Raw genomic sequence first — 144,179 nt, forward strand, 5'->3', positions numbered from 1 at the left:
CAGTCGCCGGCTGAGAACAAAAAAACAAAAAAAAAAATAATTGAAACTTCAATTTTACTTTACTACTGAAAAAAATAAGAGAGGATGAGTATGTGTTAACTTACGTTTAATTGTTTTGTTGATGGATTTGACTGTGTAAGACTCGAGAGTTCGCCTAGGAGCTTTGGCTTTGGCCATTGATGAGCACAGCTGCACAAGTAGTGATGGAGAATACACCAGACATAAGCGAAGCCAAGAGAGATTCTTAAAAATTTCATATTTCAAACTTTTATTTCACCCTTAGGCCGTGTTTGGTTTGACATCTGACTGTTTAAGGACTTCGGCTTTTTCAAAATTAGCGAAGAGTAAACGACTTTTTCTAACCCAAATAATGATGGTACGACACTTTCTCATAGTTGTATTGTAAAATACTACGGCTCCGTTTGGTTCAAAATTTTAAGTTTTTGGAAATTTTTTTTTTAAAAAAGTTAAAAAAAAGTTGAATTGGACGGATATTACGATGTAAGAATTATTAATTAATAAAATACCCTCTATGTTTATTTATTTATAAAAACACCCCTATAATAAAACATTAAAAGTTAACAAAAATACCCCCAATCAACCTTCAAATACGGACAGCCGGCCACCACCGTCGGAGGGTGGCCGGAGTCACCGTATCGACGTATGACCGACTAGATCTTGCCGGTCGTGCGTCGATATGGCCTTTCCGACCGGATCCATGGTGGATCTGGCCAGCAAAGGCCAGATCTGGCCGTCAACGGCTAGATTCAGCCGGTAGTGTGCCATCCTAACAGATTCCGGCCATTTTCCGACAATGATGGCCGGAATCTGGTAAACATGGATTACTGGGGTATTTTTGTAATTTTTAAAAAAATATTTAGGGGTATTTAATTAAATTATCAAATTTAAGGGGTTTAAAAAAAGTTGAATAATATTGGGAGTAGTATTCCAAAAAATCTGAGTTTTGGGGTATTTTACTGTTTAACTTTTTTGGGAATACTAAAAGTAGTATTCCCAAAACTGAAACAAACGAAGCCTACTTTATTATTTAAATTTATCTTCCGTTTCTAATTCTAACATCGTTGCTAACTCACGTTACTATCATTCTCTTCCCCGATCATCATTCATCAAAATCTCTCAAATCATACTCTGGTCGACCCCATCAATGACCGGTAATCGAGTAATTAAAGTTTGCGTAATCATTTCTCTCAAGTTAAATACCGATCAATCTTAACCATTAAAATCTAACCTTTTATCACCAAAAGACTCATCAATCTTTTATTTTCAAAAACTTCAACTGTCTGGACTGAGTTTGTTCTGTATTCGTCTTCAAAATATAAATTTAGATAATAAAGTGGTATTTTAAAAATCTGTGGATGAAAAAGTATCATCAAACTATTATTTGGATGGAAAAAAGTCGTTAACTCAATAGTGAATAAATATTTATTTTTTATCACTTGTAAAATCCAAAAACGCTTTTGAATAAAAAGATGTGAGCCAAACACGTCCTATGCGATTGATTTTTTTGTCTAGGTGTTTTGCGAGGTACGGTTGAAAGGTGTGAAAGGGGTTTTAATCAACGTTTGTTGTGTATAAAACGAGGGAGACAGAAGGGTAAGATTGAAAATCAGGGAGAAAGTTAGGGGTATTTTGGGGAAGAGAAAAGGAAGGATGAATGATGATCCACGTCAGCAGCGTCTACGTATAAAGTTAGCAGGACATGGAGTAGAGGAGCTGACGTGGAGAGCGGTGGGATGGGGACTTGGCAGCGTTGTGGTCACGTTTTGGAAAGTTCCAGTTTGGCTTGGGTTAGGAATCGGATTCCGTACGACCGGATTTACTTTTCGCGTATCTCAGGTCTGGCTCTGTGATGTCGCCGCGTCATCACTTCAAAAAGCAAGCACGCATGTTACAGGTCGTGGCCCATCTAGTGACACGACGATTAGATTAAATAATTTAAAAACAAAAATCATTTAATTTAGAGGAGTTGTGTTTGTTTCACGATCATGAATACTATCGTATCCAATTCTATTCAAAATATATAAAGTTTATTCGGTTTATTATTCTAATATATTTTAGAATAATATTTTAAAAAAATTAAATTTAACAAATATTATGATATACGATTTAAAAATTAATAAAAATCCTCTCTATATTTATTTATTTACTAAACACCCCTATAATAAAATATTAAAAGTTAATAAAAATATCTTTAATCCACTTATTAAATATGGACAGCTAGCTACCTCCGTCGAAGGGTGGTTGGAGTCACCATATCGACGCNCATCTAAAATGGAGCTTCCTTGGGATATTCAATAAAGAGAGTTTCACCACACATCACAGTCCTTTCACTATTTACATGTATTAACTTGTCAATTACCTATATATGCATCATTGGCCATGGAAGGCCTGGTGTCTGGTCCACTACCTTGTTCTCTCTGTTAATTTGTCAAGAACTGCGCCTGTTTCATATTCTGCGCAAATCCCTCCTGTTTCATAGACTGTTGATATATGCCTCTTGATAGTGATGTCTTTCAAGTCCCTCCTGGCTATAATGCTCCTCAGCAGGTACTCTTTTTCTTCTTTTTTAAAATAATTTTTGGAAGAAGATATCTTCATTCTTCATTATTTGATTTTTCTGTTTTGATGTTTAAATGTTCATATAACACAAGGAGATCATAAGGGGGAGAGCTGTGATAGTGCCATGGATGACTCCAAACAAACCAGGTTCTAATCAAGTGGTTTATTGGAGTGAAAAATAGCAAGATAAAGAAGATGGCGGAGGGCAAAGTTTATACCTATAAATACTACAATTACACTTCTGGTTACATTCATCACTGCAACATCTCAAATTTGGAGGTGAATTATATTTTCTATCTATTAAATTAGTTGACCCCGTCTCTCTTCTTCTGGCCGAATCACAAGCTCTTTAGTCATTGAGGTTAGTTGTACCTAGGGATCTTGTATTTGAATCGCGAGAGAGGCAATTATCGAGTTTACCCAAAGAAAACTTATCAAGTTTGTTCTCTTGTTTGTGGACAGTTCGACACCATTTTACAATGATCGAGGGAGCTTTCTATGCTTCAACTCCTTTAATTAATATCATTTATCATCTTCCACAAAGTATATATATATATATAACAACTCCCTAATAAATGAGATATTCTTACAAGATCTTTCTTGATTCAAGATAGTCAAATACGTAAATTTATTTGAACTAGTAAATAATATATAGGCTAAAGTTATAAAATTAAGCTAGCAGTGTCACACGTGTCTGAGAGATAAATTTAAATAGATTTGAATCGCGAGAGAGGCAATTATCGAGTTTACCCAAAGAAAACTTATCAAGTTGTGGACACTTTGACACCATTTTCCAATGTTCGAGGGAGCCTTCTACGCTTCAACTCCTTTAATTAATATCATTTATCACCTTCCACAATATATATATAACAACTCTCCGAAAAATGAGATATTCTTACAAGATCTTTCTTGATTCAAGACATAAATATATGGGCTAAATTTATAAAATTAAGTTAAAAGTGTCATATATATAACAACTCCTCGGTAAATAAGATATTCTTACAAGATCTATTTTGGTTCAAGACATAAATATATGGGTTAAAGTTATAAAATTAAGTTAAAAGTGTCATATATATATATATATATATATAACAACTCCCCGATAAATGAGATATTCTCACAAGATCTTTCTTGGTTCAAGACATAAATAGATGGGCTAAAGTTATAAAATTAAGTTAAAAGTGTCATATAAATAACAATTCCCTGATAAATGAGATATTCTTACAAGATCTTTCTTGGTTCAAGACATATACATGGGCTGAAGTTATAAAATTAAGTTAAAAGTGTCATATATATATATATATATATAACAACTCCCCATAAATGAGATATTCTTACAAGATCTTTCTTGGTTCAAGTCATAAATATACGTGCTAAAGTTATAAAATTAAGTTAAAAGTATCATATATATAACAACTCCCCGGCAAATGAGATATTCTTACAAGATCTTTCTTGGTTCAAGACATAAATATACGGGCTAAAGTTATAAAATTAAGTTAAAAGTGTCATATATATAACAACTCCCCGATAAATGAGATATTCTTACAAGATCTTTCTTGGTTCAAAACATAAATATATGGGCTAAAGTTATAAAATAAAGTTAAAATAAAGTTAAAAGTATCATATATATAACAACTCCCCGGCAAATGAGATATTCTTACAAGATCTTTCTTGGTTCAAGACATAAATATATGGGCTAAAGTTATAAAATAAAGTAAAAAGTGTCATATATATAACGACTCCCCATAAATGAGATATTCTTACAAGATATTTCTTGGTTCAAGACATACATATACGGGTTAAAGTTATAAAATTAAGTTAAAAATGTCATATATATAACAACTCCCCAATAAATGAGATATTTTTATAAGATCTTTCTTGATTCAAGACATAGATATTTGGGTTAAAGTTATAAAATTAAGTTAAAAGTGTCATATATATATAAACTCCCCGATAAATGAGATATTCTTACAAGATCTTTCTTGGTTNCTCATAAATACAATGCCACTAGAACCAATTACGTTAAGCTAAGGAAAAGCTAAGTAAACAAAACTTCCTCCACCAAACCAGCCCCTTCCTTTCATGTAAGAGTTTAATAAAGATGTGTGAAACCTCCACTCTCTTCACAACAGTATAAAATTATTTGTAAAAGCAATAAATAAAGAAACGCGGCTTACATGACTATCTTTACTTTTTTTTTTTTTTTTAACAGTGTTTGAACCAGTCTGTATATACCTTAATTAATCCCTCAAAAGTTAAAGTTCTAAAATCAACGACTGGATGTATCTTTCATAACCACTTACCCAAAAGTTCCACCTGACCACTCAAGGGTGGTTAACTATCTTTACTTTTTGGGTGCCTTTGTTTTGCGAAATTTTTTATCACTAAAATTATGGGATTATCACTAACATAAATTAAGATAGAATTATCATTAAGATAGAATTATCATTAAGATAGATTATAGTAATATATTTAGTTAAATTGGTGAGTATAAATAACTAATATGTTTGGTTGAGAGGAATAAAATATTATAAAGGGGTTTTTACTTAATTGTTATTCCTTGTTAATATGATTATTATTATTTAGCACATTTTCTAACCCCTTACATTTGAGAATTTAGCTAAAACACCTCAACAACAAAAGTTTGAAATTTAACAAAATACACATAGCCATCCAAGATGACTATCGGCTACCAACCACCACCGCCAGTGACCGTCGCCAGAACAACGCACAACAAATCGGATTTGGCCAACCTTGCATTGATCTAGCCATTTCTGGCCAAATTGAAGGCCGAAAATGGTAAGATGGCCATAAATCTGGCCGGAAAGCCAAATCCATTCTGACAATTAACGGCTAGATTTGTGGCCATTAACGATCGTGGATCTGGCCGAAAACAATTAGATATATTCTGGTTGTTAACGGCCATAATGGATCTGGTCGTTTTCGACCAAATCCATGGCTATCTTGCCATTTTCGGCCTTCAATTTGATCAAAAATGGCTAGATTTAGCCAGTCGTGCATCGTTTCGACGACTGCCAGTAGCGACCGACGATGGTAGCTGATGGCTGACATTTGTCTTGGGTGGCTAGAGGTATTTTGGTAATTATCCATGTAAATAGTGAGCGTATTTATGTCTTAAAAAATAATATATGAGGTTAAAAAAGTCATTTTGCACATTTGGCCTTATTATTATTTATTAGACATATGAAGGTATTTGTGTTCAAAATGTTTATTAATTAAGAGTAAAATTAGTATGAATAGTTGATTACCTTGGTAATAAAAAAAATAACACCCTCCATGGTAATTGAATTACCCCCATTTTTATCTACAGAAACCACTATTGACAGTTTACTATAATCTTTCGTTACTTTACACTCAAACTTAGTAATTTTCTAGAAATAAGATGATTATACGGTTACCCTTTATGCCCCAAACAAAGGCACTGTTTAGTCTCAAGGATTCTCCCGTGTTTCAAAATTACACTTGAATCCTTTAGTATAAATATATTTTAATATTTTCAAAATAAAATTAATACCATAAAAACTTATAATTAGGAAATTCTTGTCATTACATATAATAAAGCCAAATTACAACTATATACTCAACAACTAACCTTTCCCGGCCAAAAGAACCAGACGACCTCAGACTCCATCAAATTTCACAATTCGCATAATCTAGGCTTAGCGTTAGGGTTAGCGAGATGGAGGGATGGGACCCGAACACGAAATCAACGCTGACCCAGATCCCGCTACTGACGACGAAAGCTGGTCCTAGAGACGGCGCGGCGTGGACGTCGCGGCTTAAAGAGGAGTACAAGGCTTTGATCGCTTACACACAGATGAACAAGTCCAACGATAACGATTGGTTCCGCATCTCCGCCTGCAATCCTGAAGGGACTCGTTGGACCGGCAAGTGCTGGTACGTCCATAACCTCTTGAAGTACGAATTCGATCTCCAATTCGACATTCCGGTTACTTACCCATCCACAGCTCCCGAGATCGAGCTCCCGCAACTCGATGGAAAGACGCAGAAGGTGAAATAACCTTTTAAACGCTTTTGACATGCAATTTTTATTTTTAATTTTAACTTTTGGCTATGTTTGTAGATGTATAGAGGAGGAAAGATTTGCTTGACTGTACATTTCAAGCCGCTTTGGGCCAAAAATTGGTATTTTTCTTTTTTACACTTTCGATTATTTGTTTCTGCATTTTCTATGGTTGTTTGACATGATGAATTGTATATTGTGCTTTGATGATTGTTTAGGCTCCACAGTGTAATCAAAGAAAATTAAATTGAAATTATCAACTTAGGTGATATTATTATGTGTTTAATAGGTTTTCTTTGAACCATGTCATGAAACATATCGCCATTGTGATAACTTACTATGCATTATAGTTCGCAGTTATGAGTCACAAAATCTAGCTTTTTCGTTATTAACATGCATTTGAATTGTTTACATTTTGTTTAAATATGGTGTAATTACTGTGCTCTGGCAGTCCTAGGTTTGGTATAGCGCATGCACTTTGTTTGGGTCTTGCTCCATGGCTCGCAGCAGAGGTTCCCGTTCTTGTTGATTCCGGCATGATTAAGCATAAAGATGATATGAGCTCATCTAGTGAATCTTAGTTATTTAATGTAATACTAAGGTTGTAAAAGTAATGCTCAAGTTTTAGAGTTTCTGGTCTGTTCAATGAAAATAAGTATCGAGGCAAGTGTGCATAACCGATGCATTGCTATACAGTTGTCTGGAAGATGTTTTTTACAGTTAATGTTATCAGCTATATACTCTTGAAAATTTTTACATTTCAAATGCATTTACATACTGATTTTTTAGATTTTCCTTTTTAATTTTAGCAAATTGTGGCATGGATTTTAAAAGGTCTCCTTTCATATGTTCAGTACATTTGTGGAGAATCATCTGATTCAATATTTGGCTGCAAAATTTTGATGTCATCTGAAAGATTGAATAAATATGGTTCTTCATTTTTCAATCTGTTTGGGTGTCTATGGCATCAGCTGTATAGATAGATTGGACTAAGTCAATGACTTTGCCTACATTTCCCTCATAATCTCAAATCTATACATGTATCATTTTTGGTAAAGAGTGTTCTTAGTTCAGATAAAAAAAATTCAGTGGTCAATGATAAGGGGCGACTATGTGTTATGAAGATTGATCATAGTGACATCTGGAATAAGGTAAATATATTGAAGGAGTTGGTGTTTGTTGGTCAGTAGGTGAACTGTATGTGTTGCATGCAAAATTTGGTCATTTTAAGTTAACTTCCATTTTGCATTTTGTAATGTAAGATTGGTAGCTGACGTGAAGGGGGAATGGTGGAATGCGTTTAGGATAATTTTTGTAGTTGGAACTTTGCTATCATAAATATGGAAAAGGAGCTTTAATATTATATAGGATAATTTACATTGTCCATGAAATAATATCTGGGCCTCACATAGTCAATGACCATTTGAATACAAACTGCACTACCTGTGATGAAAGTCCTGCAAATTGTCTAGCCAATCCAATCAAAGATAAATTCAAAACCTATAAATAAATGTTGATTTGCAGCTCAGCAAGATTACATACTGTGCTAAGAAAAGCACAGTAAGTTTTTATGAATTGGATTCAAGAGTGAATATATTGTGTGTAAAATCTTATTTATTCGTCCATTGTCTTCCAACTGTTCTCTATTTAATATATTGGACCAGCTGCTAGGATCTCCGCACTCAGCTTGTTGTCTTCCCCAATCTTGTGATCCATGAAGCCAACAAAATTATTCTTAAAAAGACCTGCTAGCTTCAAGAGGCTGCCCTTATAGGCATTATTGTCTGACCACTATAAATTCAAAAATTACGTTGATCAATTAATTTTTTTGAAAAGCTTAAATATTGTGAAAGGTTGTGAAAGATGTTGAAAGGAAGGCAGCTTACAATGTTCTGTGGATCCAAGATCTCTGAAGGCACTCCCTGAATCTCTGTTGGAATCTCAAGTCCAAACACTTCAGTCTTGGTATAATTCGCCTTCAAAAGTGCTCCAGAATGTATTGCGTCAATGATCTTTCTGGTGTAAGCTAACTTAATACGATTACCCGATCCATAGCTGCCAAAAAGAAAATATATTGAAATGTTTCCATTCAACAAAGTGAACATTTACATGGCTAATAGGAAAAACAAGTTCACAACTTAGATATAATCACAGACCTTCCTCCTGACCAGCCAGTGTTAACCAGCCATCCTGTAGCTGCATGCTTCTGCATCTTTTCAGCCAGCATGGCCCCATACTTGGTGGGATGCAGCATTATAAATGCTGCACCAAAACACGCTGAGAATGTTGCCTGTGGCTGTTTCACGCCCTCCTCTGTCCCAGCAACCTGTTATTACATTGAAGATTAGCAAATTCATAATTTACACAGGATTGCACATTACTTTGGGAATTACAAAGAAAATGACAGGCCCCTAACTAGAGCAGTGTAGCCACTGATGAAGTGGTACATGGTCTGTGCCAAGCTCAACTTGCTCACTGGTGGGAGTACACCAAATGCGTCGCACGCCAGAAGGATTACATTCTTCGGATGAGGACCAATGCAAGGTATCTTGGCATTGGGGATATATTCTATTGGATATGCGGCCCGAGTGTTCTCTGCAACATCAGTTATAGCAGTTAACAAGAAATAGTAGAGAAACAAAATAAGAAAATCATGTTAATATGCAACATTGTTACATAATTGAACCTAAGACAGTGGACATTCATCTTATTTAGAAGAGTAATTCATGTTTACCTGTAACAGATTTTTCTCTGTAGTCCACTTCTCGACTATGCTCATCAAACACAACGTTTTCTAGCACTGCCAAACAAAGTAAGATAAGCTTCAGGATTTCACCAAGGATTCATTCGTTTCTTAGAATTTCAGATTTTAGGAATCAACTGATTCTCAAAAATTCTAACCGGTGAGACTAAATATTTCTTAGACCTTCAATATGGTATGGCACTGAAATTTGTATCCTCATTCATTAGGGAATTTTTTTTTTTTTTTTTTATAGGACGAGGCTGAAATTTTTTTTTTTTTTTTTTTTATAGGACGAGGCTGAAATTTGAATTAATCATACCCACTTATGAAAAGAAATTGATGTGGGTAAGAAAATGTTATTTGTTACCAGTCCCAAACTTGATGGCGTTCCAGATATCAGGTTCCTTCTCCTTTGACAAATCAATGCATTTGGCATAGCAACCGCCTTCAATGTTTGACACACCATTCTCACTCCAGCAGTGTTCATCATCTCCAATTAAATACCGGTTAGGATCAGTAGACAGAGTTGTCTTCCCAGTTCCTGAATATAACAAAATTACAAAAAGATTTCATCAGCAAGGAAACTATGATAAAACAAAGGGTCAAGTGAGTGAAGATAGTAACTGATTGCTTCACATGAGAAGATTGAACCAAAGATCCTGTACCTGATAGTCCAAAGAAAAGAGCAACATCTCCATTTTTGCCCATATTGCAGCCAGAGTGTAGGGAGAGGATTTGACGTTTAGGCATGAGATAATGCATTAGGCTGAAAAGACCCTTCTTCATTTCCCCAGCATACTGGGTGCCAAGGATGACCATTTCTTTCCTGGAAAGATTTATGTCTATGCTAGTAGAGGAAGTCATATGGTGGGTGTAACGATTACAAGGAAATTGCCCGGCATTGTATATTGTGAAATCCGGAGTACCAAAATTCTCCAGCTCTTCAGGAGTGGGTCGTATACACCTGTCATTCACACGGAAAATTTAGGAATTCGTGAAATGGCCTCTGGATTTGAAAACATAATCATTCCTGGTAAGTGGTACTGGCAACTACTTACATGTTGTACATGAACAAAGAATGATAAGCTCTGGCAGACACAATTCGGACTTTGATCCGGTGTTCTGGGTCCCAGTTGAGAAATTGATCGTTCACAAAGACCTGAAATATAAGATTTGCATGTAACCGCTCATGTTCATTCAGTAAATTACCATCTTATAAAACTTGAGGATGATTTTGCATCCCTCTTGGATCCGTTTTATGCTTGGATTGATTAAGACTGACACAAATTCTAATGGGGTATCGGATACCCTTGAAGAAAGAAGACCTTTCAAGCCTATTGTAGCAAATGTAGCCACAGTATTAGTACCAAAGCATTCAGCAACTTAACAGTCTAATCACTTTTAGAAGGCAACAAACCCACTAGAATATACAGTCTCTCGAGTGAGAGGGGTTTGTGGCGAGCAACATCGGAGCTGTTACATGAGACATAAGGATGACGTTGACATCATTTTGGTTTAGATAATGAAGATAGAGCTCATGAGTCACGAACATAAACATTGGAGACTTGTATACTGAATATGACAGCACCATGACTTGACAACGAAAGAAAAGTTGGGGCTGGCAAGTAAACTGATTATTTATTTATTGTATAAAGAAAAGTTTGCTAAGTTTAGAAGTCAGACCACGAATTACGAAAAGTTCAAGTACGTACTAAGCAAATCTTGATTGAATCAATCAAACACTAAATAATTGAATTCTTAAAAAAATACAGGCTGTCCGGATCAGAAATTACGGAGGGATTGGAAGTAATGATATACCTTATCCAATGAGTTCAAATAATCAACAGCACGTTCTCTGTTCACTAAGAAAGTATGTTCGTCCATTTCAATATTAGGTGAACCTCTGTATAACGATACGTATTAATACAAGTTTTAAATAGAAACGAGTAAATTAGTAAAGGAATTGAGAGTGTAAACAGAACAACTCACTTTCCCCACCAAAGCTCATCTTCGGTGGTTTTGTCCTTAACCACACGCTTGTCTCTTGGCGAGCGGCCTGTCTTTGCACCGGATAATGTGGCAATAGCACCCGTAGATGTTATGAATGATCCTTTCTCGTACTTAATGGCTTGCTCGTAAAGTTCTGTTCCATACGTATCATCAAACTAACATTTTATTTGAGATTTGGTAATCATACGGGCATGTAAAATCCTCAGGGTGCAACACGAAGAGAAGTATTACCAGCAGGGGAGAGGTTGTACAGAATGTGAGTAAACTTGAGCGCACTGTCACTAATATTGGGTGTTGGAGTGTAATGGCTGGGAACAAGCGTCACCTTGTTGCTCTCTGATGCAGCCTTTCTTGCGGGGTCCCCTTTCACCACCTTTGGTCCAGTTTCTCTCGTTAAAGATGCCAATGAAGCACTAATTGAAAACATCAAAAAAAAAAAAAAGGAATATCAGTGAATATATACGTACCTACCGGGTCAAGGGGAGCATTAATTTGAAAGAATTTATACGTTATGGTTTATTTTTACCTTATGGACTGGAGTTGCTGCTTTTGGCGTTCCTCTTCGGAGATGGTGACAGAGAAAGGTCCCTCGGAGCCTTTGATGGGAGTGGTGGGTGCTGATCTCTTCTTCTGAAGAGAGTGAAGCTCGTCGATTGTCTGTGCCTTCACCGGAGGTGTACTGTCATCGTGACAAACTTGCGTTTCCTTCTTGATAGTTTGGATTTTGGGTAGCTGGTTGCGTCCACTTTCACCTTTACTCGCAAAACTGAACTCTCCGTTCTCTGACATCTTAACCTATAGGCCAAAACAAACATGAACCAAAAATTTGATGTCAATATACATGAAAAAGTATATAAAATGTATGTCAATGTCCAGTATCCACCATGCAATGCAAAAGAAATAAAATACATGAAAAATGAAAAGCCAAGTCCTCTTCACATGAAAAGTAGAAGAAAATATTTCAATAACGTGAACAATATGAAGATAATAACCTGAAACAAGTGACGTTGGTTTTGCAGATAATGGGAGGAAGTTATGCAATGAACCAAATATGAGCATTCACTTCTTATATAGGCTTTACTGCAAGCCCACCGAAGCTTAACTTGGGTTCAGTTAACCATAGTTGTGGAGTTTCTGTTATCTTATTAAATCCGGAAAGAGGAAATTTCCAAAATTTTAATTTAATTGAATAAGAGTGTCTCTCTTTATTTTAAATAGCATCTTTATTGATTTTTAAATATAAAGAACAAAATTTTTATTCAAATCCAATAGACTCTTTAAATTTTAGGAGAAAGAATATGTTTTTTCAAAAAGAAAACTTAATAGGAGAGATAAATCATAAATAAAATGCATTGAAACTTGCAATTTATTATTTAAAATTATGATAAAGAGTGAAATTTGACTCTCTAAATGTGGAGAGTCAAACTCACTTTTTAATTTATATTTAAAGAATAAAGAGTCTGTTAGACTCTTATTTCTATGGATAATAAAGAGTTTATAGTATCTCTAAATGACTCTTTATATGACTCAAACTCTTTATTATAAATAGTCTATCCATAAAAACAAGAGTCCAATAGACTTTTTATCTTTAAAATATAAATTAGAGATTGAGTTTGGCTCTCCATATTTAGAGAGTCAAATTTCACTCTCTATCCTAATTTTAATTAATCTGTTTGACTCTTATTTTTATGAATAAACTCTTTATAATAAAGAATTTAGGTTATATAAAAAGTCATTTGGAGATGCTATAACAGTCTCCCAAGTTATTGACGCCTATTGAAGTAGCACCGTTGGTGAATCACCGTTGGTGAATAACAGATATAGAGCACAAGTAATGAAGATCAATCACAATTTTCTAAAGTTATGACAGCATGGAAATTGTGACAATTGATCATTAAAGTCATATATGATATGGCACCGACGATTAAAATGAAGAAGAAGGCACCTTAAGTTCAGAAACTTAAATGGATAACGTAGATGAGTCATCCTCATAATAAGAAATATTCCACCTTTTAAAAGGGTCAAAAGAAAGCTGTAGTGCAACTACATGTAATACAGTTTATTTTTTAAAATAATATTTTATATAGAAGAACTTAATTGTAGGCAGCAAATCAGTTCTGACTTTGGGGATGTTTGAGAAAATTCAGAGGTGGACTGTATGAAAAATTTGTTAACGCTAAGATAACCACGTCAGATCCACATTTCTCTGTTGCTCCTTGGTTTCTTGACTGTGCACATCTGTGTGTCGGTGATGAGCCTCTTGAAGGCTGAGGTCCAAAAAGAACCTATTGGGTTAAGAGAATGGACTGACGTTGGGCCGAGTGAGTCCAGTTGAGCGCAATACCGAAAGATCAAACTATTGGGTCTGTAATGTATGAGGCTTCTGATTTGGCTTAGAATCATTTTCATTTGTGAATACACCAAGTCATACATAACAAAATTTAGTGTCCATCACCATCAGGATAACAACTTTTGATGATCAATTCTAACAAAGAATATTTAAGTTGGTGCATTAATATCAACAGGTTTCTTTCTTCCGATGATGTAATAATCAATTCTGAATGTTGGGAAAAAGTAGTGCACTTATCTTGGAATGCACCCTAATTCATGTACTAAAATGAAAAAGAAACTACTTTCAAGCTAAATCTTTCCACATTAGCTTAAACATGAGCATTATTACACACGTTTTGGACATATGTTTGGGCATGTGTTTCATTTCTTTATTTCATCGTATATTATAATCCCAATTAACTAATTAAAAGATTGCACGTGTAGGATTCTTAAGTCCAACGGCAAGACTACACATTTTTATTTTAATACATATTTATCATGTTGTAAATAAACCTAAACCAAATAGTTGAAGCTATTACAAACTGATGAAGAATTAATTGAAAATTACCTTGATTTTAATTATATTATTTCGTCATCCATAACTTACATATATAAAAATGCAACCATTCTTTGGCAATACGGTAAGACTGTCTATCTTAATTTGATTAAGACAATTGCTATTATACATCGCTCCAAATCTTAAACAATTTGTACTCTAAATAACCTATGCAACTTGCCTTATCCTTATTTTTCTTCATAAATAATAATACAATACTTAAACGACTGTAATTTAATATGTTCATTATATTAATCAATAATACTATACATCAAAAAACTCCGATCTTGTATGGTGTTGAGTTGTAAATGAAACAGTGATTTGGTGAAAGACTTAACAAATCATGTGTGTAGAATTACTCTATATTAATTTTATGTGTTGAGGTGAGGTTAGCCGGATATCCTAAAATGTGAGTATAGATGCTCTCCACGGGTTGGCATTAAAGTTGTGGCGAATGGAGAGCCTGCAATCTTAGAACCCAATCTCCATCACATATTGTCACTTCCCTCCTTATCTCTTTCTTCAATACCATCTTTGGACATGGCCCATTAGATCTTTTTCACAAGTGATCCGATAGATGACAGCGTGACACATTCCTGTTTTTAACTGCCAATATTTTACAAATCTCATTCTCCACACGGTAGAATTGGATGTGGACAAATTCAAGAATCATAAGGAACGTTGATGGTTCCATGCTCTTTGATGCCATTCATTTCATCATTGTCTACGTCATCAACAAACTATTGTAATCTGTAAAAATAATAATCCCATGTCGATGTACTAGTATATGTATCCAATAAAATCTTCTTCAGTTGGATCTTTCTTGCTCATATGAATTCGTTTAAATTCTTTTCTTCTTGAAGAATCATTTTATATGGAGAAAGGTCAGCTATTGTGAGTACCCTACATTTTTTTAAAGAACTGAAATTGAAATCAGAATCGACGATTTTAGAATTTAAACATATGTTATGGTTTAGGGTATACAAGTTAATATCAATTATCTTTTTATTTTTAAAAAATAATAAATATACCCCCCAAAAGTTACAAATACACCACTAACAATTAACAAAAATTACACTTTAATCCCGATTTCTATTCGGATACTCGAACCTCTTTTCCGATTCTTGTTCCAGTTCATATTCTTGGATTTTGTAGTGTTGGAATCAGAACCAAACACTAATAGAGTCGATTTTAATTCCTACCCGACACCTAACAAATGGGTATCCACTGATTTCAGTTCAACCCATTACCCATACGCACCCCTAATGTAGGGTCTGCTGAACTTAATTAATTAAAGTCTAACAATGGGGACAGTAAAAACGCAATTGGTCTAGTGCAGATTGAGTGTGGACCCAATCAAGATGACATTCAGAGAAGATAGGAAGAGAGTGTGGATAAAACGTGTGTTCCACCCGCCAATCAGATTTCAGAAACCAATTTAGAGAGATCACAATACAATTCCCACTTTGCCTAAGTCAATTATTTTGTACCGACCAAACCCCTCCGCCCAAATTTTTCATTAATTAACAAACCCAACCCAACCAAACACAAGTCTCTCCTCCTTCTGCCAAGATTCGTTCAACAAAGTCCTTAAAACCTTAAAACATTTTTATTTTAGGGTCAGGATTTTGTCTGAGCGTAAGAATCATGGCGTTTTCCACCGCTTTGGCCGGTTCTAAGATGGAATCTTTGTTGTTCAATCCCGGTTCTTCTTCTTCTTCTTCGTCTTGTTCTTTTTTGACGGGTCAACAAATACGCGTCCTCTGTAAACCCAATCGCAATGAGAAAAGATTTCAAAGGGCAGTTAAATGCGAAGTTACTGCCCCATCTGATGCCTCCACCATCTCCGCTCTCGAGCAGCTCAAAACCTCCGCGCCTGACCGTAAGTTTTGCTTCTTTTCTTTTTTTGGTTATTTTTAAATTTTTTTTCTGGTACTAAATTAGTAATTTCATCTTTAATTGCGCTATTTGGATGAATGCATTGCTTGAAGTTGATGGTTTTTGTGTTTTGATTGTATAAGAGTTTGAATTAGCAATACTAAGCATCTTTTTTTGCTTAATTTTTTGGATCCTTGAGTGATTTCTATTTAATTACCCTTAAGATAAGGGTGTATATTATAGTTTTTCTTTTTTCTTTTATCTTTTTTCAATTCAACGTGGGCATTAAAAGGCTCAATTAGTGTTGGTTTCCGCATGAAAGTTGAGGTCTCAATTACTGTGATTTTGTTAGTTAAAATTGGGTAAAAGGTTGCTGTTTGATTACAGGTATTAACCTTTTGAAATCGCAATGAACTAGTTGTTTGTGGTTGTCTATTGTTATGAATTATTATTTACTCGCCTTAGATTCAATGCTTTGAATTATGGGGGAAAAAAGAAAATATTCATCACCTATGATTCTGTTATATAATAGTTTCTAGTGAGGTTTACCTGGTTGTTATGTTGGAGTAACTGGAGTCCATGATAAATCTATTACCCCTTACTAGATATTCAGGGTAACACTGATCACCATGAAGTTTACAGAGTTTTGTTGTGCTTTCGGCAAGGTACTCAGTCACTGATTTACTGAAACTTTTATGTTTGATCTCTCTTAGGATATACAAAGGAAAGGAGCAGCATTGTGGTTATTGGGCTTAGCGTTCACACTACACCTGTTGAGATGCGTGAAAAACTTGCCATTCCAGAAGCAGAATGGCCACGAGCGATTGGGGAGTTGTGTAACCTAAATCATATAGAAGAGGCTGCTGTTCTTAGCACCTGCAACCGGATGGAGATATATGTTGTAGCTCTTTCTCAACATCGTGGGGTTAAAGAAGTGACTGAATGGATGTCAAAGGTGAATTTTGTTCTCCTTTATGATTCCACGTTTGTTTGTCTTCCATAAGAAAAATCTTTCTTTTTGCAAGTTGTAGATTAATACGATAATAATGATAATAATCTGGCATAAAGGACCTTGATTTACTCTTCAAAAGTTAGTACCATCTTTCTGTATTACTCTTCAGCCTATGTTGTAGGTTAACTTCATCTACTTTCTTAAAATTGGTTTCCTGGATTAACTTTATTAAGAGAATTTTGAAATTGCTAAAGCTGTTATACTAATATTGTATCCATTGACAGACAAGTGGGATCCCAGTCTCTGAGCTTTGCCAGCACCGGTTTTTGCTGCACAACAAAGATGCTACCCAGCATCTTTTTGAGGTGTCAGCAGGTCTTGACTCTCTTGTGCTAGGAGAAGGACAAATCCTTGCTCAAGTTAAACAAGTTGTCAAAGTTGGGCAAGGAGTTGTTGGATTTGGAAGGAACATCAGTGGACTGTTCAAGCATGCAATCACTGTTGGAAAGCGGGTTAGAGCAGAGACAAACATTGCTGCTGGGGCTGTTTCTGTCAGCTCAGCCGCGGTTGAACTGGCATTAATGAAGCTTCCTGAATCTTCACATGCCACAGCTCGCATGTTGGTTATTGGAGCTGGCAAGATGGGGAAGCTTGTGATAAAACACTTGGTAGCAAAAGGATGCACTAAGATGGTGGTTGTTAACAGATCTGAGGAGAGAGTTGCTGCTATCCATGAGGAGATGAAAGGTGCTGAGATAATTTACAAACCTCTCTCAGAAATGCTAACCTGTGCTGCTGAAGCTGATGTGGTCTTCACCAGCACAGCATCAGAAACTCCATTATTCTTAAAAGAGAACGTTGCAGACCTTCCGGTTGTTGATCCTGCATTTGGGGGTTTGAGGCTGTTTATTGATATCTCCGTTCCTCGTAATGTTGGCTCATGTGTTGAAGATGTTGAAACTGCAAGAGTCTACAATGTTGATGACCTTAAGGAAGTTGTGGCTGCTAATAAAGAGGACCGACTCCGCAAAGCTATGGAAGCTCAAGCCATTATCGGCGAGGAATCAAAACAGTTTGAAGCTTGGAGGGATTCGTTGGAGACTGTTCCTACCATCAAGAAGTTGAGGGCTTATGCAGAAAGAATCAGAATGGCGGAGCTAGAGAAATGCCTATCAAAGATGGGTGATGATATCTCAAAGAAATCAAGGAGGGCAGTAGATGATCTTAGCCGTGGTATTGTGAATAAGCTTCTTCATGGTCCAATGCAGCACCTAAGATGCGATGGGAGTGACAGCCGGACTCTTGATGAAACCCTTGAGAATATGCATGCTCTTAACAGAATGTTCGGCCTTGAAACAGATACATCTCTGTTTGAGCAGAAGATTCGAGCCAAGATAGAACAAACCCAAAAGTAAGCTTCAATACAAGCTTGTTGATGACACTTCATTCACTTCCCCAAAATTGAATAAGAGGAAAACATCCTCGTCTTGCTCCGAGTGTCGACACTGCTGTAATCTTCATTTGAAAAGCGTAACGGTGTAGATCCTGTTTGGGATCTTTTTAATTCGTTTATTGGTGTATGACGCTGTTGCCTAACTCTAATTCGAGTGCTTCATGTGTCTACATTGTGTTGATTAGTGATCATTTAGCGTTTTAGGATAGAAATGAGCTTGATCCTTGTACCGGTTTCTTCTCTAGAATTTATGGTCTGTAAGGATACTATAAATCCGTGTAATTAATCTACTCATTTTATGTAGAGATGATCTTTTGTTATAAATTTCTTTAGTGCGATTATTTGGTCTATTCCTGAAATTAAACCAGCGTAGTATCATTGCTTTAATACAGTCAGTAACCAATTTCATCCTTCCCCGCTGTTTCCTTTCAAGTTAAGAGTGTTTTCTTTAACCTTATCTCTTTGTATTGCAAGCCCAACCCAGCCCAAAGTGAGACTCAATGGCAGTGGCAGACCCAGACCATAAGCATTTTTCAACTATGAGACAGCTAAGTAAAGGTTCTGAAATTATAGAAAAGCCCATGAGCGTCCCAACTGGTGAGCGGAGAGCAGAGCAAACCTATCACTAGGCAAAAGACTCGCATCAATGTGCACTTTGGTTCATCATTAAAATCAAAACAAGATTCAAAGTTTTAATCTAGGCAAAAATTAGAGACATATAGTTTGGTTTGGTTCACCACCATTATTGATGAGAGACGCANTAAGTTAAGAGTGTTTTCCTCAACCTTATGTCTTTGTATAGCAAGCCCAACCCAGCCCAAAGTGACACTCAATGGCAGTGGTAGGCCCAGACCATAAGCATCTTTTCAACTATGAGACAGCTAAGTAAAGGTTCTGAAATTATAGAAAAGCCCATGAGCGTCCCAACTGGTGAGCGGAGAGCAGAGCAAACCTATCACTAGGCAAAAGACTCGCATCAATGTGCACTTTGGTTCATCATTAAAATCAAAACAAGATTCAAAGTTTTAATCTAGGCAAAAATTAGAGACATATAGTTTGGTTTGGTTCACCACCATTATTGATGAGAGACGCAAGGAATAACTCGACCATGAAATAATCTGCAAACTGGTCCTACAACTCATCAGGACAAACAAAAGTATATTATACAGCTGGGAATCCAAAGACAAGAAGTACATGGTACTGTTTTTGGGTTTTTTATAAACCACCAGCCTGCACTGTGTTGTGGATGATTATAAAGTTAAAACAGTCATTGGGTCCGCGATGCTACGGTATGTTCGTCATTTTGTCCTCACTTTCAATGTCATCAACCTTCAACCAACAACTATTGTGCCTTCAAGAGGAGGGAGAAGCCTACTTCCCATATACAAACGGCGTAGAGAACTAGAGATAGCATGTTTTGTCGTCTGTAATAAGTTTGCAGACAATTGTGATTGGGAAGCTTGATTAGAGCATTTGAACTGTTTCCTGTGCAGCAACCACTGAGATCTTATAATAAAGGTTCTAGAAGCCTAAATATAAAATTTCTGAAGATGAGGATCTTATTTATGATTTTTAGAATATAGGGGCACTCTCTTCATGGTCAATTTCTCATCCTAATTCATAATCGCTACTAAGGTTTGTAGCATGGGATCTCCCCATATTGTAGGACTGAGAAATATAGGAATCTCTTGGGACTAACATATATGACCTGAAACTGAGAACATTAATATCTTCTTTCTCTCACTTTCCCTAGAAAGTCTTGAAGAGTAATCTTCCAAGAAACACTCAAAAGTAAATAAGTACTCTACTAGTTCTTGGTTTTAACAAAAATCACCAAGCTTATAATGATGATCATATACGATGCAAGTGCAACCAAGCACACACACAAAAGTAAAGTGAAACAAAATCAACTTGAGCAAACGTGTTGTTAAAGTGATGCAAACGTGGAATATGCGGCTCCTCACATGTGGAGAAGTGAGAAATCAAGTCTGTGTGATTGTGTTGTTGTTTCTAGTATACCAAAACCAAAGCAGAAGAGAACATTGATGGGAATTCGGTGGTCCCTAATTTCCNTACTCTACTAGTTCTTGGTTTTAACAAAAATCACCAAGCTTATAGTGATGATCATATACTATGCAAGTGCACACACACACACACAAAATTAACTTGAGCAAACGTGTTGTTAAAGTGATGCAAACGTGGAATATGCGGCTCCCCACATGTGGAGAAGTGAGAAATCAAGTCTGTGTGATTGTGTTGTTGTTTCTAGTATACCAAAACCAAAGCAGAAGAGAACATTGATGGGAATTCGGTGGTCCCTAATTCCCCATATCACATCTACGTCTGTATCGTTATGTTTGATGCTTTGGCCGTTCAATCCCCACCGTCGGTTGGTGAGTCTGATTGATGACTGCCCTTTTATGGACCACGGACTGAGAGACATGGACCAGACTATGAACTGGTTTTAATTATAGAATTCATGCGCAGGCAGTGGGAGAGAGCTGTATGTGTTGTTTGTACCCTTACAAAGAATTTGCTCAAATAATGCCTGATGCTTACAGTGCCAAGACAATAACCTATCAGACCAAATGCTGATTGATTCCACTTCACTTTGGGCCAATTTGCATGTATCTATCTAATCTCCTAAGATTCTAAAATTGATAGTTGGGTAAATCCCGATAATGATCACCCTTATTAGTAATCAAAATAGATTAAATTCAAGACCTTTTAAATAATACATTTAAGAGTCTTAATTAATTAAACTCTTAATTAATTAATAATAGGACTAAGGTTGATCTTATACATCATTATTGCTTTACACGTTAATAAGTGGCAGCATTATCTCAAATTATAACTTGGCACTTAGTCCCATCATTGCAGTCTTAAGAGTTGATAGCTTGGTCATAATTTTAGAATCAAAGGCAGATATGAAAAGAAGATCTGATATGATGACAACAAATGATTCAATCATCGTATCATAGTAACACCCAATCATTTTGTCCTAGTTTTTACTAGCCCATTACAGCCCATCCCAAATTATAATTAAAAAAACTCCATTACACTAGCATTAATTACAGGTCTTTTTAAAGTTGATGATGATGATAATGATAATGATAAATCCCTACAAAGAAAATGGAGTCTGTTTTGGAGTTGGAAATTTAAAACCACAAGACAAAAACACAAAGCTTAATACATCAACTACTACCCAATCAAATAAGCGTGGGCCTAATTTTATCCTCTAGGCAGAAAGGCCCGCGCCGTCTGCTACCAACTTGTCCCTACTATTGTATTCCTGCGCCATCTCCAATATTTTTTTTTTTTTTTTTTTTTTTTTTTTTTTTATATATATAAATTTCTTCAATTTATGATAAAATTAGAATCTAGCGTTTTCGAAGCCGTGCAAATCGCTGACTCTATTCATCGACTTCTTCATCATAGCTACCTTAGCCAGCTTCTCAGCTGCTCTCCAAGCCGAAGTCGGCGTAAGCGGCTCCCCATTTTCGTCCGTCACAACCATCACTTCCCTCTCGCCCCCTCTTCGCCTTTGCATCATCATCATTTGTTGTTGCTGTTGCTGCTGCTCTAAGAGATACTGTCTCCTCCAATGCAATTCTGCCAATTCCGCTTCCAACCCTTTCACATAATCGTCAGCCGATTCTGCGCTGGAGTGTATTAAAAGAGCTCGAGCCGACGCTAGCAAATGATGTGCGCTGGTGAAATCGTTGTGCTCAATTAACCTTCGTGACTCGGCTATGGCTCTTGTACTGATAAATAGATTTCTCAACCGTTCGATTTTCGGTGCTGATGATCTAGCAGCGTGCGGGCAGGGTACCAAAAGCGCTTGATCCGCGCCGTATACGACCTCTTGAGTGGCGGGGTCTTTGTAAAGACACTTCACTGACATCACGTGGTGGGATCCAATCGCCGGTGTGGGGACTCTTAACTCCACCAGTAACTCCCTTTCTTCTTCGGCGTATAAATCTCCAAGCCGTACTGAGCCTGAGCTGAGGATAGTCGGCTTTCCACTACATGAATAAACAGCTGCAATCTCAGCTGGAGCCGAGCCAGAGGCGAAATTGAGCTGGATTCTTAAATCTTGTACGACCACGCTTAATAACCCGCCAACGCATTTAGCAAAAGCGTCCGCGGCTGGCTCCTGGCTGTAGCCGCCGCTTTGACCAAAACCAAATGAATGAACTGGGATCTCAATGTGAGAGAAACGTGTAGAGGACGCGTGGCTTCCTCCTCGCCGTTGATTAGAAGAATTAACCTGGACTCTCTCATCGTGACCGTCGGATAATAACATGATACTTGCAACTGGATTTCTCTCTCTCCGATCTTCGAGCACCTTAGCAGCTTTCCTCAAAGCATCACCCACGCTATTCCCTTGACCACAAACGAGCCGGTCAACGATGCGCCGCGCAGCGCGCTGACCCTGAGCCGTCATTCTCCTCAAAGGCAACAACCTCTTAGGACTTGCAGAAAAGGCCACAATAGAAAGCCGATCAGCCGAGCCGAGAGAAGAAATAACCAAACGCATGGCGCGTTTTAACATTTGTAACTTGGCTCCAGTCATGCTACCACTCACGTCAAGTACAGTCACCAAATCGATAGGCGCACGATACGACGCCGTGTTGTTGCTTTTAACGATTGGTGACGGAGGTGGTGCTTTCACTCTTAATGCCACTGCATAAGTCTCATAATTTCTACCAACAGAGATGACAGCAGATTCTGGTAACAGTCTAATCTGAACGTGTCTCGAATCTCTGCCGTAAAATTGAACTTGGTCGGATTTGAGTGAGGATGAAGAGTTTGAATTAACGAAAAAGCCCTGAAACTCTTCAACATCATCTTCCTCCTCTTGGACATTCTCATCTGCCTCAGGTATGGGAATGAAACGAACACCTCCAGCAGTCGGAGATATCAATGGCTCGTCGTCATCGTAGGATCTTGAATCTGGTCTTGGTTCTTGTTTGAAGGTTTTAACAAGTCTGGGAGAAGATTCAATTATCTTCTTTTCATCTATTTTAGTCTTGATGATGTTGTCGTGTGAGTCGGTGTGGTTTAGGTGGAGGTTTTCTACGGCGCCGAGATTTTTGTGGACGGAGAGTAAAGGAACGTCTTTCCAGGTGGTGTTGCAGACGGGGCAAACGAGACTGCCATGCTTTCGCACGTGGGAGGCTATGCACGGGAAGTGAAAGGCGTGTGAGCATTCTGCTGTGTAGATGGCTGTGCCCTGACCTGTCTTCACGCTGTTCAAACAGATTCCACAGCTACTCTGCAACAAAAAGTCAAACTTCATTATTATTACTCTAGCCGATCTAAGAACTACTAAACATCACTACTAAGATAAAATGTCAAAGCTTTTTGCTGTTAATTTTACTTACTCTGAACTTGAAGCTGTTCTTGAAGAGAGATAACTTGAGAGGAGATCGAGGAGAGGATGGGTTAGAACCCTGTAATGGTTTGGGACTCTTGGTTGATTTGGGTGTGGTTTTGCATTGGAGTCTAGGGCTCTCATTTGTAGAAGGCGCTTCAAGAGTAGCAGTCCGGCAACGCAAGCTGGGGCTTGAGACTGGTTGAGACTGCAAGCGAGGAGTAGAAGGGTTGCTACTACCGGTAAAAAAACCTAACTTTGTACAACTTCTGGGGCTTGGACTAGTACTAGGACTAACAACTTGTTGTTGCTTATCTGAAACTGTGGCGATTTCTGAATCTCGAGGGATCGTTGTGCAGAAAGCTCTTCTCCAACCAGTGCCCATTTTCAAAAAACCAAAAGATATTAACCAAAGAACACTCTTTTTTCTCTTTTCTTATGTATATATATCTAAATACCACCCAAACTTAATTTGTTTTTTTATCTTTTGGTAGAGATGATGAAGATAAAGATAAAAGAAAGAAAGAACAAAGAAGTTTTGTTTTGATCGATCTGAGACTCCACAGAAGACAAAATGGTAAGATCGAGTTGAGCTATACTAGCAGCATGGGATCAAACGAAATAAAAGCAAAGAGACAAAGTAATGTGATTATTAAGATAGAAAGAAAACTTGAGACTCATGCCCTTCTCTTCCAGCTCTATTGCTCTCATTCCCTTTTTTATTCATCACTTTTGAATATTGCTCTCACTGACTAGATAGCCCCAAAAAGATCTCCGCAACCAAAACTCTTTTTGATCTACTGCCTCTCTCCCTTTCTATTTCTTTCTTTTTCTCTGTGTGTTATATTATAAGAGAGTGAAGGCCTTTCTTAAACTCGATATATATTTGTTGGAAAAGTTATTTCAGAATTTTAACCGAGTTACCGGCACGTGTGTTGTGTTGTATGATTTTACACTACCGGTCAACGGCCGGGGCTCTCTCTCTCCATATATACAGCACGAGCACGTTATGGCCACCGACCAATGAACGGATTCATGGCAATGATCACCATCCCATTCCCATAAATGCTCCATGCTCTTCACGCGCCAAACGCACAACTCTATATCATACAAACTAGGTGTCAATGTTATTACACAGCAAATGGCACGTGTTCATCACTCTCGTACGTTGCAACTGGATTCTGAGACTGCTTTGTTGGACTTCTCTGTTATTCAAGCATCATTCATATATGTTTGATACTCAAAGAGCAATCATCCTGTACAGCGCACATTAATAGGTTTTCCTTTGCTTCAGCTTATAATAGCCATTGATAAGGCTGTATAATTGAAGTAAGATATGATTGCTTCATCTTATAAAAAGGACCTAAATATATGATTAGTTTATTTCAAAAAAATGACGTATCTGAAGTGGGATCATAAGGGCTGCATTGGTGCGGGTCTCTATAGGATTAAAATTATACATAGGTAGTTAGCACGTATCAAGTTTCCATGCAATCGTAAAATCAGAGGAGTAGGAACCTAGGATGCAGGCTATAAAGTTGTACGTAAAAATATATAAATATATATATAAATATATAATTTGAAAATTAATTAAAAAGTAAAAACCTTGATGTCAGGTTACAGCTTTGCATATCTTGGATATTAATAACCGTATCACTGTAGAAAGTGAAAACTTTAATTAATTACAATTTAAAGAGTCACAAATGGCACCTCACCCCAGCTATGGGCTCAGACACTCACATGTTGCCTCCCTTAAAGGAGTGTCAGTAAATTCGGAGACCATTTTCTAGGCATTACATTGAGGCTCCTTTCGCTTCTTTTGTATTTTGTTCTACCATTTCCGTATTCCATCCACGTCAAAATCTTATCTTAGGACTTTCTGGCTCTTCCTTTTCATCAATTATTCACCCCGCCTACGGCCCTGCCTCTGCCATCTTACAAATTTTAATTGTGTACATAATAATATTCACCTGCCAGGCTGCCCCCTGTTTGTTTTCATATTCCCCCACCATCTCATTCTCACCTGCCCCTTTATTTCATTTCCTTCCATGGGTACATAGTAAACCTTTTTATCCTAAATAATTTCTTGTTTTATAATATTACAACTGTGTATGTGTTTTCGTCCTGTATCTGCATTCTGCAGGGAGCCTCCGGTCACAGTAAATAACTTATTAAAGTTAGCAACACTCCCTAAGTAATAAAAATTTGGTACCTTCCCGAAAAGAGAGCGGTACCATCACATTCACAGGGTGACTTGACAGACACCCCACAGTCAAGACCGAGAGGAGCCTTTACCCTCCCTTCGCGATTGTCACACCAACAGTCAATAATTCCGACACTCACGTGGGGCCCTTTTTCAAGGTCCCTCCGTCCATCTAAATTATTATTATTTTATCTAACGCCGTTTAATTGTTTGCTGACGTTTTTCAGTCATAGGGAAACTCAACTGCTGAACTGGGTTTTGACAATTGTCAAATCCTTCCTTTAATAAAGTATGATTTCACTCTTAACCTAATCATTTTTTTAATTAAGAGTTAGGCATTCTAAAGTAACTTTTTACATTATTTTTTTATGATTTAGTTTTCACTTACGTGTGGAAAACTATAAGCTAGGTTTTTAACTTTTAACTGCTTTTTTTGGATGGGCTACATGGTTAGGCTAAGTGAATGTTTAACCAATAACGTACTATGCTTAAGTTTCCGGGGACAACACTCAAGCTCCTAAAACAAAATTCATTACATACTGGCGAAAATTAATGGAACAAATCGGTGTAGCAGTAGAACCATTTGCACATCAGTTGTTTTTTTTAAATCATCGGAGATATTCAAATCAATTTATATATATTTTAACTAATTTCTCAAGTACTATAGAATTATCGATCAGATAAAACCTCTAATGACTACCTTTATTAATGCTAGGGAAGACTCAAACTTAAGAGTTAATAGAAACTATAAAATTATCGATCAGATAAAAACTCTAATGACTACCCTTATTAATATTTGAAGAGACTCGAACTTAAGAGTTAATAGAACCTCCTTTACCGTTAGACCATTCTGTGATGATTGTACAACTGTTATTTCTTTCTTCTTTTATGGATATATATGATAGAGTAAATTATGCGATCAGTAATGTAAATATTATTCAGAACTTTGTATTAAAGGAGTTGTGTTATTTCTTTGTTTCGACAAAAAATATGTAAATTTAATTTGTTTTGACAGGTCAGTAGGTTTTCTTTTACAAATTGGGAGCTAGTTGATGAGATTATTAATCTATGGCTTTACATAGGGTGTGTATATATATATATAGTTTCTTAGGCCGCAGTACGTACATAGTGGATAACTGGATATAAGTAGCATATAATAAAATGGGACCACTCAAATTTAATAAACACATACAAGGTACAAGCGAACTTGTGCATGGCCATGGCACATTCAATTTCTCCATTTTTAGGATGGTAGCTACCTAGTGAAGTTACCATTTATTTTCCTGGTTCATTGATTTTGTTGTTTGATCTTGAAAAGTGGGTAGCTTTGGTATTATTATATATTAAAAACTGGAGGTAGTAATTAATGCAAGGAGGAGTTAGGTTTGTTTTTATGGTCCAAATTTGGTTCTAAGCATGATTCTTTTTTCCAAATTTACTTAATCTTGTCACGTTTAGATGTTGACTTCAAACATTTTTCATTTAAACTGCTCCCTTAACAAAGTAGGCTTACTTCTTTTTTATTATTAACTTGATTATATAGTTTAATTAATAGAAACATATGTTTGATAAAATTAATTAAAAAAATATATAAGACGTATAGCAAAACAGTACATAACTGTGAGTACCGAGGTAGTTCCGTCTTAATTACGGCGTATATAGCTTTCTGCGTGTGGAGCCCATTGGAAGAGCCACGGGGGCCTCAAGCAGGTCATGTGGGATGCTCCATGTCATCATCATACACATCCACGTGGCATCAAATTTATTGAATCAAACACAATAGTGTGATACTTCAACAGAAATCATGTCTCATGTTTATAAAAAATTTCCCTTTTTTCCATTTATAGTTTTAAATTTAAATGTGATTTAGACTTGAGAGGACCTACTGTTGTTACCAATTTAATTTAATTAAAAAAAAGAAAAGAAAAGATAACCAATGAAATGCTACCTTTGTTTCATTAAATTAATTTAATTTTTTTCTTATTAGGGGAAATAATTACTGGAGCCCAATGACAATTCTTCTGATTTTAATTCGGGTCCTACCATTTGGTTAGGTAAATGACCCATCTCTAACCGATGCTCATAGTACCCAAAATCTCATTATTCATGGACCATACCGTATAAATATTATAGACATAATTAATACAACAGGACAATACATAATCATTGAGCGCAAGTCGCATTTTCATTTTTTTTTTTTTTTTTGAGGCCTTAGAAGGAAATTCCAAAGTTTTAATTTGATTTTTGGTCTGACCATATGATTATTTTAATATTTTATGTAAAGAAAAATGAAATATTTTTGGTTAAGAAGTGACAGATGCATCTGTTTTTGGGCAATATGCATATCATCAACTACATTTTTTTATTAATATTTGAGTTAGAACTCTATATTATAAAATGAACTATATTCTCCATGAACGATAATAATAATGTAACTTGACCAAACCCCAGACAATGTTCTTGACCAACAGCAATAATAAATTTGGCATGGCATATGTTAGGATGAAACTTAAAATATATATATATATATACAGTATATATAATTTAATAAAAAGGATTAGTTATTGAAGATTTAGAATTTAGGAAAATGCCCATAAATCACATGACAAAACAGGACATCCCATATGGAAGAGATCCCATTATATTGCTTATTCCCAAGTTGCCTTTGTTAATGCTACCCATTTGACCATTTTTTAAATTGTAATTAACCCATCATTAACCAACTTTTATTGACTAATAATAGGCACCATTTATTCTGCGATCACCATGTGTCATGTGTATGTAACCATGATAAAATCTTCTTGAGTTTCTACTTTATTACTTAATTAAATGGTTATTATTTTAATGGAGGCCAAATCAGAAAAAGGGTATTAGAAAATTGAGATTAACTTAGATTTGATTATGTCATTAAATAGGATTAGAGAGAGACGACATTCTCCTTTCTCCACTTCTTCTGAAAACTATGTAAGCAATGCGCTGGCGATGGCATGGCCTTGTAATATGGACTATATTCTATTCCTATCTTCATTTCTTTTTTTAATCTTCCAAATTCGTACTTTTTTAAATAACAAAACCATTTATTTGGGTCTGCCAATCTGCCTTTACATCAAAAATTGAATCGTCCCAAAGCAAATACAAAGTATTGGAAATTAGATAGCAACAGTTAGGGTAGTAAATAATAAGAAAAGGATGGCAATGAATGGTAGGTGAAGTCACATGAATCTTAAATTAAAATTAAAATAAAAAAAAAGGGAAGCTTTGTGTGTAAATGAATAAGATTACCATAACTCCGATGGGTTGGCTTGGTGGTCAAGAAAGTATGTTTTTTTTCTTGACTTTCTAAGTTCAAACCTTGAGGGTATCTACCTCAATATATAATTATGTCTTACCTGATTTATTAGGTTTGAAGGGTATTCAATCGATTCCGATAATTAGTTAAGGTACACGTAAGTTGGCCTAGATACCCCGGTTAGCAAAAAAAAAAAAGATGATTATTATGAACCGCCATTGGATGACCGGATGGTAAAAGAGTTTCATGAGCTCTTGAGTTCGAGTCTCCCTAGGTACTAATAGAGGTGGCCATTTGGGTTCTTTCTCGATCGACAATTCTAGAGTCTCAAAGAATTAGTTGAGGTGCATGTAAGCTAGTTCAGATACCAATGATAAAAAAAAAAAAAAAATAAATAAAAAATTAGGATTACGATGGTGTATATAAAGAGAGAAAACGGTATTAATAAAAGTTGAATTGGAAGAAGAGTTAATAATGAATGGAATTAAACAAAGGTTGAGTTTGAGATGATGAGATGTTGCAATTAATGGGGCACATGTCATGAGCCAATAACTACTAGAATCTCTAACAACCATATATATTAATTAAATATCAGCATGACCAGCATGGCCTATTTATTTATATCTATACTCTCTCTTTTTCAAAATTGTTCTTTACAATCTATTGGTATTATTGGCCGTATCATCCCTTTCATAAACTGCTTTATGTATGTATTCACTAATTAATTACGAAATTTTTATTATTCATCTCAGTATTTATTAATATAACATATAATACTAAACTAAAGGATCACACCACTTTATGACATTATATAGAATAAGGTTAAGCTCTAACATACATTTAAAATTATTTACCCCAAGATTAAGAGTCTCAAATTGTTGCCTTTAGTCCATCATGTCAATAATACTATATCTAAATGGAGGTATTGAGGAGGTCAGATTAATTAATTTTCATCCAAGTATTGGTACAACGTCCCAATTAAGAATTGGATTTGTCTCTTGTAATATAAAATTTATTGGTACTAGGGTGTGTCAAAATGTCAATTCAATTCAAAAAATTTAACCAAATATAGAAAGCTTATAGTATTAAATGAGATAATGTCAAAAATCAAAAACAGAAAATGTGAGTTTTAACAACTGGCTGGCATGATGTACAATTAGTTAATAATAATTTTGATGGCCCATTCAGATTCTCTGGACACTGAAATGTAAGGACTCATCTGTGATTGAGGGTAGAGATTCCTCTTCTTCTTAATATTTGAAAGGTTGGTACAAAAACACGTACATTTTTGTGCCTTGATCAGAAAGAGAATTCTAGAGTATGCTTTACGTCTTCCTTTTGAACACCTTAAACAAAGCCACATTTGAATTTGAAGACGATAAAATCTGTTTCTGTAACTATCTTCATAACATTAAATGCTCTTATTTATTGTTGTAGGTCATGACTTTTGAGAGAAAATGGACCAAACCCAATTGCAGAAAAACACATAAATAATGCCAAAATTTGACTGTTTGATAATCTTTTAGACTAAGGGAAAAAGAAGTGGGAAATGATGGCCTAGTAATTGGGTGGCTTAAGGGTTTGTTGGCATTATAGACAGCTAAGTAAATCTCTTTAAATGATTTGGCAAAGACTATCGGAAAAACTTAAGTATAATTATCTTAAACTGACCAATAGAGATTCGCAACCTAAAGGGAACGAAAGAGATCGTTGTACTAGGAAAGTGCTTTTCACCTAAAACCATACTTTTGTTGGCATGCAACAGAATCTAAATATCTTCCTCACTTTTTTTACCATCTTTTATATGAATCTATCACTTTATTTCTTTCTTTTTCTGTTGCGTCTTCAATCTACTAACTGTTTTATATGGACTTGGCACCATTTATACGCCTTCTTTTTTCACGTTCAACACTTTTAAGCTGCCTTGACTAAAAAAAACAAGTCATGTGGAATGTTGTAATTCACTTTCACTCATTAATTTGCATTTTAAACACACATTTTTCTTCAAACATTCACATCATAGTGGCTCCGAAAGTTACCATGATGTACTCAACTCACTTGGAGCAGTGTAACGCACCTAAAATTTGCTTGTTTGAGCTTATTCCTAGGTTTCTGTTGGGCAAATTCGACAACCCTTATGGACTCTGTCTCTATGCCTTATAGCAGGAGAGTTACATATTACTGTTGATATAAAATATCTGATTATTATGTTGTGCTTAATATTTAGGGATAATAATCTCTTACTAAGTCAAAGCACCAATTATAGAAAGGTTATAGTTAGTGGGGTTACAATCATGGTAGACCTATAATTATACCTAACATGATTAACAACAACTCCCAACTATCTTCTAATCATACAATTACTTCCAAGAAAAAAATTAAATTATACCTAACATTATTAACAACAACTCCCAACTATCTCTATCATACAATTACTTCGAAGAAAAAATAAATTAATAATTAACTACACTGTGCCTGCACATGCCTCCCTTCTTATCTTCGTGTTTTTTTTTTTTTTTTATTATAATAGTTAATTATATATGATGATCATAGAACAATTCTTCCCATTATCAGTCTTTTCAACACATATTTATTAGAACATCTCCAACCCAATCTCAAAACACCAAAATGTGTGAAAAGTATGCTCCAACCCATCGGTGTAAGTGAGCAGATCCGCCAAATTTAACGTGACAGTTTGATACTATTCACTTAACTAATTTGATGTAACACCGTTCAAAAACTATATATATATATATTTTTTTGTTATTATATTATGTTAATTGATTAATATTTACAATATAAATTCATAATAATTATATAATTCAAAAAATGATAAAAAAATAAAAACAAAACTTATTCAATACAAACATTAACTACAATAACTCAAAATAAAATTTAACACTAATTTAAAAACACTAAAATTAAAAGAAAATACAACATAAATTAAAATAATAATTTAGTATTCTGATAGATTAGTTTTCGGTGGTTATTAATAAAAAGAAAGAGAAAGAGAATATTTTAAGGAATATTATTTTTAGTGTAATATTTGGTGTAACGAATTGAAGATGTAATAGTGAAATACACAAAAAATCACTCCAATTTGGTGTTTGCGGTTGGAGATGGTCTTATCAATTAATAGGGTGTTTTGAACTTCTGAGTTCTGATATCAATAGTCTAGAGCTGAGAGAGATGAAAATTTCTATGTATTCTTCTTGTTGAGTTGTTCCACAACACCAAATGAGGAAGCTTTTTAACTTTGCCATTCCTTGCTTGCTATATTTGCTGCAAGCTCTCTCTCTCACTCTCTCTGTGTAGCAGGAGGATAAATTCTCCTTTTACCCATGATTCGTTCAAAGGAATGGGGGCACTGATTGGAGGCAGGTCATGGGTTTTAATCCCTGTTGATATTCTTACAGAGATTGTCTCCATTCAATTTCACACATTGGATGAAGACACATTGATATGCTTAAGAAACATTAAAAAAAAAAAGGCATAAAAACATAATCCTAGAACTGCAGAAAAAGCAATTGCATGCATTCTACTTTATTCAAAATATATAAGTGATTGAAGTAAGAGAATCTGCTGGCCATCATGATATAATTAGCATGAAAAATAAATCAAAGGCAATCATGATATGTTGATTTCAGTATTATTTGGCTGAGCTTAAAGTTTGCAACAAGCGATACTGTACTGGAAGATAAAGGAGAAATCATAGGTTTGAAAAAGAAAGTCAAAAAGGCTAATCACATTTTATCATTAAATAAGACAAGTGGAATGAGGGACCCAAATGTGTTGAAATAATGTGTCATTTAATTATCAGTGACATGTTATTAGATGCCGGCATACATTTTCTCTTCGGCGTTCACATGCATTGATGTTGGATAAAATCTCTCCTACCTCTTAAACAAATTCATAATTTCTCTAGGACATATCAGAAATTTGACCAAAGACTCGACTCCAAAATGCCGCCCTCTTTGGAAACATGTAATATGTGCCCGAGGGTAATCAATCTGTTTGAGTGGTAATAAAAAGAGGATACCAACTTGTGGTGCGTGGCTGATATTTGTATCAAAACCTATCATAAAGAAAGAAAAGAGATCAAGCAGTTCCAACCCTAAACCCAGATGTGTATATTCAAATTAATGTACAGACAACTAATGCGAAATGGTTGTCTAAATCGTAAGTCCATGATTCTGCAATTGGTGACAAATAATATTTGCATTGAGGGTCATATATGATATCTCTGCCCAGTAACTAATTTTGGATGCCAAGAGAAACAATTGATGAACTAATGTTACATTCTAAACTAGTTTTTCACTTGCCCTATTATTTACCTGATTTAAGAGTCTAAATCTTTGAGAGAAAAATTCAAGGATTTTTACAGCATTCATGAAATTGATCTGGTTAGCCCCCAGTAACTGCCCTTTTTTAGACGAAGCCAAAGCAGAGATTATGCAGACAAGGTTCATTTGGCTTATTGCACATATAGCAGACAAATATTTTCAGTCGTACTCAATTCCATCATTTTCAATCCTTCCAAAATTAAAAAGATCATTTTCTCTTTGATTCTGGCGATATTTGTTTAGTAGTTGAAGCTTGCATTATTACGCTGCAACTAAAAGATTTGGCCTCACTGGGTATTCATTCATACTAACTAATAATTTTCCACGTGCATCATATGTAAATTAAAAGCCCCCAAAGAATTACATAAATTATTCAGAGCAAAGCACATCAATAATGCAGCCTAAAGTCTGTGGCATCACATGACTACTATCCGACAGCCATATCTAAATGACTGGCAATATCTAAATATTTAACCCCTACTCTTCAAGCCCACCACATGATTATACTTAATTATCTACAAGTTTACCTCATCTTTTGGTTTTCTTTGTCCACATGAATTCTGCCGATTATGATTGCAGATCACCCAAGTTATAACCAAATATTATTGACGAGATAACAAACGCATGGTCACATACAGAAGTTAACATACATGAGTTACAAACAACTTGAGTGATGTCTTTCACCATACAATACAAACACACACAATAGAAGTTCAACAAACAATGCACTTTACAAACTAAGGTACCTGTATGATAACAGGAACTTGTCCCAATCTTAGAGGTACTCCCAAATCCAAAGTCTAGGAGTTTTATAATTTGAATAGATCAGAACCACAGCTAAGAGAACATAAATACCTCACAACGAGAACATAAACATAGTAACATGATGAAGGAAGATGCTCATGATCACCTATCCAGTCCAGTACCCTTCCATTCTTCAACCTCCAAGAGGAATTTGGTTCATGCATGTGCTTTGATATCTTCTCCTGGAATTATTCATCTCAAGGACTGCTGGATGGATAGCGACAATCATGTCTAACAATAGCTAGTTTCTGTTTCTGCATTTCTCCATGGCCCTTGGTGCTACACAAAATTTTCCAAGAAAAATGAGCTCAACCAATTGAATCTCATAAAACATGATTATGGTGCATATATAAAATTAACACATGGACGTTCATTAAATAACCAATTAAAGTATGCTGATATGTGGAAGCCATAGTAGAACTTGTACCATGGGTCTCACAGTAAGATGATAACTGACACTTGAGTAGTTGGTAACAGAGATATAGCATTATATCACTATGAAGAAACATCATAGAAAAACTGAACAAAGAATTATAGAGCACCAATATTTTCATTTCAAAACTTTTAGAATCCTGCCATAAAATGCACAAAAAATACTCTTTTAAGTAAAGGAGTCAGATTAGAATTTCACTTGTAAAATAGAATGATCTGTATAGGTCCATTCAGTGTTATAATCTCAAAAAAAGCAACAAATCTGATAAAAAAAATAGAATTGTATACATTTATATTCTCACTATACAAAAACTAAAAACAACAATTGCACTAACTTGACATACAAGAGACACAAGGTCAAGCAATACATGGATAGATATGTGATGTTCAACCACATCAACCAGTTGACATTCTCAGAGGGAATGAGTTTAACAGCCAAGTAAATGTGTTACTTCTGAGATGGATGGAGGGAGCAATTATAATTTGTTTAAAATTCCATTTACTTGTCAGTTCTAATTTTCAGAGTAGTTGAATGTCACCCTGGACAATCCACATGTTAATTAACCATACAAAAACACTTAAAGTAATGTTTTTGATATCCAATTTATGAAGTTGGGACATCTTATTTAGTCTTCCTTTGAGTGGTGATCCTCAGAATGGCATGATTGAAAAGTTAATAATCTTGCTTGTCATGCATGTTGAGGACATTTCTGAAGAGATATTTAACTTTTGGTGCTTTTATACTCCAATATCTTATGAGGTGTCATGTTTGGTTTAAGTGGATAATGACCACGTAATATACATACCTAGGCCAATGGCATCGGAGCTCTTCATGATCCTCAGTCTCTTGCATGTATCTATAAACATCCTGAAATAAGTCCATAGATTGAATTAGACTACAGTGCAAGCTCAAATTCTAGCAATGTATAATAATAAGTTCAAAACCATAAATTTGAATATGGTTATGCATGGCCACAGACAAGAAGCCAAAGTTAGAATGACCAATCAAAAGAATGGTAACTATAGTCTTTTCACCATAAGTCAAAGTTGTTTTAATATAAGTGCAAAACCAATAGCTTCTCGGTAATACAGTTATTGTCTCTCCACTGATCCAGCAGATACTGTGTTACATAAATGTAACAAATCCACTATGCATCCATATACAAGATTCAACAGAGAGAGGAAAAAGGCATTCCGACATATGAAAGTCCAAAATAACATCTAAGGCAACTCAGCTTTGGTTCATCTAATAGGAGCTATGGTTAAATAACTTAAATTACGTGTTTCCTTCCTGATGCAAGTTGAAGGTCCTCATTGAATAACAGCTATAAACTTACCGGATGTTCAGTTAAAATTATGTTACTGCAAGCACGTGCAATGCTGTTACATCATATCCACCGCTTACGACAGTGCCAAAGTTTCTTATATGCCATAAATACAACTTTTTATACATCTTAACTGAGGGTTAAACAAAAATATTTAATTATCTACTTTCATCTCCCTGAGCCTTGGTTTGCAGGTTCTTAAAACAAGTTTTTTAATTTACAGACAACTAAAATAACCTATATATTATGGCTACAGTTGTATGGTGTACATAACTTCAGTCTTATGCATCACCTAGGTAAAATCCACTGACAAGCTTGATATAGTTTTGGCATATGCATATGATTTTCATTCATTCTAATTCTTATATATGGTGGTATATGCCACTACTGTCAGCTTCACATGTACTATCAAACTTGAAACTCTCCCATACTACAACATCAACTTTGCTTAAAGGCACCCAACATAATAACTAAAGATCTCATACAATCAATGTCAATGGCAAGTTGAATTATTCAAGGCGAGAAGAAATCAAGCACAAGCAAAACATTAAAGGAATTAGAACTTACTCCCATGGGACATCACCCACAAGCATCCAGTCCCCATCTTTGTCTTCATATGTAAGAACATATTCTGAGCAGTGGAGCAGATCCTTCAGCTTGCTCTCACTCAGCATCTCTCTACCAAGAGCTCCATGAGATCCATATTGGCCTAACATCACACAAAAACAGCAGTAACTGGATCCATGCAAACCAGAATGTGCATCTTTATGGAAATATCAGCTTGGCATGCATTAACCTATATTATTCCACCGATAAAATTCCAATATAAGATAGAATGTCTCAAAAAACTCACCAATGGTAAAACAGCTGAACATCTTCTCAAGGGCAGAAGACAATTCCTGGTATTTCGAGTAATTTTTCAAGTCTACTTTTCTCAAATAAGGAGCACCATCCATGCTGACCTTAACAAACAAAGCACCGGGCCCTGCTTTTCCATCTACTTCGTCAGTGTTCTTTGAAGGGGTAGCCAATGAGTTCTTTCTAAATGATCTAATTGGAGGCCAACCCACAACCTGTGCTCTGCCAAAGAACAAGATTGCAGATTAATATTACGTCATACATAAGCCTCAACCAGTCAAAAAATCCTAGTTTGCACTTACTTTGGAGCAGGTGCACTGCCATTGTTGTTTGCAGAGCCATTATGGTTTGTTCTAGTTTCACTGGCAACATGAGGTCTTTCCTGCACTGCTTTCTGGGTTGCCATCTCTTTTGCTTTGGCTGGTTGAGCCCCGAGGTTCTCTAGCATAGAACCTGGCTTTAGTCCCAAGTTTGGAGCAGGCCTGGGTGACAATAGCTCAGAATTAGAAAGATATTTCCCCTGCAACACAGATTGAATAATTCCTAAGTCAGAAATCACGAGGGAAAACTTCCAATGCCCTGTAGAAAATGCTAATTTTATTCTTTTACCTCTGAGAACCCATCCATAACATCAGAGAATCCTCTTTTGTTGCCGGAAACAACATTCTTCTGTGATGTATAGTGACTATCATTTGTAGGATGCAACGGAAAAAGAGCCTTCTCATCGAGTTGTGTAGAACTTAATAGACAAAGTTCTGGATCTCTCTCAGGAGACTGAGACCCAGGAAGTCCAAGCCTTAGCTCTGTAGCCTTCAGATTCAGCCTCGTTTTGCTCTCATCAGAGACGCTGGAGACCACTGAGCTGTCCACTGAAGAACAATCAGATAATCCCATGTAGTTACGCTCTTTTAATTCTGAGCCGTTCTGGCATATGCTTTCCATGGAGGTTGAAGAAGGTAGTAAAGCGACATTTCCTGGACCTCCTTCCTCCCCAGCACCAAGTAGTGGTGGAGACATCAAAGTTCGAAACCAGAAACACTCAAATTTTTGGTACCCTGCTTAATCTAAGAATAAAAAAGTTCTTCAGGAAACAAAAACCCACCAAAAATCACCCTACACAGTTGGAAAACTAAAGAAGTTATATCCAAAAACATAAAAAATCAGAATCTTAAATTGAACGACACAGAAATAAAGAGAAATACATTCCTTCCTCTTTTTTGTTGATGGAAAAGACTTGAATCTAAGAGCAATACAATTCAATAACAGCTGGCTAAGCAAACAATTCAACATACATTAAATATACTAAAACATTCCTTCGATCACAAATTATGCTGTGTGTTGTTCCAAAGAGAATATGCTAAAAGCAACAAGATCAAAACTGATACCATGGTACAAAGTTGATAGATCCATGGGCTCAAACAGTAGCCCAAGTATAGCCTAATTTGAAACTTTTACCATTTCTGCTTTGTTTTAACAACAACAAAAATCTGACAGAAGATATATATTTCTGTTTGTATAAAGGAAAAATGATAATATATAATCGCTAGTGATTCAGTTTGCTGTAACTGTACCAAATAAAAATACGACGATCACAAAATATAAATACAAATATAAACTGTGAAGCTTTGGAAGTCAAACAGTAGCTTAAAAATGGCGTAAGAACAAAGTTAAGCAATATACGTGCTTACTGCTTACATATCAAGAGATCCAAATCCCTTTGGCTAATCAAATCTTTGCATAAATACTGATAAAAATCTCGAAATGAAACTACAAAATAATTAACAAAGAACCTTTAGACTTCAGCAAAACAAACAGGGTTCAACTACAAGCAATTACAACCAGTGTTGCTAAAATTAATTAAATGCAGGAAAAGTACAGCAACAAACGCATATACACTTAAAAAAAAAATACATGGAGTATGTATAGGTGTGTTCGATAGCTGGAAAGTGCGGGAAAGTTTTGAAAAAAGAATAAAAATAAAAATGTCTAATCGTACTTAGGCAAAATCATATTTTACTATTTTAGAGTACATTGAAGTAGAAAAACTTTACTCATGCCGCCGTATCGTTCAGTTCAAGCTGAACTGAACCTTTTTTTCACTGTACGGAAACCAGTAACCCCAACATAAACCCATAACATCCACACATTTAATTTCTCTTACGTTTTCTCCAGCAACAAACAAAAACACAAAGCATGAAGTGAAAAGCAAGAAATAAGCAAGAAGAGAAGCACCGAGAAATAGACTGAAAAAATAACAAGAGCAAACCAGTGACACAGCAATAAATCCTTGGAAGCGAGAAGCTAAGACAGTAAAGTGAAAAAGATTTACCTAGTTAAATCTTATGGATCAGTTGCTGAAGAATCAGTAAGTAGTAGTTGAAGAAGAAGAAGAGAATCGATTTAGCAGAGAAGAGAAAGTTGAGAAAGAGGGAGAGAAGAAGAGAGAGAGAGAGTGTGTGTGTGTAAGACAGTAAGAGGCTAAGGACCCTCCATTTGGCACAGGGTAACAAAAGCTTTGCTGATGTGAAACTCTATGCATTAAAATATACCCCTTTAAAAAATGTGTCATTTTTCTTATAAAAAACACTCTGTCTTTTGTATTTGTTTATTNGAATCAGTAAGTAGTAGTTGAAGAAGAAGAAGAGAATCGATTTAGCAGAGAAGAGAAAGTTGAGAAAGAGGGAGAGAAGAAGAGAGAGAGAGAGTGTGTGTGTGTAAGACAGTAAGAGGCTAAGGACCCTCCATTTGGCACAGAGTAACAAGAGCTTTGCTGATGTGAAACTCTATGCATTAAAATATACCACTTTAAAAAATGTGTCATTTTTCTTATAAAAAACACTCTGTCTTTTGTATTTGTTTATTTAATTCAATAATCCGCCGAACAAAAACACTTATCAATGCCTTATGATTTCTTTTGGTTAGTCTAATGCACGCCGTTCGATCTTTAGAAAGTTTGATGAAAGTGACACTGTAGGTAAGTGATTGATTTCTTATTGTCCCTACCAAAAATGAACTGATACTTATCTAATCACTTTAGAATGCAGAATTAAATGTGCATAATTGACATTAGTGTTTCATGAAGTGTGCATTCACATCAGTATCACACGCATCAACTTTTTCAGTTTTCATGTCGTTTCAAGAAACCTAATTTCCTTCAGTTGGTTAGTGTTCCCGTTGTTTAATTATCCAAATCGTACTTAAACTAGCATCTATCTTATACAATTCAACTCATGTGAAATGCATTTCTCGTAATTTTACAAGTCAATCTGTAAGAAATCTGACAACAGAGGAAAGATCCCCGTGTCAATGAGGTGAAATGAGCAGGTTTTGATGTGAGATTTGAAAAATTAAAATAAAATGAATGGGCCAGATGCTATCATGTCATGCCAATAAACGATTGAAGCACGGGTTACATATTGATGTGTGTCCACCCTGGGCTCACAGTGGCAAAATTGTCTTTTAACTGATCATCCTAATCCGTCAATCAAAACTAGCACGTGTCCAAATCACTGCCCTTGAGTGTCGTTTTCGTAACTTAAGTTTTTTAAGATAAGTTGATAAGATTCGTGAGATGTCCTAAACTTTGTGGGCAGTGATTCCAATTCCCTCGTGAGAATGTGTTTGCTTAATTAAATGACCAATTTACCCGCAATTAGACTTGTTTGACTTAATTACAAAAATATTATCATTTATCCCATATAATCATGATGATACCCATTTCTTTAATTTTTTTATTATTGCCAAGAAACAATAATTATCAAAAACAAGTATTGTTTAACCAAATATAACAAATTCAACTACTCCACTCATTACTCTTCTATTTTAACACTAAGATTCCTTCCTCCATTGCCCCCATGTTACATGCAAATGGATTCATTTTTATTCCCTAAACACCCTCCACTCACTCCAACGGATCCCACCAACTGCATTCACATGGTCTCTAGGTCCTAATGGGGTCCACTATTTCCACACAAAGGGCATATTAGTAAATTCAGCCCACATAATTTTCGTCCAAATAGTTTCATTTCATTATTTGATACATAATAAAAGGGTTTTATTTTTTATTTAAAGAGAGAGAGAGAGAGAGAGAGAGAAAAGATAGAGTGTAAGTTACGTAGAGAGCATTAAGTGTGGGGTGGGGTTGAGAGGAGACAAAGAAAAACAGATTGAAGAGATATGATGTGTTGGGGGACAGGAAAGCGGCTTTTAGTTTTGGATTGCCGGCTACAGAACGAGACATATAACTTCCTTCACTATCACCTTTTCTCACGCGACCCACTACTTCTTGTATTCCACTTTCCCATCACTAACCACATTCTCCCATTTTATTACTTTTTTTTTTTGCCATTTAAAAAAAAAAATTATACCATTTACGGATTGATAAGATAGGATCTTAATTTTCCACCCTTGGTATCCAATTTATTCTAGTTTTCCACAATCTTGAAAATAGAGGAAGTTGGGTCCCAAATATTTTTTTAAGAGGAGAGTAGTCATGGTGATGAGAAAGTTTGATGCACGCGCGTTGATCCCCTGTGTGGGTGAGGATTTAATTGAGATATTTATGTGATTTTTTTTTAAAGCAAGGGTGGAGATTTATTAACCATCATTAACTGCCACCACCATCGCACGCTTTGCCTTTGCCCTTAATCCATGCATTACATTGCATACAGCTTGATGCAGTCATTCAGCATCGTGTACATATTCCTATTTTCATCATCATACTTCTCTGATCTCTCCCCTATTTTCACACGTCACTTACACGTCATCTCTCTATTTTAATTTGGGCCCTTTTGTAGCAATGGGCCGGGTTCCAGGCCCAGAATCAGGCCGCCTATAGACATAGACATGAGTAAGAGAAAGGAAATAGGTTTAAAAAGCAAGTGACTAGTAACGTTAAAATGATGGATGTTGTCATGTGAGAGTGCTAAAATCATGCACACGGGTGAATTATGAACAAAACTAAAGTTGTTTTGGTAATGATTTATAATTAAAATTTTAGAACAGATATTGTGGGATATTGCCTCGGAAAGCGGTCCCGTTTTGAGCTGTATGCCGTATTTTGTTCAATGATAACGACGGTTGAGTTATGGATTTACAAGTATATAGTTTGATCTGATCACATAGAGTCAAATAGTGGGCCAGGTAAAGGGGTGTTGGGTTCAATTGTTGTGGGCCTTTTTATTGGAAATAGACCTAGCTAAGCTAACACGAAGTTTGACTGAGGCATCCAAGGGTAATTTTCACGGTGTACGTGTTTGTGTTATTTGATATTTCAATAATTTCGCACATCACGTTTTAAAAACCAAAATTGTTTAGAATATGACCTGCCTCAGCCTGACTCTGAACGATAAGGTTGTGATACGTGAATCAGAGTCTTTGTCACAAGCCGGTTCAAACTTCAAACATGCACACGGGTGAATTATTAAGGGGTGAAAGCTACACTCAAACAGTCAGAGAAAAGGATAGCTAAGTATGCGTTTGGTTTAATATTTTTATCCCTATTCTGGATCCTATTTTTCAAATAGCGTTTGGTACAATATTCTCAAAATATTACCCTATTTTTTTTAATTACATTTTAACCCCATAAGGTTATTAATTTCACTAAATACCCCCTGAAAAAAAAGTTTAAAAATTAACAAAAACACCCCCATTAACCCAACTTGTCAGATTCCGGCAACCACCGTCGGTGATAGCCGGAATCTGTACAACGGCCAAACTTCCGACCAGAAATGGCCGGAAGTTCACCGCTGTGGCCTTTTCCGGCCAGATCCACCACGGATCTGGCCGGAAAAGGCCAGATCTGGCCGTCAGCGACGGCCAAAGAAATTGCCGTCGTTGACGTCAACGACGGCCAAATCTTGGCCTCGTTGACCGAAAACGACGGCCACATCTTTGGCCGTCGCTGACGGCCAAAGAGTGGCCGTCGTTTGGCCTTTTCCGGCAAACGACGGCCATAACAAACCGTAGATCTGGCCTTTTCCGGCCAGATCCCCATGATCTAGCCGGAAAAGGCCATAACGACGTGTTACGGCACAGATCCACAAGTCTGTGCCGTAACGAAATTTTCCGGCCAGATTCCGCGGTGGTGGCCGGAATCTGACAGTGCAGGTGGTGGGGGTGTTTTTGTCATTTTACATGTTAGGGTCTTTAGTTAATAGTAAACCTAAGGGCTTTTTTATAAATTTTAAAATTTACCTCGTAACTCCCATATCCATAACCCAATACTACCCCTAAAATCCTATCCAAATACTAAACCAAACGCACCCTAAGATATTTGTTTCTTTAATATCTTTGTAATCTTTGACAATCTTTACTTCATCATCCTACAATTTCAAGCATAGATATCTCTTTTCCAATTTTATGTTTAATTTATTTAACTTTTTTATTTATTATTTATTTATAATTTATATGAGTTGAGTGAAAGGTGCATTGGCCTTTTCTATTTGAATAATACTACACCACAATAACTTTCTCCTACACGCTACGTGATAGTTTCAATGGTCAGTGTAAACGGATTCCACATGGGTCTGCATAAGTCTCACTAATTAATTACGAACGAACCATTACGAACTATCACGTCAGGATTATGAGAAAAATTGTTGATGGGAATTACTCTTTCGCCATGGCTGGATTAGTAGAAGCTAGCTAGGCTCTCATAAGGGCTAAAAAGACAAAGTAACAAGACTAAAGCTAGCTAAAGTAAATATTAGAAAAATAATTTTAAAAGAGGAGCTGACTAGACAATGCAATTGCACATTTTTTGAATTGATGTAATTGAATCTGTTCTTTTATGCTTTCACTGGATCTTCGTCAATTTCTTCTTTAATTCCATGCAATATAATAGATCTTTCTGCTATCATATCCAAGATGAGGGGATTGTCAAGAATTTTGGTTGATTTTGTTACACATAATTCGTTGAGAACGCAATAAGTTAATTGATTTTTGTAGGTCCTTTTTTTTTTTTTTTCTATCACCAGGGATGTCCGGCGCCAGCTTATATGCATCTTAACTAATCTTCTAGGGTCTTGAAATATTGACCAAAAAAGAATCCCAATAGTCAACCCCTATTAATGCCTGGAAGGACACAATTCAGAAACTTATGGAATCTTTTTTACTCTTTACCATCAAGTCACCGTGTGTTTAGTAGATCCTTTGTTGATAATTAATTTTTTTTTTTTTAAATAATCCAGAAATTCCTTGAACTTGTTTTATAAGCTTGAGTTCGAAACTGGGATCCCGTGGAACCCTGCCATCATTTAATTTGAAGGTCCCTTTTTTATCATTAGTTATTGAAATCTATTAATTTGAAGATGAGAATTCAAGCTTAAATTAGCATCGCGTTATTATAGGTCGAATTCAGAGGTAGAGAAGAAAGAGTAGCAGTTTTATTACATGGACATAAATTAAGGACGAGGACAAGGAAAAGTAGAAGGGGAAATAAACAAAATCAAGAGAGAGAGAGAGAGAGAGAAGCTTTTAAACAAAACTTTGATGCAAATCCGACTAACTTTTATACTAATTGGTAGCTAATTAGCTATAGTATGTGCAAGAATCGAACCATCTTCAATTGAACATGTTGTTTTAAGCAGAGTTAATATTGAGAATATACAAGTGATTTATGAGATGTTAATGTTTATACCATTTCATTGATTATTAATTACACATTTACACTGTACAAAAACTAAGTAGGAGTCTCATCGAGCACCGTCACCGTTAGCTTCTCCACAATAGAAGGCTTACATGGACATGCCAGAGCCACGAACTTCGGAATCTCATCTCCTGGCATCGATACTAGCAGACTTTGGGCTTGTTTTTGCTTTGATATCTGATCATAAGTACGTAAATTTAGATCAAATGTTTCATTGAAGAACAACCAAAAAGTAGAACTTCTTAAAAAAAACTATTGGAAACTAGGATACGATAGAGAGAGAAAGACATATACCCTGCGAAGAGGTGAAGATTTCTGTGGTCGTAAATGGTCGAAATTGGTTTGGATTTCATCAGCGTTATCATCATCCCTGAATCTAACCAGTGATCTAACTTTGTCCCGGAAAAAGCAACAGGTGAAAAATCCAGTCATACTACATAATATGAATAAAAGAAGAGCCAAACCAAGAGGGAAACTAATCAATGGCCTAGCTGATGATGATGCGTCTTCATTCTCCATATTTCATTCCTCTTCGTCCGTTCTTCTCTCATGAGCAGGCAATGCAAATGATCATAAATTACATGGATTCCAAGATATATATATATTAGCATTGCGGCTGAAGGTGGTGGAGTTGTTGGTGACTATTTATTGAATTTTTATGAGTGGTGGGTTGGGAACGTTGGGTTGGGTTGGGTGCATTTCTTTTAGCGTACACTTCTCCTGTGGTACGGAAGGGGTGAACGGGTCCCTCCTCGCACTTGGCTTTTAACCAATTATAATGAAACTACTTTCGTTTCGAATAAAGTTTCCAAGATTCGACAATGGCTTCCCTGTGACCTTGTCTCTCTCATGTGTGTGGTAACGTACTATTCCTTAGATGAAATTTATGTGGGGTGTAGGTCAGGAAATTCAATCATCCATAGCTACAAACACAGAAGTATAAAACTATAAAAACTTTAAACACCATCTCATTCAAATTTATTCGATTAGTAATAGACTAATAGTGTGATTACATAACTTTTCCAATATTACAGTATGACTAGTAATACAGTGACTGGAAATTGCTCTCTATACGATGATTCTCCAATCCTTCCAAGTTGAGAATATTTCACTCCGTTCAGGATCGTTCTGGACAATTTATAAAGGTTTGCTTAGGACTTTGTATAACAGTGGACATTTTCTCGTTAGTTCTTGGTATAAAGCACAAGTGGTGAATTGAATCAAGATAATATACAAAATTAGATAATGGTAGTCTTGTGTATTTTAAATTTAAAATGATCAATTGTCAAACTGATGTGAGATCTGCACTGCAGAAAATTCTTCTGATTCCATAATTATAGTGTTATACACTGGTGCTTATAAACTTCTTCACGGAACTTCAACTCCTAGTTATCAAACTGATGTGAGATCTGCACTGCAGAAAATTCAGTATGAACTCAAACATTTATATGGCGATTTAAACATGTATGACTCTCAGCAAAAGGATATCTCCAGAAATCAAATCTTGTTATTTTGGAAAGATTAAATATAATATGGTTACCTTCTCGATATTGCTTCTCTATGATCATCATATATATTTTTTCTCAAAATTATTTAGCCCAAACACCTTATCTCTAGCTTTCTTATAAATATTTCTTTTTGCTTTATATAGGTGATAGAGATATGAAGTGGGCGTTTGAAGATGATACGTTAAGGTGGTCTGGTCTGGTCTGGTCTCGTCTAGCAGCATATATATAATTATATATTGATGTTTTGTGGAAAAGGTTTTCAACGTTAAAGATGGTGCGTTCTGTATTGGACTTATCCTATACAGCTAATAAATGCATTATGAGATATATATATAATGTAACATCAAGTTTTTGAATTAAATGCATTGATCCCAAATATCATATCAGGTCTGGTCATTTCAATTTTCTATCAATTCGGCTTCTTCTAATTCCACTTTCAAGACTAGTGGAAAACATGATGATTTCAGACCTACTTGAAGTAATGAAAATGCCTTGCCATGTGGAAAGTCCTTCAACTTCCTTTAATTATAATATGTCTAGATACAGTGATACACCCAGGCTGTTTTCTCGCAAATACAGACAAATCCACAGTTTTAATCAATCTCTGCTCAAGATTATTCTCCTCAATACAATTATGTTGAGGCTATCTTTGTCAAGAACGTAGATCATGGCTTATTTCCCGAGTCGGAAACAAAGACATATTATTCATGCATGCTTTTGCTTCTGTCCATTATTATAAGCTTCATTGGGCTTATATTAATAAACCTTTCGTCTGAAAGGTCTGGTGAACTGAAATCCATATTCTCTTTATGCTAAAGTTTTAGTGGGCTGAAACACTTCTGAGCAACTCAAATTCTTAGCTCGTTACATCTATTTGGTTGGTTATTCATTTATATGTTGGCTGCAATTAAATTTCTTTAACTCTTTACAAATTATCTTCTTTTTATTAAAAGTTCTATTACGAAAATACTCATATTTAACATATTAAGAACAAAAAGAAATAATTAAATAAAGAATCCCAGTGTTAAGCCAACTCCAAAACGAAAATCACTCATCATTTCAGTTTTTAATTGTTCATTCTAGTAATGCAAACAAAATTAAGTTAACTGAGAAAAGATTTAAAATTAGTTTGGGCTGAGTTGATCTGAATTGGGCTATTGTCATAGTCTGGGAGTTGAAGCCCATTAAGGGCAACTCTTATGGACTTTCAAAGAAGATGACGAGAAGTAGACTTCTTAATACTGTGATTCGGCCCATTCAGGTTTCACCTGAGAGCTCGATCATTGTTGTTAGAGGCTTATTAATGGGGTAACAACATAATATGAGTGAGTGGGCACAGTGGCCTGTGCCGAGGCGATTTCAAATTGTGTAGTAGAAATTCAAAGTAATTTACCTTTTTTTGTCATTGATTTGGAGAGTAATATTTCCTACAAATTAATATGATTCTTAAACTTTGTCGTTTGTTTCTAGTTTTAAATCCATCTATCATATCATATTACACTATGAAAGATCAGATTATCATGTCTCCTTCCAGATCGAAGACGTTCAATTCTCTTAAAACCTGGGAATCAGTAAGAGGAATTGCAATTTCATCTGACTAAGCAGATTCCACGTTGTTTATTTACTGCTTGGTTGGTTTTTAAATAATGATTTGAAGTGAAAATACAAAAAAAAGGGTCTTTGTTTGTTGGCCTTTCAACTTAATGGTTGGGAATTTTAGTTTGAAAATACTCCTAATAGACTGTTACAGCTGATATCATGAATCCAGAAGTTACTTGCCATGGATATCAGTGGCCTTTTACGAATGAACAATTAAATAATAGTCCCGGAATAAGTTTGTAGTATGTGGGTTTTATTTTTTGCGAACATTCTGTTCTCAAAATTTATCTTCATGAATAGGGAGAAACAGAGAGGGTATACAGGATAAACTATTGAGGATACAGAATATACAACTTTCAAAATGAATAGGTAAAGCCACTTTCAGAGGTTTTGAGATTCGTTCTCAATCATCGATTTGAGGATAACGAGGTAATTATTCTGTGCAAAAGCTAGATTTGAGCATCTTCGTGGCAACTGTGTGGAAATGTCTCAGCTTCTTCGCGGTGTTGGGAGCTTTATGAAGGCCTGATGCATAATTTGTTGTTTTCCAAAAAGTTTTGCCCCCTTCTTGGGTCATGTCAAAAGATTCTCTAGGATTAGCGATAGCAAGGTGAGTTTCAGAACCTTGTCAATGCCCTATAAGACCTCCCAAAAAGAGCATTAATAAGCGATCAAAAGCAATGAAAGACAAGACAGATTGATTTAATAATTAGATCAAAAGCCATCAAGTATATTATATTTATATATGTATCTTCAGTATCAACTGATTGCTTTTGTGTTATTTTTATGTTTGGGTGCTATAGTACATCAATAAGCTTTATGTTTCCTACAGCTTTATTTCTTCTGTAGGAATACGCGTTTGGCGTAGTATGCATGTAAAGTTTTCTATTCCTACCAAAACAATGCGCTCCAATTTGTTATGGGGACGTTTTATTTTTGGCCCAATAATCCAGATCAACCATTTGTTGTTACATGAGTCCATTATTTCAGGTACCTAGGTTTACATCCCCATATTAATTGGTAGCTGAGACTTTCATTTGAATCTCTCATTGCTGCTACTGTGGTCCTTGAACCTCCATATTTAAATATTGATTAAAAGGTCAAGTTTAACATAAGATGGGAGAAACTTCGTCTACTGGCTGCCAAAGTTTCGATTTCGGTATTACACAGAAACATATTTTGGTACCTAAAGGTCAACAACAGCAGCAAACAAAAAAATGTCTAAAGTTAAAGCTGATAGAAGGAGAAAATTGAAAATTTCTGACCTTATTGATAATACATGCACTCTTGGCTTTTTCGGTTGAATCAACCTCTCTCGAGATGTCATGTCCAGATTTTGATATGAAATTTGTACATTGAAGTCCGTGAATACGAAAGTAAAAAACCAGTTATTATTAATTGTGTAATTTTTTAGTAGTTTTAAGTACAATGATAATTGTTTTCTCACTAGTGCTTTTTCTGTCGTTGTTGCACCTCAACTCTGTTTTGATTGACATACCGTGGGCCTTTCCATGAACCTGTGTGCGCCTGCATGTGCTCCCAATTACAGTTCTCAAGTGATTTGAATGGTACTACCACATACTATGTTTCTAGAATAACAGCAAATTGTGATTTTAGTGCATATTATAACATAAAAAGTGAACAAGAATATTCTTACAAGATTCGGGTCTACAGTATTTTTAAGGTTGAAATAATTGCTAGTAAAAACACCAATCAACTAACGTTAGCTAATTCAGGGAATTGGTCCAAGTTGTGTTTAGGTAAACTTTAGTAGCAAAAGCTTCCAAAGAAACTTGGGTAGCTTGCTTAATTACCCCGAATAATCTGGAAAACATTCCCCTGAACATCTAATTTCTTATTGAACTATATTTCACCAGAAATGTTGGAACTCAATTATGCATTCATAAACATCTCCAATCAGAATAGATATTACATTGCTATGAGAACTGAGAAGTACAAGTCACTTATTAAACCAAAAAAAAAATCATTACAACCTTTCCTTTTTAAAAGCTCAATGAAATTACAGAGATGAGGGAACCTGTCTCTGAAAATTTTAGCATAAAGTTGCTCTTTTTCTTTTCTACTCCCTTTATTCCTACAGACATCTCCCTCCATAGCCTGCATTTCTAAATAATGCCTGCTTTATATCTTCAGAGCTTATTAGCGTTCTCTGCTCCGTTTCCTATCAGCATCACAATAAAGATAAAAGTTAAACATTGCTCTGTTCACAATTGATTAACTATCACTAAAGCAATACCCAACAAATTATTAAGATTTGAATTTGTACCTCTGAACAGGAAGCTTGGACTGAAAAGTCATTAAAGCAGCTAATAACACACTGTTCAATCTCAAGGCCTAATGCTTCCAGGGTTGATACCGTTGATAACAACAATCCTGGCTTCCCTGCACAGCAAATCTCGATTCTGGTATCCATATTTCTTCTTTCCACGCCAAACTGCAACCCATAACATGTGGAGTATCCAATTTAGAAAATTTTCCAATAATTTAAGTCTTATCTCAATTGAAGGTCTTACTCATGAGTATTGCAGAGTCCATACCTTTGGTGTATTTCTCACTAAACTTTCATTTGGCTTCACATCCTTACAAATGCCCACTGTCTCCATATGAGTTGAATCTGCTTCAATTTCTTGTTGCAAGTTATTGATTTTCTCAAGGAGCTCTTTCATGTAGTCTATGGTATCTCCGAGTATAGATGTCCTGTCCATCTATTGAAAACAAAAACAAAGGGAATTAAAACCAAATAAGGTATATAAATTATACTTTAAGAAGTAACCAGCAATGGAGTTGATTTACGTACCTTGCTTATTTTTGGAACTATCGATCTCAGCATTGAAAGGCGGTCATTTAAGCGCTTCCTTCGCCTTCTCTCGGCCATTAGATTTTTTGATGGCTGCCCCTCCGACTTCTTATTTCTATTCTTTCGTTCGAGACAAGTTCCCATGTTGAAAACTGGGATTTCAGGAGACTCCTGAAATGGCTCCACTTTGCAAGAAGAAGAAGATTGCACATCGAGATTTTGGAAATTTTCCACAAGTAGATTATTAGGTTCTTCATCGTCCATGATGGACAATGGAAACTCTTCTGGAATTGGAAATGGTGGTGTATCAAGTGTGTTTATTGATGAATCAGTAAGTTGTGGTGCTGACAATTCATCAACAAAAGGACAATAGACTTCATTGAAGTTGTTGTTGTAGTTGAAGTCTTGTTCAAGTGGCGCAGAAAAAGCTTGATAATAAGAATTTGGAAGAATGGGAGCTGGGCTTTGATCATAGCAACCATAACTCCAATTACTAGAGAATAGTCCATCCATTTCTGTAGGGATGGTCTCCCAAGTGTCTCTTCTTAGAGCTAATAATTCCTCTAAGAAACCATGTTCACTAAACTCCATAACTTCTCTCACCACTAAATGCCTAATACCACCTTGAGAAGATGAAGTTGCACCCAGCGGAAGAATATATAGGTACACCAATGAAAGGTTGTTAATTAATTAAATATTTAATTAATTTATAGTATGTATGTAATTATATTTATATATGTTGTATTTATAGCACTTTGCGCCTAATTAGATTGAAATGGAATCTGCTTTTTTCTTTACACTTATCCGTGGGGGGGTGATTTTGTGTCTTTTTCACCGAAATCTCTGCAATCAAACAAACTAAATATTTAATTGTTGTTTACTCTGAAAATTTTGACCCACAGATCTGTCTGAAACGAAAAAGGATGGTATTAGCATCATAGACCTTGTCAGGTTCTTTGTATGCTCAAGCTCCCTGCAATATTATTTCCCCATCAACCATTTACAGAAATTTTTCTTTGCTGAGTTGGGTCCCATATCTCTCTACCTCTAGAATTTGGCTTACTTCACGCTTTCAAATGAGTTGGTGGGCCTCTTTTGTTCTTTACTCACTTTTCTTCTTTACTAAACTTTCAATTATACATCTGTCTCAATTCTGGTTTTACTTTACTACTAATTCTATTAACTATCCAACCTAATTTATATATTAAATTAATTTAATTTAATTATAAGGACAGTACTATCTCATTCTCATCTCTCACCTGGATAAATTAACAATGCGACGTACAGATCCAAATTCATCCATAGACTAGTGCAATAATTCTCTTTCTTATTGACCCTAATTTGGCTCATGTACTTGTTCTTTGCTCTAAAATGAATATGCAAATGCTATTCTCATTATTAATTAATATGGCTGCATGAGGGTTATATTGTGCGCCAAATACCTAGGCTTTTATATTCTATTACCAATTGCCCTGCTACATTTATTTAATTTACTAAAGGGACAAAATGTTTGCTATTCTATTATCATTACTGGTAGGTAAGGTCCAATATAATTTTTAAAAACTGCAATTTGATGGCGGTGAGTGGCGACATAGAACCCCATTGAAATCGGAGTACAGGTTGACTCTTCGGAGTACAGGTTGACTCTTCAGTTCATAATTCATCACTTTCATGTTGTATTAATTGGAAATAGACCACACCTGTTCTGTCAAATTTGTCCCACAGACTCCATGTAAAAAGTATTGTCTTGTCCCAAGAAAAAACTAAAATAAATAAATAGTTTGTATAGGATAATCAACATGTCTCAACGTATATGTAAAGTTAAATAGGATAACTACTTTCTTAGATGTATTTTGTCATTAACGTCATGTATGATATGTATGTTCGCCATATATATATATTTTTTTATTTGGTTATCATGAGTGTTTAGGTCAGTTTGCGTACACCTAAATTAATCTTTTGGGGTTCTAAAGTTAATGATTGAATAAACATTTCAATGGTCACCCCTGTTAATAATAAAGAGCAATCAAACTCATGACTTATTCAATAATATATTTAAGAGTCTCTATTGTCTCATTCAATCATCAGGGATGATTATGAAGAATAAATTCTAAATTGGATTGAAGCATACAATAGACCTATCCATAATCATGCCAGTAATTATCACAACTGGCTTGCTAGGATGGGCATTTTCCGGTGAACCCAAAACCAGCGAACTGAAGCCCTATATAAGAAGAATCTGTGCCACGTGCTACACGTATAACACAGTCGAACAAATTAACATGGAAAAATTCTAGACACGTGGGTTCACTCTACTTTCCTAGTGTATGATTATGATAAGCAGCTAGTCGTTGTGCCAGGATCTTGAATATAACGCAACTACAATTTAAGGTGATAATCAAACACAAAGAAGAAAGGTATTCGAAATCTTTAAGAGGCAATGATTAGGTGCAATTTTCAAACAAAAAGTTTTGGAAATTCTAAAAACGAAATGATTTGGTGAAAACTTCAAACATAAAGGTTTAGGAAATTCCACATTCCTGTTCTACAATATGATTACCATCGTCTCCTAGCAGCCAATTTGGGGCCATCTACATGAACAAAATGATTAAGCATGAACAATGATGGTGATGATTTATCTTTAAACAATTAATTTGCCACATTAGTAATTATCATACATCAGAAAATTATATTAATATATTAAAAAATTATAAGACTTTGAGCTAAATGACATAAAATTAGATACATGTCAAATAAAGGTAATAAGTAAAAAAATAAAGTTATATTTGGTGAGTCTTTGACGTAAAATAAAAATCAATTTTATAAGCGCACCGTTAATTGAGAAATCTCAATATTATAATATATTTTCATATTTGTTTCTTTAAAGTGTAACGTTAGGATGCTTACTGAGAAGTCTCAACAATATACTAATAAATTGATATGTAAGAACACGGTGCGTTTTGATTGGAGTAGTGGTGGCACTGGCATCCCTTCCACAATAAACAAAGACAGGAAAGATAAAAAGAAAACAGGAAAAGGAAGATATTTTGGAGGAGGTGGAGAGTACGAATGCCGAGGAGAATAATGCATTAGCGACGTGAATTTCTCATCAGTTTACGTGGCTTTCCTAGAGCTTTTCGTGTCAAACTTAATATTACATACGCTTGGAACTTGCCAGTACCAAAGAATTAACAATGCTACATTCATACAACTTATCCAAATTACACAATATTATAATCAAAACAGCCTATTCAACTCCAGTTTCTTTTGAAAAAGAAGCTACTTTGGTTTCTAATTTAAGTAAACAAATTATTACGTGAAGGTTCGACGATTAGTCATAGCTGTCGTGCATTATATTTTTAATGTCGTTACCGCTGGTTATGGCAAAACATTATTGTGGATTAAGAATATTTTTTACACTTTTCTTGAGTAGAACTAAGCTTAATTAGTAGTTGACAGTCATAGTATATACAGAATACTCTCCGACATTTCATGGAAGCATCCAGATAACAAGTTTTGGTAGCATCAATCTTTTGTTTCCTCACACCGTTTGCTAAAATCATAATGTCTGCTTCTCTATCGAATAATTAAACATCAAGACAAACACATAAATAACCAAAGATTTCTTTGTGAAAAGAGGAAGCACGTACGTAGTTTAACTCGTATAACAAGGTTCCAATCTTCAGTTCAGACTTCAGATAATTTATACTAAATTGATCCATTGTTTTAACTTGCTGTATGGACATAAGGTTTAATGCTTTGCTTGATATTAGCCTAATTTGATCATATAAATAAATAAATGTTTTAAAACAAAATCTACTAGCTTTTGTTAATAAATATAAATTTTTTTCATATGAGCAGTAAATAATGCAATAATTCGATACATGTTATCAATGCTTTCTTATATAAATTTACTAATTATCACTTGTCTACACCATCTTATAAATCCATATATATTATGCATAATCCAAAATTTAAATCTATTTGTCTATATCATTTCAGCAAATATTATTAATGAGATCTTCACATTTATTTGAAAACGAAATATATATATATATCACCTATTTGCATTATATCAATTGGCATTATTAAAATCTTATATTCAAATTGACCGTTCATCAGTTTATGTTATTAACGTTCTAATTTATAAGTAAAGATACACACTATCATCGTGATAGATCCAATTAATAAATATTAAAATTATATTTAGTATCTACCCAAGTTTATATTAAAAATATAAAATTGTATTTACTGTTGTCTTACGTATGATCTTAGCCCAAGTTATAAATGTAGAATTGATTCGCATCTAACTAGTACCCCCCTCAAAAAAAAAAAAAAAAAAAAAGGACAGATGTATGAATAGTAATTAAATTTCGATTAATAAATTTCGTAGTAAGAAGAAATGTTAGAAGGATATAAAAAGACAATTGACAATATATATATTTTATGTGACAATGACACAACCACCACGAGAAGCACAGGCAAAGTAGGGAAAATGGTGATGTGAGAAAACCGCGGGCTGTTTCTCCCTACCACCCCGACACAAAGCGGTTTTGCAAACCCTACTTTCACAGTTTCTCTTTCATAATACAGCTTGACAGCCCACAATATCTTATTAGGGTTTGAAGGTCTTCCTCAAAACCACTCTTTCTCTAATTTTGTCTTCTACTGCTTTGTTTGGTTGTGCCATCAAGAACAAGAATTGAGGGGCCAATAGGTGCAGTGATACTGTACCAAAATGGCAGCCTTTATTTTTGGATTAGACCGTCTTTTTCCATCTTTTAGACATGGCTTGCTCGTGTGTGTGGATGTTTTGGGTGAAGTGATTAGCAGTATTTGTTTGAAATAAATAAATTAATAAAGTAGAAGTACTACTTTTTTCTTCTTCTTCTTCTTCCATAAAGGCCGGTAATTATAATTTGGTATTGGCATATTGTATACGTCTTTAGTTGCAGGAAAAAGGCAACCATTATAGAGGCTTAGAAGGGATGTCCTTCACGAGTCTTTTCTTCTCGCAAGAAAACGAGGGCAACCCTACAAATCACAACCACTCATCAAAAGATGTGTTAAAATCTATATTGGTCAGCAGTATAATTAACGTTAAATCACAAGTAAAATTAGTGTATATGTCTGTAAATCTGACATCACCACTAACAGTAGCTTGTATGCTTGCCTTTCAAGTTCTGGAAAATTCATTAGCTAGCTGTTATATCTCGCAACTAAGAATATGGGAGCTGGTAGTGAAACTAAGACCAGTCAACAAGTTACAAATTAAATTCAACATTTTTATACCAGTGCCCCATGTTGACACTCCGATTTGAATGTTAAACTACTCATTTAATTTGTATACGTAAGTTATAGAGGAGCAACCAGTGAAGCTTTATCACACTCACACATTAACCCAGTCATTTAAAATGGTTCACCAAGTCGGTGTATTATTTTTTACACATGTCCTGACTGGGCATTCTGGTTGAATAAAACGCAGTACAATGATGAATTTGTCGTCGACAAGAGATTGAGTTTTTATTTTTTAGTTTTTCGCACTCTGTCATATTGCTTGATGAGAAATTTAAATGCACGTAAGTGTTCCCATTATCAGTTGTCTTTTCACACAAATTAAATTGGAGTACTTCCTTGTCATCTGGGGTAGTTACTGGGTTAGTAAGTTTTTGTATTTTGCTAAGAAATCTCCGTTTGTGGGGGCGGAGTCGGCAGACTAAAGCTGAAAAAAATGCAACGTCCTGAAATCAGTTGAATCTAGCTAATAAGAGTGGGGGCATGGTGATGTAGAAGATTAAAACAGCATTCTAGGCTCCAAATTAATTTTAATTAAATTTTTTGGTCTGTACATAATCCTGCAATATATATGATGAATAATATTAATAATAAAGAAAAAAAAGACAGCCACATGCGATTGCCATCGCAACTTGAAAAGATACATATTGAAGGAAATCATGAAGAATTTATCTGGAAACAAACATATTTAAAATAATATATATCAATATATATGACTACATAAGGACAGAGAATATGTATGTTAAAAACACAGATTCTATCATATACCATTTGAAGCTGAATATAGAACAAAAAAGTAGTGCTAGACCTAAACAAAACGATGGATATACCGAGCCCATATATATATATATATATATATTTCAGAAAAAAAAGATTAACACACAAAGTCAAACTTTTGTAATGTGCGCAGAAACAAGCTTGTCAATTGAACAGTGATTTATATCTCATTTTCTCTCATGCATATACATATCAACTTAAAGATATATCTACTGTTAAATCCATGCTTTCTTTTTATGTCATAAGGGTTCTTAATTATATGTATTGTTAACAAATTGGTGTGAAAAGGGTTTGAAAACCCATTATTGTTTTTGTTTCACACTATGAACACGGGCATAATTTGATCAGTACACACACTGACAATTGCATTGACAATTCTGTGTATATATTATATGCAATGAGCAATGTGTCACCACGATTGATCTCTTCGGCCCTTTCTTATCAACCTCATATTTTTCATTATTCTTTTATTCTAACTAGTTTAGTTTTATAGTATATAATTATGAAACAATAAAACTACAAATCAGCCGAGAATAACTGAGTAAGTTAACACGGAAGGTTTTGTTTGGGAACAATCTGTGTTGACTACAGATTTACAATCTGTTTAAGCACAACAATGTTTTACCTAACTTTACATGTGTCTCGCGTGATAATCAACAGCCATAATCTGGCCATAATGCTATCAATAATAATATTACACCGTAGATGTTTTTGTTTGCTCAACTGGGAATATAAAGCACTAACTTTATATTAATTTATGGAACACGTATCTTGGGTCGAACATTGTATTATTATTTCATCAGCTTCTAAATCACAAAGAATGCTTCATGTTAATTCATGCCAAAACAAACCAAATCATTTTCCAATACCAAAGGCACTAGTGGTCCTTAAAGTACTTTATTAGAAACTTAGTTGGTATGTACTATTTAGATAATTATAAGTTTCCAGAACCTAAGATTCTGAGAAGACCAGTCATAAATATAAATGACGACCTACAACAACCATAGTTGTAAATTCAGATTATAATATAAACTAAGGATCTTTCACTAAAATTTGTACAAAATTGAGCACCTTCGTGTTTGGTAGTCACACTACAATCAAATCCAACGTTTGTCCTTTGGAAGATTGAGAATGCTAATGAAGTTTTAAAAATCATGAAATGTAATCTTTATACCACCATTATATAATGGTCTTAAAGATATGTTGTTTCTTGATTCTTCTACAATTATACAACAAGAGAATTATTTTGTTTCATAATAAAAAATAGTTCGTCAAGATTACCCACTAATATCGGTGCAAATCGAAAGCGATCAACCATATAAAATAAATATAACTAGTTGCAATACCAGTTAATTTTTAAATTCAAGTTCTAAATAGAAATAAGAGCGCCAAGATCCAAATTCTTGCTAGTCGCCACAAAAAATGATTGAACAACTGGCTGCTACGAGTTTGAAAAAGCTATCTAACCTATTTATTTAATAGAAGGTTGGAAAAATCAATACTAGTATTTGGTTTCTAGTTATATATATTTATTCAGATTTAACCTTTTTAATTTGTACGTTGATATCACTGGATTCCGGTCAAACAAGGGTAGGGACCTTTTATATTTAAAAGATAAACCTAGAAAATCATTTAAGATTATAAGTTGAATCGTTGATTATGATTCATATTTTTAGATTTTGGAGGCATACAATTTTATGCATGGTTTATCTTAATTGTTTATTCTGCTGACCCAAATTTTAAGTTGTGGACAGAAACTTGATCGTCAATCAATAATGGCGTGTTCCACTTGTTTTGCCCAATGATTCTTGTGTTTAAGATTGTGTTATTAGCTGTTTCTTTGAGTGTCTGGAAGGCATTCTCGGTTCTCCTAATTAATAGGAAAGTATCAAGTTGCAGTTTGACAAGAAAATATAGGCTGGAGGATTTTGTGTACCAGTAGAGGACAATAAAGATTTATAAAATCTTTCTACTATTACATACTGAATATTTCAAACAATTTAACCAATCTTGATTATGGCAAATTGGCGAATCAAATCTTTGAACTTGCGTTGTATCTTGTAATTAATAAGCTGACTTCTCCTCCTGTTTTATTTGTGGCTCTCGTTTCTTTAACTTTTTTCTTAAAGGTTAGTTACTTTTCAGCTGTCTTGCTATTCAGGTTTCACAACTTACCTGGACAAGATAACATTCCTCGTAATATATTGTCCATCCCTTCAACTTCAAGTAATATGGATCATAAATGAGAATGGCTAATTTACTCTTGGAATAATATTTATCTGAGTTTTCAATGGAACGATTCAGTCCATTAATTAATAAGCATGAACTACACACCATCTTGAACTTAAAAACATAAATATTTTTTCAGGAAAAGGTAGCTGTAGCTGTGGGAATTATGCATGGTGTTAGAAGTAGTAAAATAATGTTAAAAAACAAAGTTGATTTTCAGCAGCAGGATTGAAGAAGTTGCAAAAGCTAGTTAATAAATACGGTGGTTGTTGAAAAACTGAAAGAAAGCTCCATTCAACCGTGTTGGATAAATATCTGGTTTTGGATTAATAGTCAAGTAAAAAAGATTCAACTTTAATTTGTAGTGACCTTTGCTTAAAGATTCTGTCCTCATTAACTAACCCTCAATTATGACTTGTTGTTTCATTTTCATTTCGCTTTCATGGAGAGTGAAAGGTGGAAACTGGGAAGAAAGGAAGGACGTTGATAAATGTTGATATGGTTGTTGCGTCCATTTTATATGCTTGGTGGTAATTGATTCAAATATATGGAAAATTAAACTTTTGAACTTCAAGCATTAATTACATTCTCATATACAATGTATCGCTGTTCATCTCCCTGAGTTACAAGGAAGTTCCAGGACAGATTGATCATTTATTAATTAATAACAATAACAATGCTATCTGTGTGACTTCATCATTGAATATCCCTGTATAAACCCGCTCCTGACACTCATCAAAACAACAGGCGCTCACACAGATATATATATGCAGATACAACCTTTTACATCTACTTCCTGGTTATGTATTTGATGATCTTATACACCATATGCTCCACTAAAATTTAGATACTGGTACAGTATCAAAGAAGACAAATCAATTGAAATTTTTTTTTTTTTTTTCCAACAATTCAAAAAAGATCCAAAATCAGGACTGCTCAAGTGCTCATTGCATGACAAGAAACCACAGCCACCAACAAGGCAACAATGGCAGAAGGCACATCAACGCTCTCTTTTACTTTTTCTATCTTTTACGATATTGGGCTAGGTTAGGCCCATGGTCTAGAGTTGGGTTTGCTTTTATAGTTTGATACTCTTTTATTGAGTGGGTGTTTAAGTCCTTATTAGTAAATACGGATATAGTAAAAAAAAGGTATGAGAATTTTATGAGTATTATACGATAAATAGTAAAAAATATGTTTGTGAAAATTCGATTATAAAATTCAGATACGAGAAAAATACGGTACGGGCATATATAAGTTTAATACGGTACATTGTCAATAATACATTTTGAAAAATATGGCAATATTAATTCTGATTTTAACACTTTTTATGATCGTTGAATTAATCCTCTTTTGTTTTTCCTTATAGATGTATGATTTATATTTTTTTTAATTATAATATTTCAGTTTATAAAAAATTGTATTATTTGATTTGTAATTAATTACTACAAATATTGTATAAGTGGACCAATTACTTAAAAAACAAACAATTTTATTTGTCATTAAGTTGAAGAAGAAGAGACAACGAAGAGTGGTACTTGTTGATGAATAGCTGAAGAAGAAGAGAGGAAGAGGGAGCCAAAAAAGAGAAAGAGAGAGCAAGAGGGCGCCAAAAAAGAGAAGTAGCCTAAAATAACATCGTTTTGACCAAACTTCACCTAAAAGGATATTGTTTTGGCTTATTAAATAAAAAAATTTTATTTTTAAAAATACGATCGAATTATATAAGAATTATATGCAAATTATATGACTGGAGCATATAATTTGCGTATAATTTGGCTGTGCTTATAAAATACGAGAATTTGCATTTTATATGCGAATTATATGTCCAACCGTATAATTCGCATATAAAATACGAATTTACTAACTAGGTCTAAGCACACACTTTTATATATGGGCTTGGCTACTTGGTGATTGGTGATAAATATTATTGGGTTTATTTAGCAATACTGTCTCTTATGGCCCAGCCTAACGCATTCCAGGCTGAGGAAGTGGCATCCTTCATCCTACTAAAGCCTTGGGCCTTGAATGACACTGTGAATGTTTGTTGACGACAAACTTGTTAATATTCAAGTTAAAATTTTAAAGGAAAATTGTAGCTTAATTTTTAATTCAAAGTATGATACCATTATTATTTTTTAATTTAGACCATTATACAATAATANTCTCTTATGGCCCAGCCTAACGCATTCCAGGCTGAGGAAGTGGCATCCTTCATCCTACTAAAGCCTTGGGCCTTGAATGACACTGTGAATGTTTGTTGACGACAAACTTGTTAATATTCAAGTTAAAATTTTAAAGGAAAATTGTAGCTTAATTTTTAATTCAAAGTATGATACCATTATTATTTTTTAATTTAGACCATTATACAATAATAATAATAATTATTGATATATGTCGGATCCAGACACATGGTAGGTGGGTTTCTAGAGATATTATCCATGCTTTGGACTAAGTGTCAACTGTTGATATATACTGGATCCAGACACATGACAACTTTGAGCCCTAAAATCTGCACGATTTAGTCTTGAAAATACGACTCTAAGAAATGAGAGTGTCTTTAGCATAAGTGACTAAAGCCTTTGTTAACCGTTGTGTGACTTTGACATTAATAATAATAATAATAATAATAATAATACAATTTGACCCTTCCAATATGATTCAACCGATAAATCATGAACATAAATTTTTTCAAAATAAACCTAACCATGAGTTGCTTTAAAATTCAATGAACCTGTCAGCTTAAATATTATGTTATAATATTCCTGTAATATCAGTTTATTATGACTTATTGTCGTTATTGATAATGATATTTAAATTTAAAATAATGCTAACAGTCACTATGTCCGTGTACGCCCAATTTTGACCATTCTCCAACGGGCTTGTATTCTAAGTTTCAAGAAGTCTGCAACTTTTAATGGCATTGGACCCAGTCAGCGATAAGCATTAAAATATTTGAGTTTTAAAAGACAACGCACGGGAACTGCCAACTGGGCCTTTCCGTTTTCCTTTTCAGTGTTTAAAAAGTTGGAAGTCAAATATAAAGCAAGGAGCCAAAATTAAAGACGCAAGTGAAGATGCCAAGTTTGCGTAAATGGGTGAGAAGGCTCGTGCAAGTACACAAGGACGGAAAATAAATTAGTAGCTTAAACTGTGGCATATGCCCAGGATATCAATGAAGCCAACAAACACGGAACTCTTCTCGATTTTCAAGGGACCGAATCTAAGAATCTTCCACTCTCACGTACATCATCAGGATATAAGCCATGACAATTTCACCATATACTTTTCCTAATTATTTTAATTCCTCTTCAGCCCTTCAAAACTTCAACCTTTCTTCTCCCTCTTCACTGCAACAAAAACAGAGCTTCTCTTGTTTTAAAATTACACCTTTCTCTCTTGTTCGTAACCGGGTTCCTGTTCTTTGTTTCTCATCTCTTCAAGGTACAATCTTTCTTATCCAAGAACGTTTTGTTTTATTTTATTTTATTGGATATTTGAATTGCTTGCTTGCTTAATATACATAAATACATTTAACAACCGACTCCCATCTTGTTTATTTCTGGCTATTTTGATGCGCTTGTGAGAGAATCATAAAATGTAATGGTTTTTCTTGGGCCAGATTTTGAAGTGTTGGTTGTTATATTTGCATTGATCTGAGTTCCGTGGCTTAGATGGGATCTAGTTCTTCATACGCTTGATGCTATTACTTTATTTCTGTTAGTTTGTAATCTTGAATTTCAATTACATTCGAGTGCAGACGATATGGATCCCGCCACCGGCACGAGTTTGTACCCATCTCACCGATGCAAAACTATTCACCTGGTTCGTGCCAAGATTTTTTTTTTTTTTTTTCTTTAAGTATTGTAGAAATTTTCAATTTGAGAAGACTTGTGGTATTGTAAATTTTTGCATGTAGGTGAGGCATGCTCAGGGTATTCACAATGTAGCCGGGGAAAAGAGCCATGATGCTTACATGTCTTATGATTATTTTGATGCATACCTTACCCCACTCGGCTGGCAGCAGGTAATCACCACTTAAATTTTGTTTCATTATCAATTTAGCTATTCTGATCTTGTCAAATGTTTTTCATCTAATAAAAACTATAAAGGTTTTCAAGATGATGTTCTGTTAGGACCTTGAAAATTCTGCGTTTGTTTTGTTTCAGCAAGAAGAGAATCTTTAGCATGAAATGTTTCTTAATTTTAGCGTTATTAAAGATATCCTCTAGCTTATGCCATATGAGATTTTTTTGTTATTGCGCTTTTTGTGTAGAGTATCCATCAGAAAGTTCCCTTTAGAATTTATTAGTGTGTGTATCTTGTAAAATGCTTTCAGTGAAGAACAATAATTTGGAATGATTCTGTGGTATAATACCAGGTGGAAAATTTGCACAAGCATGTTCATGAAGTTGGACTTTCTAAGAAAATTGAGTTGGTCATCACTTCCCCTTTATTAAGGTGAACTAGATTCCTTCATACTGTTCATCATTGTTTATGCATTCTTGCATTTTAGGTTATGACTTCCATAATTTGAATCGCAGGACTATGCAAACAGCAGTAGGAGTCTTTGGTGGTGAAGGGTATGTAGATGGGATAGATGCACCTCCATTGATGGTGGAAAAAGCAGGGAGCAGTGATCGTTCTGCAATCTCAAGTCTAAATTGCCCACCATTTATGGCAGTTGAGCTTTGCCGAGAACATTTGGTATGTAATGTACATAACGAAGGCTAGTCAGACAGAATTTAACTTCCCTCTCAAACATGTTCGTATTCTGTTCACCTGAAAAAAAAGAAAAGAAAGAAAAAGGGAAACAGATAGAGAGATGAAAAAACCAACTTTTTATTTGGTAGAAGTTCTTTTAGTGTAAAGTAATTTACCATTAAAAGACGAATTTCATGAATATGTGCCATTATGCATTTGACAATAAATTAGGTTTTGGGCTAGCAGTTATAATATTAATGTATCAATGACTTGGCGCTCTGTCAATCTAAGTTGTTGTATTAGCTTTTTTACTATATTCTGAATTCGTGAACGCTCCCAAATCTATATTGGTATGCCTAATAACATATTGTGTCATCAAGGAAGACTAGACTAGATTTCTAATTCATTCTAAATTTTTGTCAAGGTTTCAGTATAACATAGAATTGGATTAAATGTTTCAGGGCATGGATTAGGTCCTGTGGTTTAGAAATCAAACAAGGCTGACACCTAGATCCACTTTCCACTTGATGTGATCATTGTGTGGTTTTTAAGATATTGCAAAACACTTCAGCTGCAGAGTGAAATGTGGAGCACCGTTGGTTTCCAGTGCTCTGGTGATTTCAAATCTAAATTTACCAGGGTCTGTTTTTAAAACCTTATAGGAATGAGAAATATTTTAAGAACGAATTGTGATATTAGGGTTCCAATTTTTGTTGACTGAAAAGGGTTCTTTTTTTTTTTTTTTAAAATTGTTTCTAAATTTGTGTGTTCCACTTTTCATGTTTATTTCTTTCACTTCAGGGAGTTCATCCATGTGATAAGAGAAGAAGCATCAGCGAGTATCAAACTCTTTTTCCTGCTATTGATTTTTCACTGGCAAGTAATTTATTGTGATTGGTTTTTGTTTTGTGGATTAGCTGTTATTAATGCGATACTTTTGAACTGTTGATCATGGGTTTGGAATCCAATTTCACTTATTATAGTTCTTACCTTTTTTTTTTTTTTTTTCTATTTTTATTTAGATAGAAAACGATGATGACATTTTGTGGACGGCTGACACTAGAGAGACGAACGAACATGTTGCAAAGAGGGGAATGGAGTTTATAAACTGGTGACTTCCCATATACCTCTATTCAAAAGTTTTTTTTTTTTTTCATCTACATAAGTACATGATAAAGATAAAAAGTTTATATAATGACTATGGAATAGTGTGATTGCAGTCGCTAGGATGCCATCTATTTAGCGAGGTCTATCATAGGGTTTACACTTTTCATGCTATTGTCTATGGTTTTACAGAGACGGAAGGCTTTGAGATGTTTTCCGCAGTAGTGGTTATGTTGTTGTCCCATGTAAATGATGATTTCCATTGAGTTTTAAATTCCATACATGGCACTTTGATGTGTGCACTTATCTTCATATTGATTCGAACTGTGACAATTGATCATGTAATAATCACTTGTGCTATAAATTTCATTAGAAAAAAGGAATTTTGATGACTTCATTCTACTATTGGAACAGTAAATGATCCCCTTTAAATTGATCCAGACTTGAAATGTTTCTATGATTTTCCCCTAGTGTGTGTTTCACCTTTGAATAAGATGCACATGGACATGTAATTCTATGGCAGAAGAAGCGTCAATTTAATCCTGACTATTTCTTTTGTTTTCCCGTTAATCAATTGATCCAGGCTGTGGACTCGAAAAGAGAAGGAGATCGCAGTTGTTACTCACAGTGGATTCTTATATCATACCCTAAGTGCATTTGGAAATGATTGTCATCCATCTATAAAGGATGGAATACGTAAACAGTAAGTGTTGCCTTGTATTTTTCAATGTCAATTATTGGTGTATAGCTTTAAGGTGTTTACCAGATCCTCGTTTAGAAATTAAATTAAAGATATTTAGAGATGGTAGAGATTTGTGTTCACTGTTCAATTTTAGCTACTTTTTGCTTTCTGACATCCTTCTCTGCTTCAAATTCTACTCCTTTATGCCATGTTGCATATTCTTTCAAGTGTTGGATCATTTCTTAAGACTAGAAGCTGAAAATAGTTTTCTTTGTTTTAATTCTTTACCTGTTCTGGATTCAATTCTGTCTAGTTCCTCATTTATAGTTATTTAATTCTGTGTAAACCTTCAGTCCTGGATACAAAAATTTGGTAATTTTGAATTACCCAAAAGTTCCAATTTCTATCAATCTATATTGTACTCATCTGAGATACAGTTTTTCCCTTAAATTGTTAACAGTGGGCAGTAAATAACTATACGTTGGATCATGGATAACATGCTAATATGCTTTTCAATTTGTTGCTGCAGCTTTGCTAATTGTGAGCTTCGCTCAATGGTTATTGTTGACATAGTTACAAAGATACGGTGGTTGTTGAAAAACTGAAAGAAAGCTCCATTCACCGTGTTGGATAAATATCTGGTTTTGGATTAATAGTCAAGTAAAAAAGATTCAACTTAATTGTGGTGCCCTTGCTTAAAGATTCTGTCCTCATTAACTAACCCTCAATTATGCTTGTTGTTTCATTTTATTTCGCTTTCATGGAGAGTGAAAGGTGGAAACTGGGAAGAAAGGAAGGACGTGATAAATGTTGATATGGTTGTTGCGTCCATTTTATATGCTTGGTGGTAATTGATTCAAATATATGGAAAATTAAGCTTTTGAACTTCAAGCATTAAACATTCTCATATACAATGTATCGCTGTTCATCTCCCTGAGTTACAAGGAAGTTCCAGGACAGATTGATCATTATTAATTAATACACAAACAATGCTATCTGTGTGACTTCATCATTGAATACCCTGTATAAACCGCTCTGACACTCATAAAACAACACGGCGCGCCACAGATTTATAATATGCAGATACAACCTTTTACATTACTTCCGGTTATGTATTTGATGATCTTATACACATATGCTCCACTAAATTTAGATACTGGTACAGTATCAAAGAAGACAAATCAATTGAATTTTTTTTTTTTTTCCAACAATTAAAAAAGATCCAAAATCGGACTGCTCAAGTGCTCATCGCATGACAAGAAACCACAGCCACAACAGGCAACAATGGCTGAAGGCACTCAACGCTCTTTTGTACTTTTTCTATCTTTACGATTGGGCTAGGTTAGGCCATGGTCTAGAGTTGGGTTTGCTTTATAGTTTGATACTCTTTTATTGAGTGGGTGTTTAAGTCTTAGTAGTAACATACGGAAAAAAAAAAGGTATGAGAATTTAGAGTATATACATAAATAGTAAAAATATGTTTGTAAAATTGTTATAAAATTGATCACGAGAAAAAAATATAGGGATATATAATTTAATACGGTACATTGTCAATAATACATTTGAAAAATAGGCAATATTAATTCTGATTTTAACATTTTATGATCGTTGAATTAATTCTTTTGTTTTTCCTTATAGATGTATGATTTATATTTTTTTTAATTATAATATTTCAGTTTATAAAAATTGTATTATTTGATTTTAATTAATTACTACAAATATGTAAAGTGGCAATTACTAAAAAACAAAACAATTTATTTGTCATAAGTTGAAGAAGAGAAGAGACAACAAGAGTGGTACTTGTTGATGAATAGTGAAGAAGAAGAGAGAGGAGGGAGCCAAAAAGAGAAAGAGAGAGCAAGAGGGCGCCAAAAAGAGAAGAGCCTAAAATAACATCGTTTTGACCAACTTCACCAAGGATATGTTTTGGCTATTAATAAAAAATTTATTTTTAAAAATACGAAAATTATATAAGAATTTATGCAAATTTATGATTGAGATATAATTTCGTATAATTTGGCTGTGCTTATAAAATACGAGAATTGCATTTTATATGCGAATTATATGTCACGTATAATCGCATATAAAATACGAATTAATACTAGGTCTAAGCACACACTTTTATATAGGCTTGGCTTGGTGATTGGTGATAATATTATTGGGTTATTTAGCAATACTTCTCTTATGGCCCAGCCTAACGCATTCCAGGCTGAGGAAGTGGCATCCTTCATCCTACTAAAGCCTTGGGCCTTGAATGACACGTGAATGTTTGTGACGAAAACTTGTTAATATTCAAGTTAAAATTTTAAAGGAAATTGTAGCTTAATTTTTAATTCAAAGTATATACATTATTATTTTTTAATTTAGAATTATACAATAATAATAATTGTATATGTGGGATCCAACACATGGTAGTGGGTTTCTAGAGATATTTCATGCTTGGACTAATGTCAATGTTGATATATATGGATCCAGACACATGAAACTTTGAGCCTAAAATCGCACGATTTGTCTTAAATACGACTCTAAGAAAGAGGTGTCTTTAGCAAAGTGACTAAAGCCTTTGTTAATTGTGACTTTGACATTAATATAATAATAATAATATATAATAATAATTTGACCCTCCAATATGATTCAACAATAAATCATGAACATAAATTTTTTCAAAATAAACCTAACCATGAGTTGCTTTAAAATTCAATGAACCTGCCGCTTAAATATTATGTTATATATTTCTGATATATCAGTTTATTATGACTTATTGTCTATGATAATGATATTTAAATTTAAAATAATGCTAACAGTCACTATGTCCGTGTACGCCCAATTTTTACCATTCCCAACGGGCTTGTATTTAGTTTCAAGAAGTCTGCAACTTTTAATGGCATTGGACCAGTCACGATAAGCTTAAAATTTGAGTTTTAAAGACAACGCACGGGAAATGCCAACTGGGGCCTTTCAGTGTTTAAAAGTTTGAAGTAAATATAAAGCAAGGAGCCAAAATTAAAGACGCAAGTGAAGATGCCAAGTGCGTAATGGGTGAGAAGGCTCGTCAAGTACACAAGGACGGAAAATAAATTAGTGCTTAAACTGTGGCATATGCCCAGGATATCATGAAGCCAACAAACACGGAACTCTTCTCGATTTCAAGGGACCGAATCTTAGAATCTTCCTCTCACGTTCATCATCAGGGTATAAGCCATGACAATTTACCATAATTTCCTAATTATTTTAATTCCTCTTCAGCCCTTCAAAACTTTAACCTTTTTCTCCCTCTTCACTGCAACAAAAACAGAGCTTCTCTTGTTTTAAAATTACACCTTTCTCTCTTGTTCGTAACCGGGTTCCTGTTCTTTGTTTCTATCTCTTCAGGTACAATCTTTCTTATCCAAGAACGTTTTATTTTATTTATTGGATATTTGAATTGCTTGCTTGCTTAATATACATAATACATTTAACAACCGACTCCCATCTTGTTTATTTCTGGATTTTGATGCGCTTGTGAGAGAATCATAAAAGTAAAGGTTCTTGGGCCAGATTTTGAAGTGTTGGTTGTTATATTTGCATTGATCTGAGTTCCGTGGCTTAGATGGGATCTAGTTCTTCATACGCTTGATGCTATTACTTATTTATGTTAGTTTGTAATCTTGAATTTCAATTCATTCGAGTGCAGACGATATGGATCCCGCCACGGCACGAGTTTGTACCCATCTCACCGATGCAAAACTATTCACTGGTTCGTGCCAAGATTTTTTTTTTTTCTTTAAGTATTGTAGAAATTTTCAATTTGAGAAGACTTGTGGTATGTAAATTTTTGTGTAGGTGAGGCATGCTCAGGGTATCACAATGTAGCCGGGGAAAAGAGCCATGATGCTTACATGTCTTATGATTATTTTGATGATACCTTACCCCACTCGGCTGGCAGCAGGTATCACCACTTAATTTTGTTTCATTATCAATTTAGCTATTCTGATCTTGTCAAATGTTTTTCATCTAATAAAAACTAAAAGGGTTCAAGATGATGTTCTGTTAGGACCTTGAAAATTCTGCGTTTGTTTTGTTTCAGCAAGAAGAGAATCTTTAGCATGAAATGTTTCTTAATTTTAGCGTTATTAAAGATCTCTAGCTTATGCCATGAGATTTTTTTGTTATTGCGCCTTTGTGTAGAGTATCCATCAGAAAGTTGCCTTTAGAATTTATTAGTGTGTGTATATTGTAAAATGCTTTCGTGAAGAACAATAATGGAATGATTCTGTGTATAATAACCAGGTGGAAAATTTGCACAAGCATGTTATGAAGTGGACTTTCTAAGAAAATTGAGTTGGTCATCACCTCCCCTTTATTAAGGTGAACTAGATTCCTCATACTGTTCATCATTGTTTATGCATTCTTTTTAGGTTATGACTTCATATTTGAATCGCAGGACTATGCAAACAGCAGTAGGAGTCTGGTGGTGGAAGGGTATGTAGATGGGATGATGCACTCCATTGATGGTGGAAAAAGCAGGGAGCAGTGATCGTTCTGCAATCTCAAGTCTAAATTGCCCACCATTTATGGCAGTTGAGGTTTGCCGAGAACATTTGGTATGTAATGTACATAACGAAGGTAGTCAGACGAATTAACTTCCCTCTCAAACATGTTCGTATTCTGTTCACTGAAAAAAAAAGAAGAAAGAAAAAGGAACGCTAGAGACTATTAAACAACTTTTTATAGAGGAAAATGGCTCTTTTGGTAATAGTTACGCATGTAAAAGATTAAAGGGAAACATGCGAAGGAGTCCAGGGGAAAAAGGAAAGACATAGAGAAAAGGGGAGAACGAGAAAGGAAATTAAAGAAGTGAAAGGGACTAAAAAAATGCCGGAAGCAACGAGACATGCTAGAGAGGATGAAAAACCAACTTTTTATTTGGTGAAGTTCTTGTTAGGTAAAGTAATCAATACAAGAGAATGTTCATGAATGTGCCATTATGCATTTGGAAAATAAAACCTAGCGGATGAGACGGCCCTTTCTTATCAACCTCATATTTTTCATTATTCTTTTATTCTAACTAGTTTAGTTTTATAGTATATAATTATGAAACAATAAAACTACAAATCAGCCGAGAATAACTGAGTAAGTTAACACGGAAGGTTTTGTTTGGGAACAATCTGTGTTGACTACAGATTTACAATCTGTTTAAGCACAACAATGTTTTACCTAACTTTACATGTGTCTCGCGTGATAATCAACAGCCATAATCTGGCCATAATGCTATCAATAATAATATTACACCGTAGATGTTTTTGTTTGCTCAACTGGGAATATAAAGCACTAACTTTATATTAATTTATGGAACACGTATCTTGGGTCGAACAATGTATTATTATTTCATCAGCTTCTAAATCACAAAGAATGCTTCATGTTAATTCATGCCAAAACAAACCAAATCATTTTCCAATACCAAAGGCACTAGTGGTCCTTAAAGTACTTTATTAGAAACTTAGTTGGTATGTACTATTTAGATAATTATAAGTTTCCAGAACCTAAGATTCTGAGAAGACCAGTCATAAATATAAATGACGACGACGACCTACAACAACCATAGTTGTAAATTCAGATTATAATATAAACTAGGGATCTTTCACTAAAATTTGTACAAAATTGAGCACCTTCGTGTTTGGTAGTCACACTACAATCAAATCCAACGTTTGTCCTTTGGAAGATTGAGAATGCTAATGAAGCTTTAAAAATCAGGAAATGTAATCTTTATACCACCATTATATAATGGTCTTAAAGATATGTTGTTTCTTGATTCTTCTACAATTATACAACAAGAGAATTATTTTGTTTCATAATAAAAAATAGTTCGTCAAGATTACCCACTAATATCGGTGCAAATCGAAAGCGATCAACCATATAAAATATATATAACTAGTTGCAATACCAGTCAATTTTTAAATTCAAGTTCTAAATAGAAATAAGAGCGCCAAGATCCAAATTCTTGCTAGTCGCCACAAAAAATGATTGAACAACTGGCTGCTACGAGTTTGAAAAAGCTATCTAACCTATTTATTTAATAGAAGGTTGGAAAAATCAATACTAGTATTTGGTTTCTAGTTATATATATTTATTCAGATTTAACTTTTTTAATTTGTACGTTGGTATCACTGAATTCCGGTCAAACAAGGGTAGGACCTTTTACATTTAAAAGATAAACCTAGAAAATCATTTAAGATTATAAGTTGAATCGTTGATTATATGATTCATATTTTTAGAATTTGGAGGCATACAATTATATGCATGGTTTATCTTAATTGTTTATTCTGCTGACCCAAATTTTAAGTTGTGGACAGAAACTTGATCGTCAATCAATAATGGCGTGTTCAACTTGTTTTGCCCAATGATTCTTGTGTTTGAGATTGTGTTATTAGCTGTTTCTTTGAGTGTCTGGAAAGCATTCTCGATTCTCCTAATTAGTAGGAAAGTATCAAGTTGCAGTTTGACAAGAAAATATAGGCTGGAGGATTTTGTGTACCAGTAGAGGACAATAAAGATTTATAGAATCTTTCTACTATTACATACTTAATATTTCAAACAACTTAACCAATCTTGATTATGGCAAATTGGCGAATCAAATCTTTGAACTTGCGTTGTATCTTGTAATTAATAAGCTGACTTCTTCTCCTGTTTTATTTGTGGCTCTCGTTTCTTTAACTTTTTTCTTAAAGGTTAGTTAATAGTTACTTTTCAGCTGTCTTACTATTCAGGTTTCACAACTTACCTGGACAAGATAACATTCCTTGTAATCTATTGTCCATCCCTTCAACTTCAAGTAATATGGATCATAAATGAGAACGGCTAATTTACACTTGGAATAATATTTATCTGAGTTTTCAATGGAACGATTCAGTCCATTAATTAATTAGCATGAACTACACACCATCTTGAACTTAAAAACATAAATATTTTTTCAGGAAAAGGTAGCTGTAGCTGTGGGAATTTTGCATGGTGTTAGAAGTAGTAAAATAATGTTAAAAAACAAAGTTGATTTTCAGCAGCAGGATTGAAGAAGTTGCAAAAGCTATAAATACGGTAGTTGTTGAAAACTGAAAGAAAGCTCCATTAACCGTGTTGGATAAATATCTGGTTTTGGATTAATAGTCAAGTAAAATAGATTCAACTTTAATTTGTAGTGACCTTTGCTTAAAGATTCTGTCCTCATTAACTAACCCTCAATTATGACTTGTTGTTTCATTTAATTTCGCTTTCATGGAGAGTGAAAGGTGGAAACTGGGAAGAAAGGAAGGACGTTGATAAATAATTTGATATGGTTGTTGCGTCCATTTTATATGATTGGTGGTAATTGATTCAAATATATGGAAAATTAAGCTTTTGACTTCAAGCTATTACATTCTCATATACAATGTATCGCTGTTCATCTCCTGAGTTACAAGGAAGTTCCAGGAAGATTGATCATTTATTAATTAATAACAATAACAATGCTATCGTGACTTCATCATTGAATATCCCTGTATAAACCCGCTCCTGACAATCATCAAACAACAGGCGCTCACACAGATATATATATGCAGATACAACCTTTACAGCTACTTCCTGGTTATGTATTTGATGATCTTATACATCATATGCTCCACTAAAATTTAGATACTGGTACAGTATCAAAGAAGACAAATCAATTGAATTATTATTTTTTTCAACAATTTAAAAAAGATCCAAAATCACGATGCTCAAGTGCTCATCGCATGACAAAAACACAGCCACCAACAAGGCAACAATGGCTGAGGGCACATCAACGCTCTTTTGTACTTTTATATCTTTTACGATATTGGGCTAGGTTTGCCCATGGTCTAGAGTTGGGTTTGTTTTATAGTTTGATACTCTTTTATTGAGGGGGTGTTTATGGTAGTTAGTAAACACCAGTACGGCCAAAAAAAAAAAAAAAGATATGAGAATTTTATAGGTATAATACAATAAATTGTGAAAAACGTTTGTAAAAATTTGGTATAAATTTGGATACAAGAAAAATATAAAAGGGTATATGAATTTAATACGGTACATTGTCAATAATACGTTTTGAAAAATGACAATATTAATCTTGATTTTAGCATTTTTATGATCGTTGAATTAATCCTCTTTTGTTTTTCTTATAGATGTATAGTTATACTTTTTTTTTATTATAATATTTCAGTTATGAAAAATTGTATTATTTGATTCCTAATTAATTACTACAATATTGAAAAAGTTGACTAATTACTACAAAAACAAACAATTTTATTTGTCATTAAGTTGAAGTAGAAGAGACAACAAAGAGTGGACTTGTTGATGAATAGTTGAAGAAGAAGAGAGGAAGAGGGGCCAAAAAAGAGAAGGGGGTGCCAAAAAAGAGAAGGAGAGAGGAAGGGGCACCAAAAAGAGACCAAGCCTAAAATAACATCGTTTTGATCAAACTTCACCTAAAACGACATCATTTTGGCTCATTAAATAACAAAATTTTATTTTTAAAAATACGACAAAATATATGAGAATATATGCAAATTATACGATTAGAACATATAATTACGTATAATTTGGCTGTGCTATAAAATACGAGAATTCATGTTTATATGCGAATATACGCATAAAATGCGAATTACTAACTAAGGTTAAGCACACACTTTTTATATGGGCTTGGCTACTTGGTGATAAATATTGGCTTATTTAGCAATACTTCTCTCTATGGCCCAGCCTAACGCATTCCAGCTGAGGAAGTGGCATCCTTCATCCTACTAAAGCTGGGCCTTGAATGACAGTCTGAATGTTTGTTGATGTAAACTTGTTAACTTCAAGAAAATTTTAAAGGAAAGTTTTAGCTAAATTTTAATTCAAGTATAAACCATTTATTTTTAATTTAGATGATTTACAATAATAATAATTGTTGATGTATGTTGGATTCAAACATATGGTAGATGGGTTTTAGAGATATTGTTCATGCTTTGGACTAAATGTCAATTGTTGATGTATGTGAATCTAGAACACTGATAACTTTGAGCCTTAAATCCGCACGATTTTGTCTTAAAATACGACTCTAAGAAATGAGGGTGTCTTTAGCATATGCGACTAAAGCCTTTGTCAATTGATGTATGACTTTGACATTATAAAATAATAATAATAATATAATAATAATAATTTGACCCTTCCAATATGATTCAACGATAAATCATGAACATAAAATTTTTTCAAAATAAACCTAACCATGAGTTGCTTTAAAATTCAATGAACCTGTCAGCTTAATATTATGTTATAATATCTGTAATATCAGTTTATATGACTTATTGATAATGATATTTAAATTTAAAATAATGCTAACAGTCACTATGTCCGTGTACGCCCAATTTTGACCATTCTCCAACGGGCTTGTATTCTAAGTTTCAAGAAGTCTGCAACTTAATGGCATGGACCCAGTCAGCGATAAGCATTAAAATATTTGAGTTTTAAAAGACAACGCACGGGAACTGCCAACTGGGCCTTTCAGTGTTTAAAAGTTGGAAGTTAAATATAAGCAAGGAGCCAAAATTAAAGACGCAAGTGAAGATGCCAAGTTTGCGTAAATGGGTGAGAAGGTCGTGCAAGTACACAAGGACGGAAAATAAATTAGTAGCTTAAACTGTGGCATATGCCCAGGATATCATGAAGCCAACAAACACGGAACTTTCTCGATTTCAAGGGACCGAATTAAGAATCTCCACTCTCACGTACATCATCAGGTATAAGCCATGACCATCTTACCATATAATTTTCCTAATTATTTAATTCCTCTTCAGCCCTTCAAAACTTCAACCTTTCTTCTCCTCTTCACTGCAACAAAAACAGAGCTTCTCTTGTTTTAAAATTACACCTTCTCTCTTGTTCGTAACGGGTTCCTTTTCTTTGTTTCTCATCTCTTCAAGGTCAATCTTTCTTATCCAAGAACGTTTTGTTTTATTTATTTTATTGGATATTTGAATTGCTTGCTTGCTTAATATACATAAATACATTTAACAACCGAATCCCATCTTGTATTTCTGGTATTTTGATGCGCTTTGAGAGAATCATAAAATGTAATGGTTTTTCTTGGGCCAGATTTTGAAGTGTTGGTTGTATATTGCATGATCTGAGTTCCTGGCTTAGATGGGATCTAGTTCTTCATACGCTTGATGCTATTACTTTATTTATGTTAGTTTGTAATCTTGAATTTCAATTGCATGAGTGCAGACGATATGGATCCGCCACCGGCACGAGTTTGTACCCATCTCACCGATGCAAAACTATTCACCTGGTTCGTGCCAAGATTTTTTTTTTTTTTTTCTTTAAGTATTGTAGAAATTTTCAATTTGAGAAGACTGTGTTATTGTAAATTTTGTTTGTAGGTGAGGCATGCTCAGGGTATCACAATGTAGCCGGGGAAAAGAGCCATGATGCTTACATGTCTTATGATTATTTTGATGCATAACTACCCCACTCGGCTGGCAGCAGGTCACCACTTAATTTTTGTTTCATTATCAATTTAGCTATTCTGATCTTGTCAAATGTTTTCATCTAATAAAAACTAGAAAGGTTTTCAAGATGATGTTCTGTTAGGACCTTGAAAATTCTGCGTTTGTTTTGTTTCAGCAAGAAGAGAATCTTTAGCATGAAATGTTTCTTAATTTAGCGTTATTAAAGACATCCTCTAGTAGCCGGATGAGATTTTTTTGTTATTGCGCCTTTTGTGTAGAGTATCCATCAGAAAGTTCCCTTTAGAATTTATTAGTGTGTATCTTGTAAATGCTTTCAGTGAAGAACAATATTGGAAGATTCTGTGGTATAATACCAGGTGGAAAATTTGCACAAGCATGTTCATGAAGTTGGACTTTCTAAGAAAATTGAGTTGGTCATCACCTCCCCTTTATTAAGGTGAACTAGATTCCTTCATACTGTTCATCTTGTTTATGCATTCTTCCCTTTTAGGTTATGACTTCCATAATTTGAATCGCAGGACTATGCAAACAGCCGTAGGAGTCTTTGGGGTGAAGGGTATGTAGATGGGATAGATGCACTCCATTGATGGTGGAAAAGCAGGGAGCAGTGATCGTTCTGCAATCTCAAGTCTAAATTGCCCACCATTTATGGCAGTTGAGCTTTGCCGAGAACATTGGTATGTAATGTACATAACGAAGGCTAGTCAGACAGAATTTAACTTCCCTTCAAACATGTTCGTATTCTGTTCACCTGAAAAAAAGAAAAGAAAGAAAAAGGGAAACAGATAGAGAGATGAAAAAACCAACTTTTTATTTGGTTGAAGTCTTTTAGTGTAAAGTAATTTACCATTAAAAGACGAATTTCATGAATATGTGCCATTATGCATTTGACAATAAATTAGGTTTTGGGCTAGCAGTTATATATTAATGTACAATGACTTGGCGCTCTGTCAATCTAAGTTGTTGTTTGCTTTTTTACTATATTCTGAATTCGTGAACGCTCCCAAATCTATATTGGTATGCCTAATAACATATTGTGTACAAGGAAGCTAGACTAGATTTCTAATCATTCTAAATTTTTGTCAAGGTTTCAGTAAACATAGAATGGATAAATGTTCAGGGCATGGATTAGGTCCTGTGGTTTAGAAATCAAACAGGACACCAGATCCACTTTCCACTTGATGTGATCATTGTGTGGTTTTTAAGATATTGCAAAACACTTCAGCTGCAGAGTGAAATGTGGAGCACCGTTGGTTTCCAGTGCTTGGTGATTCAAATCTAAATTACCAGGGTCTGTTTTTAAAACCTTAGGAATGAGAAATATTTTAAGAACGAATTGTGATATTAGGGTTCCAATTTTTGTTGACTGAAAAGGGTTCTTTTTTTTTTTTTAAAATTGTTTCTAAATTTGTGTGTTCACTTTTCATGTTTATTTCTTCACTTCAGGGAGTTCATCCATGTGATAAGAGAAGAAGCATCAGCGAGTATCAAATACTTTTTCCTGCTATTGATTTTTCACTGGCAAGTAATTTATTGTGATTGGTTTTTGTTTTGTGGTAGTTGTTTTAATGCGATACTTTGAACTGTTGATCATGGGTTTGGAAACCAATTTCACTTATTATAGTTCTTACCTTTTTTTTTTTTTTTTCTATTTTTATTAGATAGAAAACGATGATGACATTTTGTGGACGGTGACACTAGAGAGACGAACGAACATGTTGCAAAGAGGGGAATGGAGTTTATAAACTGGTGACTTCCCATATACCTCTATTCAAAAGTTTTTTTTTTTCATCTACATAAGTACATGATAAAGATAAAAGTTATATAATGACTATGGAATAGTGTGATTGCTCGCTAGGATGCCATCTATTAGCGAGGTCTATCATAGGGTTTACACTTTTCATGCTATTGTCATGGTTTTACAGAGACGGAAGGCTTTGAGATGTTTTCGCAGTAGTGGTTATGTTGTTGTCCCAGTAAATGATGATTTCCATTGAGTTTTAAATTCCATACATGGCACTTTGATGTGTGCACTTATCTTCATATTGATTCGAACTGTGACAATTGATCATGTAATAATCACTTGTGCTATAATTCATTAGAAAAAAGGAATTTTGATGACTTCATTTCTATATGGAACAGTAAATGATCCCTTTAAATTGATCCAGAATTGAAATGTTTCTATGATTTTCCCCTAGTGTGTGTTCACCTTTGAATAAGATGCACATGGACATGTAATTCTATGGCAGAAGAAGCGTCAATTTAATCCTGACTATTTCTTTTGTTTCCCGTTAATCAATTGATCCAGGCTGTGGACTCGAAAAGAGAAGGAGATCGCAGTTGTTACTCACAGTGGATTCTTATATCATACCCTAAGTGCATTGGAAATGATTGTCATCCATCTATAAAGGATGGAATACGTAAACAGAGTGTTGCCTTGTATTTTTCAATGTCAATATTGGTGTATAGCTTTAAGGTGTTTACCAGCTCTCGTTAGAAATAAAAAGATATTTAGAGATGGTAGAGATTTGTGTTCACTGTTCAATTTTAGCTACTTTTGCTTTCGACATCCTTCTCTGCTTCAAATTCTACTCTTTATGCCATGGTGCATATTCTTTCAAGTGTTGACATTCTTAAGACTAGAAGCTGAAAATAGTTTTCTTGTTTTATTATCTTTACCTGTTCTGGATTCAATTCTGTCTAGTTCCTATTTATAGTTATTTAATTCTGTGTAAACCTTCAGTCCTGGATACAAAAATTTGGTAATTTTGAATTACCCAAAGTTCCAATTTCTATCAATCTATATGTACTCATCTGAGATACAGTTTTTCCTTAAATTGTAACAGTGGGCAGTAAATAACTATACGTTGGATCATGGATAACTGCTAATATGCTTTCAATTTGTTGCTGCAGCTTTGCTAATTGTGAGCTTCGCTCAATGGTTATTGTTGACAGAAGGTGAGCATTATTAGATTGAATAGAACTCAGAGAGAACTCTGTTCCTAGCGTAGCCATAACTAGTGACTTTTTCAATCGATCATTCTTTTTTGTACTGGCAGTAGTTGGGTTCAGATCTGCGGAAGCGACAACAAACTTCCCTGGAAAGATTCCCAGTGGTCTCGATCTACCTAGTGATGTTGCTGCTGAGAAGCATCCGGATAAATTAACGCCCAACTAATTATAGCATGGGTTCCATGATCGAACAGTAACCCTTATATGATATAAAATAATTGCAGAGGTGGTTCACTGAGAAAGTTGTACCTTACTGCAAAAAATTTGTACCAAAATATTCATGTGCTCGCTGTTATTGTAGACAATGTGAAGATTCTTTATTGGTGTAGGCAAAGATTTGGAAGCCGTAGGAGACTTGTAGGCGCCAGTTCATTTTAAGATGAAGTGATGAACGAAATTGATTCATACGTTAGAACTCAAGAATGTTTTAACTTTCAATGATTGTTGGCTTTTGCAAAAATATAATTTACATGAAACTTGGAGTGACGCTGGGACGTCGCAAGAAACTCCAATCTTGGTGAGGTTGAAAACCCTACTATAGATGCCAATTATGGTGAAGTTAGAATAAACTTCACTATGGTAAGAATAGTCAGAAATGTCACTTTGCTTGGCTAAGTCAATGATAACTAAAAAAAAAATCTAAGAGGAAGAGAAAGCAAATGCTTTAACTCAAATATATTGGATAAGATAAGGGACGAGTACAAGAGATAAAGTAAGATTTTATTTATAGCATTCCAAGTGAAAAAATAAAATATATCTCTTCATGTGGGACAAACAAAAAGTCAATATAATTAAAAATTTCTTATTCTCTCTCTCTCTCTCTCTCTCTCTCTCTCTCTCTTTTTGGTTTATGCTCCCGCATCATTCTTCTGGGGTTGGAAGAGACTCGCCATCGAGTTCCATGTCTTCATCTTGTTCTCTGTAGTAAGGAGATAGATTAGCAACATTGAAAGTAGCAGAAACTCCATAATCTTCAAGGAGCTCAATCTTATAAGCATTATCATTGACACATTACAAAATTCGGAATGGTCCATCAGCTCAAGGAGACAACTTCGTATGTGACTTAGGGAAACACTCATTCCTTAGATGAATCCACACTAAGTCTCCTTTCTTGAATTTAGCCAACCTTTTGTGCTTGTTGGCTTGTTGTTGATACTTAGCATTATGACGAAGAATCTTCTCTCGAACCTCTTCATGAAGCTTCTTGATCTGTTTGGCACGCCTATCAACATCAACACTGAATTCACGAGTAGTGGGTAATGGCGGAAGATCTAAAGAGCTAAGAGGACGTTTGCCATATACGACTTCAAAGGGACACTTTCCTGTGGTTTGGCTTATAGAACTATTGAAAGAGAATTCTGATTATGCTAATACAAGATCCCTTTGGCGAATATGTTTCCCCACAAAGCTTTGCAATAGATTTCCCAAACTTCTGTTGACTACTTCAGTTTGACCATCGGTCTGAGGGTGGCTGGCTAAGCTGAACTGTAAGTGCGTTCCCATTTTTCTCCATAAAGTCCTCTAGAAATGACTCATGAACTTGACATCTTGATCTGAGGTGACGGTCTTTGGAATTCCATGAAGACGCACAATCTCTATGAAGTATAAATCAGCAATGTGAGAAGCATCATCAGTTTTGTGACATGACACAAAATGGGCCATTTTAGAAACCCTCTTGACGACTACCATCATAACGTCTTTTTGCCTTTGTGTCCTTGGCAAACCCACAACAAAATCCATGCTCACATCTTCCCATGGAGCTTTAGGAATGGGTAAGGGTTTATATGCACCAGTATTTTGATTTCCAAGCTTGGAAATGTGGCAAATGTGACACTTTCGGATGTGGCGGATAGCATCTCGTTCCATTTTGGGCCAATAAAAATTTTCCTTCACAAGAGCTAAGGTTTTCTCTCTACCAAAGTGTCCAGCTCATCTGCCATTATGAGCTTCCCAAAGGATAGACTGACGTAGAGAACACTGGGGAATGCATAATTGGTTGCCCTTGAAAAGATACTAGTCTTGGTGATGAAATTGCTTGTAAGGCTGCAAAGAACTAGACTTCCAGATGTTACCAAAGTCAAGATCTTCTTCATATAATTCTTTCACAACTTCAAAACCAACAACCTTCAACTGTAGGGTGGAAAGTTAAACATGACGATGACTTAAGGCATCGGGTACCTTATTTTACACACCTGATTTGTGTTTGAGAAGAAATGGAAATGCTTGAAGAAACTCACTCCAATTTGCATGACGACGGTTGAGTTTCTGTTGGGAGTTGAGATGCTTGAGGGCTTCATGATTGGAATATAAGATGAATTCTTTTGACAAGAAGTAGTGGCTCCATGGTTCAAGGCCTAAACAATGGCGTAAAACTCTTTATCATAGGTAGAGTACTTCAACTTTGCATCATTAAGTTTCTCACTGAAGAACACACTTTGCATCATTAAGTTTCTCACTGAAGAATACAATTGGTCGTCCTTCTTAAGAAAGTACAGCACCAATACCAACATTAGAGGCATCACAATCAGCTTCAAACACTAGGTCGAAGTTAGGTAGGGAAAGCATAAGAGCCTTAATGAGCCTTTCTTTCAATTCCTCAAAGCTGTTGTGCCTTGGCATTCCATGTAAAACTATCTCCCTTGAGGCATTCAATGAGTGGGGCAGCAATAGAGCTAAAATTTCTAATAAAACGCCGATAAAAAGAGGCCAACCCATGAAAGCTTTGCACATCATGAAGGGTTTTCGAAGTGGGCCAATTGATAGTAGCTTCAACTTTGCTCTGGTTCACTTCAATTCCTTGGATGGAAACAACATACCCCAAAAAGACAACTTTGTTTGTTAAAAACTCACATTTCTTCAAGTTGACAAAGAGTTTTTGCTCCCTAAGCGCTTCAAGGATTTGTCGTAAATGCTCTAGATGATTTTCAAGGTTTTGGCTATATACCAAAATATCATCAAAATATACCACAATAAACTGTCCAATGAAGGGGCGAAAAACCTGATTCATGAGGAGCATAAAGGTGCTGGGTGCATTGGAGAGGCCAAAAGGCATGACTGTCCATTCGTATAGCCCATTGTGAGTTTTGAATGCAGTCTTCCATTCATCCCGAACCCGCATTCGAATTTGATGATAGCCACTTCGTATGTCTATTTTGGAAAAAACAGTGGCTCCATGCAACTGATCTAGCAAGTCATCAAGCCGAGGAATGGGGAAACGATACTTGATAGTAGTTTTGTTTAGAACACGACTATTGATGCACATACGCCAAGTCTCATCTTTCTTTGGAACTAGTAAAGCAGGAACTGCACATGGACGGACACTTTCTCTTACTAGGCCTTTCTCTAAAACTGCTTAACTTAGTGTTGTAGCTCTTCATGTTCTTTAGGATTCATGTGGTATGCTAGTTTATTTGGGATGACAGAGCCAGGAGTGAAATCAATAGCATGTTGAATATCTCGTGTTGGTGGCAACCCAGGAGGTATCTCATCTGACACAACATCAGAAAATTCTTAAAGTAAGTGCTTGACTTTCTCAGACAAGGCAAGAGACAATTCATTTTCTTCGCACAATAGTAACAAACACACCTGGTTTATTTCCCGACAAGCTTTCTTAAGACCAGATCTCGTGATAAATGCTATAGGCTCATCTGGTTTCTTCAAATGATTTTCTTGTCTCATAGGGGTCAATATTACCCTTACCCCATCATTTTTTAAAGAATACGTGTTCTTGTATCCATCATGAAGAGCTTGATGATCATACTGCCATGGGCGTCCCAATAATAAGTGGCAAGCATCCATTGGAACAACATCACACCAAGCTTCATCTTGATACTTATCTCCGACAAAAAATTGAACACAACAATGCTTGGACACCTTGACTTCGTTTCCTTTCCTGAACCATTGCAGTTTATAAGGATGAGGATGTGCTACGGTTGGGAGCTTTAATTTCTCTACCATATAATTGGCAACAACATTTTCATAGCTACCTCCATCAATAATGACGTTACAAACTGTAAGAATTCATGCTTAGAAAGGGTAAAATCAGTGTAAAACATGGTATAACGTCATATGACATGTTATTGAAACTAGAAGGGTAAAATTATTACCTTTTATGCTTTACAACTCTTGTAACTTGAAAAGGAGTTCAAGATCTTCAACATTTTGATGAAAATCCTCAAAGTAAAGTCCACCCCAAGATGAAGAAAAGAGAGCCCGCCATGAGAGCTCAAGAGAGAGATTTTCAATCAAATGAAAAATTATATTAAATTTGGGAATATCACTTATTTGTATATAAGGACCATTTTGCTATAATTTGAAATTGTTCTCAAGTCCTTGAATTAATATGAATCCTATATTAACATTTAATACAAATTCAATATTATTTTCAAGTCCTTGAAATAATTTCAATTTAATATTAACTCTTAATATTAAATCATTATAAATCCTAAGACCTTGAAACAATTTCAATTTAATATTAACTCTTTAATATTAAATCCTTGATTTAAACAAATTTATAATCAAGGCATATAAAATAATCCCGTTTAATATTTAATACATTATTAAATCCAATTCAATAATATATTTTAGTCCATCATTGAATCTAATATAATAATGACCAAATTACCTTATTACCGTTGGTAAGTGCTAGCTTCCATGAGTAATCATTTCTTACCAATACATAATTTGGATGCACACGTTTACATCTGAACATCATTAACCTTTAACGATACTTATTACTCACTCTTCTCATACTTGGTTTTTTAGGTGTGACTACTTAGGTTCACTGTAACCTAGCCGTGGGCTCGATATCACAATTGATATGTTTCGTCATAACTCTTTATGATCGAAACTCCCACCAATCATGGTAAACATCTAACAATGCTCCATAACCCCTAAGCTACAATGAAGTTAAACTCCAATGAACCTCTTTTTTTCTCGATCGTATGTTTTATGTAGTAAAATCCCTTCGTTGTCTAATCCCGATTAAGTATAGGTTCATGGTATGTCAAAACCCTTAATTTAATCTTTCTCCGAATTGTCAATCAATACAATGGAACGTGTCATCATGAAACTCCTTTTGATATGACTATTTTGTACTTTGGCCAGATATTTCATTGTTCCAATGTTTATTGACATTTGTCTGGGAACTTGAGACGAAGCCATTTCGAGTCAACGGATCCCATCTTGACCATCACTTGTCCTCGCACATGAATAACATATGACCAAACCGGCTTCTTACACAAAACATGACTAGTCTCGTGTATATATAACATATGAATCATACGCATCCTATGTCGAGTCCAACCATGATGTCTCAAGTTTAAAGATTAGTAGTACACTAGTACGATCCTACGATGTATCATTGACCACATTCTAAATATCCATGTGATTCATCGTAATCGGTCATATTCGATAAACAGTTCACTGACTGTTTGTCCATGCTAATGCCCTAGTGATATACCTCTTATAATCACCCACACTAATACCATCACATGATATTCAATGGAGGCATTCAACATGCCTACTATGCAATGTTATTACCCAATTAACATTACTTACGTAGGGAATGCTTCGATGATTTGATCTTCTAAAGATTCGTATCATCCAAACATTTCACATACATTATAAATAGTATAAATGAAGCAGTAAACAACATGTGAATTTAGAACTCTTACTTCCATTCTCAAAAGAGTATTTACAAGATATAATGCCTTGAAATCGACAACATGATTGGTTCCTCTAGGGTATACATTAGCACAAACCTTCCCTTTGGATGTGCACCTTGTATGGAAAATATTGTGATGAAGCCAACTTTCATCTTCGGTTATCATAACGGTGCTAAGATTGTGATGTACCACAAGAGATTCTCCATTATCAGCAGGTATTTCTTCTATTCTATCCTCATCAAGCATTTCTTCTTCATCTATTGTATCATTCTCAGCATGATCTTCAATAACTTCTTCCTCCACAGGTGAAACAATTCTTCGAATTGGACAATCAGAAGCGATATGCCTAAAGCTTTGGCACTTGAAACATTTTCTTGAAGCGGCATTAGGAGTGCGACTAGAACTACCCTCTTTATCATTTCTATAAGGAGGCTTGAAGGAGTTTACTTTAGGATTTGGAATGGGTGCTAAGCTTTGTTTCCCACGGCTTGCTGTATTCTCTCTCTGTCTTGTGGAATTTATAGTGTTCTTCCGTTCCCGCTGCTCCTCAACCTTAATCGTCAACTGGATAACATCAATCAAACTCCAGTATGGTTGTAATTGTACGACATCTGCAATCTCTACATTAAGACCTCCCAGATAACGAGTGACAATTTGCTCTTTCAGTTCATGGATATCACACTTTAGAAGAAGTTGCTCAAACTCAATTACCGACATGGTTCTTTGTCTTAAATTATGAAATTGAAGAAAAGTGCCTTGCCGATAGTGTGCCGTAAGAAACTTATATTTGAGTTCTTGACGCATCTTCTCCCATGATCTGATCTTCTGACGACCTTCTCTTTTTCGTTGCCATTTCAGATTCTCCCACCATATAGATGCATATTTCTTCAATTTTATTACAACAGTTTCACACGCTTCTCATCAGCAACAATTTGAAGCTAAAAAATTCTTTATATTGTGTGTAACCAGTCAATAAAATCGTCTGGTTGAAGTCTTCCCTCAAACTCAACAATGTTTAATCTGAAGCTTGAAATCCCAAATTCACTATCGCGACCCCTCGGATGGAACCTAGGATATTCATCTCGAGATAAAGAGTCTTCCCCAAATGGATTGGTGCCCTCACCTTCACTGTTGGAGCTATTGCTGATTTTATCATCTTGATCTTGTGTGATTCCTCGTCTTGCAAGTTGTTCTTGTAATTCTCTAATTTAGTTTCGTAATTCCTCGATTTCAACATCTCGAACAGTTCTCTTACGATTTTTAGGTTTTGGTGACATTTTTGTGGTAGGGGTGATGAGGTATAAAAATCAAATAATTCACAGGAACTTGATATAGTAGTAATTGCTACCATGGTTCAATATGCACTAGGAAAATTCCTAGGAAAGTGGAGGGTTCACAAGCTGTCCCACTTAAAACCCAGTTTCCTTAGACTCTTATTGTCTTATTGACCGAATTTTCTTAGACATGTATATGAATTAAGTCTCAATTCAATGATGGGTCATCTCAATTGCTGGTATCATAGATTTTTTTTTTTTTTTTTTTTTGGTAATTGGGTTGTTCGGACAATTTATGTGTACTTTAACTAATCTTCGAAGTCTATTGAACACCTTACAAACATAAAAAATTAGGTAAGTTACAATGTAATTGTGGTAGGTGGTCCCAAGGTTTGAATGCACGAACTCGAGGAAGGAACAAACCTCTTTGACCGTCGGGTCAATCCCTTGGTTAAAAAAAAAAAAAAAAAAAAAACACTGATATATATACACACACATGACACACACCTTATGTGGGCGATGGTTAAAGAGGTTGGCAACATCCATAAAGGATCAACTATTTGTTTTTTAATTAATATTGAGTATAATATGTATGTCTGGTTTCTAACGAAAAGAATATAAATTTTAAAAAGAAAAACGTTTTATTATCTCTTTGCATGCTGGATCTATATACACACACCTTATTTTCCTTTCATTTACATGTAAATATCATTGTGAGAACAAAGCAAATTAAGGTTTGGTTGCTAACCATTGTTGGGTGGCCATGTAAAAGAGTAAAGAAAAATGTAATATAGTCTCTCAAATTCGAGTCATTTTGATGGTAAAAGAGCAAGAAGAGTTAATAGGGATAGTCATTGGAGCTCTTATTTGATCGATAGTTTTAGGGTCTAAAAAATTAGTTGAGATACGAGAAAACTGATCTAAACACCCTGGTCAATTAAAAAAAAAAAAAAAAGTTTGTGAAAGATGTACCCATTGAAAATTTCAGACATCTTGTTTCTAAATGCACACAAGTCAAAGGATGACTCACTTGACTTCATAATATTGAAATTACCGTCGAATTTTGCTTCTCAGTCGGCACCCCTACCATTGGGTGGCCATGTAAAACAGCAATAAATGATCTAACATGATTTTTCAAATTCGAATCCTCTTGATGGTAAAAGAGCAAGAGAAGTTAATAGGGGTAGCTATTGGAATTCTTATGTAGCCGATAGTTCTAGGATCCCAAGAGATTAATTGAGGTGAGAGCACTACAAGAAAACTGGCATTCTGCGTCTAGCAAAATTAGACGCAGAAAGTCACATTTAGACGCTAAGCCATTTTTAGCGTCTNCATCGGTCAAGAATCAGAGTGGGAAATGGAGAGTTCGTGGAAGCAAAAGGGAAAAGAGATGTTGTTGTCCAGACACCAACATGTATGAAGCTGATTACAAATGTACTTTATGCACCTGAAATTAATCAAAGTCTCCTTAGTATAGGATAGATGCTGGAAAAGGATTATGCATTGCATTTTCAAAATCAATCATGTATAATCTAGGACAGTGAGGGAAGTGAGATTATGAGAGTAAGAATGGTAGGAAAGAGTTTTCCAATCATGTGGAAGAATACTCTACACAAAGCATGTAATGCTAAAGAAGATTAAACTGAGATATGACATAAGAGATTGGGCCATGTACATTATAGAAGTTTAAGAGAAATTCGGTCCAAAAACTTAGTTTAGAATTTGCCTAATGTAGAAGAACCAAAAGGAGTTTGCCAAGCATGTCAGTTAGGCAAGTTGAGTATAAAGCCTTTTCTAGTGAATCAAGCCTGGAGAGCCTCTGAAAAACTTCAGCTTGTTCACTCGGATGTGTGTGGCCCTATGCAAACCTTATCCCTAAATGGAAGTAGATATTTTGTGTTGTTCATAGATGACTGGTCCCGGATGTGCTGGGTTTATTTTATAAGGCTGAAAAGTGAGGTGGTTGGAGTATTTAAGAAATTCAAGCAGCAGGTGGAAAACCAAACAAGAAAGACTATCAAAACCTTGAGAAGTGACAATGACACTTAATAAACTTCTAAAGAGTTTGAAATGATTTGCAAGGAGGTTGGAATCAGACATCAATTCAGCAGCCTTTATACTCCACAGCAGAATGGAGTTAGTGAGAGGAAGAATATGACTGTTATGGAGATGGCAAGATGTATGGTGGCTGAGAAAAAACTTCCAAAATCCTTCTAGGCAGAGGCTTTTAATACGGGGGTGTACTTGCTTAACAGACTTCCTACAAGAGCCTTGATCAACCAAACACCATTTGAAGCCCGGACTGGAGTCAAGCCAACAGTGGATAACCTTAAAGTTTTTGGAAGTATATGCTATGTTTTAGTACCAACTGCAAAGAGAACAAAGTTGGATGATAAAGCTTTGACAGGAATTTTTATTGGCTATAACAGCCAATCTAAAGCCTATAGAATATACATTCCTGAGTCAAAGAAAATCCTTATTTTCATAGATGTTAAAGTTGATGAGAATGGAGTCTAGAATTGGGAGGAAGGTAAGGTTGATGTAGAATCAAGACCTCGATTGATTGAAGCACCAGCTGATCAGTTTGAAAAAGATCAAGGGGATGAATTAGATGAAGAAGTTTATGTTAGAGGAACAAGATCTCTGGCTGATGTGTATGACAGATGCAATGTGGCACAAATGGAACCTTCAAGTTACTTAGAAGCAGTAAAGTCAAAAGGCTGGAGGATTGCCATGAAGGAGGAGTTAGCCATGATAGAAAAGAAAAAGAATCAAACCTAGAAGCTTATGGACAGACCAGAAAACAGGAAAGTGATCCAAGTCAAATGGATTTTCAAGAAAAAGCTAAATCCGGATGGTTCAGTTCATAAGCATAAGGCTAGGTTGGTTGTTAAAGGATTTGCTCAACAATATGGAGTACATTTCCTAGAGACATTTGCACTAGTTGCCTGGCATGATACCATCAAATTGCTGCTTGCTTTAACAGCTCAATTTTCTTGGAAAATTTATCAATTAGATGTTAAATCTGCCTTCTTGAATGGCTAGTTGAATGAGAAGATTTATGTTGAACAACCAGAAGGGTATCAGATTCAAAGAGGAGAGGGAAAAGTCTACCTGCTGAAGAAGGCCTTATATGGCCTAAAACATGTACCAAGGGCCTGGTATAGCAGGATTAATGACCACCTGATCAGTTTAGACTTTGTGAGGAGTCCAAATGAGCACACTTTATATGCTAGAGAAGCTGAAGATGATGTGATGATCATTTCTCTGTATGTGGATGATCTTCTAGTGACTGGAAGCAAACATGCTCAATTGGAGGAATTTAGAAAGTCCATGCACAGTGAGTTTGAAATCACAGACTTAGGGGAAATGTCATACTTCCTTGGGATGGAAATTGATCAGGATGCAGATGGTATTTTTGTGAACCAAAAGAGGTATGCAAGTGAAGTTTTTAAAAAGTTTAGCATGGAGAATTGTAAACCAGTGGATTTACCATTGGTTCCAAATGTGAAATTATCAAAGAATGATGAGGCTGAGAAGATTGATGAAGGGTTATGTAGGAGCTTGATTGGTTGCCTGCTGTACTTGATAGCAACCAGGCCAGACATAATGTATGCCACGAGTCTGTTGTCTAGATTTATGAGTCAACCAACAGAGACTCATTTCAAGGCTGCAAAAAGGCTGCTGAGATATGTGAAGGGCAGCACTGACTTTGGGGTGTGGTTCAGGAGATCAAAAGACTTCAAATTGGTTGGTTTTTCAGACAATGACCGGGTTGGTTCAACGGATGACATGAGGAGCACTTCAGGGTATGCATTTTTTCTGAATTGTGGTGCAATTTGTTGGCTTTCCAAAAAGCAAGAAATCGTGGCTCAATCAACAACAGAAGTAGAGTATATTTCAGTTGTTCCTGCTATGAATCAAGCCATTTGGCTGAGAAAAATTCTTGAAGATTTGAAGCTGAAACAAGTAAAGCCTACTGCAATCATGTGTGATAACCAATCAGCTGTAGCAATGGCTAAAAATCCAGTGCATCATGGACATACAAAGCACATAAAAATTAAGTTTCATGCAATGAGAGAAGCTGAGCAAAATGGTAAAGTGGAACTGATTCACTGCAGGGGTGAATTTCAAGTGGTTGACATTATGACTAAAGCTGTTTCCAAAGCCAAGTTTAAAGATTTCAGACTCGGACTTGGTGTTTCCAGTAAAAAAAATATCGAGGAGTGTTAAATTCTGATATTTTGCTAGAAATGTAGCAGTTTGTTAAGTTGTTTCGAATCTGTTCTGGCGCCAAAAGGGAATTGCAATTTGCTGTCTGTTTGTTTTGTTGGGCAGCTGTATTTGATTGATTTTGTGATGGTTTAGGTGTGTACAGCTAGGTTATATGGGATTTTTCCATAATGGTTGTTATAGTAGGTCTTAATGTGTGGTTTTGGATTAATGTTGTATAAAATGTCCCTGCAAAGTGGTTATTAACAGTGGATATTTTGCTTTACTTGTTTTGTTGTAAAACTTAGTTAAGTGTGTGAATGCAGTTACAACCTTCTCTCCATTCTTTTGACCATTTTCTTTTCTTAGTATTCTCTGGCATTAACAGCAACAAAGCCATTAAGTCCTCACTCTATCATTAAACTCTTTGACTATTTCGTAATTCCATAGATAAGTTGTGACTTCGCATAGTAATAAGTAAAATACCATGAAAAATTTAAAATTTCTTGAGACTTTAGCGCCAGAATTTTCAGCTAGTTTCATCTTCTATTACAAGGTTGTGCGTGTGGTACCTAGAGTTATGAAGCCGGCCGTGAGCAATTTGTTATTGTAAATTCTTTGTGAAAATGTTAGATTTCTGAATTGATTCAATCAGGTCTTTCAAGCTTCACCATAACTAAACAAGTACTCACCGGACTCCATTTCATGATAACTATAGGCTGAGAACCTGAGAAGATATTCTGAGTCCTAATTGGATTTCCAAACTTCAACCACATTTTAAGGTGCACTTTTTAAAAAAGTATTAGAACTGCATTGACCACATATATATAACTGACCAAAATTTGTGGTTTGTTCCATACACAGAAAGGATAGTTTCTTTCTTGATTCTAGGATTAATGAAGGATGGTTCGGTGGTTCCTTGCTTGAATTTGGATCATTCACTTTGTCTTATCCGAAGATTAGCTCGTCATATTCACATGCCACTTAAAATGTGGAATGCCTATAAATACCAGCATGGATATCCCTGAATCCACATTCAGAAAAAAAAAATGGCTCTAATCCTTTGCTTCAAAACTCTGGCCATGCTTAATTTGCATATTGGTTTCTGTCTTATCTTTGCCTTCTATGGTCATGTATGTCCCATCCTTCACTAGGATACCATGCCACTGTCAGTCGTGGGTGCAAAATCTTTTGCCTTCGAGTTGCGCGGTGGAGCATTCTATACAGGAGTTAAGGATGGTAGAATACTAAGATACGATCCTCCAACAGGTACTTTCACAGATTTTACCTTCACCTCACCAAGGAGGTATCATATCCAACTCATAGAGTTAAATAATATTATTATTATTATTTTCTTTTTACATTAGGAACTTCATGTTGGAGAAGTATTCACATTTGTAATTGATTCAGGTTCAAGTTTGTATGTGATGGTAACACTAATCTAGCATTGGGGTATAGATGTGGAAGGCCATTAGGCTTTCTTGAAGATGATGATATCTTGCTGGAAATGATGAAGTCAACACACGGTGGGAGTTGCAAGTTTTTGGCGCCACGGTTTGAAATGGTATTGTGCGTGAAGCTGCAGTTTTTTTGTCACTGTTTGAAAGACTTTTGTGATGTTCATTACTGATGTGTTTAGGTGAATTCAGCTTTGATTAAGGAATGTATTTGAAATGCTTGTACTTCTATTAGTTGTATGTGTTTAGTTTAAATTCAAACTTGTAAAATATCCACTGCATTAGGTGATACAGTGGACTGACTTTGTGTATAAATTATCCCTGTTTTTTGAATGCAAAATAGAGCAAAATTTCAGTTCAGATTTTCTCTCTCTATAACCCTCTCACATCTGTTTTGGTCCTCTTTCCTTAGTATTCTCCAGCTCTAAAAACCAACGATTGGTATTCGAGCTGTTGTGATCTTTCAGGACCTGGAAAAACAAAAACCTCTTAACAAAACTCAACACCATACGTAATCATCTTCATGGCAGCAACTCCAGCTTCACTTTCTCCACCCATCTTCAATGGAGATCAATTCCATGTATGGGCTGTCAAGATGAAGACTTATGTAAGAGGCCATGGTTTGTTACAATACATAGAGGAGGAGAAGCAAGTTCCTCAGTTGGGAGCAAACCCCACACTAAACCAAACCAGGATTCATGATGAGGAGATGTCTAAAGCACCAAGGGCCCTATCTTACATACACTCGGCAGTGACAGACCAAGTCTTCACTAGGATTATGGCGTGTGAAACTCCTAAAGAGGCTTGGGATAAGCTTAAGGATGAGTTTGGGGGCAACAATACAACATGCAGCATGCAAGTTCTAAACCTGAGAGGAGAATTTGAGATGCTTAATACGCAAGAGGCTGGGTCTGTTAAGGAGTATGTGGATAGGCTGATGAATGTGGTGAACAAAATTAAGCTACTTGGTGAAGAGTTGACTGACAAGAGGATAGTAGAGAAGGTGTTAGTCAGTTTTTGAGAGTTTTGAGGCAAAAATCTCTTCACTTGAAGACTCCAAAGACCTGTCCCAGAACAACTTAGCAGAACTTGTGCATGCTCTTCAAGCACAAGAGCAGAGGAGGTTGCTGAGGCAAGAAGACTCAAGTGAAGGAGCCATGATAGCAAGCCAAAACAAGAGGTATGCTGGAGAGAAGAAGGGAAAAGAGGAAGATAAAAATGAAGGAGGAAAGAATGCAAGAATGAGAACATTTCCTCTTTGTCCTTACTACAAGAAAAATACCCACTCTGAAAACAAATGTTGGTTCAGGCTTGGCATACAATGCAGGTCTTGTAAGCAGTTTGGACATGTAGAAAGGGTGTGCAAGAATAAAGAAGGGCAGCAAGAGCATCAATCCCAGGCAGTGGAGAATCAACAGCAGACTCAAGAACCTAGGCAGCTATTTATGGCTTCAGGATGTGTAGCTGATTGTGATCAAGAGGTGTGGTTAATTAATAGTGGTTGCACCAACCATAAGACTCCAAACCTTGGTCATTTTGTGAACTTTGATCAGAGTTATCAATTCAAAGTGAAGATAGGAAATGGAGAGCTATTAGAGGTCAGAGACAAGGGAAATGTTACTTTCCAAACCAAGTGAGGTACCAAATTCATATCTGATATTTTATTTGTTCCTGAAATCAGTCAAAGTTTACTTAGTGTAGGAAAAATGCTTGAGAGGAATTACTCTCTGCATTTTAAAAACTCAGCATGTGTCATTATAGAATGTGATGGGAGTGAGTTAATGAGAGTTAGGATGCAAGGAAAAAACTTCCCGATAGAGTGGGGAAAGGCTGTTTTTCAAAACCATTCAGCTAACATAGTTAGTAGAGATGTTAAGAGGACAAGTGCGCTGTTTGGAATTGGGAAAAAAGTCAGGTTGAAGTCAAGCCAAGCCTCCAGCAAGATAGAATGCCCAAAAGTCAGATTAAAGAAGTGAATTCAGATGAAGTTGATGAAGTTCCAGTCAGAGGTACAAAGCCAATATCTGAAATTTATGAGAGGTACAATATGGCTGAGTTAGAACCAACAAACTACAATGAGGCAATCAAATCTGATGCTTGGAAAAGCTACAATGAAGGAGAAGTTCTCTTTAATAGTGAAGAACAAGTTGCAGATATTGTTAGAGTAGATGCCCTAGAGCCAATCAATTATTGTAGAATTGACTCTTTGTAATTATGTTCATTAATCAATAAAAGGCATTTTATTCTATATCGCGTAAAGCATTATTATTGCAATATGTATTGATATATGNAGCTTAAATGGGGAATGGAACATAGACAAACGCACCACCGCTGAGACTTGGAACAAGAAAGGAAGGCTTTTGTGCGAAGCGAAAACCGATAAATGGAAAAAGTAAGGCAAGTAGAGGGAATAAAGGACTGCAATAATTCACACACGCAAATAAAAAATTTTAAAAGGACAGTGTAAGTAACTGAAGTGAATTTATCAACAACAAAATGGGTCAGGGGGGTTCGGTTCAGTATTTTTATATTCATTTATGTAAACGTGATGAGTAGGTGGAGGCTGTGGTGTCTAAAAATAGTGGTGTGTACGCCGCCGGTGAGGCTTTAAGTAAATCTAAAGTAAGATTTTATATTAAATGAAGGAATGGATGGGACAGTTTTTGTTTAGTTTAGGGTTTAGATTAGGTAAGGTTAGGACTTAGGTGTGTAAGAGGTGTAATAAAAATGAAAGGTAATGGCACAGACTTTGTTTTTAAGGGGGTGGTGTGGTGATGAGAGATTGCTGGTTGAATGACAAGGTGCAGTTGGGGAGTGAGAGAGTTATTGGGCACTTAAAACACCCGTTTCAGAGGGCTTTCTGTCTGCACCAATGGCCAATCAATCTATCGATCAACGAAGAGCTCTTTCTTCGAAAAAATGAAAAAACTGGAAATTCATTATTACCATTAATACTTGATAGGTTTGGAACTAAGGTCTACGCATAAATATATGAGCCTATTTAAGTATTTAACCATCTGGATGAATAGAGTCAATGGCAGATGGATGGCATTGATGAAGAAATATGCAGGCTTGGAACCTCAAGTCAATCCTCGACCCATAGGCCTGGAATCAACACTGAGCCCATGGAGACTTTGGTTGGGTTGTCAATTGTCATAGCCACCTTCAAAGCTGAAGGCAGAAGCGGACTGAATGGTCCAGGTGAAAATGGGCTCTATAGGTCCAAAATTCTCATGTAAAATGAGTCGAGCATCACATGAGCTCGTTTATATCAGTGGAACAGATTTAATACCGAATGCAGGGGAAACTTTTAATGTGGGTGAGAGTCTAATGGCATTTTATATTCACTTACAGACTCTGTATATCAAGAAAAGGTATCCATTAGAGAGTAAAATACAAAACAAATATAATTATTCTCTATATCTCATTAAAATATAACCAGTAGAATTACAACGACTTCCATAATACACTCATGTAGAATGATTGACATAACAAATATATGTATAAAACAAAGTCTTTATTTATACAAACACAAGTACTAGCTACAAAAATAATTCCTTTAATGTGCACGTGTAGAGCTTATTTGTATACAACCTGAATTTATGTATAGGAAGCAGCAAACTGAACCAGGCATGAGAAAAAAATATGTATACAGTACAACCACATAATGATTATGTATCATATAATCAAGTGAACGTGGTACCAGAGACCTCGAGAATCCACTTATTTATACTAGTTTCGCAAAACCATAACCAGCGACAACATCAGAAGTACCAACAAATAATAAGTAGAGAGGAAATTTGAGCCAGCTGCAAAAGAAACAGGCATAATGGTGAGCCTCAGTTTTATGCATTGATGCAGCTTAAGACATCGAAAAACAGATCACAAGTTTCTTTTTAAGTATACCATAGAAAAGGTTTCAAGGCTAAAACTTTAAACATGGGCATTAGATTTCTCTATATGTTCCTCAAGGCAATAGAAGGAAAGTAGCACAATATGCAATTATGAATTTTCAATCTTACCTTGATTCTGACTGTCATCAGCCAATACAGTAGATGGTGGTGGAGATTGATTTGGCATTGAAATCCCAAGGCCCGCACAATCCATTCCAATAGCACCTTCAATTGACAACCAAATTTACTATCAACTATCAAGTTATTGCTGAAGCACGGAACTAGATCATTATATGTCTAAAAAAATTCAACCTAAAGTGCGCCTTTCAGTTATCGTTTCACTCCAAACCTTGTTGCCTTAGAACCTGATTGCAATTTCTAGTTTTTTCTTTCAAAGCAATAACTCAAGTAGATTATCTTACATTCTTTGTAGCAGGGAAAAGCTGACACATTAAGAAGATTATAATAACCCGCTTCACATTCACAAGTGTATGCGAACATTGATGTAGTATTGCACAAGCCACCTCCACAATTAGTCCACTTGCAGACTAGATAATCAAAACTCAATGAATTAGTACCATGACACCAAGTGATGCCGTGCAAGATTAATACTGTAAATGTAATGGTGCTTACTGTCAAAAATTGACAGGTTAGTGGTTGATTTCTGTTGAACAGGAGCAGGTGCCGCCATGCAACTGTAATTCATTGTACCTAGAAAGCAAAATTATCAGCATCAACAAAAACCATAAACTAATTTTACTGCTATTAAACAGAAATAAGAATGGCAATTGATCATATCATAAGTCCAAGCACGCGGCATTAAAAAAATAAAAAGTCACAATCTTTAACTTTGATACGATATTTGCATCAAACCTACCAAGTGTTTCTACATCTCATTTTAAGATATTAGACCAAATCTAAACATATTCAGGTCCTTAACAAATTAGGCTGTGATTAACATGCACCACCAACTTGAATTAAAAAAGAAAAAAACTATTATCGTATACTTTCCTTTTAGGCAGGATTTGACTCCATTTTACTTGCCCCGCAAGATATTGGCATCGCCAACTCCAAACTTGTGCGTCCTATTGGCAAAGGATCTAGTCCACCAATTGATAGGGATTTATTTATCCATGATTCATCGAATTTAATGGAAATCTCTATACAGTCATAAGTAGATTGAACAGAATTATACTTCATATGCATCACCAATCACAATATATTTGCCTTGCGCAGATTAAAATGAAAACATAGGAATAGCTTACAGTTGAACATGTCTATCTAAATAGGGGGAGAGTGACAAAGAGTGCTCACAGTTAGGAATTACGCAAGGAAGAAACTTATACTGATTATTGTCATCCGAAGTGGTCTGCATCCACCCAGGATCACAAACACATTCATAAAAGAAAGTGCTATTCATAGAAGGTTGGCACTCTCCCCGTCCACATTCCACTTCTTGGCACACACTATCTGCACCCAAAATCAAAACAAACACACAAGAATGACATCAGTCTTCAAAATCAAGATTGACCCAGTTGCTAAAAAGTAGTAATATCAATATAGATTGCGAGAAACAGACTGAAGGCAGGCGCGAGAATTGGAGGCAAGAAGCCGCTTGTAGTAGCCATAGGTTGCAGAGCAACAAGAAGGACTGAAAGAAGGGCGATGACATTAACAGAAGCCATCTCTATTTTCTAGAATATTACAAAGCAGAGGCCAGCGAGAGGGAGGAGAGAAGATTGATGATGAAATGGTGAGATATAAATGGAGCTTGTAACCCCATTTGACTTTTAGGATGGAGTTTGAAAATCTGAGATGTTCCACAACTATAGTTTCGTGTTTTGACTCAAAAGTTAAAAAATCTAAACGTGTTTGACCTGAACAATGAGCTACTTAAAGAGGGGATAGTTGGGAGTTGGACTTCGGCCGTTCGGCGTAGTCTATTGAGCAATCATTCTATAACACGTCATGACTTGGATTCACATGTACACATATTACTGTTTTCTGTACATACATAACTTTCCTTGCAATTACATATACAAAATTAGATTTTTATTTACACTTCGTAAATCTAAAGCAATCTTAATATGGAATTGATTCATTTGAACAGAGAGTGGCTATTACATGATTACAGTAATACTTTATATAAATATACAATTAGATTAAAATCTTGATGAATCTTTTGAAATTTATTTATTCTATTAATTTATAACTAAAACTTATAAACAGATGGTTTATGACTATTTTTTATATGACCATATGTTTGATGAAGATTCTGGAGAGTGTTTTACAATTTATTAATTTCTTCTAAGAATTTTTCATTTGAAGCAAGATAGGCTTTTTGAACAAACCCCTGAGCGGCGAGTGGTTCGATAAAGACTTTTAAGTGTATTTACTCAAGAGGTCATGAATTCGAATCACTTCTCAATTGCAAATAGGGGTTGTCACTGAAGCTCTTATTCAACAGTAATTTTAAGGTCCTGAATAATTAATTGAGTGTATATAAACTGACATGAACACCCCCAATCATATATATATCAATAATACTATACTTACAAAGAAATCTTACAAAGATTTTCATACAAAGTAAGATAGCAAAAAATGAATGGAAGAGTGAAACAAAAAGTTTACTCTTCCATTCATTTTTTGTCACATTACTTTATACAGAGATTTTGTAAGTTTAGTATTTGCCTCTCTCTCTCTCTCTCTCTCTCTCTCTCTCTCTATATATATATATATATATATATATATATATATACACGAGGTTTGAATTAAAGAAACATGGCAGGAGCTAATGGTCCTAAAATCAATTAGAGTAGGCAGCTCAGCTAGCCCAAGAAGCCTATATAAAATTAAAGGAACAGGGCAGGAGCTCATGGTCCTAAAATCAATTAGAGTAGGCAGCTCAGCTAGCCCAAGAAGCCTATCTTTATATATATATAGTTTAAAAAATCAAAATTTTAAAAAAATATTTTCTTTTGAGATTGAATCTAATCCTCTTTACCATCAATGAAAATATGGAATGAAAGAAAATTATATTGTTATAGTGGATGATTATTTATATGTACAAGAAATTTCGAGCTTGTTGGGTGCAAGAAATCTTTGTTTCCCAAATCCGAGCAGAGATGTTTAAAAAAAATTGTTTTCTCCATAATTAGTTAGAATAATTTTTTTCATTTTTAGCTTTACTTGTAGCAAAGCCAAATGATAGTTAGTTACTTGGGTAGTTACAAGGATTAGTTGGAATTTCTCAATCCATAGTATTAAAGTCTATTCTGAACAAGACTTTGTGTAAAGTCCAACAATCTTTCTTAAAATGGCCTCAGTTTTCTGCATATTAATCGCCTGCATCTTCCACACCTAAGCCAATTCAATGCATTTATCAGGGCAGTATAAATCTCGTTATATACTGTTTAAAGTTTGGTTCTCGGGAAAGTTTTTGGATTCTACCGGGCGGTGTTGCTGTAGAGTTGGGTTTAGTTCTTCCATCCTGTTTTAATGCTTTTTCATTCTAAACTTTCAGCTACTAAATAAAGATGAAAGCACTTTCTGACTAGATGTCGCTCATTCTTAACTCTTAAGGCAACTAAAGTCAAGAAGCCAACCGTATCATAACTACGAATATGACTTTCATGAAAACTGCAACAAGTTTGTTGGGTTTCATAAAAATATCTCTTGCTTCAATTGAACCGCTCTTCATTCCTAGACTATCAATAAACTGTCACCAGTTTGATGATTCAACTTTTATTCAGAATTGTGGTGCCTAAAAAGTCATGCCGATGTCAGTTCAACAAATGTTTAAAAGATAAAGTATACTAACTGTCAAACTAATACAGTTTCAAAGGAATTTTATACCAACCGTATCTTATTTTAAGATAAGGGCGAATAAGAGTTTTCTATGTGTCAAGACAACTTACAAAAAAACTCATTATATTAACCTCAAAGGTGTATAAATTAGCCTCTCTCTTTTTAAAAGAAGGGGCTGGGCATATGAGAGCTAAACATGGATTTGAGCTTTATTATTTTTCTCTGTAAACAAAGTTTTTCTCCATCTTTATATGTCTTATCGGCAATATCATAGAAATAACTAAAGAATAGCAAAATAACAGTGGATGTAAGATTCGTTTTAAGTATCCGAACCACTTTAAAAACCTTTCTTACCAATCTTTTATTTATGTTTTCTGCAAACGTATATGATCTCAGCACTATATTCAAATCTCATGAATTCCTTACGTATAATTTTTAAGACTCTCTTAGCGCTTTACACGTGTGAGTCGTTGTTGTCAAAATCAAGCATCAATAAGAATGAATATGAAGGAGAAGGAACAAGAAATGAAATGTTCTCTGCTCATATGCAGGATGAAGTTTGTAGTGCATCCTGCGGTTTATGATTGTTATGGACACCATTAGCATTACTAAATATGAGACTGTTGTTAGGGAACTCGGTGATCTTTTAAGTTATTAAAGGAAAAAAATGAAATGAGACGCCAAACAAAAGGATCCAACTTCTAAACAGGGAGAGGCCTTTGAATAGATCAGACATAAGATATGGAAAGTTTTGTGCTTTTTTGCTGGTGCTGAGGAGCATAGGTCTAATCCAAACATAAACAAAAAATATCAGTGCTTTGGCTGCAACTGCCAAACACTGTGAGTTAATCATCAATGTCATTGTAGGAGCATAACTTGATATGAATGTTAACTGGGTTGGTAGATTTGAGCTGATTTGGGCAAATTTTGGGCTAGTAAATGATGCAAATTTGTTCTCTTTATACTTTAGAAGGAACACGCATTTTTCATATTATCAATATGAACAAAACAGTTAGAAACTAAAAAAGAGAGAATATATAATACATGTATATATTACAAGATATGGTTGCTGAAAATGTTTCAGAAGTAGGTGATGGAACATTCCAAGTTTCTAACAGCTTTAGATGTGAATTTACTTTCTCCCTTCTTCTCCTTTACAACACCATGGCCTACATCCTAAACATCATGCAAAAAACCCATGATCCTATTCACTGAACTTCCAGGTATATTCTCCTCTTCAAAGGCTTTCTTTCTATGAACTTGATGGATGTTTTTCTCCTTTCTCCTTTACAAACTATCCTGATGAGTACAAAAATCGTCATATAGAGCTTCATTACACTGCCAAAAGCCTTTTGCTTTACCTTACACAAAAAAATTTATATTTTTTCATCTATATTCGGATCCCTTCGAATAAATTAGAGAAAATCCGAAGCTATTTTCCATGAGGAATAAGAGTCATGAGATCAGGAGTGGACAGGAGTTCGACAATAGGGGCAATGAGGATGGTCCGCAAGCCAAGGAAGAAGGCAATCTGAATGGTACTTGTGGGAACATGAGAGGTCCATTACCGGTTGCTCTGCTTGAAATTCTTCTAAACAAACAGAACAAATATTCCTTTGTGATTTACATCTTCTGAGTTTGAAGTTCCACTGCTTCCCTAACAGTTTTTTTGCCAACCGAGAATTCTTTTTGTATGCTTTAAGGTCGAGGCCACGACCAATATTTGATTGCATTTCACTTGACCTATAAGTAATAAAGTCTGTCAGTAGCCAGCACAGGTGATGAATTCTAAATTCGGAGCACATAAAAGAACATGATTAAATAATTAAAAAAAAAAAGGGTTTTCTTAAAGCAGTTGCATCAATGAATTTTGAATTTTAAACAAGAACATAATTTTCCTACAATAGCACTGATGGGTTTGTAGCTATCGATTCAGAGGCTTCAATATTACAGAACAATTCCTTAATCTGAGGAACATGTTGAATTCACAATTCAAGCTTTTGGAAGAAGCTTAACTGTTGAGCTAAAGTGCAAAATATTTTGTAGCTATCCAAGTTCATGAATTTTGAATAAGTTTTCATATATATTAACAATTGTGTGTGTATATACTGCTTAGGACTTTGTGTTTCAACTAAAATGTTTAAGGATAAAGAATAGCAGGAACAAACCTGGAAGCAGGATACAAGGAGCCTAGCCTTCTCTCCAGGCGTTGGCGAGCTCTTAGCGCTGTTTCATCCAAGGTGCAAACAACAGGGACCGACGGCGCACGCCGCTCCCGTAGAGGGCTTTCAAAGCGGCTGCAACTAGAGTCTTGACGGTGATGGTTATGTGTTCTCCTCCTCAAAGGCACCCCTACTCCAGGTAACATTCCAGCCATATTTTCTGTATCAGAAAAAACTCTCAATTTCAACAAAACCCGATTCACTCTTTCTGTTTAACAACTTAATGGGTACTGGGCAGGTCCAACTAATACTGTAAAACACTAAAACTATTCTCCAATGTCAACATTTGCCAATAAATTTTTTTGGCTTCAAGATTTGTTGTATTTTCCTGGCTCCTTCCTCTTGAGTATATAACTCTTAAAAGAAGCTGCAGAGAAAGCGGGTTAAGTGTAGGGCATTTATTGCACGATAACTATAACTGCTTTAAACCAAGAGTGCAAATGCCGAAAAGTCAAGACGCAGCTTCTTTGAAGGTAGGTGTCTTCTCATCTCATGGGCCGGATATAGGGACTCTTCAGATTTAACTTTTTTTTGTGGATCTTTGCAGCGTGCCGGCAGGCCCGGCCCCGGCATAGGTTCAATGGGCTCAAATAACTTCAAAGGGAAGTGATGTTTAGCCCCAATTATTTTCTTGTTAATATCTCATCTTTTATTTTAAGCAGGGTTATATTTGTAATAAAATATTTTATTTTTCTTCTTCCATTGTTCATCCAGAACTGTCACCAAATTTAAGTCAATTACAATTCAAAATTTCATGATTAAATTAAAATTATTGATTTACATCATAATGAGTTAATGCTTCTCCTCTTCTTCAAGAATCAACTTTTGGGTCTGATATGCTTCTAATTCCTGTGTAAAAAAGTAGGTGATAAATTTGATTTAAAAGAAGTAAGAAGATTAGAAGACTAGAAGCAGTTTTAGGCATAAATTGGGCAACTAAATTTGATTGCCTTAAAATGCAATTTATTATTTAAAGACTAATTGCATTTATGGAAAGATAAAGGAAGGTTAGAGCTCGGGACCATTGTTACTTTAGTTTTTTTTTTTTTTGTCAGAGTGTTCAAGCCAGTTTACAAGTACCTAAACTAGTCATTCGACCCTAAACAAGGCTTTCGAAACAGGGTAACCCTATGGTCTATGACCAATAATATTAGCAACCGTCATGTGATTCGAATATGAGATCACAGGAGGGGCAAACCCTTTGGTCCCGAGCCTTTACCACTTGACTAACCCATTGTTGGTTGTTATTTTAGTTTATTACTATTACCATTCTGCTATTTACCAAGGCTTCATCCACACCAATTCAATTGATTAGGTCTTTTTTATTTTTGAACATTATTGGAAATTGTTCTTGGGATGAATTTCATTTTCATTTTAACTTTTATGACATCTAATGCCTACTTTTAATTTGGTTACTGCTATCCATACATAATCATAATTTATGGTTGATTATATATTAAATTAAAAAACCTGAAACACGCAACAACAATGGAAATTCATTATTCAAAATATAATTTTTTTTTTTTTTNTTTTGTATGTCTTTACTATTTTCTTTGTTGAATTCGTGAATGTCTCACTCTATTTTATGAGAGACAGTTGTCTATTTATAACTGTTTGGGTAATGATTATATTTTGCAAGTGGCTTGATGTCATGAAGATCCTTCCTGTCTTCCCATTAGTTGAAAACTCAAAGTATATCCTTAAATTAAATGGGGCTTGGACAAGTGTGCAAACCAAATTCACTCAAGCACAAATGCTCGAGTCGGTTTGGGTCCAGTGGTGGATTCAAGAATTTCACTTGATGGGGGCAAAAAATAAAAAACCTAAAATCAATCATAACCATACTTTTTTTTTTTTTCATTAGGATAAGCTTCAATAAAAAGTTATAAAATACAAATAAATATCTTCAAAAAACACAATTTTCGTAAAAATAAAACATTTTTTCTATAATTGTCCTCGACGAGTTTTCATATTCAGAAAATGTTGGATAATAATCTTATCGTCAATTGTATCAAATACATCTTTCTCAATATAGGTGAACAGACAATCATTCATCCATTGATCTCATATTCGATTGCGTAACCGACTTTTTATAAGATTCATTGCAAAACAATCTCTTTCAACGGTCACAGTTGCAACTGGTAAAACCAATGCAAGTTTCACAAGCTTGTACACCAATGGATACAAAATGTCTTTTTTAAATTGAACTAAATTTTTAGCCAAATCACCAATTCCTTGTAACTCAGCAAATTCATCACAAGAACGCATATCAATAACATAAGTCTCAACCTGGTTCTCAAGTACCATCAACTCAAGTGCAGAAAAAACATATGGATAAAACTGGGCAAAACGGATCAACTTATGCTTTGTCAAAAGTAGAGAATGAATTACTTGGATCTAAACATGTCATACAAAGAAGCAGCTCAGTACTAACCTCAATGAAACTAGTGTTAAGTTCTTGAAGTTGCATATCTATCACAGTATAAAACAATAATTCAACTCGATAATGATGCAAATTTGTCATGTTCTCAACTCTCCATCGTGGCCGCCCTAGAATCGCAAACATATCATCCATATTCAAAATGGCAATATCATGCTTTTGGCAAAATGAAGAAACTTCACTCTGTTAGAGTAGGTGCCCTAGAGCCAATCAATTATTGTAGAATTGACTTTTTGTAATGATGTTCATTAATCAATAAAAAATATTTTATTCTATATCGTGTAAATCATTTTGATATGTATTGATATATGTCATTAGGATGGTAGAACCGTGACGAGGGTATCAAGTGTTTCAAACCTTGATAGTGAGAACCCTATGATCATATATGGTGGCCAGTCTAGAAATGTCCGTAGCCCCAGTATTATTTTGACCAAGGACACAGATAGTACGGTAAGACTATCATAGTGTTGAACGACCCTGTCGAAAGGCAGTAACTGATCTCACTTGTCAAGATTGTTTGCCAACAACCTGGTACAACACATCGGTGCTTGCTATAGGCAAGTCCACTAGACTGACCCACCAGAGGATTCCATATAGATGGTAACCCCAGTGTCTATGAAATAAATCCTCTAAAGAATGGTGGTGCATGTGATCCTTAGACTTGAGATCACCAGAGTGCCTTGTGCATCGGTTGGTGTAGTTTGACACTAGCCTAACATAGTTCTATTTAGAGTTATCAATACTATAGTGATTGGCTACATCGAGGAGTGTATTAAGACTATGGTAGATCGATAGAGGATTCATCACTCCTGAGTACAGGAGTAGTTATCTCACTGCGCAATTCAGTAAATGACAATGACACTAAAGCTGTGGCCACAGTGGGACTGAGTTGTTGCCCAATCCAATTTATTATTCCGGTCATTGGTGCAATAACTGAATACAAACACATCGAGAGTAATTGAGGTTGACACTATTTCTGTATCTCAGTCTCGATGAGATAACAGATGATGAAATGATTTGATTACACGGTAACCATATCATTGATAGGTAGCTGTTTCGCTGAATCTGAATCTATCGAGTGGCCATGATGCATTACTAGGGGTCAATCTTGGTTTGTAGGGATGAACACGGGTAGCGGGTAGAACCAGAACCTGGGGGTAGAATCAGAACCGGAACCTATCCGAAACCGGCATTGTGCGGGTAGGTTTCGGCTTCAATTTTTTGGAACCGACACTGTGTGGTTCCGGTTTCAGTTCCAAAACTAGAACCGGAACCTGGAAAAAGAACCTAAAAAGGGTACCTTGTTTGGAACCTGTAACAGGTACCCGATTTGGAACCGATTTTGGAACCTGTTTGGAACCTATTTTGGAACCTGAACTGCAATGAAATATTTGTGAAATGTGAATAATGGGGGGTTTCTATTATTTTACATATAAAAAAATTTAAAATAGAAAAAATTAAATTTTTAGAATAACCTAATTAAATAAATATACTAATACAATTATACTTATTACATATAAATTACACCATATTAAAAACTCTAATATATTATAATATATTAATATTAAAGTTTTCATTAATTAAGTGAATAATTGGAATTATGATCCAATTAAAAGTGTTTTAAATTTTTAATGTTATTAAAAGAACTATTTTTGAATAAAATAGTATATTTGATTGAATAATAATATATTTAGTTATTTACTTCAATTATCAAGTTCTAAGTATATCTATCGGAAATTAGCAATTAATTAATTATATATGATAGATTGATAAACATTAATAAATTTAATTACTAGTTAACTATCATACTTAATCAATTATAAGTTTATAACATTACATTATAGTTAAATGATTACTTAATTAATTTTATTTTTATAACATTACTTAATTGATTTATAGTATAATTAATTATAACATTACATTAATTGATTTCTACTTAATTAATTGACTTATAAGTTATAACAATTAGTATATTACTTAATTAAATAATTAGAAATTTAATTAATTATAGCATTACATTATAGATTTATAGTATAATTACTTAATCAATTATAACATTTCATTATAAGTATTAGTATAAACTTAATTAAATGATTAAAAATTTAATTAATTATAATATTATATTAAAGATTTATAGTATGATTACTTAATTCACTATAACATTATATTATAGTATGATTATATAATTAATTATAACATTACTGCGTTAGTGCATTACATAATTAAATAGTTACTTAATTGATTATGACATTATATTATAAATATTAGTAATTACTAATTTACTACATAAACATTAGCAATTTAGCATAATACTTAATTAAATTATTAGAAATTTAATTAATTACAACATTACATTATAAATTTATAGTACGATTACGTAATTAATTGTAACATTACATTATAATTAAATGATTATTTAATTAATTATAATATTATATTAAGTTTATAGTATGATTACTTAATTATTTAACATTCAATATTTCATTAAATGATTAGTTGATTGATATAATTATAACATTACATATTTAATGATTATGACATTATATTATAACATTACATTAAATAAATGGTACTTTATTAATATTAGAAATTAATTAATTAAATATTACATTATAGTTAAATAATTACTTAATAAATTAAACATATTATATACATTAATTATGATCACTTAATTAATTATAAATTACATAGTTAAAATGTTACTTAATTAGTTATAAATTTTATAACATTACATTATAAACATTAGTAATTTACTACTTATTATTTATTACTTACTTAATTAATGATTAAAAATTTATTATTTAATATTATATTAGATCTATAATCTGATACTTATTCACTATAATATTACATTATAGTATGATCACATAATTAATTATAACATTATATAATTAAATAATTACTTAATTGATTTGAGTTATGATATTAATTATAACTTTAGTAATTACTATTTACTACATAAATATTAGCACAATACTTAATTAAATGATTAGAAATTTATTTAATTATAACATTATTTTATAAACATTACATCATAAACATTAATTAAACTACATTATAGTCAAATAATTACTCAATTAAATTATAACATTATTATATTACATTATATTATGATCTATTACTAATTAGCATTACATAGTTAAAATTTAATATTAGTTATAAATTTATACATTATACTATAAACATTAGTAATTTACTAATTTTTACATTACTTAATTAACGATTAAAAATTTTAATTATAACATTACCTTAATATTTATAATATGATTACTTAATCAATTATAACATTCCATATAACCTAGTATATTAATTAAATGATTAGAATTTAATTAATTATATATTAAATTATAGATTATAATATGATTACTGAATTCATTATAACATATTAACATTACATTATACTATTATAGTATGATCATATATTTAATATAACATTACATATTAAAATATTAAATGATTGCTTAATTGATTTGACATTATATTATAAACATTAGTAATTTACTAATTTACACAATACTTAATTAAATGATTAGAATTTTATTAATTATAATATTACATTATAAATTTATAGTATGATTACTTAATTAATTATAACATTCTATTATAAACAATATTACAATACTTAATTATAATATTACATTATAATTAAATAGTATATTACTTAATTAATTATAATATTACAATTTACATTGTAGTATGATCACTTAATTAATTATAATATTACACAATTAAATGATTACTTAATTAATTATGACATTATATTATAAACATTAAACATAAGTAATTAATTAAATTATTAGAAATTTAATTGATTATAACATTACATTATTGTTAAATAACTACTTAAATAATTATAAGTATTTATAATATTACATTATAGTATGATCACTTAATTAACTATAATATTACATTATAATTTAATAATTATAATGTAATGTTTGAATAATTTTGGTGAAGTTATTTGATGTGAATTGTGATGAATAATTGTTTGTGTTTTGGTTTTGATTTATGACTTTTATGTGAATTGTGATGAATTGATTGAATTCAAGTGTTGCTTAGAGATTACAGGTTATAAGTTACATTGGACACAAATGAATGAATAATCAAAATTTTTTAGGGGTGTATTTGTAAACTTTTAAAGTATTTTTGTCATTTTTAAACTAATAGGGGGTAATTTATTTTTTATAGGGTACCCAAGAAAGGAACCGGAACCTGCATTTTAGGTTCCGGTTTCTTGAATTGAAGAACTTGCACTGTGCGGTTCTGGTTCCTTTTTTTTGGGAACTTGCACTGTGCGGTTACGGTTCTGGTTCCCCCAGAAAGTGCAGGGTACCCGGAATCGCTCACCCCTATTGGTTTGTATGTAGTGAGATGATTGATTGCTGTTAATCGCAATACTACTCATTGCTGGTATGATTGAGAGCCTACGAGTCACACACTTAGGAGACAGTTTAAGGATCGTAAATCTTGGAAGGGTATATTTGTCTTTTGGATGTATGGGCATATTGATAATTTTGTTGTGTAATTAAATTTACTGAGGTTGTAGCCTATGTCTAATTTTATTATTGGAGTAAGTTAGCAAAATTATGAATTTAATTATTAGAGTTAATATTAATATTTAACTAAATAATTAAATAAGGGTTAATATGAAATTCTACCTAATGTTTGGTTGATGCTAAACTTGAGGGGTGGAATGGATATTTTACTTATATATAAGTAAAGAATATTTAGGTTTTCTAACCTAAGAATTTATTCAGCCTTGGAGTGCTCTTTGAAGAGAAATTTTTTTTCTCTTCTCTTCTCTATACCTATTCTTCCAAATACTTGATTCCTTTAAGCCAAGAATTGATTCTAGCAAAATCAATTCTTGGTCTCTGACGTACTGTCTTTGTGTGGACGACGTGAGTTCGATTCTATTCTCGAATCGGTAGCAAAATTGTGTTCAGAGATACTGACAGAGCCTCCAAACACTTATATATATATAATATTAAACCCTGACCTTGGCAAAATCAGAGTAATCGATGGGCAATAATTTTTTTTTTTGGCTGCCTCTGCTCATTGATTTACTAACACACTCAACAATGATTCCCATCCTTCATCTCTCAACAATTGTAACTGTTGTTTGGAAACTTTGACTAGGGCCATAACATTTTCAATGTCTTGATCTTTTCTCTTCAATGCTTGTGACAACTCATTAGTAATTGCTAATATACTTTTCGTCATATGTAAGTTAAATGCAAAATCAAAGGAATAGACTAAATCTAATAGATTACATGCTTCACCCCTTTGTTCAAGATTTAAACCATCTTCTCCTCAAGCACATCATCCACAGAGGATAACAAAAGGATTAAGTTTATCAGTGTATAATAATACGAGCCCCAACGTGTATCACCAGCTAGTTTTAGACTTGTCTCTTGGTTCAAACTGCGCCCTTGCTAACTTCACCAATTTCTAGTGCTTCAACTACTAACTTGGCTCTCCCGAAGCATATCTCGACGCTTGTATGAACCTCCAGCAACATTTATCAAATTAGTAACCAAACTGAAAAACAGAGCAACAGAAATGTGATTTTTTGCAACGACTACTAGTGTCAACTAAAGTTGGTGAGCAAAACAGTGAACATAATAAGGATATTCATTCTCCCTCAAAATCAAACTTTTTAGACCATTAAAATTCTCCTTGCATATTACTTGCCCCGTCATAACCTTGTTCACGTAATCTTGACAAACTCAATCCATGCTTACAAAATAATGACTCAAGAGCCATCTTAAGTGATACTGCAGTTGTGTCACTAACATGTATAATGCCAAGAAATTGCTCAAGCACATGAACCTTTTTATCTACATAACGTATGACAATAGCCATTTGTTCTTTAATTGACACATCATGAGATTCATTAATCAAAACCGAAAATTTGTCATCTCCAAGATCACTAATGATAGCCTTTGTGGTTTCATTTGTTGCAACATTCACAGTATCTTTTTGAATCACTAGTGCTATCAATTTAAGATTCCCAGGTGCATTCTTCAAAACAACACTCTTAAAATGTTCATTGTGCTGAACTAGAAAATGAAGAAGTCCAAGAAAGTTACCTTGGTTCTTTGAGTCTTCAATTTCATCATGACCACGAAATGCCAACCAAACGAAATCTAATGCAAACAATGGATGCAGTCAAGCGAGTTTGGTATTCAATCCTAACTTGATCTGATTGCTTAGACAGAGCCACTTCAATATGTTGCTTTTGATTCATTAAATTCACACAACTCTATCGTGCTTGGTTATGAGCACTATTTGGCTGGCCAACATGAATTTGAAAGCGTTCTGGTTTTTTCCAATTATAAAATCCCTCAATAACGAAAGCGTCACTACTAGCTTGGCTTATAATGTCAAGTTTAAAAAGATAACAATACAAGCAGAATGCATCATCTTTGGTCACACTATACTCAAGCCAATTGCCATACACATCAAACCAAGCAGGATTAAATCGGGGATATCCTTTTCCAAATTTTGTCAGTGGAAATCCATGATTTTGAGGTTGGCAACAACTCTTTTTGAAGTAAAATCTTCGAATTGCATCCCTATAATTAGGCTGATAATGATTGATTTTAGGCCGTAGAGTTGGATCAGATGGAAGATCTTTCAAGATGGCTTTTAGTTCTACATGACTTTCTTTTAATGGATCATTTTCTTTATCATTGGCTTTATTTTCTTGGACTGATGAGGATGATTGGTCTATTGCTAATTTTCTTTTGAGAAATTTATCCATATTGCATACCTAATAAGAAGTTTTAAACAAATAAAACAATAAGAAATTGTATAAGAATAATAATCCATAGTGATTTACATACATAGTAATGGAAAGACAATAAGAATATGATATTTTGTGGGTTTGAATTCCTTTTAGACTCATTTAACATGAATCATGCTTATTTATAAAAAATTAAAAAAAAGGTTAACTCTTTTTAAAATATCCCAAAAATAAAGATGAATAAATTATAAACCATAAAAATCTAGGTGTAATTACTTACTCAACATAAAAACAAATAATTCTTGATTTACGCATGTCATTTTATAATTCTTGAAGAATAGGAAAAAAAAAAAAAACAATTCATAGGAAATGTTATAAAATTTGATTTAGTCAAGTAATTTAAGATGATGAAAGAAGCAATACATAAACAATGATTGCTCAAGCTAATCTTTTCAAACAATAAATAATAGTTGTTTATGTTGATAAAGTTTAAAAAGTTTTTGATATTGTCAACAATTGTTATCAAAGAACTAATTTTTTTTTTTTTTTTTTTTGTCCTTTTTTCATTGTGCTTGATTAAAAATCTTAAATATGCATCTTTAAGTTTTTGTAATAAGTATTTTTTTTTTTTATAAATTTTTATTTTTATTTTTATGTTGATAATAAGTTTTAGTAATAAGTTTTGTTGTAATAAGTTTTGTAACCTAAACCTGTTATCATGTTGCATCTTTTGGTATAACTCTCAATTGCACATTTGCATTGAGTTCAGAGAAAAACAAGGCAAAAGAGAGCATTGAGGTTTTGAAAAAGTCTTATGTATTTATTTAATGCAAGGCAATAGCCTTTTGCCATTTTTGTGCTTTGTTTGCTATATTTTGTGCTTTGTTTTGCCATTTTTGTGCTTTGTGGTCCCTAGATCATGTTTGTATTTATTTGTACCAATGTTCTGATATATGTTTTAAGTATTCTCACAGTTGTAGATTGTTTCAGTGCTCATTTTCTTTTCAAAAATAGACAAAGATCTCCTTGCAACAATAAAAAAAGATTTGAAACTAGTTTGTACTTTGTTTAACAATAAACATGTGATGGCCTTACAAACATGAGAGAAGCAATAAAGAAAACATCAAGGCACCACAAACCATGAACAAACATCAAGGGACCACAAACCACAAACAAACATAAGGGACCACAAACCACATAACTTATAATTTATTTGATACAGCAAAAGGATATGTTTTTTATTTTTTATTTTTTATGTGCAGTATTTTTACTAAACGTAAACAATAATCAACAACAGAAAACCTAATTATAAAATAAACAGTCACATAATTCATTGTCATCTCATCAAGACATCAACATGAAGACATCTTCACTAAATCATTCAATTTGATTTATGGATAACATTATCTCTTAAAATCATTCAATTAAGAATATTTTACTATATGGGAAATTCAAGCTTGGATTCTTTGACACTACTCTTAGTCTCTTACTGGGACATATCGCTTCTTAGGAATATTTTACTATAGGGGAGAAACAACAGGGGAAAGGTACTGCAGTCTATAGAGAGACTTCTAATGGCTGGTGTCAGTTAGTGTGGGTTGCCAACAGGGTTACAGGAACACCCTTGTCTCTCAAAATTCACGAGTAGACGTGGGGACGTTTGGGCATTGCCGCATTAGCTAAATGGTAAGGGCCCCTTCAACGACTCTGGTTGGCCATTAGGAGCAGGATTCAGGTTTAGTTATACTTCAAATCTCAAATTCTAAATAAATAATACTCAATTTATTGGAAGAATACAATAACAAAAGTTCTAAAACATCATTGAATAGAGAAAATTAGGGATTTGGGGTTAGGGACATTACCTTTTAATAAATTGATGAAAAACAGTGTTGGTTGAGACTTGGAAGGAGAGTTTAGTGAGAGAAACTTGAGAGTTTAGTCTTTAGAGCACCTGCACCATGAGAGAAAGAGGGAAGATAGGTTCTTGGCGTGCGTTGCAATTCTGGTAATTAGTAAGAGTCCAAAAATCAAAAATAAAATCTCGTTCTTTTCCCAAAATGTCAAAGTTCTATTAGGGGGCAAAATGCAGATAAATATAAATATATATAAAATCTGAATTTTTTTGAAGTTTGAGTGGGGGCTGTGGTTTCCACTTGTAATTAATTAAATCCCGCCACTGTTTGGGTCTGTAACAGCTATATTCCTTTTGCCTTTGGAGACGTGTCATGTTCTGGATGGTAGAACGGTTTGCTGGATTCTAATTGGTGCTTGACAACGTCAACATATGTCAGCCCTTATTTTAGGCATAACAGTTTTAATCACTTCTTCTTAGTTTTAATTCAATATTTCGCTAGAGTGAAGCTTGGATAGTTGCACAGTTATATATCTTTATATTATTTACATTGCTTAAGACATTTTGTTAAACAATGTATAATATATATACTAGGTGAGGCATGGATAAGGGATGCACAATGCAGCAGCATAGAAGAGTCTTGAGGCATTATTGTCTCCTAAATTATTTGATGCTCCTATCTCTACTCTTGGTTGGCAGCAGGTAATGGAATAATTAATCGCCACATTATCTCTTTGATCTTGCTTTAGTTAATTTTAATTACTTGGAAGTGTTTATAATAGGTGGCTGATCTGCGCAAGCATGTCCTTGCAAGCAGACTGTTAAAGAGGATTCAATTGGTTATCACTTCTCCTCAATCAAGGTATGATCCCTTCTCTAATTGATGATTATGAATGTTTGCATGGATTAAATCAGCAATTGCATGTGTGTTTCAGGGCCATGCAAACAGTAGTTGGAGTTTTTGGTTGCGAAAGCCACATGTATGAATATGGGTTAGATACATGTACACCTCCAGTAATGGTGGCAAATGATCATCGCAATGCAACGCTAGCTCTCAATTGTGTTAAAACAAGTGATATCTTGTTGGAAACATGAAGAAATGATCTAAAGGCTTGCCTGATCTAAATCTTGTAATCAAATGTGCAAAGCTAAGATGGATGCGAGCTGAAGTACATGTGATCGGTAGTGATCTCAAGAGTATGCGATCTAAAGAAGCGACCATGAGGTAATACGACCTAGAAGCAATGCAAGAAGGAGTCCATGCACCCAAATGAGCATGCGATCAGAAGCATTATGCGACCTGCCTGAAAGAGGTAGTTGATTCAGAGCCGATCTAGAAGGTGTCAAAGTTGGTCAACTACTCGGAGTGGTTCAGCTGACTTGTAAGGATGTTTAGTCTCACATATTTTGTATTAAGTAAGAATGTATGGCTTTATGAGAATAGCCTGTAAATACCTTTATAGATTAGATTAGCATTTAATGCTTTACAGAGTAATCATGATAGTGATGTATAGGATGATGTCATATGTTTGTATATAAACTTTGATAAAGTTAATGAAAACAATTGAAAATGAAACATCTCTTAGAAAACGTTCTCTGAAAACTTGTCTCTGAGAATACCCAAACAATTGCATGCATTCTTTTCCTTTGAATTCTCCAACTTGTAAACCCAACAACGCCCACCAATTTTAGCATTTGAGAAGTATCAAGACCATATGGTGCGTTTGCTAACATTATTTTATAAGAAGAGTTTGTTTATATATTTTCACTTTTCTGATTTGATTTTTTATTTAGACAGATTCATAATGATTAAGATTTAACGGTTTTTCTACTTCTGATGCATTTCCTAATTTACTTCAGGGAGTTCATCCATTTGATAAGAGGATAAGTGTCAACAAATATTAGTCTCTTTTACCCACTATCGACTTTTCATTTGTAAGTACGTAATATTTTTTCTTTAAAGGAGACGTAGAAAAGCTTATATTGACCAATAAAATTGTAATTATAGAATTTCTGTCTCAATTTTATATCTCATGTCACAATAGATTTTTCAATATTATATTAATAATAAGTATGATAAATTACACTGAATATATATTGTTGATGCTCGATTTTGACACCAACTATTCGCACGTGTAAAATGCTACAAAGGCTTAGAAGTTACACGTGATATGAGAGGATTGAATTAAATAAAAGGTGAAGAGCAATATTTAAAGTGGTTTGGATGCCCAAAAGCGAATCCTACGTCCACTGCTATTGTATTAATAAGAGAGAGAGATCGGGTCGCATTCAGCGAGCTGAGTTACAGTGTAGGGTGAGAATATAATAGAGAGAGAGAGAGAGAGAGTGAGAGAGAGAGAGAGAGAGATTTTAACATAAAGTTAGCTATCCCCGCAAATGAGAGGGAAGTCCTTTATTTATAGTGGGAAAGTTCAAAGTAATGATTATAAAAGCTGCAAGTGGGTATGTGTCGTGCAAATCCTTTCTTTGCATCCCATTGGCCACCTGCTCAAGGGATTTCCTTGATTAAAGCAGGGCTTTGACATTGGGCGATCTCCAGCCGTTTGCTGGCCTGACACTCACTTGCCGCACTAACAGGAGCCATGCCACTTGCGCTAGGCACGACGTGGCCGCACCTGGATGGCACAGAACCCTTCTGAGCTCTGACCATTCTTCACTAACGAGGCTCCACATCAGCCTTACTTTTTTAGGCATAACAGAAGTCCCCTAGCTTTTTAAGGTTTAAGGATTGAACCTTGAGAACTGCATAATTATGCCATGATTTTGAGAGATTCGTAAATTGAAAGAAAAAGAGAAACAAATTTTGCTTCAATTACTATATTCAATTGAGTAAAATGAGTGAATAATTACAATGAAGGTTTGCAGCTACTTTTAAGTAACGACAGCTACTGACTGAAGTAAAGAGAAAAAGGGGAAAGTGGAGTAGAGAAGAAAGCTCACGTGTTTTGTTTAAGAGAGTCACAAAACGACTGTGTTTTGTTGTTACTTAGCTAAATATCAACTAAGTCTTCATCTTCTGAATTCTTACACTTTAATCCACATGCCCACTCAAAATGAACTCCCTAGTTCAGATTTCTGAATTCTGACTTAGAAAATAAAACTTTAGCAGTAGCAGGTACAACAGCAGGTTATGTCTTCATCAGATTACATTCACTATTTCCATTCTTCATAAAATTCAGTCATAAACCACAAAACTGCAAACTGTAAAACTGCAAATAGCAGTTTTTCACCAGATTACATTTCATCAGTACTCCACTGTTAATGTAGTTACCAAATCAGTAAACTATAAGACTGCAAACACCACTGTACTCACAGAAAACTGCCCCACTACAATTTGCACCACATAAAACTTCACCACTACAATCTGTACTACTACCAGAAAACTACACCACTACAATCTACACAATAGACAACTTCACCACTACAATCTACACAATAGACAACTTCACCACTACAATCTGCACTTCTACAAGTTAGAGCACATTCAACAGTACTCCACTATACAAGACAGAGCACATTCAACAGTACTCCACTGTTAATACAGTCCACAAAGATGTAAACTGTAAAACTGCAAACAGCATTTCACCACCAATACACAAACTGCAAGACTGCAAGACTGCAGAAGATACAAAACTTCCGACAGATTTCACCACCAATACACTTTACCAACTCATTATTTCACAAACAAATCATCACACAACCAAGTTGCATTTTACACAACAATCTCCAGAATCATAAAACTTGATGCCACAATCAACCTGCAGTTTACACAGTAACCTCCAGCGTATACTAATTCACCATTTTCCAAATGAATCAACACACGCAGCAACCTTTAGCTCACACAACAACTTTCATCATTAGTACTCCCACACACACAATCCATAATCCATAAAACTACATGGCAGTCACCATTGAAGCAGAACACTTCTAATCATAAGAACTACAGTTTATTAATAAAACAAAAAACACCATATCAGAGCATTGCAGATTGCCGTCAAACTGAAGCAGAAATGAGCATTGCAGATTGTCATCAACCTGGAGCAGAAAAGAACAGAACTTTTGACATTATAGCTACCACCACATCTGAACACTTTAGATAACCTTTTGATTGGAAGAGTGCAGATCAACAACATTCAGTTTAGCCTTTAACTCAAGAAACTGAGCAGTGGAGAGAGCTTTTGTTAAGACATCTGCAATTTGCAGCTTAGTAGGAACATATTGAACAAGAAGCTGCTTGGCTAAAACTTGATCTCTTATGTAATGGGCATCTATTTCAATATGTTTAGTTCTAGCATGAAATACAGGATTAGATGCTAGGGCTCCTGCACTAAGATTGTCACACCATATGATAGGGGACTTTGGAAAACTTAAGCCTAATTATGAGAAAAGACTTTTTAACCAAGAAACTCCAGTTGCTGTATTGGCTAGAGCTCTATATTCAGCTTCGGTTGATGACAAAGCAACAACCTTTTGCTTTCTAGAACTCTATTGAATCAGATTTGGACCTAAGAAAATGCAAAATCCACTAGTTGACCTCCTATCATCAATGTTACTACCCCAATCTGCATCAGCATAGCATTCAACACTCATTGATACTGCTAGTCTAAATTGAATGCCATGATTTGAAGTCCCTTTGAGATATCGAAGGACTCTTTTACAAGTTTGCCATTGAATTTCTGTGGGAGCTTGCAAATATTGACTAAGCTTGTTAACAACAAAGCTTATATCAGGTCTAGTGAGTGTAAGATATTGTAAGGCACCAATTGTGCTCCTATACAAAGTAGGATCTTGAAAGCATGCACTGTCTCCAAAGAATAGTTTGGTACCAATAGCAAGAGGTGTTGGACAAGGGTGTGCATCAGCCATTCTTGTTTTAGCAAGTAAGTCAAGAATATATTTGGTTTGTTTGAGATGCAAACCTAGATCTGTTCGAGTGGCCTCTATGCCAAGAAAGTAGTGAACTGATCCTAAAACTTTTAAAGAGAATTGATCATCAAGATCTCTAACCAAAGTATGAATAAACTCCTTGTTACCTCCAGTAATCAGAATATCATCTACATAAATGAGAAGATAAGTCAATTGGCTTCCTTCTTGAAAAATAAACAGGCTAGAGTCTGCCACTGAGTTTCTAAATCCTTTATCAACCAAGGCAGCCTTTAATTTGTCAAACCATGCCCTAGGAGCTTGTTTGAGCCCATACAAAGCCTTCTCCAATTTACAAACATGTCCAGAAAATTCAGGATGCTCAAAACCCTCTGGTTGTTTTATAAACACTGTCTCATTTAGAGTACCATTCAGAAAAGCATTGTTTATGTCAATTTGCTGAATATCCCACCCATTAGTGATAGTCAAAGTAATAATTATGCGAATGGTGGATGGCTTAACTACTGGGCTAAAGGTCTCGAAGTAGTCAAGACCTGGAGTTTGCTGAAAACCCTTTGCCACAAGCATAGCTTTGAACTTTTGGAGGGAGCCATCTGGGTTATATTTAATCCTAAAAACCCATTTATTTCCCACTATGTTCATATCATCAGTAAGGGGTACAAGAGACCAGGTTTTATTCTTGAGCAGAGCAGTAAATTCACTCTCCATTGCAGCCTGCCATTCAGCAGTACTTAATGCTTCTTTAACAGACCTTGGTTCAGCAACAACTAAAGAGATGGATGGGTTGACAAGTGAACTGGAGGTAAGAATGGTTTTAGGCTGAGGAAGACAATTAGACTTGGTTCTAGTCACCATTGGATGAGTGTTTTAAGTGATTTTTGGAATATTAAGAGCAGTAGACTGCTGTGATGGATCAGGAACAACTTCAGGAATACAGTTGTTTGCAGACTGATAAGACAACATTGGGTAAGAGGTAAAATCAACAACTAAGGGACAAGATGGTGCTGATTTTTGTAATGTGGCTGATGAATCAGTGTATTAAGGTGAAATTCTGGTTTCTGAGGATGCAGAATGTGAGGTCAAATGATTCTGACCAATTGTTGAGCAAGGACTATTATTACCACAAGAAACTGCAGCAGGTACACTTCCATCAGCAGGATTTGTATCAGAAGACCTTGATGATTTGACAGACACAAAGGGAAAACTCCTAGTGAGGTTGGTAGATGTAGAAGAGTCTGAATTTGTTTGAGTAGAACTAGAGACACTAAACTGATGAGCAAAAGGGAATTCTAACTCATTGAATTTGACATTAGGAGTTATGTAAACTTTACCTGTTGAACTTAAACATTTAAAACCTTTGTGAACTAAACTATAGCCTATGAAAACACATTTTTCAGAATGAAAACTAAACTTATGTTGATTATAATCTCTAAGATATGGATAACAGGTGCATCCAAACACTTTCAAAGTTGAATAGAGAGGAAGACTATGAAACAGAATTTGATAGGGTGAAATGAAATTAAGAACAGAAGAAGGCATCCTGTTAATAAAAAATACTACTGTATCAAAAGCATTCCACCAAAACTGTAAAGGCATAGAGGCATGTGCAAGTAGGGTCAAACCAGTTTCAACTACATGTCTATGTTTTCTCTCACTCCTACCATTTTGTTGGTGAACATAAGCACAAGAGTGCCTAAACTGAATTCCAGCACTGGTGAGGTAAGAAATTAGACCCTTATATTCACCTCCTTGATCCATTGTTAACACTTAAGCTTTAAACTGAATTGCCTTTCAACTAAGTGATGAAACCTAATGAAAACAGACCTAACTTCACTCTTGGTTCTTAAAGGAAATAACCAAGTGAATCTACTGTAGTCATCAATAAATTGGACATAAAACCGAAAACCTTCAAAAGAAACTTGAGGGGCAGGTCCCCAAACATCACTATGGAATAACTCTAAAGGTAAGGTGGCTCTTGAGTGAGAAATGGGAAAGTTGTTCCTATGCATCTTTCCTAATTGACAAGCATCACAAAATGTTGGTGTTGGTATTGATGAATTAGCTTTAGGCAAAGTGGTCATAATTTTCTTAAATACCTCATTATGAGAATGACCTAATCGTTTATGCCATGTTGAAGCAAAAGTGTTGTCATTAGCAGTCCTAGAAACAAAGGTGTCATCAACAGTCCTAGAAACAAAGGTGTCATCAACAGTCCTGGTGGTTGTTATGTGCACAGTAGGTTGTATCAAATAATTAGAGTGCTTATCAAGAACAGAACACATATTATCAGACATAGTTTCAGATATAAAATCAGTGTGTGTTTTGTCAATATCAGAACATCAATCAGAGGAAACATCATGCATATTTGCAGTAGCATACTTAGTAATAGAATCAGATTTAGAATGCATATTCACAGAACTAGAATTACCAGTGGAAAGTAAATTCAACATAGTAGGCTCAGTGAAAATTAAATCTGTTTTATTATTACTAGTCAAATCTTTACAACTATCAGAAACTAATTCAACAGGATGCTCATCACAGTTCTTATTACATGAAGGAAATGTAGAATTATCAACTTTATTGCATGAGGAAAGTATGGACTGACTAGAATATGTATTTTCAGCACACCTAGATTTAGAAGAAACGCTATTATTCTCAATAGGAGTCCTAGTAAATGCTGATTTGCCTAAATGACACTGTTTTATGAATGAACTATCAGAGGCTAATGAAGTGTTAGCAGACTTGGATTGTAAAGGAAAGGTTGACAGGTTCAACTGATACAATCCAGCCTTAAGGCCTCCCTGCAGCAGTACCTGTTGGGTAGCATTGTCCTTAACCACACAACAAGTAGCAGAAAATTCAACCACAACATTATTATCCTTAGTAAATTTTGAAATGCTAAGTAAATTCTTGGTTATACAAGGAACACAAAGAACATTCTTCAAATATAAGGATTTAGATTGTAAAGAACTAGGCAATAGTGAAAAACCAACATGAGATATATTGAGGAACTCACCACTGCCAACCTGAAGTTGTTCAGGACCATCATAGTGTCTACTTGCACTCAATTGATTCAAATCAGAGGTGACATGATCGGTTGCTCCAGAATCCATGTACCAGGATGGATCCTGAATTGGTGTTGATGAGATATGAGTAGGAAGGGTAGGATTGGGAAAAGATTGGGGAGCAGCAAAATATGCTTGACTTGGTATAGTGTTAGATGTTTGTTGACTAGGTAGTGTATAGGCTGAGTGTGAATGAGTAGTATTTGGTAGGGGCTGCTGTTGTAGGGGAAGGTTTGGTACAGGCTGATTGTGATGTTGTAGGTGAAGGTTTGGTACAAGCTGACTGTGATTTATTATGGATTGTTGTTGTTGCTGTGTATGTTGATAACCACCATGTTGATTAACTAGATTACCACCAGGTTTTTGACCTTCAAAGGGTGGAGGTATACCATTATACATGGAGTTGTACCTGTGATAACATTGCACAGCAGTGTGCCCCATTTTGTTACAAACTTGGTAGATAGGTTTTCCTTTAGGATTTCCTCTACCTCTACCTCATCCATAAGGAATAAAACCAGGTGACCTATAGGTGGTAAAAGGGACTCCATACTGTCCAATGTTGGCTGAGGAATTATACTGTTCACTTATCAAAGGCACATTCAGGTGTTGGTAATTGATAGGGGTAGGATATTGATATCTAATATGGGGATTGGTGGTGTGTTGAGCAGTAGGATTGGAGGTAAATACTGGTGATAAATTGAAGGCACCAGTAGGTTGGTTGGAAAGCATTGATGTTGGTGTTGATGTAGGTAAAACATTGACAGCTGATGAATGGATTCCTGGATTGCTAATAGTAGCCATATTAACAGAACTGTTAAAAGAACTATTAAGAAACTCACTTGAATTAAATCTTTCAATCCTCATCTCATACTTTTGAAGCAAGTATTGAGCTTCTTATAAAGTCACTGAATCAAACTTAGACTCTATTCTTGATGTGAGATTAACAATTACAGCATCAAATTCTGGACCTAGTCCATCTAGTATAAACTGTAATAAATCCTCATCATAAATTACTTGACCACTAGCTGACAAACTTTCGGCTATCTCTTTCATCTTTTTGACATAATCACTAATGCTCAGATGACCTTTCTGAGTAGTTTGAAGTAAGGTTTTCAATTGAAGAGCTCTAGACTTAGAATCATTAACGAACTCACTTTCTAGGGTTAGCCAAATTACTGTAGATGATTGACATTTGGAAACTGAGGCAAACATACACTCAGATATTGACGCTAATAGCCATGTGACTAAGAACTTATCAGTCATTTTCCAAGTAATATAGGCAGGATTAATTTTTTCAATAACTTTTTCTTTTGACCTAACTTCTCCTGATTCATGCGATATGTCATTATCAACAGTAATTAAAGGCTCAGGACAGGATACAAAACCTGTGAGATGATCCTTAAGCTCATGAGCTCCCACAACTAAGAGCACTTGCGATTTCCAGAAGCGATAGTTGTCGCGATAGTTGTCTCTAGTCAAATTTGGAGTAACGACCTGAAGACTTGTTGGAAAAGCTGAGCTAACTGAGCTTGAAGCACTGTGAATCATCCTTTCGAAGCTAGTTTCAGAGTGATTAGTGTCTGAGATCTTTGCCATTGACCTTAGTCTTTGGCTCTGATACCATGAGAGATTTGTAAATTGAAAGAAAAAGAGAAACAAATTTTGCTTCAATTACTATATTCAATTGAGTAAAATGAGTGAATAATTACAATCAGGGTTTGCAGCTACTTTTAAGTAACGACAGCTACTGAATGAAGTAAAGAGAAAAAGGGGAAAGTGGAGTAGAGAAGAAAGCTCACGTGTTTTGTTTAAGAGAGACACAAAACGACTGTGTTTTGTTGTTACTTAGCTAAATATCAACTAAGTCCTCATCTTCTGAATTCTAACACTTTAATCCACAGATTTGACATACCCCAAAGGACGTCTGGTTGAGTAGACTGGCTACAAGGAGATCGTAGAACATTTTTCTATGAGCGACCTGAAATGGTCTTCTTCTGCAAAGTTGACGACCTGGATTAGACCCTATTCGGTGCATATCGATGCGCCTCTTACCTTAACCAAGGTCCGTGACCTGATTACACAACATATTTTTGCTAGAGGCGAGAAATCACATCGCTCCGCAACAAACATGCGACGAAGAGTGTTCTACTCTAACGACCTCTTTAGATGTTATCCGTTACTCTTGACAGCTAATCCATTAATGAAGTGTCATTTATTTTGACAAACGTGTCATGTGCGCAATATGTGCTAGCCATACGCATTAAATGCAGGCCATGCTGAAACGACATTCTTTACCAGGGCATTAAATGCGGATGAGAGCGCATTTAATGTGGAGGAGGGAATCGAGCCGTTGTTCAATTATTTCAACGGAGAAATGTGACGATTGAATTTCTTGAAGTGTGGCGGTTACTCTTTCTTGCTGATTGATGACACGTGATCGCGATCAACGGTGAGAGATGTATTCCGCCCAAATGTCACTTGGCTTCGGAAATATCAATCGCCATCTCATTCACTATAAAACCCCAGGTTCTCCTTAAGCAATGTCATAACACTCACACTTTCAGAAAAAAGCAAGAAGCTCTCGTGAGACCAGATTTTCAATCTTTAAGTTGGTGCGCACTTTCCGCTCACAGCAAGAAGTTCGACCCCCACAGCCAAAAAGGTAAGGAAGATCCTTCCATTGCTTTTCTTTTTCTATTTCGAATGTAGTTAATCAGGCGATATTGGTGGGTTTCTGTAAGGAATAAGTTTTTAGGGTACGAACCATCGGGGGTGGTCCCCAAGGGTTTTTAGGGTTTTGCTCTTCCTCGTCGTCGTACAAAATTTTGTACAGAGACTGAGTAATCTCTACGTGTCCTCTTTTTCTAAACTGTAGCAGAGATGGACCCTACAACAACGAGAACGGATAAGGGGACAAGCTCGAATTCGTAGGACGCCCCAGTGGGTCTTATGCAAAAGATCCTGTCGGTAGCTACCCGAGACAAAATATAGGAGGCAACAGACCAATATGCGTTTAGCATAGACGTCTATCGGTACAGGAGGCATACAGCTCAGAATCCGCTAAAGTGAATGGCTGCGATCTCCGAAGCTATATTCAAATGCGGAGCGTTGATTCCCTTCTATCCCTTTGTTAGGTCGATCCTTGATCATTTCTTGGTCGAACCTTTACAATTGACGCCTAATGCGTATATGATAGCCATGGCTGTGTATATCGGGTGCGCCGAGTACAGCCTCGGCCAATTGATTGCGCTGGAGCTCGCTTGCTCGTACTATTTAAAAAAGAGCGAGGACAAAGGTTCTTACTACCTCTCGAAGCGACCCACGATCGAAGGAGGCATTTACAATTACCCTAGTAATGTCGGGGCATACGAGACCAAGTTTTTCTTTTTTCATTATGATGGCATCTACCACTTTAGGGAGCCGAGTAGGTCTTCCCTTTTTATACTTGGTGAATTTTTTCTTTTCTTTTTGGCTTTGCTTTCTAACTATCTCTCTTGTCTCTTCACAGAAAACAAGTCGACCAGGTTGATAGATCTTTCTGACCTCAACCGAACAGTTTCATTTGGTAACTTGCTAGATCACTGTCGCAATGTGAAGCGGCTTGTGACAACCGCGAACTTGAGGAAGTACAACTTCTTTAACTTTGAAGCGTCTTTGGAACCCCTACCTCGTAAGTGTCTGTAGTTTTTTTAGGTTTTTGCTTTTGCATGTAATGAACTTTTTACTAATGGTACCTGCACACAGCAAACATGCTGCCCAGAGTACCGAAGTCGTTTAGAGAGAGGGGGTTCATTTTTCCTCGTGTCGGTGCCATGAGACTAGCTGAGGTGGGCCCTAGTGACACCCCTGTTGAAGGAGCGCAGGTGGGGGCGCAACCTCCCACCAAACAACCAGTAGAACCTTCTTAGCCTGCGGTCGTATGCATAAAGTAGAAGACCATGGGCCAAAAGTCCAAGAAAAGAAGGGTGCTGCAGCCCGAGGAGTTAGAATCGGAGTCAGAATTGGAGGGCTTGGGGGTGCAGCTTAAGAGGTCGCAGCCTTATCAGGCTTTTTGCTCGGGAGGGAGCTACCTGGGTTACAATGGTCCGTCCGCTCAGGGGACAAAGGGGGGCCTTAGCTTCCGGGAGGAAAGAAGGCAAAAGGCCGGCTAGCGAGGTGCCCTCTGATTCAAGAGTTGGCACACCAGTGTTGGACTCTATAGATCAACTTCCGGAGTGCTTACAGCCGGTAGTGTTCACCCTCTTGGAGTGCCAACTTGCCAAAGTCTTTGAAGAGCTCGTGGCCTCCAAGCTTACAGATCTGATGATTAGGGCGGTTCAAATACAAAGCCAGGTAAGACGATTTGTCCTCATCGAGGACTTTCCAATACTTTACTCTTTTCAAGGAGACCGAGTCTAACGCTTGCTTATTTCACTATGTAGTCTTTGCTCGCCTTGCACCTGGCCCAACAAAAGACCCAACTGGAAGTTGTTGGGGGACTATTCGAGTTGAAGGAAGAGAACAAGCAGCTGAAGCATGACTTACCAACTGCAAAAGAAGAACTGGGCTTGAACATCGTTTAGATGAACCAGTACACGTCGGAGAGGAACTCTGCTCTTCACAGGTAGACTTCCAGAAGGCCGAGCTGGAGAAGAGGGGAAAGGAGCTTAAACAACTTCAAAAGACAGTGGTCAGGCTCACCAAAGAGGCTAACGAGAAAGAGCTGAAGTTGCGAGCAAACTCTGAACGGGCCTTGCAGGCGGAGGAAGAGAGAGCTCGATTGTGGGAAACTTTCGAGAAGTAGAGGAAAGCTCTTGAAGTGGATCTAAAAATGTCCTAGAGGCGGGTCGCTTCTTTAATTGAAGAGATGAAGTGACAAGAACATGAGATTGAGAGAAAGGCCGCTGACTGGTCGATTCAGTCTATCTATGCCCTTAGGTGAAAGAACCCAACCATAGACCTTATCGACCTCTCGGATGATTACCAGAGGATCCTTGCTTCTATGGCGCAAGTCGATAATGAGGAAGATCAAGGACTTTATCTGGAAGACGATCATCCAGAAGAGTATGTTCCAGAGGACCCAACAACTGAGCAGGAGGTCGGTGACCATCCTAGAGATATCGAGGTCGCATCGAAAGGGCCTAGGGATGAAGACCAGTGATAACTTCTACCCCTACTTTTCCCACAACTCTGCTTAACTGTCTTTGTACATTCCCTTGTACTCAACGATTTATGAATGAAATGATCATTTTTTAAATTATTTGTGAGCACTCATAATTTTTCGTAATTTACAAACATTACATATGCGAACAAGAGAACGCTCTTTAGCTATTTGCGATATTAAATTATTTGTGAGCACTTATAAATTTTTGTACTTCACAAATATTACATATGCGAATAGAAAGATAAAAATAATGCAAGTAACAGAATCATACATTTATACAAGATGAATTTGGCTTAACAACGATCTTAATTACAAAAGCTCACAAGGGAATCTTTACAAGGAAAATAAAAGAGCGAGTTCGAAATTACTGATAATAAGGGTGAAGATGTTCAGCATTCCAAGCTTGCGGTACTTCGGAACTGTTGAACCGCGACTAAGGTGAACTTTTTATGGATCCCCAGCTCATCGCAAAACTGCTTGAATTCCTCGTTGTCGAAATGCTTCCCATTATCAGAGATAAGTGTATAAGGAATTCCGTAGCGACACACTATATTTCTGAAGACAAAGCCTTTGAGCTTCTTGGTAGTGATCATGGCTAATGGTTCAACTTCGGCCTACTTGGTGAAATAATCCACCGCGACCATAACATACTTGACCCCTCCCCTTCTAGCTAGCATAGGTCCAATAAGATCAATTCCCCACATGGAGAATGGCCAGGGGCTGGTCATAGTTATCAGCTGGTGAGAAGGAGCTCGCGGTATGTTCGCAAACCACTGACACTTGCCACACTTTTTTACAAAGTTGAAGGTATCCTCTTGAAGTAGGGGCCAATAGTACCTTTGACAAACAACTTTGTTGACGAGGGATCGCGCGGCAGCGTGATTACCATATATCCCTTCATGTATCTCCCTTATGATATAGTCTGCTTCCTTATCGGTGACACATCGGAGGAGAGGGGTGCTAAACCCTCACTTGTATAACTTGTTAGAGTAGATGCCCTAGAGCCAATCAATTATTGTAGAATTGACTCTTTGTAATAATGTTCATTAATCAATAAAAGACATTTTATTCTATATTGCGTAAATCATTATTATTGTAATATGTATTGATATATGTCCTTAGAATGGTAGAACCGTGACGAGGGTATCAAGTGTTTCAAATCTTCATAGTGAGAACCCTATGAGCACATATGGTGGCCATTCTAGAAACGTCCGTAGCCCCAGTATTATTCTGAAGTAAGGGCACAGATAATACGGTAAGGTTATCATAGTGTTGAACGACCTTGTCAAGAGACAGTGACTGATCTCACTGGTCAAGGTTGTTTGGTGACAACCTGGTGCAATACATGGGTACTTGTTGTAGGCGGATATACCACAGTAAGTTCACTGGACTGACCTACCAGAGGATTCCATATGGATGGTAACCCCAGTGTCTATGGAACAAATCCTCTAACGAATAGTGGTGCATGTGATCCTTAAACTTGAGATCATCAGAGCACCTTGTGCACCGATTGGTGCAGTTTGACACTAGCCTAACGCAATTCTATTCAGAGCTGTCAATACGGTGGTGATTGGCTACATCAAAGAGTGTATCAAGACTATGGTGGATTGACAGAGGATTCATCACTCTCGGGTATGGGAGAATTTATCTCACGGCATAATTCAGTAAATGGCAATGACATTAAAACTGTGGCCATAGTGGGATTGAGTTGTTGCTCTATCCGGTTTATAATACAGGTCATTGGTCCAGAAACTGAATACATAATATCGAGAGTAACCGGAGGTTGACACTATTTCTATGCCTTTGTCTCGTCGAGATACAGTATAATGAAAGGATCGAATTATACGATAACCATATCGTTGACAAGTAGCTACTTTGCTGAATTCGAATCTATTTGGTGGCCATGATGCCTTGCTAGGGGTCAATCTTGGTCTGTGTATTAGTGAGACGATTAATTGGTGTTAATCGCGATACTATACACTATCGGTATGATGAGGAGCCTATGGGTCACACACATAGAAGATAATTTAAGAGCCAAGAAGAAAGAAGGGTGTTTTCGTCTTTTTGGGGGAAAGGGTATTTTGGTAATTACATAGTGCAATTAAATTTGCTGAGGTCGTAGCCTTTATTTAATTTATTAAATTAATTAAGCAAAATTACGTTTAAATATGTGTTCGCATATATTTAAATAAATTATCATTATTGTTAAATGTTAATATATATATATATTAAATATATATTAATTGATTTTAATTGAAGATAATGATGAATTAAAATAAATATCTAATTGGGAGTGTTTGGAAACATGGGGTGTTTGGGTTGGAGCCCAAACCTATTCCATAAGGGAATAGGGCAACTAAAATATGACTATAAAAGAAAAAGGTGTGTGTGATATTTTGATTAATGATTCATTCTTTGATTGAGAAAGAAAAACACACAACCCGAAAACACTCTCTCCCACACCACATTGCTTATTTGCTTTGAAATCAAATTCTTTTGATTTTTCTTTTTGTTCTTAAGGCTAAAGAGGATCTAGCAAATCCCTCTTTAGTTCCTTATGATTGTCTTTGTGTGGACTTCATCGGTTAGATCCTACACTTGGGTCAGTAGCAAAACACGTTCAGAGATAAAATTGGAGGAGCCTCCAATGTGGGTATGGTTCTTAAACCTTGAACTGATTTTTCTACAGATTTGATTATTTTTGTATAAACTGTGATTTTTGTACCCGGATCTTAGTTCTAAGGAACGATCCATGTAGTTATGTTTTTGTTTTCCGCTGCGTAACTGGGTCGTTCACTTACATAACTGATCTTCTATGAGTGTGTAACAAGTAGCTCTGGTCCGCAGGGTTCTTGCCTCAATTTTATCATTGGCCAAGGTCCTGTCTTAGAGATACTGAATAGCTAAGGTCATCTAAGAAACTGATTTTGTCGAAACCACGGCCTATTCGGGCAAGCTGATATTAGGGATCTCTATGTGCCAAACAAGAATACTTTCTGGGGCATCTGAGTCCAGTGGCAAGGCTATTCTTGCCAAGGCATTTGCAACAGAATTACTGTCTCTAGGAATCTGCGTGATCACGAAGTGCTTGAAAGACTCGAGTGCGACCTTAGCTTTTTTCAGATAACTGATCATGTTTTCTTCCTTGGCTTGATACTCTCCCAAAACTTGATTAACAACTGGCATGGAGTCGCTATGAATACTGATCGTGGTTGACCTCATTTCTTTTGCCAATCGTAGACTAGTGAGTAGTGCTTCATACTCGGCCTCGTTGTTGGTAGCTTTGAACCTAAACCGAAGAATACCGTGGATGTGAGTCCCTTCAGGACTAAAGAGGAAACGGCCTGTCCTGGCCCTTTTCCTGTTCGAGGATCCATCGACATAGAGGCTCCAGCTCAATGGATTCTAAATAGTTTTCTGGGTGACTTTGCTAGACTATTCCTCGGATTCCTGAATCGGTTGGTGTGAAAACTTTGAAATGAAATCGGCAATAACCTGCCCTTTAATGGTTACTTTTGGTATGTACTGTAGATCGAACTGGCTTAGTTCCATCGCCCATTTGAGCAACTTACCCAAAGCCTCTGGCTTCTAAAGGACTTGCCTGAATAGGTAGTTGGTCAATATATGAATAGTGTGGGCATGGAAATAAGGTCACAATTTCCTAGAGACGATCAGCAGGGCATAAGCTAATCCCTCCATCTTTGGATACCGCAATTCGGCGTCCACCAGACGCCTGCTTGCATAATATACCGGCCATTGGACTCTATTTTCTTCCCGAATAAGAGCTACACTGACCGCATGCTGAGAGACAGATAGATACAAGAGAAGAATTTCTTAAGGGAGCGGCTTGGACAGAAGGGGTGGTTATGCTCTTTAATGCTCTGGAAAGCCTGTTTGTAGTTCGGAGTCCACTCGAACATCTTGTTGACCCTGAGCATATTGAAAAATGATAAGCAGTGATCTGTTGCTCTTGATGTGAAGCGACTAGGAGCCGCTATTCGCCCATTAAGACTTTGAAGCTGTTTTCGGTTGGTCGCGCTGCTCATATCAAGGAGAGTTTTGATCTTTTCGGGGTTAATTTCTATTCCCCTCTGGTTAACCATATACCTTAGGAATTTTCCCAAGGATACCTCGAACGAACACTTGAGAGGATTGAGCTTCATTCTATACCTTCGAAGTATACCAAACATCTCAGCGAGATGTGCTATGTGATCTGAAGCAACATGCGACATGCGACTTGACCAGCAGGTCATCAAGATAGACTTCCATTGATTTTCTGATCTGCCTGGAAAACATTCGGTTAACCAACCGCTGGTAAGTTGCCCCAGTGTTTTTTAGGCCGAAGGGCATAACCTTATAGCAATACAACCCCCGATTTGTAACAAAAGAGGTATGTTCTTCGTCTGACGCGTACATTAGAATCTGATTGTATCCCAAGTAGGCATCCATAAAACTCAACAGCTTGTGCTCAGAGGTGACATCGACGAGCTGGTCGATTCTCGACAAGGGAAAGTTATCCTTCGGACAAGCTTTGTTGATGTTGGTGAAGTCAATGTAGGTCTGCCATTTGCCGTTGGGCTTCTTTACCAAGACCGGGTTGGCAACCCAACTTGGGTAAAGTGCCTCCCGAATGGACCCGTTCAAGATGAGGTTATCTACCTCATCTTTTAAGGCGACATACTGCTTGGGGTCCATTGCTTTTCTCTTTTTGCGAACCGGCCTGACCGCACTATCAATATTCAAGGCATGACATGCAACATTCGGGTTGATCTTGACAATGTCAGCATGAGTCTATACGAATACGTCTACATTTGCCTTGAGGAAGTTTGTCAGGTCGTTGGCGAGCTGAGGGTTGAGATCACTCCCGATTCTCAACACTAGGGCTGACTCGCTTTGATCGACCGATATCTCGGATAGGTCCTCGACTGGCCCATTATAAGGGCATTCTTGGATGCGAGGATCCATGTCATCCTCAACCGGGCTAGGCTGTGGCTCGATCCTACTGATCGCCATTGCCTCTTCGAGGATACCAACCGACCTTTATTTTCCCTTGCACGCCATTTACACTATCCTTACATAGCAGTCGCGAGATGCGCGTTGAGAACCACTTTCTTCCCCTATCCCCGTCGGGGTGGGGAACTTCATCTTCAGATGGTATATTGAGATGATTGCTTTGAAGTTTCGTAGTAAAAGTCGCCCCAATATGCCATTGAAAGCGGACGGACAATCTACCACTAAAAACTCAGTCATCTTGGTCATCTCGGTCATCTCGTTGGTTTCTCCTAATATGACCAAGAGCGAGATCGTCCCCTTGGGGATCAAATGTTCTCCGGTGAAATCATACAGAGGGATAGAGGCAGGCTTTAGATCTGCCTCGTCCAGTTTCATCTTCTCGAAGGCTTGTTGAAATAAGATATTCACGATGCTTCCATTGTCCACCAGCATCCTGTGGACTTCGCACCGACCTATTTCAGGCGTGATGACGAAAGCATCATCATGGGGATGATGCAATCGCATAATGTTTTTCTCGGAGAAGGTGATTTCCTCCTCTCTGCAAACCTTGGTGGGTCGCTGCATTGTGCTCATGACACTTATGGGGTCATGACAGGCTTTTCAAGCATACCTTTTCTGGGCACCTCGAGAGTTCCCTACGAGGCGTGGTCCTCCAAAGATGATCCCCACACTGTAGAGATATTTATGACTACGACACTTCTTCCCCGGTTCCTCCTGATTTTTCTCTCGAACAGGAGCTGAGTCATCAACATATTCTTTGAAGTGCCCCTGCTTAATGAGGTCCTCAATTGCCTGGTTGAGGGCTCGTCACTCATTGGTGTGGTGCTCATTATCCCGATGATAACGGTAGTACTTTTTATTGTTTCTAGCTAAAGGGGGATTTTTCGTGGGCTCGGGCTCTTTGAGCAAACCAACCTTCTCCGATTTATCCAGAATAGCCGATATTGAGGCATTCAGGGGGTGTATTGACTCTTGTCCCGATTGCGACGAGGAACTGGGGCATAAGATTTCTTGGGCTCGTACCACTACTTCTTTTCTTTTCGCTGATCATCATTAGCCCATCTACGATCAGCCCTCCTATCCCCCCCTACCCAGGGTGGGAGCACTGCCCGAAGGACCGAGGTCATGGCGATTGAGAGCGGCCACAAAATTTTCAATGCAGAGGTACTTTTCAGTAAGGTTGTAGAAGCGAGTGAGGGAAACATCATCCTCAGATTGTAGTTCCTTCCATAAGTCTGTATGCGGGTGAACTCCTACAATGATAAGATTCCGAACAAACTCTTCGAGAGTATGAGCCACTTTGTGGAGCTCTCTGTGGAACCTGTCTATATAAGATTGGAGGGGTTCACCCCTCTCCTACTGTATATTGCTCAAGTAGCTTAGTGGCATTGAGAACTTCCTGTTCGCCTGAAAGTGCCTCAGAAACATCGAGCTCATTTGAGGCCATGAGCTAACTAACCCTGTTGGAAGCGACCTGAACCAGTGCTTAGCATGGACGGTAAGGATTACTGCCAAGCAATGACATTTTGCCAAGTCAGAGATTTGGTGGAGTTCCATGAGGTTGTTGAACTCGTATAAATGATCATGCGGATCGGAATTCCCAGTGAATGCTCGCATGTCAGGCATTCTAAATCTCAGTGGGAGAGGGGTAGCTAACACTGTTGGAGAAAGAGAGACGCCTTTGCGAACTACCCTTGCTCATTCTACCGAGCCTTAAGCTGATCCAGAATTCACTGTATTCCTCAATCTGAGGTAGTGGAGCTACCTGGGGATCGCTTTCCGCAACGTGGGTTCGACCCTCATGGTTGCGATTGAGGAAAGACCATAAATCGGCCTCTTCCTCACCTCGGCTGAAAGCTCTGGCCAATCTCGGCACACACTAGCTAGAGCTGTGTGATTGCATTGTGTGATTCGAGGAGTCTTCTCGACCTCCGCGGTGGTATGAACCAACCCGTGTAGGATGGGAATCCCCTGCACAATGACGACCAAAGATCAAAGTCATCGTTCTGGCGATATTGAGAATCTCCCCGCCTTGCACCTTTGTGGGAGTGCCCGTGCGACATGGCATGGGACGGCTCTTGCTACGACATATCATCGAGTCGCAATGCCACGGGTAATCTACCTGAGGCGCGATCGATGTTTGCTAGTCCCTCGAAGCCCTTGAGTCCGCTGTGCGGTACTTGCTTTCCCTTTCTCTGACGCGTTGCAGTACAAGTGGTATGGGCTTTCGCCTTTTTCTGCGCTTTCACGCGACTTGCAGGCATTTTTGGCGGTAGCACCGCCTCATTGGATTCGGGTGGCATGACCTGATCCAATCGGTCTAGCCTTCGACTGACTGTTTGAAGAGTATTATTGAACCTCTCCAGGCAACTCATGATGGATGGGTCGAGCTGCGAGCTCGAAGGAATATCCCCTGCGATATTCTACTGGACTGGTGGCACTTCGGGAGAAGCGTCCTCCTACACCTGGGGGATTTCTTCATTACCATGACTGGTTCGCTCAGATTTGAAACTGCAAGCCATTTGCTATTGTGGGACCGATTAGTCAGAGATTTCTCTGATGAAAAGTAGGTACTAAATCAAGGGCCCTCCTTCTAGCGCCAAACTATTGATGCTCGATTTTGACACCAACTATTCTCACGTGTAAAATGCTAAGAAGGCTTAGAAGTCACACGTGATGAGAGGATTGAATTAAATAAAAGGTGAAGAGCAATATTTAAAGTGGTTCGGATGCCCAAAAGTGAATCCTATGTCCACTGCTATTGTATTAATAAGAGAGAGAGATCAGATCGCATTCAGCGAGCTGAGTTATAGTGTAGGGTGAGAATACAATAGAGAGAGAGAGAGCTATTTTAACGTAAAGTTAGCTAATCCCCGTAAATGAGAGGGAAGTCCTCTATTTATAGTGGGAAAGTTCAAGGTAATGATTATAAAAGCTGCAAGTGGGTAGGTGTCATGCAAATCCTTTCTTTGCGTCCCATTGGCCACCTGCCCAAAGGATTTCCTCGATTAAAGCAGGGCTTTGACATGTGGGTGATCTCCAGCCATTTGCTGGCCTAGCACTCACCTGCCGCATTGACAAGAGCCATGCCACTTACGCTAGGCACGACGTGGCCGCACTTGGACGGCGTATAACCCTTCTGAGCTCTGACCATTCTTCACTGACGAGGCTCCACGTTAGCCCTACTTTTTCAGGCATAACATATATATATCTTTGTATTGATTATTGCGCAGATGGAAAGTGAAGAATTTGTGGAACCCTGATGTTAGAAGGTCTTTGGAACAAATTTCAGCTAGGATGGTGGAGTTTATGCAACAGTGAATAATGCATTTTTTTTCAATAATATAAAAAAAATACAGTGAAATTCTGACCATAAACACAGGCCTCTAAATATTCATACCTGTAAAGTAATTTCGAATGTTGCCTTCAAATACTTAATGTTGCAATGGAATCAAATAGCTCGTTTTCCTACGATCTGTAGGTTGTGGACACGACCAGAAAAAGAGATCGTGGTTGTGAGCCATGGTGTAGTACTCTTACAGCTAGCACTTACTTTATATTTTGGAAATAGACACTTATCCATCAGTCAAAAGACAACTAACCAAACGGTGAGTATTGTCTATTTGTCTTACTCGTACTTAAGATCTGTAGCTACATAGACTAATTTTTTCTCTTTTGTCCTTTTTGACCATGTTGGTCACCAACTGGCACATTCTCCCCGCTTGGAGTTGGCTTGGTAAAGACTAGCTGATCGAGATCTGGGTTGACTAGCTACATTTTCTTCAACCCCGTCAAGTCTTGCTGCATTGCCTGCATAACATTTGTTAGCGACCTCACCATATCTATCAACTGACCGCCTTCTAGGTTGAAAGTTCCTACCCCGAGCTGATTGGCAACTTGCGGCGGTAGCACAGGTGGTAGGCAATTCTGATTGGTAGCCTGGTTCACTTCTTAGTGAACAGCGTCCACGTTATCGTGGCTTCTAGTGACTGCTCCTGATTGTCTTGTACGGGCCATAGTGAATTTTTGGTGATCAGATTTGCTATTGAGATTGCCTTTGTGTTAGAATAGGCGCCTTAGAGCCATCCCAATATCGTAAATTGACTCTTTGTAATCATGTTTTATTATCAATAAAAGGCATTTATCTATATCACGTGATCTGATTATATTCGTATAAGAAAGTGATATATGTCCTTAGGATGGTAGAACCATGATGAAGGTATCGAGTGTTTGAAATCTCGATAGTGAGAACCCTAGGAGCACATATAGTGGTCATTCTAGACATGTCCATAGCCCCAGTATTATCTTGACCTAGGGCACAGATAATACGGTAAGGCTATCATAGTGTTGAATGATCCTATCAAGAGACAGTGACAGATGTCAAGGTTGTTAATTGGTGAGGACCTGGTGCAACACATGGGTGCTTATTGTGGGCAAGTTCATCAGACTGACCCATAGATGGTAAACCTAGTGTTTGCGGAACAAATCCTCTAATGAATGGTAGTGCATGTGATCCTTAGACTTGAGATCACTAGAGCGCCTTGCACACCGATTGATGTAGTTTGACACTAGCTTAATGTAGTCTTATTTAGGACTATCAGAATGGTAGTGGTTGGCTGCATTGAAAAGTGTATCGAGACTATGGTGGATCAATAAAAGGATTCATCACTCCAGAGTACAGGAGAATTTATCTCATTGCGTAATTCGGTGAAAGGACAACAACGTTGTTGCTTGATCCAATTTGTTAAGGTCGTTGGTCTGGAGAACCGAATACAAAGATATCAAGTATATCCACTGAGGTTGACACTATTTCTATATCTCAGCCTGGATGAGATAATAGATGATGAATAAATTTGATTACATGGTAACCATATCGTTGATAGGTAGTAGTTTCGCCGAATCCAAATCTATCGGGTGGCCATGATGTCTAGCTACAGGTTGGTTTGTGTCTAGTGGGACGTTGATTGATTGTCAATCGCGATACAATTCACTGTCGATATGATGAGGAGCCTTCGGGTGGCACACATAAAAGACAGATTAAGAATAAGATAAGTGAGAGGGACATTTTCGTCATTTATGATGAAAGGTTATTTTGATCTTTTAAGATGAAATGACATTTTGGTGATCTCATAATGCAATTAAATTTGCTGAGGTTGTTGCCTACATTTAATTTTATATGAAAATTAAATTAGTGAGATTGTAGTTAATATTAATATTAATAATATGGAATTCAAATTTGATTTTAAATTTGAATTGAAATGCCTTGTTTGGTAACAACGGGAATCTATTCCATTTATGAATAATTTGTTAGCTATTCCAAATTGGAATAGATGGCTATTCCAAGTTGGAATGGGGTTTTAATGTGCACTATTTAAGTGCAACTTAAATTAATACAATTTAAAAAGTTCCAACACTTGAAAACCTAGCCACCCTCTCTCTCCCAAACGCCAACTCCATTGTTAGGTCAGCGGAATTTTTACTTCAAAAATTCGGTTGTATTTTGTTCTTAAAGTTGAGGATTTTTTTAGCCAATAAAGTCCCTCAACGACATTCGTCCTGTCTTTGTGTGGATACTGTTAATGCACTCTTACCTTGGAGTGGTAGCTATTTTAATCTCATCGAAGAAGCTTCCAATTGCAGGTATAAGTTATGAAACTTTTATGTTTATTGTCGATTTATACTAACGACATAAATAAAATATAAGGTTTCTTGGGTTCACAGTTGTTGTTGGGGATTTGATTTGTTTTTTCGCTGCGTAAAACCCACTAGCAACTTTTATTTTGCTGAGAATAGGAGAGCTTGTCAAGGGCTCTCCTTCTAGCACCAAAATGTTGATACCAAAAACGGCACCAACCAGAAAGATCCGGTTGACCGTGATGGAAACGGAATGAATGTGTGCTTGATTAATGAAAATCAACAAATGATAATGCAAATGACACAAAATAATTTTAAAGTGGTTTGGCGAGTTGATCCTCAAATCTACGTCCATTGTGTTTATTGTTGCTCTTTTACTGGATAAGAATTGTTAACCCATTTTACATCGTTTTGGGGGTATTTATACATTTATTTTAAAATGGTAAGTCAGATAAATCCGGGATACCAATCACATTGTTTATCCCATGATTTTCGCGATTGTGTGTCAAAGTCGGGTTGAAAGGATATTAGCAATATCCTCTTTGAGATATCAGGAGATTTGGACTCATCCTCTAAGCTGTCGGACAACTGTTATGCAAGTGACGACAAACTTTGCTTTGGTCGAGCTTTATCTTGAAGCGACCTTTAGATAGCAGCAAGCTCTATGTGGCAACAAGCTTCATGTTTCATGAGCTATTGACATTTCCGAGCTTACAACAAAATTCACATACAACAATTCTCATTGTTTCATTAATTTATTTATTCTTTAAAATAAGGATTCTGTATCAATGAATACTTGATAAATAACATGCTGTATTCATCATATATATTAATGCGATTCATCCGCTCTTTAATTTCTTAGTTTTTTTTACAAAGCATATGAATCAGTCAGTATTTTATCTCTACCAAGGCCGGGACGGAAATTCTAATAAAATCCACTCTTTTGGTTAGAATCGGTCTCAAGAAAGAAAAAAAAAAAAAAAAAAAAAAAATTCTGTGCTAGAATTTAAACCATATCTTCTCGATCATATATATTAGGAATTTATTGAAAATTGTGGGAAAAACACAACTAAAAAAAAGGTGCCCCGATTCTTATTTTTCTAAGTCTAAGCGCAATGGGTCAAGAAACAAATGCAGTTAAAGTTTTAAACCTTTATTATGTTGATTAAAACTTATGCGGAATTAAGATTACTTGTTCACGTTGTGCTTAATGAGTTGCTGAACTAATGATTAAATATATAAACCGTCCACGACATAAAATATAGCACACAACTCAATTTTACATGGTTCGACAATCATGGTTACATCCATGGGACCAAGTCTAGAAGAAGCTAATCCACTATGAAATAATTATTTGTTCAATTACAAAGACAAGAATAAGTATCAGTTGTAAAAACTCCTTGTATGGACAACACTTCAATCTTCGCTCTTTGGTTGAATCTCAAACCTTCATAACTTAAACTCCTCTCAAGTTTCAACAATGATGAATTACTTCGGTCACAGCAGCTCAAACACGTCTAGATCTCAACACGGAACAACGTTTCAAAATCAACTCATGCAAGCAAGAGAAAAAACACGGTAATTCAAAGCCTACCAAGCATATTGGAAACCTACAAAAACTAAACAACCTCAAAGAAAATATTCAAAGAATAATGAAGGTAAATAATATGGCTTTCTTAAAAAAAGTCACAATAATAAAAGGATAATATATATACTTGTGACAAGGATTGGGAAAACAAGAAAGAATCCTTTTTAGATTTGTCTTCTTAGAAAAGGAATCCTAAATTCATAATCTCCTTTTAACAAAATGATTCTTGAACTTATTCTGATGCTTTTTATAATAATATTTTGAAAAAAGTAAAATTATGTTATGTTTACGAGAAAAGTAATTATTAATGTTTTGTGAGATGAATAAAGTAAAATATGATTTTTAAGAATATTGAAACAAATGTATTTTTGAGTTTTAACTTTATTGGGAAAACCAGAATAATATTTGGAAGCGTGTACCAAATGAAGCCTATATCTCCTTTTAAGAAAAGAATTTTTTGAAATCATGATCTTCTTTTAGGAAAAGGATTTTTGAAATGATCTTCTTTCAGCAAAAGGATTCTTGAAATCATAATTAAATAAAATCTTTTCCAACTCACATAATATATAATGTCCACAAAAATCTTTCCACAACTGGAAATATAATCACATTTAATTAAGGCAAGTGCAATATGCATAAATATTAAAATAAAATCTATTAGATGTATTATGATCACTGTGATTCTGTTTGTGACCACCTTTACTGAAACTAAATAGATTGTGCACTAATTTAAACGAATAAGTTAACAAAACCAAAATACTTACATGCAAGAACAAAGAAATTACGAACCCTGGTAGCTCATGAGTTCCATAGGAAATTTACATGATTGTTTCCTGTAAATGTAGGTATAAAGGGGAGAGACGACCATTGATTTGGTTAAGTCAGCTGGCTTGCTTTTTCCAAGATCGTGCTTGGAATTTATTATCTTTCCATGAACATTCATAGCAGGGTTGAATGTTTATCCTTTTCATCTTACGTGTAATATTAAAACACGAACATGTGCATATTTTTCCATTGCCTTCGTATAAGCCACGTAACTAATTTTGTCCAAAATTTTAATTAATGCTAATAACAAATCTTAAAAGTTTGGATTGTCGACAAAAAAACCAAATCATTTCGTTATACAATAGAACTTCTTTATAGTGATATTCTATACATGAATAACCTTCATGTAATCATAAAAAATTCTGGTCTTAATCTGGGTCAATTGTAAATAAAAATAAACTTCATATTGTAATAAATTATAATTATTCTAGGTCTCGTCTTAAAGAATTTACCTTTACATAGTAATAATTATCAATATCTTGCAAAAAATATATGTTATATTTCATTAAAGGTTTAAGATGAAATATAATATTTATCTAAATTTGTTTGAGATAATGATTTATGCTTTAGAGTTATTACCACATTTTTAAACTTGCAGATACGTAATAACTCGCCAATATGAAACCTTCTTGTTGGAACCAAAATATTTCTAGGTTCTCAAACATGGTTAGAGCTTTTTGACATGCAATTTTTTATATTTCCGTACTATTATCCTCAGAATTATATCATTCCTCTTCTTGTCTAATTGCAGTATTGATTTTTTTAGTTAAAATATAAATGACTTATTGTTCATTTGAATGATTGAGGAAAACATTAATATCCATTCGATTAGTGCATATTTTCCCTCTACACCACTTGTACTAAGGATAACTAAGTCAAAACAATAATTTTTGTAACTATGATCTCTATTAAGTTATAACGTCCTTATAATAATAAAATTGTTTGATCTCACCATCATGACTATAAAAAAGTTCTATTGTATTTTCAAATGATTATGTGCTTGATGGGTATTTTCTAAGAAATAATTTTAATCAATTAATTATTTCATTGTCGAGAAAAATCTTCTCTAATTAAAACTAGATATTGACAACATACTAATAATCAATAATACTATACTTATAAAGATTTCTATACAAAGTGATGTGACAAAAAAAAAAATGGAAGAGCGAAACAGAAAGTCAAGCTCACTATATTCATAATTCTATTCATTTTTTAGCACATCACTTTATATGGAGATCTTTGTAAGATTTCTTTATAGAGTATTAGAGCATCTTCAATGGTACTCTTTATTTTAAAGAGCATTTTTCATATAAATAAAGAACATCTTTATTGATTTCTAAATATAAAGAACAAATTTTTTAATCAAATCCAATAGACTATAAATTTTAAGAGAGATAATATGTTTTTTTCAAAAAAGAAACTTTACAGGAGAGATAAATAATAAATAAAATGCATAGAAACTTGTAATTTATTATTTAAAATTAGGATAGTGAATAAAATTTGACTTTCTAAATGTAGAGAGTCAAACTCGCTCTCTAATTTATATTTAAAGAATAAAAATCTTTTAAACTTTTGTTTCTATAGATAAACTCTTAATAATAAAGAATTTAGATCATATAAATAATCCTTCAAGATGCTCTTATTCACTAACAATAGCTAACGTGATGTTTCCTTTCCTATTCAATTTGAGAGTATTAAATCTTGACCCGATCATATTCTAGTCAACTCATGTTATTCTATTACAGATCTAGAATGCCACAATCCACGCTTGTAATTTACAAAATTAATACGACAAAACAAATATAAAATTTTTATTCAGGAAACCAAATCTAATACATAGATTAGCATCACTCATCAACTCAACCCAAAAGCCCTTTCAAGTGCTCCATTTGTACTGCTGCTCATACACTACACAGCACAAACTTCAACAACAACATTTCACTTTTTCATTGCACTCCCTTCTGTAATTAATTATTTCCGACGACTAGCAGTCTCCATGGGCCCTGCTCGTCTTGCTAGCTGAATAACATCAAAGACAACATCAAATTTTATCAGTTAAAAATACATAATTTACATTTTTTCTGGGTAAAAACAACACAAACAGGGTTCAGCTCAGCCACCTGAAAATAAGCTTCTAGTTTCTTCTTCAGTGTTGCATATTCCTTCTTCAGTTGTTGGAAGGTCCTCCTACTTCTGCAAACCGCAAACACACAGGTAAAAAAAACTGTCAAATTCTAGGAGTGTCAGGTGATTAATATTAATAATAATAATAATTAAACATTTATAACATCTATCATCTGCACCTCTGTGGGTGCGAAGGGTGTGAAGTAGTTGATACTTGGAGCGATTGCGATCCGATGATCGGTTGGATAGGAGGATGCAGCACCACCCAGTGAGAAGGATTTAGTCAGTCATGAATGCATCTACATGAAAGGAATAAATGAAACATGACAACTGCTCATTAGTTAAGTAGTGTTATAAGATAGTAAACAATCTGACATTTGGAAGTCAAGAGATGTTAGAAAGAGAAGGCACTCAAAAAGAAACTGATTACAAATTTCTGCACCTTGAGTGGACGGATGGACTCCCGTCCATTATTAAGGGACACCCGTTCAAAAAGTTTGAACCGAGTCCATTCAGTTGAGCATAATTTTGTTGAACTTTAAAGTATGGAAGCGTGTTCAATAACAGTAGACGCTTGTACATTATTAAATGATGCCCGTCCATAACATTTAAATGGGCGTTCGTTAATTTTTTTTTTTAATTTATAGTTTGGATGGGTATCCATTAAAAGTCTTCGTCGGTCCATTAGTATGGACTCCCATCCATTGAATATAGATAGGAGCCTATCATTTTTGTTTTTAAATTTAAATTATAGATGGGTATCCATTATAAGTAGACATCTGTCTATAATAAATAGACTCTCATCTATATAATATAGATAAAAATTCATCATCTATTTCGTATGGACAAACGTGCATCTAATAACAATAAATAATCGCCCATAATTGATGAATAATTATTCACCCGGAAAATATTTATTAAAGTAATACCTAGTTGGTATAAGTGTGATAACACATAATTCGATGTACAGTCCCACTGTCAGTGGCATTATTGATTTGATTATGTTATCGGTTCTGACTGTATCATTAATTGTCTCTTGGGCCTACTCTGAATGACGTGAGGTCTGGTCTTGAATGTAGGATCATAGAAGGAGACACACGCACTTTCACGGCAGTTTCACTTGTAAAGTATTTTTTATGGATTTGATCAATGGACTCTTGCACACGAGTCAACTGCTGTCCAATTGAAATATCTATATGAAAGTAAATAATCCTAACTGCGTACACCACAAGTTTGTTACAACTTTCCTCCTCTTTATCTCCCGCCCATTACGTCTTCTTTACTTCGCCGTTTTCCTTCAGAATTTCTCAACATGAATGCCTTACCTGCTTTACTTCGGGTTACCACCAGTTCCACCGTTACTCCTCTCTCTGGTATTTTACCTCCAATCCCTGAAATTTTCCTCTCAAAATTTATAATCTTTCTGTTACTTCAACTGATTAACTTCTTTGACTGGGTCATCCTGTAATGGTAATTAAGTATTATTAATGGATCATGGATGAGGATTCTGTTAATTTTTCATATTGAGGATTTAATTTACAAGTGCCAGCTGGTTTCAGGACCTCTGGAAGGCAGAAACGTCCTTAGTTGGCATTTTATTTCTCACCTTCATGCTTATTAACACGTTTTATTTTATTTTATTGGATACGTGAATTGCTTGTTTGCTTAATATACATAAATAGATTTAACAACCGACTCCCATCTTGTTTATTTCTGGTTATTTGATGCGCTTGTGTGAGAATCATAAAATGTAATGGTTTTTCTTAGGCCAGATTTTGAAGTGTTGATTGTTATATTTGCATTGATCTGAGTTCCGTGGCTTAGATGGGATCTAGTTGCTCATAGGCTTGATGCTATTACTTTAGTTCTGATAGTTTGTAATCTTGAATTTCAATTACATTCGAGTGCAGACGATGTGGATCCCGCCACTGGCACGAGTTTGTATCCATCTCACCGATGTAAAACTATTCACCTGGTTCGTGCCAAGATTTAATTATTTGTTTCTTTAAGTATTGTAGAGATTTTAAATTGGAGAAGACTTGTGGTATTGTAAATTTTTGCATGCAGGTGAGGCATGCTCAGGGTATTCACAATGTAGCCGCGGAAAAGAACCATGATGCTTACAAGTCTTGTGATTATTTTGATGCACAGCTTTCCCAAGACGGCTGGAAGCAGGTAATCACCACTTAAATTTTGTTTCATTATCAATTTAGCTCCTCCGATCTTGTCAAATGTTTTTCATCTAATAAAAACTAGAAAGTTTTTCAAGATGATGTTCTGTTAGGACCTTGAGAATTCTGCGTTTGTTTTGCTTCAGCAAGAAGAGAATCATTATCAATTTATTAGTGTTTGTACATTGTACAACGCTTTTAGTGAAAAAAATGACTTGGGACGATTCTGTGGTATAATACCAGGTGGAGAATTTGCACAAGGATGTTCATGAAGTTGGACTTTCTAAGAAAATTGAGTTGGTCATCACTTCCCCTTTATTAAGGTGAACTAGATTCCTTCATACTGTTCGTCATTGTTTATGCGTTCTTGCATTTTAGGTTATGACTTCCATAATTTGAATAGCAGGACTATGCAAACAGCAGTAGGAGTCTTTGGTGGTGAAGGGTATGTAGATGGGACAGATGCACCTCCATTGATGGTGGAAAAAGCAGGGAACAGTGATCGTTCTGCAATCTCAAGTCTAAATTGCCCACCATTTATTGCAGTTGAGCTTTGCCGAGAACGTTTGGTATGTAATGTACATAACGAAGGCTAGTCAGACAGAAATTAACTTCCTTCTCAAAGATGTTCATATTCTGTTCACCTTAAATAAAGGAAAAAGAAAAAAGAAAAAATGGAAACGGAGAGAGAGAGAGAGAGAGAGAGAAATGAAAAAACGAACTCTTTATTTGGTAAAAGAGCTTTTAGTGTAAAGTAATTTACCATTGAAAGACGAATTTCATGAATACGTGCCATTGTGCATTTTGACAATAAATTAGGTTCTGGGCTAGCAGTTATAATATTAATGTATCAATGACTTGGCGCTCTGTCAACCTAAGTTGTTGTATTAGCTTTTTAAATATATTCTGAATTCATGAACGCTCCAAAATCTAGATTGGTATGCCTAATAACATATTGTGTCATCAAGGAAGATTGGACTAAGTTTCTAATTCATTCCAAATTTTTGTCAAGGTTTCAGTATAACATAAAATTGGATTAAATGTTTCAGGGCATGGCCTAGGTCCTGTGGTTTAGAAAGCAAACAAGGCTGACACCTAGATCCACTTTCC

At 35.4% G+C, this 144,179-nt stretch overlaps 11 protein-coding genes, 1 long non-coding RNA gene and 1 pseudogene across 12 annotated transcripts in view; 5 read left to right on the plus strand and 8 right to left on the minus strand.

Moving 5' to 3' along the window:
• The first annotated feature begins 6,273 nt into the window (after positions 1-6,273).
• On the plus strand, positions 6,274-7,413 carry LOC116137697 (ubiquitin-fold modifier-conjugating enzyme 1). Its single transcript, XM_031423380.1, has 3 exons — positions 6,274-6,613; positions 6,686-6,747; positions 7,077-7,413. Exons 1-3 carry the CDS (start codon positions 6,281-6,283, stop codon positions 7,204-7,206), a joined length of 525 nt encoding a protein of 174 aa, XP_031279240.1. The 5' UTR covers positions 6,274-6,280; the 3' UTR covers positions 7,207-7,413.
• Positions 7,414-7,978: 565 nt separating this feature from the next.
• Positions 7,979-12,453, minus strand: LOC116137691 (phosphoenolpyruvate carboxykinase (ATP)-like). Its single transcript, XM_031423373.1, has 13 exons — positions 12,371-12,453; positions 11,905-12,173; positions 11,610-11,791; positions 11,358-11,511; positions 11,187-11,271; positions 10,427-10,527; positions 10,034-10,332; positions 9,736-9,909; positions 9,360-9,425; positions 9,042-9,220; positions 8,782-8,951; positions 8,512-8,680; positions 7,979-8,416 (listed from the first exon to the last, which is right to left on the minus strand). Exons 2-13 carry the CDS (start codon positions 12,165-12,167, stop codon positions 8,273-8,275), a joined length of 1,986 nt encoding a protein of 661 aa, XP_031279233.1. The 5' UTR covers positions 12,168-12,173; positions 12,371-12,453; the 3' UTR covers positions 7,979-8,272.
• Positions 12,454-15,741: 3,288 nt separating this feature from the next.
• LOC116137683 (glutamyl-tRNA reductase 1, chloroplastic-like) lies at positions 15,742-18,795 on the plus strand. Its single transcript, XM_031423362.1, has 3 exons — positions 15,742-16,147; positions 16,857-17,098; positions 17,380-18,795. The coding sequence occupies exons 1-3, from the start codon at positions 15,913-15,915 to the stop codon at positions 18,508-18,510; spliced, it is 1,608 nt and encodes a 535-aa protein (XP_031279222.1). The 5' UTR covers positions 15,742-15,912; the 3' UTR covers positions 18,511-18,795.
• Positions 18,796-21,894: 3,099 nt separating this feature from the next.
• On the minus strand, positions 21,895-24,784 carry LOC116137692 (E3 ubiquitin-protein ligase WAV3). Its single transcript, XM_031423374.1, has 2 exons — positions 23,936-24,784; positions 21,895-23,826 (listed from the first exon to the last, which is right to left on the minus strand). Exons 1-2 carry the CDS (start codon positions 24,308-24,310, stop codon positions 21,922-21,924), a joined length of 2,280 nt encoding a protein of 759 aa, XP_031279234.1. The 5' UTR covers positions 24,311-24,784; the 3' UTR covers positions 21,895-21,921.
• Positions 24,785-34,340: 9,556 nt separating this feature from the next.
• LOC116137674 (auxin-responsive protein IAA8-like) lies at positions 34,341-39,675 on the minus strand. The gene is made up of 7 exons (XM_031423347.1): positions 39,509-39,675; positions 37,789-38,292; positions 37,482-37,699; positions 37,175-37,401; positions 36,889-37,030; positions 35,803-35,864; positions 34,341-34,843 (listed from the first exon to the last, which is right to left on the minus strand). Exons 2-7 carry the CDS (start codon positions 38,194-38,196, stop codon positions 34,806-34,808), a joined length of 1,095 nt encoding a protein of 364 aa, XP_031279207.1. The 5' UTR covers positions 38,197-38,292; positions 39,509-39,675; the 3' UTR covers positions 34,341-34,805.
• A 4,907-nt stretch (positions 39,676-44,582) lies between these two features.
• LOC116137710 (uncharacterized protein At5g65660-like) lies at positions 44,583-45,355 on the minus strand. The gene is made up of 2 exons (XM_031423396.1): positions 45,122-45,355; positions 44,583-45,004 (listed from the first exon to the last, which is right to left on the minus strand). Exons 1-2 carry the CDS (start codon positions 45,344-45,346, stop codon positions 44,861-44,863), a joined length of 369 nt encoding a protein of 122 aa, XP_031279256.1. The 5' UTR covers positions 45,347-45,355; the 3' UTR covers positions 44,583-44,860.
• A 4,504-nt stretch (positions 45,356-49,859) lies between these two features.
• On the minus strand, positions 49,860-51,367 carry LOC116137706 (transcription factor bHLH93-like). The gene is made up of 4 exons (XM_031423393.1): positions 50,753-51,367; positions 50,493-50,660; positions 50,222-50,389; positions 49,860-50,116 (listed from the first exon to the last, which is right to left on the minus strand). Exons 1-4 carry the CDS (start codon positions 51,341-51,343, stop codon positions 50,030-50,032), a joined length of 1,014 nt encoding a protein of 337 aa, XP_031279253.1. The 5' UTR covers positions 51,344-51,367; the 3' UTR covers positions 49,860-50,029.
• A 10,784-nt stretch (positions 51,368-62,151) lies between these two features.
• On the plus strand, positions 62,152-66,148 carry LOC116137682 (phosphoglycerate mutase-like protein 1). The gene is made up of 9 exons (XM_031423361.1): positions 62,152-62,497; positions 62,814-62,878; positions 62,973-63,080; positions 63,435-63,514; positions 63,598-63,760; positions 64,559-64,633; positions 64,780-64,868; positions 65,445-65,564; positions 66,073-66,148. Exons 1-9 carry the CDS (start codon positions 62,320-62,322, stop codon positions 66,146-66,148), a joined length of 954 nt encoding a protein of 317 aa, XP_031279221.1. The 5' UTR covers positions 62,152-62,319.
• Positions 66,149-69,221: 3,073 nt separating this feature from the next.
• On the plus strand, positions 69,222-79,551 carry LOC116137662 (annotated as a pseudogene).
• A 15,545-nt stretch (positions 79,552-95,096) lies between these two features.
• On the minus strand, positions 95,097-97,345 carry LOC116137701 (neurogenic locus notch homolog protein 1-like). The gene is made up of 6 exons (XM_031423384.1): positions 97,112-97,345; positions 96,847-97,002; positions 96,166-96,243; positions 95,955-96,080; positions 95,662-95,757; positions 95,097-95,448 (listed from the first exon to the last, which is right to left on the minus strand). Exons 1-6 carry the CDS (start codon positions 97,215-97,217, stop codon positions 95,372-95,374), a joined length of 639 nt encoding a protein of 212 aa, XP_031279244.1. The 5' UTR covers positions 97,218-97,345; the 3' UTR covers positions 95,097-95,371.
• A 3,279-nt stretch (positions 97,346-100,624) lies between these two features.
• Positions 100,625-101,728, minus strand: LOC116137702 (E3 ubiquitin-protein ligase RNF167-like). Its single transcript, XM_031423386.1, has 2 exons — positions 101,508-101,728; positions 100,625-101,082 (listed from the first exon to the last, which is right to left on the minus strand). The coding sequence occupies exons 1-2, from the start codon at positions 101,714-101,716 to the stop codon at positions 100,803-100,805; spliced, it is 489 nt and encodes a 162-aa protein (XP_031279246.1). The 5' UTR covers positions 101,717-101,728; the 3' UTR covers positions 100,625-100,802.
• Positions 101,729-140,728: 39,000 nt separating this feature from the next.
• On the minus strand, positions 140,729-141,179 carry LOC116137703. Its single transcript, XR_004129220.1, has 3 exons — positions 141,078-141,179; positions 140,895-140,967; positions 140,729-140,793 (listed from the first exon to the last, which is right to left on the minus strand). It is a non-coding gene; the product is annotated as an uncharacterized LOC116137703 (long non-coding RNA).
• Positions 141,180-142,210: 1,031 nt separating this feature from the next.
• The window catches only part of LOC116137664 (phosphoglycerate mutase-like protein 1), a 4,294-nt gene continuing 2,325 nt past the window's right edge, over positions 142,211-144,179 (plus strand). Inside the window, exons 1-5 of the mRNA XM_031423341.1 lie at positions 142,211-142,271; positions 142,809-142,873; positions 142,966-143,073; positions 143,313-143,392; positions 143,476-143,638. Coding sequence (XP_031279201.1) covers positions 142,211-142,271; positions 142,809-142,873; positions 142,966-143,073; positions 143,313-143,392; positions 143,476-143,638 — 477 coding nt within the window. The remainder of the gene's footprint in view (positions 142,272-142,808; positions 142,874-142,965; positions 143,074-143,312; positions 143,393-143,475; positions 143,639-144,179) is intronic.

This window comes from Pistacia vera, unplaced genomic scaffold (assembly GCF_008641045.1).
Source record: "Pistacia vera cultivar Batoury unplaced genomic scaffold, PisVer_v2 Contig332, whole genome shotgun sequence".
NCBI lineage: Eukaryota > Viridiplantae > Streptophyta > Magnoliopsida > Sapindales > Anacardiaceae > Pistacia > Pistacia vera.

What these genes read in the sequence shown, in the direction of transcription:
- LOC116137706 (XM_031423393.1), bottom strand. Translation starts at nt 51,343, where the DNA reads ATGGAGTTTAGTGAACATGGTTTCTTAGAGGAATTATTAGCTCTAAGA. An exon ending in TAGTTCCAAAAATAAGCAAG is followed by an intron (nt 50,661 to 50,752) that starts GTACGTAAATCA and finishes TGTTTTCAATAG; the next exon opens with ATGGACAGGACATCTATACT. An exon ending in TCCAAGCTTCCTGTTCAGAG is followed by an intron (nt 50,117 to 50,221) that starts GTACAAATTCAA and finishes TGATGCTGATAG; the next exon opens with GAAACGGAGCAGAGAACGCT.
- LOC116137683 (XM_031423362.1), top strand. Translation starts at nt 15,913, where the DNA reads ATGGCGTTTTCCACCGCTTTGGCCGGTTCTAAGATGGAATCTTTGTTG. An exon ending in CAAAACCTCCGCGCCTGACC is followed by an intron (nt 16,148 to 16,856) that starts GTAAGTTTTGCT and finishes GATCTCTCTTAG; the next exon opens with GATATACAAAGGAAAGGAGC. An exon ending in TGACTGAATGGATGTCAAAG is followed by an intron (nt 17,099 to 17,379) that starts GTGAATTTTGTT and finishes ATCCATTGACAG; the next exon opens with ACAAGTGGGATCCCAGTCTC.
- LOC116137674 (XM_031423347.1), bottom strand. Translation starts at nt 38,196, where the DNA reads ATGTCTCCACCACTACTTGGTGCTGGGGAGGAAGGAGGTCCAGGAAAT. An exon ending in TTATGGATGGGTTCTCAGAG is followed by an intron (nt 37,700 to 37,788) that starts GTAAAAGAATAA and finishes TCTGTGTTGCAG; the next exon opens with GGGAAATATCTTTCTAATTC. An exon ending in GGCAGTGCACCTGCTCCAAA is followed by an intron (nt 37,402 to 37,481) that starts GTAAGTGCAAAC and finishes GTTCTTTGGCAG; the next exon opens with AGCACAGGTTGTGGGTTGGC.
- LOC116137701 (XM_031423384.1), bottom strand. Translation starts at nt 97,217, where the DNA reads ATGGCTTCTGTTAATGTCATCGCCCTTCTTTCAGTCCTTCTTGTTGCT. An exon ending in TTTTCCCTGCTACAAAGAAT is followed by an intron (nt 95,758 to 95,954) that starts GTAAGATAATCT and finishes TGTCAATTGAAG; the next exon opens with GTGCTATTGGAATGGATTGT. An exon ending in TGATGACAGTCAGAATCAAG is followed by an intron (nt 95,449 to 95,661) that starts GTAAGATTGAAA and finishes TTTCTTTTGCAG; the next exon opens with CTGGCTCAAATTTCCTCTCT.
- LOC116137697 (XM_031423380.1), top strand. Translation starts at nt 6,281, where the DNA reads ATGGAGGGATGGGACCCGAACACGAAATCAACGCTGACCCAGATCCCG. An exon ending in TCGATGGAAAGACGCAGAAG is followed by an intron (nt 6,614 to 6,685) that starts GTGAAATAACCT and finishes CTATGTTTGTAG; the next exon opens with ATGTATAGAGGAGGAAAGAT. An exon ending in CCGCTTTGGGCCAAAAATTG is followed by an intron (nt 6,748 to 7,076) that starts GTATTTTTCTTT and finishes GTGCTCTGGCAG; the next exon opens with TCCTAGGTTTGGTATAGCGC.
- LOC116137702 (XM_031423386.1), bottom strand. Translation starts at nt 101,716, where the DNA reads ATGGCTGGAATGTTACCTGGAGTAGGGGTGCCTTTGAGGAGGAGAACA. An exon ending in TCCTTGTATCCTGCTTCCAG is followed by an intron (nt 101,083 to 101,507) that starts GTTTGTTCCTGC and finishes TATTACTTATAG; the next exon opens with GTCAAGTGAAATGCAATCAA.
- LOC116137710 (XM_031423396.1), bottom strand. Translation starts at nt 45,346, where the DNA reads ATGGAGAATGAAGACGCATCATCATCAGCTAGGCCATTGATTAGTTTC. An exon ending in AATCTTCACCTCTTCGCAGG is followed by an intron (nt 45,005 to 45,121) that starts GTATATGTCTTT and finishes ACTTATGATCAG; the next exon opens with ATATCAAAGCAAAAACAAGC.
- LOC116137682 (XM_031423361.1), top strand. Translation starts at nt 62,320, where the DNA reads ATGACAATTTCACCATATACTTTTCCTAATTATTTTAATTCCTCTTCA. An exon ending in TTGTTTCTCATCTCTTCAAG is followed by an intron (nt 62,498 to 62,813) that starts GTACAATCTTTC and finishes ATTCGAGTGCAG; the next exon opens with ACGATATGGATCCCGCCACC. An exon ending in AGCTTTGCCGAGAACATTTG is followed by an intron (nt 63,761 to 64,558) that starts GTATGTAATGTA and finishes CTTTCACTTCAG; the next exon opens with GGAGTTCATCCATGTGATAA.
- LOC116137691 (XM_031423373.1), bottom strand. Translation starts at nt 12,167, where the DNA reads ATGTCAGAGAACGGAGAGTTCAGTTTTGCGAGTAAAGGTGAAAGTGGA. An exon ending in GATGAGCTTTGGTGGGGAAA is followed by an intron (nt 11,272 to 11,357) that starts GTGAGTTGTTCT and finishes ATCGTTATACAG; the next exon opens with AGGTTCACCTAATATTGAAA. An exon ending in TCAGTGGCTACACTGCTCTA is followed by an intron (nt 8,952 to 9,041) that starts GTTAGGGGCCTG and finishes ATGTAATAACAG; the next exon opens with GTTGCTGGGACAGAGGAGGG.
- LOC116137692 (XM_031423374.1), bottom strand. Translation starts at nt 24,310, where the DNA reads ATGGGCACTGGTTGGAGAAGAGCTTTCTGCACAACGATCCCTCGAGAT. An exon ending in AGAACAGCTTCAAGTTCAGA is followed by an intron (nt 23,827 to 23,935) that starts GTAAGTAAAATT and finishes TTTTTGTTGCAG; the next exon opens with AGTAGCTGTGGAATCTGTTT.